The following is a 144,179-nucleotide window of genomic DNA, read 5'->3' on the forward strand; positions in this document are numbered from 1 at the left end:
CTAAGGTGGAGGTATTAGGTAAACTTCACAAGAATTAAAATTAAATTCAAATATAGCCTTCTGCAAAAATGGGCTGTGCAGGAACAGCAGCACCACTTAGCATTAGGAATATTGAAAAGTAAGCATATATAGTAATACATAGGCTAACACCCAGGGGTTACCAGTCATGAAAGGCTTGAGAAATCGGTGACACAGGAAGCAGTACGACAACACAAAGTACATGCTGCATGCAAGAATTTTAATATATTGAATAGATATATGGTATCAGAGACAAGCATAATAGACCACTAAAGGAAAAGAAACAAATAGGAAAAATATACCAGTGATGTGTAAATGCAATCAAACATGTTATTGTTTCATCTAAGCCCTGAAACTGATACAGAGGGCTATGAAGTGGATTCCTAGTGTCAGATGACTACGTTGTAAGGAGAGTTTACAAAAATTGACTTCAGCCTTGAAAGCAGGCACATGGAAGAGGACTTTATAGTTATATACCACCAAGTGGAATAGAAAAGGTTAATTATTTCCAAGTTGAACCATGATTGTAGGACAAAGCAAGAGGTACAAATTAGTAAAAGTCAAGTGCAGAAGTCCTGTGGGAGACACTTCATGCAGTGATTGATATGTGGAATGGTCTTCTGAGTTGGGTAGCTGAGGCAAAAACTCCCGGAATCATCCAACATGTGTTAGGAGTGAGGGTTTCTATTGAAAAAGAGTTAAACGAGGGAGGTTATTCAGGCCATCTAACTCATCTTTTTAATTTTCCACCAGCTAGTGCGTTTGAATACCTCTGGTGGTTTTAGATTCCACCTCCTGTTTAAAATGTGAAGCTTATAATTTCCCTGCTCTGAGTGTGAGATTTTTAAGTAAATACCATCCATCAAATTTCAAAACAAAATCAAACTCCCATACCCCACTTTTGCCAAAATTTTTATCCCACTGCAGAAAATCAACAGTCTCCACCACTTAAAATATCCACGTTTAAAATGGGTCGTCACTTATATCGGCCAAAAAGGCGATAATCATTATCCATTTTCATTATCAATTTCAAAGTTGTTGGTTATAGCATCTTAAACGCTCCATTTATTTCGGGCAGACTGGCCAAAACAAATCAAGAACTCTTTTACCTTTCCAGTGAATTTATGCCTACAGTCCATCAGCTTAAATGAAACAGATTAAATCACTGGTTAAATTATTGCTGTTTGTAATAAAATTTGTAATGTATAGTCATCTTAAACATGAGCCCATCTGTTTTTTCAACATTTTTGTTTTTATTGATATTACAGCTTATCGTTATCACAGGTTGCAGCATGAGTTTTAACTGTCCGCTGAGGAGTTGATGTATTCACTCCCGTGTGAATGCATTTTTAAAAGTAACAATATGCTTTCAGTCCATTATTTCAATGAGATTTGAAATCACAGACTGAATCCTATTCATGTCTTTCATTCTCTCAACTTCTCCGTCCAGCCAATGCCTCTTAATAATGAGCAAGGATGTCATTTTTAACTGAATTGTTCATGCCAGCATCACCACTCTACTATCCTCTCTCTGGCAACTGTAATTGAAATGATTTTTAATGCTACCATTATACCAGTCACCGCAGGCAAATCACATTTGCACAAACGTGCCCGCTATAAACATTAGGGGCTATACCATCAAAGCTGAAACGGTCACAATCTATTCAGATCCCAAACTTTAGTGTTGCATTAGATGAAAATTAGTGGTTAGTACTTAGCACAGTATGAATCCCAGGTACTGCAAAATGAGTAATGTTGGCATTCTTCTGTGGTTGCTAGACTGGAGTGACAAGCCAAAAGGATAATGAGTATTATAACAGGGGAAAAAACAAAACCCATCTCAAAATAATGCCACTAGGTGGAGTGATAATCTTTATAATATTTATTCTGTTTGTTGTGTTCATGGAATCTGTTTTTTAGATTGTGGCTGTCAAGTCAATTTTCTTGTTCCTCATTGGTTAAGTTTCTTTTTCTACATTTGGTTATTTTCCACTGTTGTTCAATCAAAAATCTTTCTCCCCACTTACAAAATAATTGCCATATTCTACTAAAACAAAAAATCACTGTTACAGTTCCTCACCCAGCCCACTATTATCACTTCAGCTAAGGTGGAGTCTCAGTATGTAGCATGGGCCTGAGTCATATAAACCAGGAAGGTCCTAAGCTGAATTCCCAGTCTGTTAAGTTAGCTGATCATGTGAGATGACAGGACCTCCGTACTCTAGGCTAAGTAAGGACAATCCTGCTGGAAAGCACACACAAAATTCATGCGAGGACAATATCAGGATCAAAAAGCCTACCAACGCTCACTCTCTAAACACACGTGAGGAATGTCCACTAGGACAAGGGGCCGACCAAGGGTGACCAGCACCAATGCAACCATGCGTGGAACAGGCTTAAGTTGCTGAATGGCCTACTCTTGGTTCGATATCCCAGCACAGGTGGGGAGAAAACTAGAGCGAGGAAAAAAAAAGTGCAAAGCATGAATACAAAATCTAATATATAAGCTACACAAAACACATTCTAATTGTTTGTTTATTGAAGTCTGTTTCAAACAGTATAGTATGCAAAGTGAAAACATTAATAAGAGTGTCAGATTTCAGATTAAAACTACAGCCTACAGATTCAGACTTCAGAATGTGCCTTTGCTAAGTACCATCCATAAAACAAAGTGAATATTGTATCAGATGTGGCAGCTATATGCTTCTCTCCGAGAGGCTGAACCATGTTTTCCTTTCCCCTCCTTCAGCCACTCTGGTCACAACGCTTCACACAATTCCTGCATAGTTTATTCTTTCACCTTTTTCACAGTTTACTTCCAGAATTAAATCCAAAACAGCATCAATTCAGCGTACTCCTCTATTAAAGTCAGGAGTTAACTGGCCCAATCCTGGAAGCGGAAGCAATCACTTGCGATTTTCCACACTGTATTTTGGGGGGTTACTTGTGCTGTGAGTAAGAAATTTTGATTGAAGTACCGTTGTTTATTTCCATCAAATTTTACCGTTCCGCAGGTGATCACAAGCACAGTGGTCTGCCCTTGAGTAGCTTGCTCTAAATAAAAAAAAGGGGGAAAAAAAAAAGCAGCTTCATTAAATCATAGGTAAATCCCAAAATGAATCCAGTAACACATCCAATAACCTTCAAGTAGCACAATCACAAAGCTAACATTTATTCAGGGACCAGACACACAATTTTACAAAAAGGGATGGAATGTATCTTTCTTTAAAGCAACAGGTAGAATGGTAGAAGAACATTACATAATGGAAATATTGACTTAAAAGTCATTCTGCTTTCATTATAAATCCTGGCATTAAATTTGAATTCCCTCTTCGTTAATGCAGACTGAACCTCCCTCGGACAGCCAACGTTTGATACCAGGGCTTTAATACACTGACAAATCTGAAAAGCATGTTGCAAAATAAAGCAAACAAAAAAAACATCAAGCTGCCATCCCACAATGCCTTACAGAACACAATGAAAAATTCATGTGCGACAATTTAAAATGTTCAGGTTAGTGTAAGGGGAGAGAGAAGGGAAAAATGCAGTGGCTCCTTTCATCTTTGCAGCCAGTTTCAAATCCAGCACAGACAAGATAAAAAGCTTCTCTGTCGGTTGTAAAAGAAAAAAAATTAAGATGGCAGACAGGACAACTATTACTCCCTTGTGTATAAACATGATAAAATGTCCATGGCAGTTTATCTTGATAAAACACCTTAGAAGTATGCTGTGGGAGAGCTGCAGTCTGTAATCACCCTGTTATAGCAAACAGAAAACAAGTCAAATATAGACCCATCACTCAAACAAATTAGCCTATTGGTGTTAGAGACAGGTAACTGAAACACGAGCACCTAAGTATCTGACATTAGAAGAGTTGAATCAATGACAGACTAGTTCATGACTTTGTAGCCAGTCAAAGGACAATGTTTTCAACATTGACACCATCTCCGAAACAGATGAGTGAATCCAGGAGGCAGAGAAAAACAAGTATTTTTTTTTTTTAAAAAGAGGCAAATATGATAAACTGGACAGAAATTAAGCTAAATAAAAATAGAAAGAATATAGGGTAGTTATGTTTGTGCCTTCCAAATACTGTTTCTTCCCCCCCCCCCCAAAGAAATGCAATTTTTATTTTTTTTCTGCAGGTGAAGGGGAAGAATGCTAAAGAAATGATCACACAATCCACTGACAATCTACACAACCATTTTTCTAATGCCTTTGGTATTACAGATAACAAAAATATAGTCCAAATTTGAAAAGTACTCAGACCTACTGCTAGATAAATGATACAGATATTAGGGATTTAACATTTCAAAACATATTATTTGATACAATTATTGTCAGGTGTAACTGAAGCATACCATGAACCGGCTGACAGTCCAGCATATTTACTTGGAAATCACTAGAAGGCAACATTTCGAAAAATTCAGTGAGTGCTTGATGGCCTGATATTGCATTGCCATTCCACACTAAGGTCGCTGTATCCAGGTACAATTTGGTCAATACCTATGTAAAAGAATAAAATGCAGGAGAAAAAAATGATCAAAATGCAAAAGCTGATGACAAAGTTATAAAGCAACGTTATTTTGTTAATCTTATCAATCTGTGATAAATGGTAACTTAAATATATGCCAAACATTTGGGTACTACTGACCAGATACTAATTTTAGCAACTCCCACTCCCTTAAGACCATTCGTGAGATAACTCATTGAGGAGCTGTAGCATCCAATATGAGATTTGGCCTAGCATTTCAGTGGCATAGCCAGGTGAAAATACAATGTCCTGAACCATAAAAAGTCACAGGGCAAGTTTTCAGCCATTTAAGTATCTATTTTTAGGACATGGGTCCCAGCTCCAGAATGGATAGTGGAACGTTGGAGATACAGAAAAACAAATTAATTTAAATAATTAACTAAAAAAAAAACACCAAAAAAAGTTAAAATATAGACAATGAGCTATAAATAATGTAAAATTATGAGAAGACAGAATGAGGAAGGAAGAGAGACAGCAATTTTTTTTTAAAATGCATTTTTAATAAAATGTATTATAAAATAATAAGTTACTCCCAAGACTGCAGTAGCAGTACTGTTATAACATGCTGATTGGATATTTCACATGTTAAGTGAGGTCAAATCTTAAAAACTGGTAGCTCAGGGATCACAAAATTCTTCAGAACTGCCAACAGTCTTAGAAAGAAAGATAAGCCTGGAGAGGCTGTTTACACATTAAACAATATCAAAAAGCCTCCTATACATAATCACATTTATTGCACCAATTCTGCAATCCACTCTTTCAGCCTCTGCAATTGACTTTTCATCCTCTGCGATTTCAATTTCCACCTTAACTCACCTTGCCTTCTTTCCTCAGAATTTATTACCCTCCAGTCCTCCCTGAACCTCTCCCTCCATATAAACCACCCCTTCAACCTTGCCATCTCACATCACCTCCCTATTTCCATAGTCTCCATCAGATAAGGCTACCTCCACCTACATCCTTATACCCTTACCAGCCACATCCCCCTGCAAAACCACTTCCTTTTATATCCACACCTGGAAGAAATTCTCTCCCAAGTCACTTACAATTTCAAGCTGCCAGCTGCCTGACCTTCAGCCCTCCATTCACCACAATACTCTGCAGCTATTAATCTGTTCAACCACTCCTTCACCTCACTAAAGATGAACATTCCTGCGATTCTTTCAGTTAAAAAAGTCCTTAATTAGGACATACAGTATTTAGCACCTTTACAAAATAGCTTGAATTGCAGGATTATAGATAGGAGGGGAAAGGAAAACCATATACAGGTATGAAAACACATTACTGGCAAAGTGAGATCCCAAACAGTACTTACTCTCCTCCTTTTGTCCATGGTTTCATAATAAATGTTGACAAACTCATCTGCTGCCCTGCATGCCTGGTCCACATGAGTTTTGAAGTCCTGAAAATGAGAAGTTTTTTTAAATGAATGTATATATATATATATACACATAAATAAAATGAATTATCTATAAAAAGCAAACACTACTCTAAAACCATTATACCACAGTTCAGCTATACTACCAGGCTGTGGTTAATGAACCAGCATGAAATAATTTGTTCACTCAACTCTAAAGCTCTACTCCATTACTACAGTAGTAAGACACACTGTGCTGGAACTGCAACACACCACGTTGCAAGTAGTAGGAAACTTGTACATACACCAAGTTCTCAATTTCAGCCTCACCATCAGCCACCACCATACCGACTTCAGTAGAAGCCACCCACTACCCTGCAAGTCATAATTTAGGTGGGGGGGGGGGGGTGGGGGGGGGTGGTGGAAGCTTACTTTCTCGCATTAAGTTACAGAGGAGAATTTAGATAACTGAGTAGACAACCTGCTCCCAGTCATCCACCTGGCAAGGGAAGATATATATATATAATCATAGAGCACAGAAGGCGGCCCTTCGGCCCATCGTGCCTTTGCCGGCCCTCTGAGCTATCCAATTATTCCCTTTCCCTGAAGATATATCAAAAGGGGGGAAAAAATGAACATTTAAAAAAAAAGTACCCACACAGATGCTAACGGCACAAACCCACAGTGGGAGGGGAGGCCGGGCTGATTCATCAGGGACGGGCTCATAAACCGGGATGGGTGCGGAGTTCACCGATAATGAGTTCAATATATCTTCTACTCACCAGAGACCCGGCCATGAAACGCTAGCAGCCCAGGCCTCCAGCCTGCGCCAGTCCCCCGCCAGTTAAAGTATCTGCTCCTCCGCCACCAGTTTAAACCCCAAACAGAAGCTGCGCGTGTTTCCACTTCCGGTGTGCAGCGCTGATGAATCTCCCTCCTCGGGCGCTGGGAAACTCCGACCGTCAACTCCAGTTCCGCACTGATAACTGCGCGTTGTCAAGGCGATGATATGTGGGGTGGGGGATGAGAGGAAGGCAGAAGACGTAAAACAAAAAATCATTGTTGAATAAAGGAGTGAAAACCAGATGATGTATTTAACAAATCACAGGAAAATTTTTTTTAGGTGGCTGTATTACCTTTTTGAAAGCTACAGGTGACTGTTTAGAAGTGAGGGTGAGTTGAATGTTGTGACTGATGGACAGTGATTTCTACAAACATGGAGTATGTTTACTTCCAGCAACCGTGATTGAAGGATTTGTTAGGGTAGATAGAGATAAACTATTTCCTCTGGTGAGGGAGTCTAGAACAAGGGGCCTAACCTTAAAATTAGAGCTAGGGGTGATGTCTGGAAGCATTTCTTCACACAAAGGGTTGTAGAAATCTGTAACTCTCTCCCCCAAAAAGCAGTTGAGACCGGGTCAGTTGAAAATTTCAAAACTGAGATTGATAGATTTTTGTTAGGTAAGGGTAATGGAACCAAGGCTGGTAGATGGAGTTAAGATATAGATTAGCCATGATCTCATTGAATGGTGGAACAGGTTTGAGGGGCTGAATGGCTCTTTGAGTTTTCTATGTCTCTGGTCTAAACCAGCCATTTTTCTTTACAGATGCTGACCGTGTTGTATATTTCCAGCATTTACTGTTTTTTTATTTCGAACTTCCAGCGTTTGCAGTTTTTCTATTTTACTCTACTGCTTCTGGGAGCCATACAGAATGGGGGCTTGGCCCAAGCCCACCAGAGGCTGACACCAGTGGCTCAGCAGCCTGCAAGTCCACTGCTGTCAACTTTGCTGACGGCTGCCTGTGTGGAATCTCCCTGACCACTGCACTAGATACGGGAAACATGCCATATCTGTGCCTCATTTCAAGATTGTCGCCTTTAACTCTGAAAAATCAGTTGCACTTTTTAAATATACACACACTTATCTCATTACTTTAGTTTGCTGGTGTGTTTTGTATTAAACAGTATAGAATCATAGAAAGGTTACAGCTCGGAAGGAGGCTATTCAGCCCATCGAGTCTGTGCCGGCTCTCTGCAAGAGTAATCCAGCTAGTCCCACTCCCCCGCCCTATCCCCATAGCCTTGCAAATTTTTTCTCTTCGCGCACTTATCCAATTCCCTTTTGAAAGCCACGATTGAATCTGCCTTCACCAACCCCTCAGGCAGTGCATTCCAGATCCTAACCACTTGCTGTGTAAAAATGTTTTTCCTCATGTGGTCTTTGGTTCTTTTGCCAAGCACCTTAAATCTATGGCGCACCGTGGCTTCAGTGTGTACCATCTATGGGATGCACTGCAGCAACTCGCCAAGGCTTCTTCGACAGCACCTCCCAAACCTGCGACCTCTACTATCTAGAAGGACAAGGGCAGCAGGCACATGGGAACAACACCACGTGCACGTTCCCCTCCAAGTCACACACCATCCCGACTTGGAAATATATCACCGTTCCTTCATCATCGCTGGGTCAAAACCCTGGAACTCCCTATCTAACAGCACTGTGGGAGAATCTTCACCAAACGGACTGCAGTGGTTCAAGAAGGCAGCTCACCACCACCTTCTCAAGGGCAATTAAAGGAAGTAGGTGAGCACATTGCGGATGCCCTAACTATAATCTTTCAAAGTTCTCTAGATTCCGGAACTGTCCCTCTGGATTGGAAAATTGCACATGTCACTCTGCTTTTTATGAAAGGAGAGAGAGGGAAACCGGGGAATTATAGACCAGTTAGCCTAACATCCGTTGTGAGGAAAATGCTGGAGTCTATAATTAAGGATAGGGTGACTGAACACCTCGAGAATTTTCAGTTAATCAGAGAGAGCCAGCATGGATTTGTGAAAGGTATGTCATGCCTGACAAACCTGATTGAATTTTTTGAAGAGGTGACTAAAGTAGTGGACAGGGGAATGTCAATGGATGTTATTTATATGGACTTCCAGAAGGCATTTGATAAGGTCCCACATAAGAGACTGTTAGCTAAGATAGAAGTCCATGGAATCGAGGGAAAAGTATGGACTTGGTTAGGAAGTTGGCTGAGCGAAAGGCGACAGAGAGTAGGGATAATGGGTAGGTACTCACATTGGCAGGATGTGACTGGTGGAGTCCCGCAGGGATCTGTCTTGGGGCCTCAATTGTTCACAATATTTATTAACGACTTAGATGAAGGCATAGAAAGTCTCATATCTAAGTTTGCCGATGACACAAAGATTGGTGGCATTGTAAGCAGTGTAGATGAAAACATAAAATTACAAAGGGATATTGATAGATTAGGTGAATGGGCAAAACTGTGGCAAATGGAATTCAATGTGGACAAATGTGAGGTCATCCACTTTGGATCAAATAAGGATAGAACAGGGTACTTTCTAAATGGTAAAAAGTTAAAAACAGTGGATGTCCAAAGGGACTTAGAGGTTCAGGTACATAGATCATTGAAGTGTCATAAACAGGTGCAGAAAATAATCAAAGAAGGCTAATGGAATGCTGGCCTTTATATCTAGAGGACTAGAGTACAAAGGGGCAGAAGTTATGCTGCAGCTATACAAAACCTTGGTTAGACCGCACCTGGAGTACTGTGAGCAGTTCTGGGCACCGCACCTTCGGAAGGACATATTGACCTTGGAGGGAGTGCAGCGTAGGTTTACTAGAATGATACCCGGACTTCAAGGGTTAAGTTACGAGAAGAGATTATACAAATTGGGGTTGTATTCTCTAGAGTTTCGAAGGTTAAGGGGTGATCTGATCGAAGTTTATAAGATATTAAGGGGAACGGATAGGGTGGATAGAGAGAAACTATTTCTGCTGGTTGGGGATTTTAGGAGTAGGGGGCACAGTCTAAAAATTAGAGCCAGACCTTTCAGGAGCGAGATTAGAAAACATTTCTACACACAAAGGGTGGTAGAAGTTTGGAACTCTCTTCCGCAAACGGCAATTGATACTAGCTCAATTGCTAAATTTAAATCTGAGATAGCTAGCTTTTTGGCAACCAAAGGTATTCAGGGATATGGGCCAAAGGCAGGTATTTGGAGTTAGATCACAGATCAGCCATGATCTTATCAAATGGCGGAGCAGGCACGAGGGGCTGAATGGCTTTCTCCTGTTCCTATGTTCCTAATTAGGAGTGGGCAATAAATGCTGGCCTCGCCAGCGATGCCCACATCCCATGAATGAATAAAAAAAATTCCTCTGGTTCTTGACCCTTTTGCCAATGGGAACAGTTTCTCTTTATCTACTCTATCTGGACCCTTCATGATTTTGATTATCTCTATCAAATCTCCTCGCAACCGTCTCTGTTCCAAGGCGATCAACCCTAGCTTCTCCAGTCTATTCATGTAACTAAAGTCCCTCATCCCTGGAATCTTTCTAGTAAATCTCTTCCGCACTCTCTCTGAGGCCTTCACATCTTTCCTAAAGTGTGGTGCCCTGAATTGGACACAATACTCCAATTGTGGCCGAACCAGTGTTTTATAAAGGTTCATCATGACTTCCTTGCTTTTGTACTCTATGCCTCTATTTATAAAGCCCAGGATCCCGCATGCTTTTTTAACCACTTTCTCAACCTGTCCTGCCACCTTCAACGATTTGTGTACATATACTCCCGGATATCTCTGTCCCTGTACCCCTTTTTGGAATTGTGCCCTTTAGTTGTCCTCATTCTTCCTACCAAAATGTCTCACCTCGCATTTTTCCGTAGGGCTGACATAAATTTTTTAACAACCTTGAACTATGGGCTACATCTCATGCTTCTGGCATCTAGTTTAGTTTTTGCTGTCATAAAATTTTCCTCAGGTTGACTATCTTGGTGCAGTAGTCAATTATGAGTAGCGACTTAAAAACAATTGCACATGTCCACTTGTTTTTATGTTTCGGATGTTATGGAATCAATCCTGCAATAATGGTGGGAAACATGGAGATGGCAAAAATGCTGAACAAATATTTTGTTTCAGTCTTTACGGTAGAGGACACTAAGAATATCCCAACACTGGACAAACAGGGGGCTCTAGGGGGAGAGGAACTTAATACGATTAAAATCACTAAGGAATTGGAACTCAGTAAATTAATGGGACTCAAGGCGGATAAGTCCCCTGGACCTGATGGCTTACATCCTAGGGTCTTGAGGGAAGTGGCAGTAGGGATTGTGGATGCTTTGCTAATAATTTTCCAAAATTCTCTGGACTCGGCAAAGGTCTCGGTAGATTGGAAAACTCCTAATGTAACACCCTTATTTAAAAAGGGTAGTAGGCAGAAGGCTGGAAATTATAGACCAGTTAGCCTAACATCTGTGGTGGGTAAAATTTTGGAGTCTATTATTAAGGAAACAGTAGCGGAACATTTGGATAAACATAATTTAATAGGACAAAGTCAGCATGGCTTTATGAAGGGGAAGTCATGTCTGACAAATTTGCTTGAGTTCTTTGAGGACATAACGTACAGGGTGGATAAAGGGGAACCAGTGGACGTAGTGTATTTAGACTTCCAGAAGGCATTCGACAAGATGCCACATAAAAGATTGTTGCTCAAGATAAAGAATCACTGGATTGGGGGTAATATTCTGGCATGGGTGGAGGATTGGTTATCTAACAGGAAGCAGAGAGTTGGGATAAATGGTTCATTCTCGGACTGGCAACCAGTAGCCAGTGGTGTTCCGCAGGGGTTGGTGCTGGGTCCCCAACTCTTTACGATCTATATTAACGATTTGGAGGAGGGGACCGAGTGTAACATATCAAAGTTTGCAGTTGATACAAAGATGGGAGGGAAAGTAGAGAGTGATGAGGACATAAAAAACCTAAAGGGGATATAGACAGGCTGGGTGAGTGGGCGGAGATTCGGCAGATGCAATACAATATTGGAAAATGTGAGGTTATGCACTTTGGCAGGAAAAATCAGAGAGCAAGTTATTATCTTAATGGCGAGAAACTGGAAAGTACTGCAGTACAAAGGGATCTGGGGGTTCTAGTGCAAGAAAATCAAAAAGTTAGTATGCAGGTGCAGCAGGTGATCAAGAAGGCCAACGGAATGTTGGCGTTTATTGCTAGGGGGATAGAATATAAAAACAGGGAGGTATTGCTGCAGTTATATAAGGTATTGGTGAGACCGCACCTGGAATACTGCACAGTTTTGGTGTCCATACTTAAGAAAAGACATACTTGCTCTCGAGGCAGTACAAAGAAGGTTCACTCGGTTAATCCCGGGGATGAGGGGGTGGACATATGAGGAGAGGTTGAGTTGATTGGGACTCTACTCATTGGAGTTCAGAAGAATGAGAGGGATCTTATTGAAACATATAAGATTGTGAAGGGGCTTGATCGGGTGGATGCGTAAGGATGTTCCCAAGGATGGGTGAAACTAGAACTAAGGGGCATAATCTTAGGATAAGGGGCTGCTCTTTCAAAACTGAGATGAGGAGAAACTTCTTCACTCAGAGGGTAGTAGGACTGTGGAATTTGCTGGCCCAGGTAGCTGTGGAAGCTACATCATTAAATAAATTTAAAACAGAAATAGACAGTTTCCTGGAAGTAAAGGGAATTAGGGGTTACGGGGAGCGGGCAGGAAATTGGACATGAATTTAGATTTGAGGTTAGGATCAGATCAGCCATGATCGTACAGAATGGCAGAGCAGGCTCGAGGGACCGATTGGCCTACTCCTACTCCTATTTCTTATGTTCTTATGTAATACATATGGAAAAGCTTCTGCAGTATGCAGCAATTGCACCTGTGTTGCAAAACCACTTACTAGAATGTTTCACCAGTATAAATGTTCCATTTAAAGGGTAATTTGCTCCTGGCTTCCCTTTTCTGAAGCTTGTCCACAAAAGTGTGCACGTTAGGGCACTTTAAATACAAATACAGCACTTCAAAAAAAAATCAAATATGTCATGATATTTACAGAGTTTTAAAAGAAATGTGCTAGGAGATTTTGAGGAATCTGGAAAATGCCATGTTATGAAGAAATTTGATCAGAGGCCACTTCCACTGCAGAATTACCTCAAGGTGAACCTCCAATGACTGTAGCAATATTCTGTTCAAGAAGCACCATCGCTTGGAGCCAAAAACCCATAGGGGAGACATCTCATGCTTCAGGGAGCTTGAACATCTCTATTCTTTTGTATAAAATCACGAGATGTCCCCCTGATCCCACGATCCTTGGTGGGGTCAGCATGGAGGTTCATGGTGCGCATCCTGGCACTGAAGCACAATTATTATGATCCATCTTCATCCTGATCATCCTTTTTAGATCATTGAGAGCTCTACAACCCTCTGCATCCCACATTATTTTGGAAATTGGCTGTTTTATTCAAGATATTTGGATGACCAATCTTGCTTGTGGGGTCCACCATTTTCCTTTGTTTTTTATACACTTTTTAATACATAAATAGAGATGTTCAAGCTCCCTGAGACATGGTTTCCATTTGATGTGATTTTATACATCGTTTTCCAGCTTTTACAATCGGCAGATATTAAGACACATTTGTCATTTCCAGTTGTTAAGATGGATGAGCTGCAATTTCCTCCAGCTAAACAATGGGAAGACCGAAGTCCAAACTCTGTTGCCTGCACCCAATCCCGCACCAAGTTTCACTCACCCATCATCACCCTGTTCTCGCTGAGTTATGTTGACTCCTGGTCCCCCAATACCTACAAATTAAAATTCTCCTCCTCATGTTTAAATCCCATTCACGGCATCGTCCCTTCTTATCTCTGTAACCTCCTCCAACCCTACAACACCTCCCCCTTCCTCTGACTCTTCCCTCTTGCTCCACCATTAGCACCCATGCCTTCAGCTGCCTAGATGCCACATTCTGGAATTCCATCCCCATACCCCTTTGCCTCTCCACATCCCTCACCTCTTTTAAGAGCCTTCTTAAAACCAACCCTTTAACCAAGCTTCTGGTCACCTCTCCTAATATCCCCTTCTTTGGCTTGGCATCCATGTTTTGATTACGCCTCCGTGTACCACTTTGGGGCGTCTTTCTACATTAAATGCACTATATAAATTCAAGTTGCTATTTAATCTGATCTGTATGTTACATTCCATTGGAGTGCGTAATTTACCATCGACAGTAACTTGCCATACAGGAATATGGAAAAACCACACATATAGCTTGGCATTGAGTAGGAATGCTCACTATCATATAGTTACCATCATAAAAATACGACACATATCTGTAAGAAAATTCAGCCCATGGCTTTTATCTCCACAGTTTCAGGACTGAACAAAACAAACAGAGGAACAATAGATAGAACTATAGAGGTATCGGCTTCATGAAAAGCAATTTTTCATTTGCTAATAAGCCTATGAGCATAAATCTTGTCAAAACAATCTTGACATTTGTGCATTGAGTCAACGTGACAAAAATTAGGCATAGCTCATCTGGCTCTTCTCTGTTATTAAAAAAGATTTGCCAATCACATTTATATGAAGATAGTATCCTTTTAAATATTCCAACCTTACATAAATAAGTTGCGCAATATTTTAGGTTGTATTAATAAATCAATTTAGAGGAGATGAAATTCATATGAAATCTTTCATTTTCTGAGTGCACTTTGTCCTGATCTGTGGTTTCCCAGCAAATGCATTAACATCTGCTTGGATTTATCATTGAATTGTACTTTCAAATGTAGCATGCATTGAGGGAGGGATAGTTGCCCAAAGACACAGAAATGCAGGTTGCAACTGACGGGATTTCCTGCTGCTTATGAAACATTAACAAGTGTATCTCTATTTAATGATGCTAGTAGGAGCTTCCATATTCCATAGTTTAATGCACTTCTATGAAAGCTTGATGAACCTTTTAGTAGCTTTGTGTAATGGGACTAAAAGCCGACAAATCCCCTGGACCTGATGGCCTATATCCTAGGGTTTTAAAAGAGATGGCTGCAGTCATTGGTTTTGATCTTCCAGAATTCCCTAGATTCTAGAATGGTCCCTGTGGATTGGAAGGTAGCAAATGCTATTTAAGAGAGGGAGAGAGAAAACTGGGAACCATAGGCCTGTTAGCCTGACATCAGTAGAGGGGAAATGCTAGAATCTATTATTAAGGACGTAGTAACGGGGCACTTAGAAAATCATAATATGATTAGGCGGAGTCACCACGGTTTTATGAAAGAGAAATTGTGTTTGACAAATCTATTAGAGTTTTTTGAGGGTGTAACTAGCAGGGTAGATAAGGGGGAACCTGTGGATGTAGTATATTTGGATTTTCAAAAGGCATTCGATAAGGTGTCACACAAGAGGTTGTTACGCAAGATTAGTGCTCATGGGATTAGGGGTGATATGGATGACGTGATATGGTATGGATTGAGGATTGGTTAACGGACAGAAAACAGAGAGTAGGACTAAGCAGGTCATTTTCAGGTTGGCAGGTTGTAACCAGTGAGGTGCCTCAAGGATCAGTGCTTAGGCCTCAGCTGTTTACAATATATATTAATGCAGATGAGGGGACCGAGCATAATGTATCCAAGTTTGCTGACGATACAAAGCAAGCTGTGAGGAGGACGCAAAGAGGCTGCAAAGGGATATAGACAGGTTAAGTGAAGGCGAGAAGGCAGATGGAATATAATGTGGGGAAATGTGAAATTATCCACTTTGGTAGGAAGAATAGAAAAGCAGAATATTTTTTAAAAGGTGAGAGACTAAGATATGTTGGTAGTGAGAGGGATTTGGGTGTCCTTGTACATGAATTACAGAAATTTAACATGCAGGTACGGCAAGCAATTAGGAAGGCAAATGGTATGTTAGCCTTTATTGCAAGGGGGTTGGAGTATAAGAGTAAGAAGGTCTTGCTGCAATTATAAAGGGCTCTGGTGAGACCACACCTGGAGAGTAGGGCTAAGTACAGGTTTGGTCTCCTTACCTAGGAAAGAATATACTTGCCTTAGATGGGGTGCAACAAAGGTTCGCTAGATGGATTCCTGGGATGGGAGGGTTGTCCTATGAGGAGAGAGTGAGTAAAATGGGCCTATATTCTCTGGAGTTTAGAAGAATGAGGGGTGATCTCATTGAAACGTATAAAATTCTTAGCGGGCTTGAAATGGTAAATGCTGAGAGGCTGTTTCCTCTGGCTGGAGAGTCTAAAACTAGGGGTCATAGTCTCAAGATAAGAGGTTGGCCATTTAGGACTGAGATGAGGAAAAATTTCTTTACTCAGAGGGTTGTGAATCTTTGGAATTCTCTACCCCAGAGGGCTGTGGATGCTCAGTCGTTGAATATATTCAAGATTGAGATTGATAGATTTTTGGACACTAAGGGAATCAAGGGATATGGGGATAGGGCATGAAAGTGGAGTTGAGGTAGAAGACCAGCCCTAATCTTGTTGAATGGCGGAGCAGGCTCGAGGGGCCTTATGACCTAATTCTGCTCCTATTTCTTATGTTCTTACATTGTTTAAATATAAAATGTACATTTTTTCATAAATTGTTTTATATTTATAGTGATTTTTTTCCCCTGTTGAAATAATATTAACTCCTTTATAATACAACTAGTAAATTACCTATGGTGTTTCCCATGGTCAGTTGATGATTGTAATTTTTTTATACACAAGGTGGAAATGAGTTGGCGAAGAGACTTCAGAAACTCATTTGACAGCCATCTAGTGGCCAGAGCCTGCAACTACATTCTGGCAGTTGACATAGCAAAATTGAGTGAGAAATGTTGGCACAGGAGCATGACCAAAACTCATGACAACAGGAAATAAGGTTTATGGACAGGAATTGGATGCCCTATGAAAGATTTCTTAATAATATATAAATTTGTTTGTCCACTTCATAATACCTGTAAGAAAACAGTCTGTAGTTCTCATTTATTTGCTTTTCACAAATCAATAACAATGCTTCCTTGGAACTGTACCAGTCATTTCATCAATGAAGTCATGCCACCTATAGATATGCATTTTCTACAAGAATTCAACATTGGGGACTCTTATTTTTGCCTGATGGTCTGTGATTTCTTTAATTGAGAAACCTAGGTGATGGGACCAGATCTATAGCACAGGACACTTTGTAAAATGAGTAATCTTTGTAACGTTGTGAAAAAGATGATGATTATATTTGGCACCTCACAAAGCGGAGAAAAATGAGTTGTCAACTTTGATGTTAGATTACAGTTTAGTAAAGACCACGATTTGTACAGCAAGTTTTGTGAATGTAACAATTATATTTGCTATGTCTCATCTGTTGACTGTAGAAGCTTCCTAGCTAAATAAATCTGGACTTGTAAAATGGAAAAAAAACTAGATCTTTGTGATTTTTATACTTATCTGCAAATGAAATAGAAAATAATGGCAACTCTCCTCAACCAAAACCTTCTTGGCATTCTGATTGGTCCAGCTAGCCATGTGGCATTTTCCATCAAGTGCCTAACAGGGACCAATCAGATCCTAAAACCATAAGAAAGAAAGCTCCCATTTATGGGCTGATTCCTGGACTCACCTCCACTCCTGATTTTGTTTTGGTGAGTATATTGACTTTCCCATCTGCAGATATAGTTTGCACTTGCCTCCTCTGCTGATTTTGTTTTGCTACTGCTGAGTGTACTGACTGTCAGATCTAGACTCAACTCTGCAAATCATTTTCTCACTCCCTGACTCTTCAGCATCCCCAGTCTTACCAAGCATGACTCTGCAGCTGCCCATTCCTGGTCCCATCTGACTCTTTGGGGGCAATTTTAACCTAATCCACCTGTTGGGAAACTGATGCGATTGGGTACAACGCTGGTTTTACCCCACCCGATTTTACTCTCCATTGAAGTCAGTGGTGAGTAATATTGGGTGGGGCTTAAAACTGGCATTCCACCCGATCCCGTGGGATTCCCGCCTGGCGAGGTAGGTCAAAATTACCCCCTTTATCTCTTCACTTCCTCGCAACCTGACTCTACAGCCATGCATTCCACTCTCTGAGCCAACCCCTTCACCACCCATGAGTTTCACCACATAATATCCAATTGTTACATTTTAATCATGTAAATTACTTCCAATTCAGTGCAAGTTGTGTCTAGATAATATCTTGAATGGAATCTACTAAAGCATTTCCACCTGAGAATAAATTATGTCACACTATTACCCACCGTCTGGGCATCAGGTTCTCCTTGTGGCCATTGTACACGGCACAGTTCACATCTCCAATTCATCTGAAATTGACAAAGAAATATCTGGAAGAATTGTACAACCATATAATGTTTTTTAAAATTCCATTTATGACAGTAAATTGTCTTAAGTTCACAGAAAGTGTGTGCATACAGTGTAAAATGCACAAGTTACTCAATTATTGATTTTTTATTTTTTCATTTACAGTTTTTCTACTCATATCAATTGGCAGCCCTTGTTCATTTTCTTCTCATTCTCCATTGACTTTTCCCTAAGTAAAACTATGCTGTCCTGCACTGGGATTTAGCATTTCTGGACAATTGAAACATAACCTTAAGGTCATTCTATGTAGGTCAGTGAAATACACAGCTCTGGTACATATCAGTTTAAAGGATTTACTATTCCTTGTCCACGTCACTGTCTGTACATATCAGTTTAAAGGATTTACTATTCTTTGTCCATAACACTGCCTGTAAGCTGCAATCTGTACTGTCCAAAGTGCTAACCATTTACTTTGCAACTGTTTGTTCCCACTGTTTGTAGGAAAATAAATAAATCTTCTAGATAAATGTTTTTGACACGTACGGCTAAGATTGGCATAATGGGAAGGAAAAGAATGAGGAACGTGTGTTATTAATGTTATATGGTACAAAGTGATAAGAAGGCTGATGTGATAGGATTTAATCAGATCAGTATCCAAAGCCTTAGACCTCGTTAAACTGAGAATGAGGGAAAGTAACGTTCTCATTTCTTCAGCCTAAAAATTGGTAAGTTTAGATTTCTATTCACTATTTTAAAGGTCACTTATAGCAAAATGAATAAAATTCAAATTTGAGATTGGTGGAATAATCCAGTTTTGGCATAGATACAGCAAGTTGTACTTAATAAGGTGTATACGTGGGTTGCAGTTTAGTTTCAGCAGTTAGAATAACAATAACTGTGAGATTAGTATATAAATGAACAGAATTCCAATAAGTCTGGGTTCACTTCAACTTGTCATATTAAGGTTCAATAATTGCTTTTTTCTGTTTCTTTCTCTAACCTCTTGGGATTTTTTTTTATTTATTCAATTGTACAATGTACATTGTGTGTTCAGTTGTACCAAGTGTGAGATGTATTCAATCGTACAATGTATGAGGTGTATTCAGTTGTATAATGTGTGAGAGATTTTGCAGAATGATTTTGTACAGTACTTCTTACAGAATTAGTATATAAGCATTAATTGCAAGAGTTCATGTCTGTACTGGCAGATCATTTTTAGAATTTTATCCAAATTGGATCTAGTTTGCCTGATTTCAAAGTGGATCAAAGTTATTCAAATTTATATTTATCGAACCAATTTAATTTATAGAAATTATCAAAGATTATGACAGTAAATGAGGTGTGGTATCGTACGGAGATAATAGAAGTCTATGTAATGCACTGCACTAGCATTTAAAATGTTAGATTTTGTTGTAGTGAGAAACCTAGGTGAAAGCTAATGGTCAACAGTGCAGGATACCACAAAAGTCAAAAAATGTAGGAAAGAAGCTGAGATAAATCAAATCTTAGTTGTTAGGTGATGCCTAAACTTGAATTTTAAGAGTCTGAGGATTAAAGGAGGAAGAAAAGACTGAGGGAAATATGAACTTTCATAGATTTGAGATCTTCGAAAGGAACAAATTGAAGTAGGAGATCTTGAGGGCCAATTCCCTACTCCCGTCAAGGAGCTTTACTCCTAGAAGAAGCATTGAAGAAATCACAGATGCACAGACCAAGATTTTAGATCCATTAAAATTGATGGATGGTTCTCACAATGTGCTTCCTCTGAGTGCTAATCTCCACTGGGAGCATGGCAGTACAGAATCAGCCATTGATTTCAGCATAGTGAAGATATAAGAAAGAGGAAGAACATGTAGGATTGTCTATTTGGAGCTTAGAAAGATCAAGAGGAACAATGCCATAATAGTATCAACAAAATACAAACAAGAAGGACTGTGATGGTGAGGGAGAATGTGTAGGGATGCACAGGAAGAATAAACCTATGTCTTTTTTTGCAGGACGTCTGCAACCACTTCTGAAAGAATTTGGATTAAGTTTTAAATGCATCCTTCCTACTGATTTGCCTGGACTGCTGTAGGATAGCCATGCTACACCATTGCTCTCATTTCTATAGCTTTATGTTGAAATTATCAAATCATCCAATATGGATTGACACCAAAAATCAACGGTTTGCATCTTATTCAGTGTCACCATTCCTATTGTATTGGATCATTCTGGTAGTGTTAACTCTTCCTTGTTCAGTACATTGTATGACATACAAGGTGGGGGTCATAGGACCCTGGGCATGTGACCCTATTTTTGCTAAAGCTCTTCCAAATGTTGCTGCTCAATTAGCTATTGATCGAATCAACAAGGATTCGTCTTTAAATCTTGGCAACCACTTTGATTATGTGATATTAAATGAAGACTGTCAGACCTCCAAAGCTTTGGCTGCTTTTCTTAAGTATCCAGAACTGGCATCTGGATTCATTGGTCCATCAAATCCAGGCTACTGTGATGCTGCTTCCCTTCTGGGAAAAAATTGGAATAGAATCATATTTTCATGGGCTTGTATAAACTATGAACTGGATGATGCTACAAATTACCCAACATTTGCAAGAACTCTACCATCTCCAGCAAAAGTTCTCTTCACTGTGATGAAATACTTCCGATGGGCCCATGTAGCCATCATCTCATCAACTGAAGATATTTGGGTGGATACAGCTGCGAAAGTGGCTAGTGCCCTTAGGGAACAAGGCCTGCCAGTGGGAATTGTGTTGCCAATGGGCAATGAACCTGGGAGTGTCAGAAAAGTTCTAGAGAAAATAAAAACTGTCGACAAACTTCGCAGTATGTATAAATTGTTATCTGGGATTGAAATAATCAGTAGAAGTTTACAATCTGTAATCTATTAGAACATTGCTGATCTTTGAATGCTCTAGAGAGCCTTAACAGTAGAAGATTGTGCAGATCCTTCATCACTACTCAATTTATCATTGTATCAATCATAGAATAATCATACAGCACAGAAGGAGGCCATTGAGCCCATTATACCTGTGCAAGCTCTTTTGAAAGAGCTATCAAATTAGTCCTGCTCCCGTAGCCCTGCTGAGACTGTCACTTGGGCAAGTTACTAGAGGCTGCCACTATGTGAAGTACTCTCCGAGGGCCAGTAGATGAGACTGCTGGGTGAATAATAAAGGCATTCTTGTTTCCTCTACTTTATTGACAATCCCCATGATTATTGTTTTTCTGAACCTTCCTCTATTGTTCCTCCAAAACTCAAAATATAACATTCTACATGCATTTCCACCTCACTGGGTTCTTATCACACCATCTCTTATTCTTTCCTAGAACCTTAAAACTGCGGTATTCCTCATTTCCATCAGTGTTCCCTTCCTTTTATAAAACTGAGGTTTTTAAAACCCATACTTGGTATCACCTGATTGGTACTTTTTGATTTATGTTGCCTATTTATTTTATTGGTGGTGTCCTGAACCATTGTTCTTCACTTGAGGGGCCAAATGGCCTGTTGCTGTCCTTATTGGGTAAATTCAACAACTGGCAGTTGAAGAGAGCACAGGTTGGAAAATAGGCACTATGGTGTTGTAACTCTATTTCTGTTCTTTGCTTCCCATGAGCATGGGATTGAGGAAATTACCCTTTTGTTCCTATGTCTGCTAAAGCCCTGGGACTGGTTGCAATAGTGAAGGAAATGTCAGATTAGCTCATGTCACATCAATATGTTTGCATGGGGTTGAGTTTTGCTTTATGTCCACAGTAAAAGACAATGATCTAACATAAATGGTCTAGGTAACTAAAAATTAGGGGATTTCATTCCCTCGCTGTATTATTTTTAGTGCAACAACACATTCACAATAAAGGGTAGATTTTACGAATTCACGTTCCCAGTGCAGAGCTTCATCACTGGGTGCGCATATTGGGAATTTGGCCACACAGGTCAGAAAGCCCCCCAAGATCTTTCATTCATTAAAATTAATGGGCATTAAATCCCAAGGGGCATTACAATCTGTTCCTGAATTCCTGACCTATGCCCCCAATGTATGAAATTCTGCATCAGGGGGCAAATTCATGGGGGTCAATTTTTGGATGGCCGAGCGGGTGCGTTCGTGGTTGGGGGGGGCTCCTAAAATTGGGGATTCCCGGAGTGGGTCCGGAGCCCGGCTCCAACCCACCCACTTCCGGGTTCCCCAATGACGCGAATCGGTGTGCGCGCAGCCCCCGCATGCAGGACTCCCTCCGGCAATCAAAGCCGGTGGGATCCCACTTAAGATCATTATCTGGGTACTTGAAGTCGTTTACAGACCTCATTAGTTGGAGATTTTAGGAGGATTCGAATTTTGGACTACCCAGAGCGTGTTTCCCATGCTGGGGGAAACGCTCCCTGTTTAAGCAGACGTGTTGCAGCCAGCAGCCAGTGGCAGCTGCAAAGGTCCATTTAACAGATGCGGGGGTAAACCCTCATTCATTGCATCATGGCACTCTGTCACCTCAGACAAAGTTTTGCCTGCCACACTGTTGTCTCCACACTCCAAATTATTAAATCATACCCTAAACCCTACAGTCCAAACACATTTACCTACTTTGAGGACCCCCTCACACTCACACCGTCAGGATGAGGGGGGGGGGGGGTCCATTGCTGCATTCATCACTCCATTGGAGGACTAGCAACATCACCAGCCTCGCCAGGCACGCCGTCCACCTCCGCCACGTGGAGCTACACAACACAGTGCTGCGTAACAGGCACCTGCACAAAGTAGTCGTGCAACTACACATACACCCACTGTAGGGTGACCCAGTGGGTGGCATCAAGGGAGTTCATGGAGAACCTCAGGAAAGGGCATTATTGCACAAGCCAGTCATGAATGGCCAAGACGTGGCAGTAGTGGTGACAATATAATATGTAATGTGAGTTGATCAGAAATCAAATATAAGTAAAAACCATGACAAACCCTCAAACACCCTTGTGCATCCCCTTCATGCTCACGACACGTTTGCCTTACGCTTCCTACTACACATACGTGATGCATGCCCTGTGGCCGCAGCACAGGTAGTGGCAGGTGGGGTGAGGCTGACGGTGAAAGATATTCACGAGAGGGTGAGTATGAGACAGAGCCATGAGATTGTATGAGGATTGGGTTGAGTGGTAGTGGCGGGATGAGTACTGGGGAGGTGAGTGCAGGTAAGATGAGGATGAGCTTTGAGTGGGTGTGAGGAGTGATGTGACAGAGTAGTGTTGGCAGTGCAGAAGGAGATGTGGGGTGGGGGCGGTGATGTGGCAGACGGAGTGTAGGGGAATGAGTAAGTGTACTCACTTCAGCTGACCTACTTAGGTCATTGAAGCACCTCCTGCACTGTATGCAGGTGCGTGATATGTTGGTGGTGCTGGTGACCTCCTCTGCCGCCTCGAGCCAGTCCTTTGTGGTGGCAGAGGTAGGCCACTTCCTCCTGTCCGTCGGGGAGAAGATCTCTGTCCTCCCCCTCCTCACCCCATCCAGTAAGACCTGGAGTGAGGCATCATTAAACCTGGGTGCAGCCTTCCCCCTGGTCTGCTCCATGCTGTAATTTTGGCTCCTTTCTGCAGCATCTGTCAGTGGAGGACTGCCCCTTTAAATAGGGCTCCTCCAGCTGACAGCCTATGATGTGGGTGCACAGTCCGCCCACTGTGCAGCTTTCCAGCGCGAAACCCGGAAGCCAAGGTAAGTGGCTTCAATTTACTTACGATCGCGTGGGGAACCCACCGATTTTACTGGCCGGGTTACCCACGCGCTCAGTCGACCCCCTGCTGGCAACCTGCCTCCCTCCTAACATCAGGCCTATAGTGTCTGCCATTAAATTCCTGTCTGTGCCAATTTATTGCAGTCATTAACCTGTTTAAAATGCATATTTTAAACCGGTTAATGACTGCAATAAAATGCTGCAACAAGAATTTAATGGACTGCGCTAACCAGTTTTGCACAAAGGGTATTAAACGCCAAAATGTGTTGAATTCCTACCAGGAAATCTGCATTTCAGTTCTGGTTAACATAGAGCCTCTTATCATTAATACACAATGGGCTACAAAACTTGAAGTCATTTTGCAATAGTCCAAAACACTCTGCTTACTTTGTGCATTCTCACTGTATCGAAGTTAAGACTCAGCCCACCTTCTTCTATTCCAATGCATTCTTTCCCAGGCCCTCAATACATTTGACTAGATAACAACAGTGACTACACGTCAATAATTCCTTCATTGAGACATGCTGAGGATGTGATAAGGTGTTAAATGAATGCAAGGTTCTTCCTTAACTCATCTTCTCCCTTATTCTTGTCACTTTTGGTAGTGTCTGCATTATGGACCTTGGCCTTTCACCGAGGTTTTTCGATAAAATAAACCTACTGAAGGGAAATTAGATAAGATTAGCTAAATAAATCACTGTTATATAAAGAATGATCCAAGCATTGCAAAGAATTGTATTAGATTATCAAAACTTAACAAAAGACGCATAGATACCAGTCTGTTTGGGTGATATACATTTTTTTCCAAAAACAAGATAGAACTATGAATCTTTACCCCACAATAACAGCTTGATAACAAAACCCTTCTGTATGTTTTTCAGTGATAATCATGTGTATGCACTCAGTTCTTATTGGAGGTGGGGAACAGAAACACCTTTTGGAAGTTGCCCATGACATGCAGATGACCGATGGCAGCTACGTGTTTATACCATACGATGCTCTTCTTTACAGTCTCCCATACCAAAACACCCCCTACCCAGTGCTGGTGAACAACTCCAAGCTGCAGAAGGCATATGATTCAGTGCTGACAATCACTGTGGATTCTGGGAAAATGTCATTTCATCAGGCATTTCAGGAACACGTGCAGAGCCGGGAAATTGTAACTCACTTGAAACCTGAGCAGGTATCCTTCATTTATTTATTGCTTTCTTTTTTTTCAGCTATCTCCCCACTTCTGCTGAGGGCAGTGATGTGTGCTGCGGTACAATTCCTTCAGTTTCCTTACCTAAGTGGCCATTTTTCATGGATGAGCTGGGCAGTGCATGTGGGCAAACTGTTTGACCATCACAACCGAGCCCAAAGCCTAACATCCTTATGTGCTTTCTTGCTAGCAGTGATCATTGGATAATAATCATTAGGAAGAATACTGGCTTTTTTTTTTCTTCCTTAGTCCGAAGGCACTAAGGCTAATTGTAGTATCTCTTGCTGCTCCTGCTGAGATCAGCACAGTACAGGGACTAATCCAGAGCTCTTTTTTGGTCCACATGGCTCAATAATCACACCACATGGTGCATTTATCCACTGAGCCACACTTTCTTCATGCATTTGTACCATATTGGTCGATCTTCTGTGGCATTGCACACAGGATGTCAAGACCAAGTGCAGTCTTCATGTGAAACAGGATTAGCCACACCAAGGCATGCAGACATAATTCTGCCCCCATTTTAAAGTGGATGAACAAATTTCATCCAACTAAATATTGGGAAGACTGAAGCCATTGTCTTCAATCCCCGCCACTCTGTTCCCTAGCCATTGACTCCGTCCCTCTCCCTGACCACTGTCTGAGGCTGAACCAGACCGTTCGCAACCTTGGCGTCCTATTTGACCCTGAGATCAGCTTCTGACCACATATCCGCTCCATCACCAAGATCGCCTACTTCCACCTCCGTAACATCGCCCATCTCCGCCCCAGCCTTAGCTCATCGGCTGCTGAAACCCTCATCCATGCCTTTGTTACCTCTAGACTTGACTATTCCAATGCTCTCCTGGTCGGACTCCCATCTTCCACCCTCCATAAACTTGAGCTTATCCAAAACTCTGCTGCCCATATCCTAACTCGCACCAAGTCCCATTCATCCATCACCCCTGTGCTCGCTGACCTACATTGGCCCTGGTCCAGCAGCACCTCAATTTTAAAATTCTCATCCTTGTTTTCGAATCCCTCCAGGGCCTTGCCCTTCCCCATCTCTGAAACCTCCCACAACCCTACAACCCTCTGAGATCTCTGCGCTGCTCCAATTCTTGCCTCTTGCGCATCCCCGATTTTAATCACTCCACCATTGGCGTCCATGCCTTCAGTTGCCCAGGCCCTAAACTCTGGAATTCCCTCCCTAAACCTCTCTGCCTCTCTATCTCTCTCTCCTCTTTTAAGAAGCTCCTTAAAACCTACCTCTATGACCAAGCTTTTGGCCACCTGTCCTAATATCTCCTTATGTGACTCGGTGTCAAATTTTGTTTGAAAATTGCTCCTGCGAAGCTCCTTGGGACTTTACTACGTTAAAGGTGCTATATAAATGCAAGTAGTTGTTGTTGTTGATATATTTTGTCCTTATTTTTATATTTCCTTTATAAACTCCTGTGTCCACATTTATAATGGAAACTGCTTATGTAAACTTGTCATGGTTTAATTAAACCCTCTGGCCAGTGGTAGCACTTCAGATATAGGAATTTATAATGGCAATAGTTTAAAGGAAGTGAAATAAAAAGAGACAGAAGGGAAAAATAATTTTTTTAATTTTCAAAATTTTGGGCCAGAAATACGGCCATGTAGCGCTCTTGTTTCAGCACTACACAGCCTCCTGAAGTTCCACGTGATGTGCGCAAGACGCCATCTTGGTAATGGGGTTTGCTCAGGCGCAGGTAATAAATGCCGGCAGCATGTAAAGTAAGGAGAATATGCGTTAGAACAGTGTGCAACGCTAATTTAAAGGCATAGACACCATTTTGGTACTTAACGCTGCAGCCAACGCACTGTCTTAACCACAACCAGCTAAACATGTCCTAGATAGCCTAGACGACCTCTCACCAGTGCTAATTAAAGGGACCATACAGGATTTACAGATTATTTGCTGGATTATTGCTTCTGGCTGCTGATGCCTTTGTACCTGTTTTTGGAGGTCTCCTATACTTGAATACTAGGACTAGAGAACATAGCCTAACATTTAAAGCCGGGACTGTCAGGAGTGAAATTAGGAAACGCCTCTACGCACAAAGGGTGGGAGAAGTTTGGAACTCTCTTCCGCAAATGGTAGGTGATGCCAGCTCAATTGTTAATTTTAAGCCTGAGATTGATGGATGTTTGTTAACCAAGGGTATTAAGGGATATAGGGCTAAGGCGGGTATATGGAGTTAGGTCACAGAACAGCCATGATCTTATTGAATAGGAGAACAGGCTCAAGGGGCTAAATGCCACTGCCCCTCGCTGCCTCCTGTTATACGCCACCTTCTCCTGCAATAAAGCGGGACATGTATCAGTGAGTGTCCTGCAGGATGTTTGGGTGATGTGCCTGTCATGGTTGAATAGCTGCCAGTGTGCGTGACCTATGACTTGTGGGTGCACAGCGTGCAATAGTGCTAATGTGTGAGGGTGAGAGGAAGCATCTGATTGGTATGTGGGTGATGGGGGGGGGGTGTAGTGCGTGGAGCATTGAATGTGGCTAGTGGTGCAGTTGGCAGGAGATGCCACTTGACAGTTGACCTCACTCACCTTGACCACTCGTATCAAAGCATTGAATTTCTTCCTGCACTGCATCCATGTTTGAGGTGCTATGCGCCTGGCTTTGACCTCGTCCCCTATTGCCTCCCACTGCCTTGGAAGCATATGTCTGGAGGGCCTCTCGCCCTCCTGCGGATATAGGATGCCCCTCCTGCTGTCCACCTCTTGCACCAAGGCCTCTAGTGCATCATCAGAGAACCTTGGTGCATGCACTCTCGCAGGCCTGGTACAAACTTAGATCGGCAGATTGTTGAGATTGGATGATGTGGGATTTAGTAGTGCGCAACTTTTATTCAATGTTTTAACATAACTCATCAGTTTGTAAACATAGGGACAGGACCTGCATCTGTGTTTTATGTGTGTGATGTCTGATCTCCGTTCAGACTCCATGCGGACCCGTATCTTATTTTTTGCAAATAAGAGGTGCAGGCTGCCTTTAAGAGGTGCGAGCAACTCACTCAAGATTTGGGGCCCCCCTGCTGGTGAGAAGTGGAGAGAACAGAGAAAATGGAGAGACGTGCAGAGCTAGGGCTCCACGCTGCACATCTATCAGGTAAATTAAGTTGCAGCACCAATCTAACATGCTGGCTGCACAGATACCACTGGGCCTACGCCCGGATTCGGGGGTTCACCAATTTAACCCCCTTTTTCTTTTAATGACCAAAAACGATTAAAATAAGGAGTAATATGAGACTCCATATTTTTAAAAGTTCATTTTTAGTTTTTTTGGCAGTCATTAAGACTAAACGGCCTTTTAAAACTTAGTTTACCCTGCTAATTTCAGGTGTACCTGTTTGGTGGCATAATTAGTTACTTTCCAGCTGGGCAGATAAGCAAGTTTGCACTTTTTCAATGTTTTCTCTGATTGCAGTGTGCGATGTCCCTTTAATTCGTAGCCGTCATATCGTTAGCGAACCACTAAGAGCAAGTTCACAATTTCCGCGAACACCGGAACTTGCTCCTTCACTTCGCCACTAACAACGGATAGCACTGTTGAGCTCTTCCGTTATTTAGGGAACGATTTCTGGCCCAATGTCTAAACTGACAATTAATGAAATGACTACTTTGAAACAGTTTCTCTTTGGTCACCAGGTGTCACCGCTGTTTGGAACAATCTATAATGCAATCTATTTCCTTGCCAAAGCTATGAATAACAATAGAAAAAACAGAGCCTGGGTCTCTGGTACCAACATAGCAAAATTTTCCAAAAACATAAGATTTGATGGCTTTAATCAGAGGATCTGGACAGATGAAAATGGGCACAGTTACACTGATTATGTAATCCTGGACACTGACAGCAAAGGAACAGAACTGTATTGTACTCATACCGTAGATATGGAAGCAGATCTAATACGATTGACAGGGAGAACAATTCATTTTCCCAATGGAGCCTTACCTAAAACAGACTCTGCATGCTGGTTTACTCGTGGGAAAATCTGCACAGGAGGTAAAGTGACATCTTTAACATCTTAGAATTCTTTAGTCGCAGTTGGGAGTTTGTTTTCTGTCTGGACAAAAATGTCAAGTTTAATATTTCATAGATGTCAAAGGTCATGTATATTCTTCTAATTCAGTATGTCGTTCATTAGTTGTGTGTCCTATTAATTGTCATTATCATGAATGTGAGCCCAGGTAGTGATTCCAACATGTAATTTCATTGCATAGAGTAACACTCAAGCCAGATCTGGCCCTACTCGAGTCTGTACTGGTGCATTGTACAGAAGTTGTCACAGGAGTGAAGACCTAGTTGATTTCCCCCCTCCTAGCCCAGGGCACTGGGACCACTTGGAGTGCTCCTACTGCTGCCTCAGCTGAGATCAGTGAACTTATCATTGACTGGGAATCAAACCTGGGGCCTTTTTGGTTGCATGGTCAGCATCATAGCTCTTGGCACAATTACCCACTAAGCCATTAGTGGAATCTCTTTGTTTCTCTTGAAGTGTAAATGTAAAGGTAGTCTAATTTCATGTGACAGTAGTTATTAAAGAAAATGTTTTTATCTCTCTCTCTCTGCCTATGGTGCATCCAGCACACATTTCATCTGCCATACTGACAGCAAGACTGGCCATTCACAAGGCCATGCTGGAACTTGTTTTCTATAAACTTTACCCCTCTACCACTCTGGTCACCACTGAAAAAGTACAGAGAACAAAAATCCCTGGGAAACTATTTTTAGGACAGCGAGAACAGCTGGAATTTGCTCTTTTCTGTTAAAAGGGAAACAAAATCAAGATAAAGCATGAACTCTAACGTTTATGAATGATTGGTACCATTATTTAAGTTTTGAGGGACACTCTAAATAAAAGTCCTGAACTTAAAATATTTTACCAAAAAGTTCTACTTAAATTCATTAAATACAGTTGCAGAGATAATATTGTGACTTTTCCTGGGTTTAGCATTCAAATAGCATCTGAAAAATGGATGTTATACATAGGAAAATTGATCAGTAATTATTTGTCCTTATTCTGCTCCTGATAGCGCTGGTCCAAATTTCCTGTATGGCTTTTCTGGTGGTTGTACAGAACAGAATATACACTGCACCTGAAGAGAATGCAATGCAAATCTGTACACAAATTTCCTGTAATAGTGCTGTGTGCAGATCAAGGGCAGACAGTTCCCATAAAAAGCAAGTGCTATTGCTTTCAGGGCTGCTATCTAGGTGCCATCTCTTTTAAGGGACAGACAAGTATTGTTAAGATAGATCTTTATTTTTGGCTTTCTGAATAAAAATGGTTTTGGTGCTTCAGGGCTTGTTTCAAAATGCTGTTAGTCCTTTACGTTTAGTGACAGAGGCAGTGTTTAGTACTGTACACCCCCCCCCCCCCACCACCACACACACACATACTTATGGGATGTGGCTTATTTGGAGGCAGACGAGGGGAAACAATCACAGCCCCCTTGACAGCTGCTGAAGAAATGTTTCTGGTCCTCTCCTGAGTGATGAACAAGTATTTCCCCAGCACAAACAGGAATTATGCCCTCCCCTTGACCATACAATTACTCCATCCCACTTTCAACAAAAAGAGAAGCCTCACAGCCAAATCAGAAACTTCTTTATACCTCCGTCCCCATTATTCTTCATACCCAGACTTGTTTTCCCTTTTCCTCCATCTACTGTTTGGCCGTACGTTGTTGCCTTTTTACTAAATGCCTTCAAGGTACCTGGACTGTTGCTTGGGGTGCTGCTGTCACCCCAGCCATGGCACAGCACGCAAACTCATTTGCCGTGGATGGCACCTTTTAGATTAATGTGAAGACCGTTGACATGTAAATCAAAGCTTCTGGCAAGCATAAATGGATTTAAAACTTGACAACATTCATCAGAAACTATCCAGATGAAAATCCTTCTTCCAAAAACTGTTAAAGTCTAAGTCCTTCAGGTTCTCTCATTGGGCTTCCATTGTCCCTGTTCCTTTAAGGTTGTTGCTGCCTTTAAGGCCTAGGCAGCACCTGCACTTGCTGCAATAGATATTTAAACCAGGCTCAACAGGAAGATTGGTCACTGAAGTCATCTTCCAGCAGAGTGCACTTCTGGTGCGCCCTGCTCAAATTACCCCCTGGACATTGCCTATTTGGTGAAGAAAGAAAGATGCAAATAAAAAAAGGTTATACTAAACTTTTATATATTTCTTTACTTTCACGATAAAAATCCACAACCTATACAGAAGGACATTGGCTGCCAGTGTAAGTGTGCACATTGGCTTCTAGGTTAAGTGTGCTTGAGAGAAGATCAGTATGAAGTTATTTCATTTTGAACACCAGCCATCTTTATGGCTTTTGAATGAGACTAACTATTTGCACATTTGTGCTGAATTACAGCCAGTTTTGTACTGTGGGCCTCCACTTAACCGGAACTGGATCAAGTTATTTCACACCCTTGCAGCCAGCAGAGAGGAATCTTTCCCTTCCTCAGTTTGGGCTGGATTCAAACACAGGTCGCACAGGTGAAAGGATAGTGTTCCCACCCTTACTTTGAAACTTAATCTCACAGAACATTTAATTAGATGACAAAGCTCCTTTATCCAATTCCAGTTCAGAAATATATTCCTGTTGTGAATCCATATTGGGCATCTATGTGTAGGACTATGGAAAGAAGTAGGGTGATAATAAAGAAACTTTCATAAGTTCCTAGCATTCATCAGCATCAAACCTTTTATTTTTCTTGAATTTTATGCTATTGTCATGTTGCTCTATTTACTTTTCCTCATTTTCTTTTAGGTATTGATCCTTTCTTTGCTATAACAGTGTCACTGATGATCATCTTCGCTATGCTTTTCAGCATGGTTCTTGCTTATTTTATAAGGTATGGCCTTTGGCAAATAAAGCTTTAATATTAAAAGTTTCAGGTCTAAAGGTTAAACATAAATCTATTCTTCTATTACAAATGTTTTCACTTTTTTTGGCCATCACATGATCTTGGATTAACAGCATGGGTTGATTTTAACTCTACCGGCCTGGCAGAAACCGAGTAGGTGGGCAGTTAAAATTGAGCAGGTTACTTCCCGCTCAGATCCCGATATTTTCCTGCAGGGTTTTTCAGGCTGATGAGGTGCCCGCCTAGAGCAGGTGGGAACCTAATAGATTTATACATATAATAAGTCAGTAGGACCCCGATGCAGTTTCAGCTGGGGCTTGAGTGAGGAAGCTGCTGCGGTTTTGCTGTCGGGATTAGTTCCCCCAACTCATGGCCCGATCGGCCAGTTGGCTCAGCATGGGAGCCGGATGATTTTTTGCCCTCTCATAACCGATGAGCTGCAGCAGGGTGCCCGTTTGGTGCCTGCAGCTCGCTGGCGGCATTCGAACGAGGCCCAATCCCAACAGTGATTGGGACTTCTTGATGTCAGCTTTGGGCAGGTGGCACGGCCGCTCTGCCAACTTCAAACCCTTTTTCGGTCAAAAATCGTCCCCCATCATATCTTTTTAACCCAACCATATCCAAATACGCTACTGATAGTGGAACAGAGTGATGCTAACTGTGAAACAGAATGAAGCTAACAATAAAACAGAGCAATACTAACTCTGAAACAGAGCGCTACTAATAATGGCACAGCAAGGAGCCAGCAGTGAAACAGAGTAAAAAGAAAAGGAAAGGACTTGCATTTATATTGTATCTTTCACAACCTTGGGACATCCCAAAGCACTTTACGGTCAATGCAATACTTTTGAAGTGTAGTCACTGTTGTAATATAGGGAAATGCAGCAGTTAATTTGCGCACAACTAGGTCCCACAAGCAGCAATGAAATAAATAACCAGGTAATCTGTTTTAGTGAATGTGGTAGAGGGATAAATATTTGCCAGGACACCAAGAGAACTCCCCATTTCTTCTTTGAAAAGTACCATGGTAATTTTTACATGTACCTGAGAGGGCAGACCAGGCCTCGGTTTAACATCTCAACCAAAGGACAGCACCTCCGACAGTGCAGCACTCCCTCAGTACTGCACTGAAGTGTATGATAGAATTTCATATTGCGTTCGAGTGTGACGTACTTTAGTCCGAAATTAGAGTCTTAAACTTAAACAAAGCCAATTACATAGGTATGAGGGGCAAGTTGGCTAAGATTGATTGAGAAATTAGATTAAAAGATATGATGGTAGATAAGCAATGGTGACCATTTAAAGAAATATTTCATAATTCTCAACCAATATACATTCCATTGAGAAATAAAAACTCCACGGGAAAAGTGAACCATCCGTGGCTAACTAACGAAGTTAAGGATAGTATTAGGTTAAAAGAAGAGGCTTAAAATGTTGCCAAGAAGAGTAGTAAACCTGAGGATTGGGAGAGTTTTAGAAACCAGCAAAGGATGTCCAAAAAATTTATAAAGGGGAAGAAAATAGAATATGGGAGTAAACTAGCAAGAAATATAAAAACAGATTGTAAGAGTTTCTACAAGTGTATAAAAAGGAAGAGAGTAGCGAAAGTAAATGTGGGTCCCTTAGAGACTGAGACAGGAGAAATTATAATGGGGAATAAGGAAATGGCAGAGATGTTGAACATATATTTTGTGCCTGTCTTCACAGTAGAAGACACAAAAAACATACCAGAAGGGTCTAATGAGAGTGAGGAACTTAAAGTAATTAATATTAGTAAAGAAAAAGTACTGGAGAAATTAAAGGGACTAAAAACCAACAAATCCCCTGGACCTGATGGCCTACATCCGAGGGTTCTAAAAGAGGTGGATGCGTTGGTTGTGATTTTCCAAAATTCCCTAGATTCTAGAACAGTCCCAGTGGATTAGAAGGTAGCAAATGTAACACCACTATTCAAGAAAGGAGAGAGAGAGAAAACAGGGAACTATAGGCCAGTTAGCCTGTCATCAGTTGTTGGGAAAATGCTGGACGTGGTAACAGGGTACTTAGAAAATCATAATATGATTGGGAAAATTCAACATGGTTTTATGAAAAGGAAATAGCGTGTGACAAACCTATTAGTTTTTTGAGGATGTAACTAGCAGGCTAGACAAAGGGGAACCAGCGGATGTAGTATATTTGGATTTTCAAAAGGCATTCGAGGTCCTGCAAGGTGAATTTAAGGAATTCGGAGATAAATTAAAAAGCAGGACTTCAAAGGTAGTGATCTCAGGATTACTACCAGTGCCACGTGCTAGTGAGTATAGGAACAGGAGAATAGACCGGATGAATGCGTGGCTGCAGGGATGGTGTAGGAGGGAGGGATTTAGATTCATGGGACATTGGGACCGGTTCTGGGGAAGGTGGGACCTGTACAAGCGGGACGAGTTACACCCGAGCAGAACTGGGACCAATGTCCTCGCGGGGGTGTTTGCTAGTGCTGTTGGGGAAGGTTTAAACTAGAGTGGCAGAGGGATGGGAACCTGAGCAGGGAGTCAGAAGGGAGTAAAGTTGAGTGCAGCAAGAAAGGGGAAGACCCAGAGGAAATTTACAATACAAATAGTACAAACAGTTGTTCAAGAACAAGTGAAAGGAAAAAGCGTGGAGCAGCAGAAAGAAAGTGTACTTTAGACACCACAGATAAAGTGAAAACTAGAAGGTGTAAGACGATTAACCCAGCATCAAAGCTGAAGGTCAGGCTAGGGTGTGTGGCCCAACTAAGAGTTCTATATACAAATGCACGGAGTATAAGGAATAAATTAAATGAACTACAGGTTCAAATTCAAATTGGAGGGCATGACATGATAGCTATTACTGAGACATGGCTGCAGGATGGTCAGGATTGGGAACTAAATATACCGGGTTATAAGGTCTACAGGAGAGATAGGGAAAATGGAAGAGGGGGAGGAGTAGCCTTAATGATTAGAGATGAAATCACTTCAATGATAAAGGAGGATATAACGAGAGGTAAGCAGCCAACAGAGACCTTATGGGTTGAATTGAGAAATAGGAAAGGATCTAAGACTATAGTGGGAGTTGTGTATAGGACCCCTGGCAGCAGCTCTGAAGTGCTAGATTGTATAAATGCAGAGATTAGACAAGCGTGTAAGAAAGGCATAGTGGTCTTAATGGGGGACTTTAACCTTCACAAAGATTGGGAAAAGCAGATTAGCAATTGTCAGAAAGGTAGTGAATTTCTTGAGTGTGTCCGGGATAGTTTTCTACAGCAGTATGTCCTAGAGGCAACAAGGGGGCAAGCCATACTAGATTTAGTAATGAGTAATGAACCAGATTTAGTTAACGGCTTAACTATGCATCCATCCAATAGCGATCATAACATGATCGAGTTCAATGAAGTGTTTGAAAGGGAAAAAAGTGAATCAGCTGCAAAGATTCTAGACTTGGGTAAGGCCGACTTCAATGGGATGAGACAGAGACTGTCCACAGTAAACTGGGCAAATCTGTTAATGGGTAAAACGACTGATGATCAGTGGGAAATGTTTAAAGAAACATTTAACGTGATACAGAATCGGTTTATACCCCTGAAGGGCAAGAATTCTACTTGCCAAAAAAAAAGCCATGGACAACTAAAGAGGTAAGGGACAGTATAAGACAAAAGGAAAGGGCATACAAAAAGGCAAAAAATGGCACAGATCCTGGCGAATGGGAAAGATACAAAGATCAACAAAGGGTCACAAAACAGATAGTAAGAGCTACAAAAAGAGAGTATGAAAAGAAACTTGCAAGAGATATCAAAACTAATACGAAGAACTTTTATAGTTACATTTGGAAAAAGAGGGTGGTCAGGAGCAGTGTTGGCCCCTTAAAAACTGAAAGTGGGGATATTGTCATTGACAATGGGGAAATGGCGGACATGTTGAACAATTACTTTGTGTCAGCATTTACAGTAGAAAAAGAGGATAGCATGCCGGAAATCCCAAGAAAACTAATACTGAATCGGGGACAGGGACTCGATAAAATTAACATAAGTAAAGCAACAGTAATGAAGAAAGTAATAGCACTAAAGAGTGACAAATCCCCAGGACCAGATGGTTTCCATCCCAGGGTTTTAAAGGAAGTAGGTGAGCACATTGCAGATGCCCTAACTATAATCTTTCAAAGTTCTCTAGATTCAGGAACTATCCCTCTGAATTGGAAAATTGTTCATGTCACTCCGCTTTTTAAGAGAGAGGGAAACCAGGGAATTATAGACCAGTTAGCCTAACATCTGTTGTGGGGAAAATGCTGGAGTCTATAATTAAGGATAGGGTGACTGAACACCTCGAGAATTTTCAGTTAATCAGAGAGAGCCAGCATGGATTTGTGAAAGGTACGTCATGCCTGACAAACCTGATTGAATTTTTTGAAGAGGTGACTAAAGTAGTGGACAGGGGAATGTCAATGGATGTTATTTATATGGACTTCCAGAAGGCATTTGATAAGGTCCCACATAAGAGACTGTTAGCTAAGATAGAAGTCCATGGAATCGAGGGAAAAGTATGGACTTGGTTAGGAAGTTGGCTGAGCGAAAGGCGACAGAGAGTAGGGATAATGGGTAGGTACTCACATTGGCAGGATGTGACTAGTGGAGTCCCGCAGGGATCTGTCTTGGGGTTTCAATTATTCACAATATTTATTAACGATTTAGATGAAGGCATAGAAAGTCTCATATCTAAGTTTGCCGATGACACAAAGATTGGTGGCATTGTAAGCAGTGTAGATGAAAACATAAAATTACAAAGGGATATTGATAGATTAGGTGAATGGGCAAAACTGTGGCAAATGGAATTCAATGTAGACAAATGTGAGGTCATCTACTTTGGATCAAAAAAGGATAGAATAGGGTACTTTCTAAATGGTAAAAATTTTTAAAAAGTGGATGTCCAAAGGGACCTAGGGGTACAGGTACATAGATCATTGAAGTGTCATAAACAGGTGCAGAAAATAATCAATAAGGCTAATGGAATGCTGGCCTTTATATCTAGAGGACTAGAGTACAAGGGGGCAGAAGTTATGCTGCAGCTATACAAAACCCTGGTTAGACCGCACCTGGAGTACTGTGAGCAGTTCTGGGCACCACACCTTTGGAAGGACATATTGGCCTTGGAGGGAGTGCAGCGTAGTTTTACTAGAATGATACCCGGACTTCAAGGATTAAGTTACGAGGAGAGATTACACAAATTGGGGTTGTATTCTCTAGAGTTTTGAAGGTTAAGGGGTGATCTGATCGAAGTTTATAAGATATTAAGGGGAACAGATAGGGTGGATAGAGAGAAACTATTTCCACTCGATGGGAATTCTAGGAGTAGGGAGCACAGACTAAAAATTAGAGCCAGACCTTTCAGGAGCGAGATTAGAAAACATTTCTACACACAAAGGGTGGTGGAAGTTTGGAACTCTCTTCCGCAAATAGCAATTGATGCTAGCTCAATTGCTAAATTTAAATCTGAGATCGATAGATATGGGCCAAAGGCAGGTATATGGAGTTAGATCACAGATCAGCCATGATCTTATCAAATGGCGGAGCAGGCATGAGGGGCTGAATGGCCTACTCCTGTTCCTACGTTCCTATTTTCCTATAAAGTGCAGCACAAAAGGTTGTTACAAAGATAAGGGTTCTTGGGGTTGGGAGTAATATATTAGCATGGATAGAGGATTGGTTACCGGACAGAAAACAGGGAATAAGAATAAACGGGTCGTTTTCAGGTTGGCAGGTTGTAACTAGCAAGGATCAGTTCTGGGGCCTCAGCAATTTACAATCTATATTAATGATTTAGATGAAGGGACCAAGTGTACTGTATCCAAGTTTGCTGACGATTCAAAGCTAGGTGGGAAAGTAAGCTGTGAGGAGAACAAATAGGGCATGATTTTAAAAGGGAAAAATGGGTGGATTGGGGGCAGGGGGGCATTCAAAATCTCATCCATTTCAGACTCGCTCCCAACCCGCCTCCAACACACCCACTTCCAGTTTTCACCAGGGCGGGATGAGGAGCGGGTGACCAACTCGCTCCCAGGAGGCAGGTTGGTGATTAAAACCTTTCAAGATGACTGCAGGCCTCCATTTTTCCAGGGTTTCCAATTTCAACACCTGGGGGCCGGTATTCCAGGGCCTTCTCTTTTATGCCATGTGAAAGGAGGCGAGAAGGCCTGAAACTAACAGATACGTGCCTTTCTGGCACAGATTGTGGGCCCAGAGGAGCAGGAGTGCTTCCCCCAAGCCCAGCAAGCCTACCTGCAGCGACCCCACAACGATCGCGGACCCCATCCCCCGATCTCCGACCCTCCCCCAACGATCGCGGACTCCCGCGATGATTGCAGACCCCCGCAATGACCCCCAATTCCCCCCCCAACGATCGCGGACCCCCGCGATGCCCCCTGATATCCCGACATTCCCCCCATGACTGACCCCCGATCTCTCCCCCCATGACCGACTCCAACCCCCCCGACCCCCATGCCCACCATATTCAAGGATATTCGACAATTAGGAAGGACAGACAAAAAGGAAAAGGAGGTGGGATAACGCTGTTAATAAAGGATGAGATCAGTACAACAGTGAGAAAGGATCTTGGCTCAGAAGATCAAGATGTAGAATCAGTTTGGGTGGAGCTCAGAAACAGCAAGGGGCAGAAAACATTGTCGGGAGTTGTTTATAGGCCACCAAACAGTAGTGGTTATGCAGGGCACGGTATAAAGCAGGAAATTAGAAGTGCATGTAACAAGGGTAATACAGTAATCATGGGGGACTTTAATCTACATATAGATTGGGCAAACCAAATTAGCACCAATACTGTGGAGGACGAATTCCTGGAATGTAATGAGATGGTTTTCTAGATCAGTATGTTGAGGAATCAACTGGGGAACAGGCTATTTTAGATCTAATATTGTGCAATGAGAAAGGGTTAATGAATAATTTTGTTGTAAAGGAGCCCTTAGGGAAGATTGACCATAATATGATAGAATTTTTCATTAAGTTTGAAAGTGAAGTGGTTCAATCCAAAACTAGAGTCTTAAATCTAAACAAAGGAAACTACAAAGGTATGAGGTGCAAGTTGGCTGTAATTGATTGGGGAACTACATTATAGGTATGTAAAAAGGAAAAGACTGGTGAAGGCAAATGTGGGTCCCTTTCAGACAGAGACTGGAGAATTTATAATGGGGAATGAGGAAATGGCAGAGAAATTAAACAAATACTTTGTGTCTGTCTTCACGGAAGACGACACAAAAAACCTCCCAGAAATACTAGAGAACCAAGGGTTTGTCGAGAATGAGGAACTGAAATAAATTAGTATTAGTAAAAAAATACTACAGCAATTAATGGGACTGAAAGTCGATAAATCCCAGGGACCTGATGATCTACATCCCAGGGTTTTGAAAGAGGTGGCTATTGAGATAATGGATGCATTGGTTGTCATCTTCCAAAATTCTATAGATTCTGGAATGGTTCCTGCAGATTGGAGGGTAGCAAATGTAACCCCGCTATTTAAGAAAGGAGGATGAGAGAAAACAGGGAACTACAGGCTTGTTAGCCTGACATCAGTAGTAGGGAAAATGCTAGAATCTATTATAAAGGATGTGATATAAATAATAATAGGATTTGGCGGAGTCAACATGGATTTATGAAAGGGAAATCATATTTTGACAAACCTATTGGAGTTCTTTGAGGATGTTACTAGTAGAATATATAAGGGGGAACCAGTGGATGTGGTGTATTTGGATTTTCAGAAGACTTTCGATAAGGTCCCACACAAGAGGTTGATGAACAAAGTTAGAGCACATGGAATTGGGGGTAATATACTGGCATGGATTGAGAATTGGCTAACAGACAGAAAACAGAGAGTAGGAATAAATGGGTCTTTTTCAGGTTGGCAGACCGTGACTAGTGGGGTACCACAGGGATAGGTGCTTGGGCCCAACCTATTCACAATCTATACCAATGATTTGGATGAGGGGACCAAATGTAATATTTCCAAGTTTGCTGACGACACAAAACTAGGTGGCAATGTGAGTTGTGAGGAGGATGCAAAGAGGCTTCAAGGGTACATAGACAGGTGAAGTGAGTGGGCAAGAACATGGCAGATGGAATATAATGTGGAAAACTGTGAAGTTATCCACTTTGGTAGGAAAAACAGAAATGCAGAGTATTTTCTAAATGGTGAAAGATTGGCAAATGTTGATGTTCAAAGGGACCTGGGTGTCCTTGTGTATGAATCACTGAAAGCTAACATGCAGGTTCAGCAAGCAATTAGGAAGGCAAATGGTATGTTGGCCTTTATTACAAAAGGATTTGAGTACAGGAGTAACGATATCTTACTGCAATTATATAGGGCCTTGGTGAGACCGCACCTGGAGTATTGTGTACAATTTTGGTCTCCTTACCTAAGATAGGATATACTTGCCATAGAGGGCGTGCAACGAAGATTCACCAGACTGTTTCCTGGGATGGCGGGATTGTCGTATGATGAGAGATTGAGTAGACTGGACTTGTATTCTCTAGAGTTTAGAAGAGTGAGAGGTGATCTCATTGAAACATACAAAATTCTTACAGGGCTCGACAGAGTAGATGCAAAGAGGATGTTTCCCCTGGTTGGGGAGTCTAGAACCAAGGGTCACAGTCTCAGAATAAGGGGTTGGCCATTTAGGACTGAGATGAGGAGAAATTTCTTCACTTAGAGGGTGGTGAATCTTTGGAATTCTCTACCCCAGAGGGCTGTGGATGCTCAGTCGCTGAGTATATTCAAGGCTGAGATTGATAGATTTTTGGATTCTAAGGGAATCAAGGATCGGGTAGGAAAGTGGAGTTGAGTTCAAAGATCAGCCATGATCTTATTGAATGGTGGAGCAGGCTCAAGGGGCCATATGGCCTACTCTTGCTTCTTACGTTCTTATGTGTCAGCTTAGATTATGTTCTCAAGTCTCTGGAGTGGAGCTTGAACCCACGACCTGCTGACTCAGAGGCGAGAGTGCTACTCACTGAGCCAAGGCTGACACCTTGAGGACAACTAACAGTGAAGCAGAATTGAACTAACAGTGAAACAGAGTGCAGCTAACATGACATTAAGCATCGTGATTCCTTTGCTGCTGATTTTTCTTTCTTTTACACATCGCTTTTTCATGGTCTGATTTCTGCATTTTTAATTTTCAGGCGCCGAATAATTCGAATAAAATTAATGAGAGGGCCTGATAGGATTTTACTGACACTCGCTGATGTAACATTTATAAACCCACAGCTTAGTAAAAAGGTTTGTAATTTGGCTTGATATTATTTATATTACATTATATTTAAAATGAATTTTCAGTCTGAATCTTAAAAAATAGTGAGTAAAATCTGTATCCTTCATAATTGTGCATTTTATCGTTCTGTTTGGCTCTAACTTTCTCATGTCTGATTTTTAAGAAAATCAGTGGTGAGGATAGTCAATTTAGTGAAGGGGGACAAAGCATTTCCGAGACCAGAAGTAGGAAATCTCCCATGCGATCATACTCAATGAGAAGTCTTACTCCTGCCACCCATGAAAACTCAAATGTAGCAGTTTATGAGGTAATTTTTATATCATATATACATACACGACCTTTTAGTCGTAATATTTATATTTCTAATTCTTTTCAGTTAAAAAAACATTGGCATCAATGTTGGACGGTGCAGAAAACCCCAGGTATCAACAAAATGAGTGAAGTCACATGTTTCAAATAGATTGTCGATGTGCCCACTGTGGTCTCTCCACTATCACTGCATGGAAAAGTGTTCAAAATGGAGGAATTACCCCCTGAGACTTTGAACACTGAGATCTTGAATAATGAGCTACATTTATTCTGTACAGGGCTTTGGTGAAACCATACTTGGAATACCGTGTACAGTTTTGGTATTCTTATCTAATGAAGGATATACTTGCCTTAGAGGCGGTGCAACAAAGGTTCACTAGATTGATTCCTGGGATGAGAGTGTTGACCTATGAAGAGAGCTTGAGTAAAATGGGCCTATACTCTCTGGAGTTTAGAAGAATGAGAGGTGATCTCATTGAAACACACTAGATTCTGAGGGGGCTTGAAAGGGTAGATGCTGAGAGGCTGTTTCCCCTGGCTGGAGAGTCTAGAATTAGAGGGCATAGTCTCAGGATTAGGGATCGGCCATTTAAGACTAAGATTTAGAGGAATTTCTTCACTCAGAGGGTTGTGAATCTTTGGAATTCTCTAACCCAGGGGACTGTGGATGCTCAGTTGTTGAGTATATTCAAGGCTGAGATTGATAGATTTTTGGGCACTAGAGGAATCAAGGGATATGGGGATCGGGCGGGAAAGTGGAGTTGAGGTTGAAGATCAGCCATGATCTTATTGAATGGCGGAGCAGGCTTGAGGGGCCGTATGGCCTACTCCTGCTCCTATTTCTTATGTTCTTATGTTATAATTTTTAACTAGAAACATCGGTTGCTTGTGATACGCTCCGTCCGATACTTGTTTCCATTGACTTCAATGGAACTAAATATCGGGCAGAGTGTATAACGGACGGCCTATATAGTACTGTCCAAGACGAATTTCTACCCCATGCAGCAGAGGCAGCTATACCTTTCATCGTTGGGTTAATTTAGCAAGTTTACACATATAGCATTAATAAATACTGCAGGGGGTTCTCTATGAAGAGGATCTGTTTTTTGTTTGGTAAAAGGGCTCTCATCATTGTTGCATTAATATCACATGCAAGCAACATCTTTTTTGTGGTTGATATCATTATGGGTGTTTGGCAAACAAGCACAAAAGGTTTGGCAATACTATTGTTTAAAAGCAGTGCCCCTTTTAACAGGTTTCTGCTATGAGATTTTTTTCTTTTACCATATGTAACTGTTCCTCTAAATGTAATCATTCATCAATGGGAAATCACACATCCTAAACTAGATCATTTCTTCTTTATAGGGTGACTGGGTTTGGTTGAAAAAGTTCCCTTATGAAGAATTTCGAGCTATAAAGCCAGGCACAACTGCTGTGTTTGAATTGGTATGTTTAAAAGAAAAAAAAAGATATTTTAAATTTGGCCACATTAAGTTGGTGATGATGGAGATCAAGTTCTGCCAATGGCACTTTTTGACCAGCAGATAGACAGACCAAAGGAACAAAGGAAAAGGAATGCGCCATTCAGCCCCTCCAGTCTGTTCCGAAAGGCTGAAGGGGAGATTCCTTTTTGATTTTTCTTTGGATAGATTCCTTTAATTAATGATGCATCTGGTGATCCAACCAGGATCAGCAATGGGGAGAAAGTTTGCATGGGAATGTCAGCCAATGCTGAGGTTTAAGCCATGGGGTTGAAATTACTGTCAGTGATGTTACATGAATGCTTAACATGGTTGTACCAAATTTCTCTCTCTGCTATTTTAACAAAGGTTTTACATTTTTGCATGATAACACCATCAACAGTCATTTCTACCTTATGGTCTTTTAGACCCCCAGCGCATTTCTTTGCACTGCTGGTAAACCTATTTCCACCATCCCATATAAATTAAGGTAAATATAATTATGCCACAATACAAAGTAGATAAATTTGTAGATGACATCGATGCAGCAAGGATTGAGGAGGTGGCTAAGATCTTACAAAGAGAGCAAACTTTATTTTTATTTGGATAGAGGATGGCATCCCATACAAATGACATGATGATAACTTCAATGTAATTTATGTCACTGAATCATGCGTTTTTGAATAAAAGGCTTTCCCATCACTTTACATGAAGACAGTTATCTTTTAAGAACTCACCATGATATCTGAACGAAACTAATTCAACTAAAGAGGTTAAATGACCAATTTAAAATTAAATGAGAAATTGAAACTCTATTGCACGATGGAACAGATGAGCGGCACAACATGTAATGCACTCTGCAAAAGAGCAGTATAACATGGGGCCATGCCTGCAATTTCTATAAATGAGATTTTCCAATCTTGGTCTAAGTCATGAAGTGGAGGTGCTAAGTGGAACTGAGATGCTTCCTTACAAGGAAAAAGGCGGGGGTGCGGGTGGATGGGTGGGGGCGGGGGGGTTAGTCAGCTTGTGCAGCCATTGCACATTTCCTGGAAGTTCTTACAGAGTGTTATTGGCAGAGAGGCTTTGTAGCTGGTTAACAGCTTACTCCACTGGGACATGATGGGCAGCCCTGGATATAACTACTAAATAATCAAAGACAACACAAATGTTAGAATAGGAAATATACATATTTTTCTGTTGTGGTAAATAGTTTTTGTTGAGAAGCCATGGCAAAGGGCAAAGATCCAGGAGCCTATTTTTTTCGTTTTGTATTGTGATATTTGTGAGCACACACTAGAAAGATTATTTCATAATACATTTTATTTATTTTAATCTGTCTTTTCTGTGGTTGCACCTATTAATAGATTTTCATTGCTTTAGATGAAGGACTTACGGCATGAAAATATAAACCCTTTCCTTGGTTTCTTCTATGACTGTGGGTTGCTTGCTACCGTGACAGAGTTCTGCACCCGCGGAAGCTTGGAAGATCTGCTGAGAAATGAAGATGTGAAATTGGACTGGATGTTCAAGTCATCACTTCTGCTGGATCTGATCAAAGTACACGATATTCCTAATATTAGTGGCACTTTCCTTTTTGCTACTGTCAACATTGCAGAAATTGTTACTGTTAAACCATGCAGTATAGTCTCACTGTAGGGAAAAGATCAATTTTACATTGCAACAAGGGAACCTGGGATAATCTTGCTCCCTGGTGAATCATTCTCTGGGAGCAAAAGTGGAAGGGAACGTGCAACAATGTAGTACACAGAAGTAGATGGATGTCTGGCATATTGATGCAAATTGCTTTATCACATCTGAGTGTTTTAGCAAACAAATACAATGGGGTTACAAAATACTTTCTAATACTTTTTCGGCACTGAGCCACCTGATTTGAGTCGGAACAACAATACGGGTGTTCCAATTGACTGCTGCCTCTCTGGTAGGGAGGGGGAAAGCAGCCAGATTTCTTACTCCTGATCCTGTCCAATAATCCCTGCTGGAAAATACCTATTTGTATGGTTATTTTGTAAAGAGAGGATCAGGTTTGGCTGTAGTGCCTGAATTGACTAATAGGTTGCCCGCACTTAAAGGGAGATTTTGCACATGCCATGAGCACATATTGGGAAGTTGCACACCCCAACCCATGATTTGTTGTCCAGTAAAATCAATGGACGGAAAATCTCGGGCTAGAGATGTGCAATATCCCAACATGTGCATCAAAGCAGAAAATCTCCCCTTTATTATATAAGCTCACACGTGAAGAAAAGGCACTTAGGTGAAGTACTAGAAGGTGACTATTACTTATGGAATTACAACTTGAATCAGCATTTTCAGTGCTGGGGAGATAATTGTTTAAAAAAAAGTCTATGCATTTAATATTTGTGTTGCTTTCTAAAATATAGTTTATATGGAAGCAACTACAGAATATAAATTAGTACTGAACCAAAATATTTTAATAGTTAGTTGGCTGTGGGGAAAGAGCAGGGGGATGGGACTAATTGGATAGCTCTTTCAAAGAGCCAGCACAGCCATGATGGCCAAATGGCCTCCTCCTGCTGTACCTACTATGATATGAAGGGGAATGCCATCATGGTCACATGCAGCTCTATGTGATATCCAATTGGCAACCAACCGTGATAAAGCACCCACCATTGACAATTTGTGTAGTATTATGTGGAATATAGTTTGCGGACCATTTGTCAGAGAAGTAAGAATGCTTTTAGTATTATTCAGCCTGGAAATGGTAAGCAAATTCCAAGCAAACTGTTGGATAATTTTCCATTCATTTACTACCACAGGGCATGAGATATTTGCACCATCGAGAATATGTGCATGGAAACCTTAAGTCACGAAATTGTGTGGTAGATGGACGCTTTGTGCTTAAAGTGACAGACTACGGATATACTGAAGTGGCCGAAGCCCAGAACATTCCTTTGGTAGAACTTCCAGCAAAAGGTAAAACAGTCAGAGCAGTTGCTTTCAGTGTGTTTCCTTGTTTCTCGCCTTGATGTACATCGATTATAATAAATTTCCATAAGCAATCCACATCAACTTTTCCTACTGAGTTGTGACTGTCTGGCCAATTTGCAATAATTTTTTTGCAGTTATGTCTATAATGTATGCAAGTACTTAGAGCCTTGAAATTATGCTGTGTGAATATCAGAGTATGAATGCTTAACACATTGTATTAAATTCCTTCCTCCACTATTTTAACAGAGGCATAAACTTATCTATTTTAAATGCCTTTGTAAAAATAAATAACATCATACAAATGAATCAAGTGTTCATATGCTAATCCTCATATATTGTCATTTCAACGCCTTACAAATATCTGGGTCACACGAATACATTTTAGGAGTTTCAAATGATTTGCTTCTACTATGTAACTTCAGAAATGACTGCAATGAGCTTATACCATAATTAAAGACAGAAAATCACTGTGAAGTAAGGTTGTGTGGGTCCTGGCAGCAATCTGGTGGCTCGGCCAAATAGCTATTGTTCGTATATGAGCCTACCTAACCTGTGCTGGTTGACTATTTAACTTTGGGAGGGCATCACAGCCAAGCCAGTCCTGTCTTCACCCAATATCCACACTCGCATTATAGCTCCCACCATTGCCCCAAATAACTCTGTGTGTTTACCCACTTAACCATCTGGGGGCTAACATTTTTTTAAAATCCAGGCTGTTCCTGACAAATCTGTTGTTTTTCTTCACCCTTTTTTCCTTCCTAACACTGCATTAGCAATCATTTGGGATCAGAACTTTAACCATATGTAGTCATCTACATTTTTATTGTTTATAAAATCATAACTTTTTAAAAACTGCTGAAAAAGTGCTTCATAACAAGAGTGACTACCAGTCAAAAATAATTAATTGGATGTGAAATGCTTTGGGCCACCCTGAGGACGAGATAATGTATTCTTTCTTCTTAAAGGTAAGCATTATGAACGATGCTGTCATTTTAAAGTGTCACAGCCTTGGTGCTTATTAAATATTTTCTGGCTGGAATGGTAGCAAGCCAGAAGGACCATATGTCATTTTCATAACATGACACTATAAACAAGTGATGCAATACATTTCAGGGTCATTTATGCCATTGTTTAATGTGTTTGTACACAAATGGAAAAGATTTACCAAATGCTTTATCATGAAGACAGTTCCGCTTTAAGAAGCCTCAATACATTATGCAGCTCTTTTACAACAGACCATATAAACCACATTATGATGCACACTCAAAGTAATGTACATTATAAAGTGAAGGTGGCAACGACTATGTTCATACATATCTATGGTTAGTAGGAATGAACATTCACATGCATAGAGACATTGGGGCCGATTTTTGGATGGCCGAGCGGGTGCTTTGTGGGGCGGGGGGGGGTCAGAAAATGATGGAATCCCGGAGCGGGTTCAGAGCCCAGCTCCAACCCGCTCACTTCCGGGTTCCCCAATGACTCGTGCGGGTGCGCGCGCAGCTCCCGCATGCGGGACTCCCACTGGCAAATAAAGCCAGCGGGATGATAATTTACATTGTTATTTAAGTAGTTGAGGTATTTGACAGACCACATTGACTGGAGATTTTGGCAGGGGTGCAATTTTGAAGGATCCTCAGTGTGTTACCCATGCTGTGGGAAACACTCCCTGTTGGAGCAGACGTTTTTCAGCCAGCAGCCAGTGGGAGATTATTTGACAGTTGTGGGGAATACCTCATTTATTGCAGCAGGGCACTCTGTCGCTTCAGACAAAGTTTTGGCTGCATCACCTTTGTCTTTACACTCAAAATTATTAATTTATACCCTAAACTGTGCTGTGCAAACACATTTACCTACTTTGCCGACCCCCTCAAACTCACAACGTCAGGATGGGGGGGCGCCATAGCTGCATTCATCATGCGAGGACGAGCAACATCACCAGCCTCGCCAGGCACACCATCCACCTCCACCACGTGGAGCTCCACAACACAGTGCTGCGCCACAGGCACCTGCATAACAGCAGGGAGGGCAACAACCGAGATTGCGGCGCGCAGGAGGTACTACCCTCGCTACAGGGTCTACAGGCCGAAGCTCAGCTTCCTGGACCTCTCTGAGGAGCAGTGCATATTGAGGCTCAGAGTCAGTCACCAGGTAGTTGCGGACATCTGCAGCCTCCTTCATGCCGAGCTGCTCCCGGCTGGTCCGAGCAGCATCATCTTACCTGTCGCTGTCAAAGTCACCACTGCCCTCAACTTCTTCGCCTCCAGATCGTTTCATGGTGCCACCGGGGACATTGCCGGCGTCTCTCAGTCGTCTGCACACAAGTGCATAAGGCAGGTCACCGGCTTGTTTCGCAGGGCCTCGTACTATATCAACTTCCCCATGGATGACCTCAGCCAGACGCTGTGGCTGGCTTCCCATGGGTGCAGGGTGCAGGGTGTAATTGATTGCACCCATATAGCAATACGAGCACCACCACACGAGTCAGGACTGTTCATCAACAGGAAGGGCTATCACTCCATCAACACTCAGCTCATCTGTGACCACTGCAAAAGATTCCTTCACGTGTGCGCCAGATACCCTGGAAGCTGCCACAATTCCTTCATCCTCCGGGAGTCCAACATCCCACCCCTCTTCCATGCACCGAACATTCGCAAGGGCTGGCTCCTTGGAGACAAGGGATAGCCCTGCACACGTGGCTCATGACACCTCTAAGGAACCCCACCACAAAGCAACAGTGTCGATATAATGACAGCCACATCGCTACCAGGTCTACAATTGAGCATGCTATAGCGCTGCTCAAGATGCGCTTCAGGTGTCTTGGTCATTCTGGGGGAGCGCTTCAATACGCACCAGACAGTGGGACGCTTTACAGTCGTCTGTTGTGCCCTGCACAACATGGCACAACAGAGAGGGGTGCCGCTGGAGGAGGCCCCATCCACATCTGCCACCCATATTGAGGAGGACGAGGCGGAGGAGGCAGAGAAGGAGGAACAACCCATGGGCAGAACAGCGGCTCACCTGGCTGCTCATGAGGCCAGGGAGTCACTGATATGTGAACGGTTCTCCTAACATCAGACACTGTGAAGAGTCCAGTCCTCACCACCTGGACAGAGGAGCGGCCACACCAGCCCCCTCCCCTAGTATCTCAGAGATTCCTCCTGTACCTGTGCCACCATTCCACTCAGGCAGGAGTTGGACTCCTCAATCCTCTGCGTGATTGTAGAGAGTGCGCGTGGCATCTGTTCCAGCACCTCGTAAATGTGCTGCTGCCCCTCGATCATTCTCCTTTTAAAGGATGGCCCTCAGGGTTCAGCATCTATGTCCAGCTGAGCAGAGCCTGGAGAAGAGTGCTCCCACTGACACGGACTCTCCACAGCTGCCCCTGCCACCAGTGTCTGCTTGTGTTCACATGTGTGGTGACTCACCATGTGCGACCCCAACTAACTGAGGACTGGGACCCACCGAGGTGTGTGTAACTGCGCTGGTGGATGGCTCGCTCAGATGTGATGGTGCCCCCTCAGAGGCCGGCAGGTCCTCTGAGGAATCGCCTTCCATCATCACAGCAGTTGCTGAAGGCCCTGTAAGAGAACAGAAGGCAATATTAAGCATGATGACAGATGTTGAGGTGCTGAAGATGGCAAGGCATGTTAACATCATTTGCCATTGTGAGTGCTGAATGTTAAAGTTCTGTCACCAGCTGTTTGTCGGGTAGCAGTCTCGGCGTCCCCGACGGACAGGCACTCGAGGGTGTGGCTCACTTCAAGAGCCTCCTGCTCCACGTCCGTGAGGACGACCTGATGTTGCAGCCCCCCTCCAGTCTTCGCCCTCTCCCGTGTATTCTGGGCTCTCTTCTCCTATAAGGGGAGAAAATAGAGAGGCACGAGAGAGGGATGGTGACGTGGCCAACTGCTGAATGCATTGGTTTGGGTGAGGCTGACCATGAAAGAGATGCATCAGAGGGTGAGTATGAGACAGAGCCATGTCACTGTATGAGGATTGGGTTGAGTGGTATTGATGGGATGAGTACTGGGGAGGTGAGTAAGTGCAGGTAAGTTGAGGATGAGCTTTGTGTGGGTGTGAGGAGTGATGTGATAGTAGTGTTGGCAGTGCAGAATGAGTTGAGGGTGGGGGCGGTGATGTCGAAGATGGAGTGTAGGAGAATGAGTAAGTGTACTCACTTTGGCTGACCTAGTTAGGTCATTGAAGCGCTTCCTGCACTGGATCCAGGTGAGGGAGACATTGCTGCTGCTGGTGACCTCCTCTGCCACCTCGAGCCAGGCCTTCTTAGTCAGGGGCAGGCCACTTCTTCCTGTCCACCGGGTAGAAAATCTTCCTCCTCCTCCTCACCCCATCCACTAGGACCTGGAGTGGGGCATCGTTAAATCTGGGAGCAGCCTTTCCCCTGGTCAGCTCCATGCTGCACTTTTGGTTGGTTGCTGCAGGAGCAGCATTGGAGGACTGCCCCTTTAAATAGGGCTCCTCCAGCTGACTTCCTGTGAGGTGGGTGCGTAGTCGGCCAGCTGCGCAGGTTGACGACGGGAAACGCGGAAGCCACGGTAAGTGCCTTCAATTTACCTGCTATCGGATGGGGGACGGACCGATTTCACTGGGCGGGTTACCCACACGCCCAGTCGCCACCCCCCCCCCTTCCTGGCTGCCATCCCACCTCCCTGGTAATATCGAGGCCATTACCTCTCTCCCACCTTAAGACAGATAGACACTATGAAAAATGGCTACCAGCAAGTAAATAACCAACTTCAAAATTTTTTTAAATGGCTTTCATTGCAGAGGTCATTTCCAGTGAGGCTCTGTTTTGTTATACAAAGACATTGGTCACAACGATAAAATGCTGTAAAGGAAAATAATGACACGGTGCACATGTTGTCAAAATAAATGATTACATCCAATATATGAATGCAGCATTTATTTGTTAATCATGCATCTAAAACAGATAAGACCCAATGTACTAGGCGGATGAATGTAATCATTTGTTTTAACAACATGTATACTGAGTCATTATTTTCCTTTACAGCATTTTGCTGGGGTGGGGGTGGGTGGTAATGTCTCTATATGTGAATATTCATTCCTATTAATGACACATATGTGTCAAGTATTCAGGTATAGTTCACATACACTGGAAGATACCTGGTATTTTGCATTTGGTCAATACGGTCAATGTGGAAGATTCCTGCTCTCTCTGGGTTTAATTTTACAACAATTAAAGAGTTATTCTGGCCCCTCTGTTTCTCCTGCAGTCTCTTACCAAGCTCAACCTCTCAAAGTGAAAAAAGACAAGAACACAGAAAAAGAATGAATGAAACAAAACAATGATGGCAAAGGGAAATAAGAATATATGAGCACAGAAATATTGAACAAAAGAATTTCTAAGAACAGAAAAAGGCCTTTAAGCCCAACAAGCCTGTCCCTTTGACAGCTCAACAACCTGTCTATCCACCTTCTCGCCATTTCCCTTCAATCACTTCTCTCTCCAAAACACACCTAATTGCATCTTGAACCCCATTTATACTGTCTGCTTTAATGGCCATCCCTAGTAATTTATTGCACATGTTTAATATCCTTTGCATCAAAAAGTTCTGCCTGACTACTTCCACCTATAACTTCCAGAGTTTTAGCTTGTGTTACATGGTACAGTCAAAGTTGGTTTTTGCACTGGAATATTTTGAGTTATCCAGTAATTTGAAGTAAACAATGTAAATAACGGAGCAAAGTAGGAATTTAGTGCTAAAAATGAATGATCACATAATTTGAATTAAGAGTAGACGGTATTTGAACTCTTCTTCATAATAAACAATTTGTCTGAATCAACTTTATCAATTCCCCTGATAAGCTTTAAAACTTCAATGAAGTCGCCTCAAAGTCTCCTCTTTTCCAAAGAGAACAAGTCTGATAACTTAAATTCTGGATAGCTGGAATCATCTTAGTTACTTGCTATTGTGTCCTTTCAAGGCAACAATGTCCTTGCTGTGATTAGGTGATCAGAGGTGCACATTGTGCTCCAGAGGCCTTATACAGTAACAATATAGTCTCTTTTGATTTGAAAATATATATTTGGTACCTTGATATTGCATTTCCAAAATAATAGATTTTAATTTTATTTCAGAATACTTTTGGACTGCTCCTGAGATACTACGAAAACCCAATCCTTTAATGAAGGGTACCTTCAGTGGTGATATTTATAGTTTCTCAATCATAATGCAGGAGGTGGTTATTCGAGGACCGCCATATTGCATGTTCGAGATGTCTGCAGAAGGTAAGCATCTCCTGTGTGAGATGAAAGAAAGTACAGGCTCCTCCAACGTCTTAATTGGTAAATGCACTGTTTGGAGTAGAAATGAGACATGAAGGGACCTGACTCAATCCCTGGGCTCTGCTGAGTTATGTCTTCTCAGACAGTTAGCAGTATCATGATACAATAGGCCTTGATTCCTCTAGGAAAGGGAAGGTTAAAATCAGCCACGGTTCTCACTCCTGACTCCTATCCAATGATCCCGGCTAAATATTGCGTGGGCGTGGATCTGAGGTGAAGATAGGATCAGGGTCAACTATGATGTCCGCCCATGGTCAACTAGCCTGCCAACACTCACTCTTTAGACTTATACATGAAGAATTGTGACTTGACTGAGGTAGCGGAGGGCAGGCAGCACTGTGAAACTGAAACAAAAACAGAAAATACTGGAAATATAATGCAGATTAGTCAGCATCGGTAAAAAGAAAGGTTAACATTTTATTTGGTTGATCAACCGATTCATTTTCTCTCCATGCCTGTAGTACCTGTTGTTTCTCCTCCCCTTTATTTCCAATCCTACTAAATTGCTTAATCATCTTGTGGTTTTCAATTATGACCAAGGTTACACTTGAACCATTAACCTGTCTTTTATCTTTATAGACGCTGACTGATCTGTTGTGTACTTCCAGCATTTTCTGAGTTACTTTTGTTTCATTGTTCCAGCATTTGTAATTTTTTCCTTTTATTTGTATCCTGTGAAACTGTACTCAGAATGAGTCAATGCCTTCAGGAGAGAAGAGGGGAAAAAAAAACAAAGAGCAAAACATTTCAAAATTATATTGATTGTGTCGACTGATCTTTTCCAGAAATTATCCAGAATATAAAAAAGCCTCCTCCTTTGCTCAGGCCCGCTATTACGCCAGATCACGCTCCTATGGAATGTATTCATTTAATGAAGCAGTGCTGGAATGAAATACCTGAAAGAAGACCAACTTTCGATGAAGTCTTTGATAATGTGAGATTTTATCAATCTACCCAGTTGTATGTTCTGTGTGTTCAGCTAGCCTTATTGTAGTCATAGCAATCCAGCTACATCCTATCCTCAACTTTCCCCTTTCTTTGGACGCTAATTGCATTAGATGCACTCTGTTTATATTATATACATACACACATCTCTTGTTGTTTCTGCAGTTCAAAAATATTAATAAGGGTAGAAAGACCAACATCATTGACTCTATGCTGAGAATGCTTGAACAATATTCCAGTAATTTAGAAGATCTGATAAGAGAGCGAACTGAGGAGTTAGAAATAGAAAAACAGAAAACAGAGAAACTTCTGACACAGATGTTACCTCCGTGAGTATATCCTTTGATCGTGTTTGTTTTCAAATTACTTTGTATTTGCCCCAAATTTTGATGGAGCTTTCTACAGATATTTCATTCTTGTCATTTTTCCTTTAAAAGTTCAATAAATGGCTTCAGAGGTAAATTCACAATATGATGTGGTACAGGTGGTCCCAGTTTTGATCCCTGATGTGTCCTGAGTTAACCAATCCCAGATAGGGTAGAGCAGTGCAATTGGCCTTAGTGTACCTGGGATATGGTGGAGAGAAAATTAGTCAAGGTTCTCACTTCTGTTGGCTATTTTTGAGTTCTGCTAGAAAGAAAGACTTGCATTTATGTAGCGCCGTTCATGACCTCATGACGTCCAAAAGCACTTTAGAGCCAATGAAGTACCTATTCAAGTGTAGTCACTGTTGTAATGTAGGAAAATTGTGATGTAGCTAGAAGGTATATACATATGGATGTTGGGTAAGCACAAGATTGGGAGTGGCTGTGATGTCCCCTCATACTTGATTCACCTGTCAACTTTCACTGTCTAGGCTCAGTCATAAAAATGGCCATTTGGGTAAGGTAGTGGAGAGCTGCTGGCGCCCATGAATTGTACTTCAGCAAGGTATGGGAAATGGAAAGATTCACACTGGTGTTGTACAGGATGCTTTTCTGAGTGTGGAGCTAAGGCACATTGTTGGGGCAAAATAGAGGAAACATCACTGGCTGCACTGCACCAGACTTGGGAATGGTTGATGCTAATACTGGGCACCTGAAATGGTATTGAGTTGGTGAGCATAAAAATTCACCCAAACAAGAAAAACACAAAAGCAGTATATGCATTCCAGACTCCCTGATGACAGAAAGGTACTGGTGAAATTGCAGGGACCTGACAACCTTTTATTTTATTCCCCCTTGCGACCTTGTTTGCTGATTCAGAACAATTGCTTACAACATGCTGTCATAGAAGCTACCAACTGTTTTTAAATGAACAAACCTAAATTATTAAAGTTCTTTTTCTTTTGGGACCCTTCAGAATTCCATAGGTCTGGCTGGCATGAAAAAGCCCAGTAAATCCAGACTCCCCATGTTGCAAATCTACAACATAAAAAGCATACTGACTACATACAGTGTACAAAAATTGTTGACGTTCTGCATACTTGAAAGTTTTATAACAAGATAATGCTTCAATTTTAGAACGGTTTCTGAGTCCCTGAAGACTGGCTGTACCGTTGAGCCTGAATACTTTGACCAGGTGACCCTGTACTTCAGTGACATTGTTGGTTTTACAACAATATCAGCGATGAGTGAACCCATTGAAGTGGTCGACCTCCTGAATGATCTCTATACGCTTTTTGATGCTGTGTTAGAAAATCATGATGTCTACAAGGTAAATAAATAGCAGTCGCAATTGTTGATTAATATCAAGAGCAGGTCAGGGGTACGGTAGCACAGTGGTTATGTTACTGGATTAGTAATCCAGAGGCCTGGACTAATAATCTGGAGTCATGAGTTCAAATTTAAATTCAATTAGTTAAAAAAAATCTGAAATAAAAAGAACTTGTATCAGTAATGGTGGCCATGAAACTAATGGATTCTCGTAAAAACTCATCTGGTTCTCTAATGTCCTTTAGGGAAGGAAACCTACCATCCTTACCCAGTCTGGCCTATACGTAACTCCAGACCCACAGCAATGTGGTTAATTCTTAATCGCCCTCTGAAATAGCCTAGCAAGCCACTCAATTGTACAATCTCGCTACAGAAAGTCACAATAAGAATAAAACCGAATGGACCGCCTGGCAGCGGACCACTGGGCACGGGACACGACAAAGGCAACCCTACGAAGTCCTCCTCACTCACATCTGGGGACTTGTGCCAAAATTGGGAGAGCTGTCCCACAGACGAGTCAAGCAATAGCCTGACATAGCCATACTCACAGAATCGTACTTTTCAGCCAATGTCCCAGACTCTTCCATCACCATCCCTGGGTATATCCTGTCCCACTGGCAGGACAGACCCACCAGAAGTGGTGGTACAGTGGTATACAGTCAGGAGGGAGTGGCCCGGGGAGTCCTCAACATTGACTCTCACGGCATCAGGTCAAAGATGGGCAAGGAAACTTCCTGCTGATTACCACCTACCGCCCTCCCTCAGCTGATGAATCAGTACTCCTCCATGTTGAGCACCACTTGGAGGAAGCACTGAGGGTAGCAAGGGCACAGAATGTACTCTGGGTAGGAGATTTCAATGTCCATCACCAAGAGTGGCTCGGTAGCACCACTACAGACCGAACTGGTCGAGTCCTGAAGGACATAGCTGCCGGACTTGGTTTGCGGCAGGTGGTGAGAGAACCAACACGAGGGAGAAACCTACTTCACCTCGTCCTCGCCAATCTACCTGTCACAGATGCATCTGTCCATGACAGTATTGGTAGGAGTGACCACCGCACAGTCCTTGTGGAGGTGAAGTCCCGTCTTCACACTGAGGACACCATCCAATGTGTTGTGTGGCATTACCATTGTGCTAAATGGGATAGATTCAGAACAGATCTAGCAGCTCAAAACTGAGCATCCATGAGGCACTGTGGGCAATCAGCAGCAGAATTGTATTCCAGCACAATCTGTAACCTCATGGCCCGGCATATTCCTTACTCTACCATTACCGACAAACCAGGGGATCAACCCTGGTTCAATGAGGAGTGTGGAAGAGCATGTCAGGAGCAGCACCAGTTGTACCTAAAAATGAGGTGCCAAGCTGGTGAAGCTACAACACAGGACTACATGCATGCTAAACAGCAGAAGCAACCTGCTGTAGACAGAGCTAAGTGATTCCACAACCAACAGATCAGATCAAAGCTCTGCAGTCCTGCCACATCCAGTCGTGAAGGGTTGTTGATAATTAAACAACTAATGGGAGGAGGAGGCTCTGTAAACACCCCCATCCTCAATGATGGCAGAGGCCAGCACATGAGCGCAAAAGACAATGCTGAAGCGTTTGCAATCATCTTCAGCCAGAAGTGCCGAGTGGATGATCCATCTCGGCCGCCTCCCGATATCCCCACCATCACAGAAACCAGTCTTATGCCAATTCGATTCACTCCACATGATATCAAGAACGGCTGAGGGCACTGGATACAGCAAAGGCTATGGGCCGCAATAACATCCCGGCTGTAGTGCTGAAGCCTTGTGCTCCAGAGCTAGCCGCGCCTCTAGCCAAGCTGTTCCAGTACAGCTACAACACTGGCATCTACCCGACAATGTGGAAAATTGCCCAGGTATGTCCTGTCCACAAAAAGCAGGACAAATCCAATCCGGCCAAGTAGCGCCCATCAGTCCAATCTCAATCGTCAGCAAAGTGATGGAAGGAGTCGTCGACAGTGCTATCAAGTGGCACTTACCTGCTCACCGATGCTCAGTTTGGGTTCTGCCAGGGCCACTCGGCTCCAGATCTCATTACAGCCTTGGTCCAAACATGGACAAAAGAGTTGAATTCCAGAGGTGAGGTGAGAGTGACTGCCCTTGACATCAAGGCAGCATTTGACTGAGTGTGGCACCAAGGAGCCCTAGTAAAATTGAAGTCAATAGGAATCGGGGGGAAAACTCTCCAGTGGTTGGAGTCATACCTTGCTCAAAGGAAGATGCTAGTGTTTGTTGGAGGCCAATCATCACAGCCTCAGGACATTGCTGCAGGAGTTCCTCAGGACAGTGACCTTGGCCCAACCATCTTCAGCTGCTTCATCAATGACCTTTCCTCCATCATAAGGTCAGAAATGGGGATGTTCGCTGATGATTGCACAGTGTTTAGTTCCGTTCGCAACCCCTCAGATAATGAAGCAGTCCGTGCCCGCATGCAGCAAAACCTGGACAACATCCAAGCTTGGGCTGATAAGTGGCAAGTAACATTCGTGCCAGGAAATGACCATCTCCAACAAGAGAGAGTCTAACTACCTCCCCTTGACATTCAACGGCATTACCAACGCCAAATCCCCCACCATCAACATCCTGGGGGGTCACCATTGACCAGAAACTTAACTGGACCAGCCACATAAATACTGTGGCTACAAGAGCAGGTCAGAGGCTGGGTATTCTGCGGCAAGTGACTCACCTCCTGACTCCCCAAAGCCTTTCCACCATCTACAAGGCACAAGTCAGGAGTGTGATGGAATACTCTCCACTTGCCTTGATGAGTGCAGCTCCAGCAACACTCCAGAAGCTCGTCACCATCCAGGACAAAGCAGCCCGCTTGATTGGCACCCCATCCACCACCCTAAACATTCACTGCCTTCACCACTGGCGTACCGTGGCTGCAGTGTCTACCATCTACAGGATGCACTGCGGCAGCTCGCCAAGGCTTCTTCAACAGCACCTCCCAAACCCGCGACCTCTACCAACTAGAAGGACAAGGACAGCAGGCACATGGGAACAACACCACCTGCACGTTCCCCTCTAAGTCACATACCATCCCGACTTGGAACTATATCACTGTTCCTTCATCGTCGCTGGGTCAGAATCCTGGAACTCCCTACCTAACAGCACTGTGGGAGAACCTTCACCACACGGACTGCAGCGGTTCAAGGAGGCGGCTCACCACCACCTTCTCAAGGGCAATTAGAGATGGGCAATAAATGCCGGCCTTGCCAGCGACGCCCACATCCCATGAACGAATAAAAACAAATCACTAGTTTTAGATACAAATTAACAAGCCCACAATGGTCCCATTACTACTGCCAATTTTTCTCTTACTACCACCATTATTCAATTTGTTGTGTAGTTTTGCACCATGTGACTGGAAGAGAGGGGTTCGAAATTATGACAGTGTAAGTTGACTGAAAGAGAAGGTTTTACATTGTCTGTCCCATCAATGCAAGAGCTATGATCCCACGCCTCGCTAGAAGCGCAGCCAGGTTCCCTGCTTTCAGAACCAATCAATGTTGGTTTTGCATTGAGCCACTAGGAGTTGCAGGAAAGTTATTGAGGTTTACTTGGACTCCAATTTTCTCTCCCTTCCTGTGAGAAAACATCTTGCCTTGAATCATGGCTACCTCCTTCCTTAAGAGTGGTAGTTGTTTAGGGAATTTCCAAAATAAGCCTGTATCCTAACATTCCAAACCTTAAAACTGAATTTACCCAAATGCTCAATCCAGTTTCACAAATCTAGAATTTAACAAGGATATCAGACAAGTGTATTTGTATTGTGCACCCATCGGTCACACAATAACAAGTTACTGGGAGTGCGATGCACAAGGATATGACACGTTCCTGAAGTTTATATGACATCATAAGCCACAACAATGAAGTAGACCCATTGCCAGGATGCATCAGTGTTCGTCTGGAAGTGTGACTGCCCTCTCTGATTTTCCCTTATCCACTGGAAGATGCCTCAATCTCTACTCAGCACTTTCATGTTCAGTGCAAATCAGACCAAGAACTGAGTAGAGCAGGACTGAAACCTTTGTCTGTCCCAGCTCCATAGCATTAACCATTAGTATGATAAGGTTGAGCACTACAGGAACTTTGGTTTACTTGCATCACTGATTGATTGTATGGCTGGTAATCGTCATCATACAGCTCTGTCAAATCTGAAACTCTCTCTCCCAAAAAGCTGTGGATTTGAAATCTTTGAGACTGAGATTAATAGATTTTTGTTTGGTAAGGGTATCAAACGATGTGGAGTAAAGACGGGCAAATGGAATTGAGGTACAGATCAGCCATGATCTAATAGAATGGTGGAACAGACTCGAGGGACTGAAAAGCTTATTCCTGTTCCTATATTCCTAGTTTTCTTATGCATCAAGGAACAGATAGTGGGAAGTTTACTACCTACAGAGATATTAAAATTATAGAATCATAGAATGGTTACAGCACAGAAGGAGGACATTCGTCCCATCGAGCCTGTGCTGGCTCTTTGTAAGAACAATCCAGTTGGTCCCATTCCCCCCTCTTTCCCCATGGCCCTGCAATTTTTTTCCCTTCAGGTATTTATCCAATTCCTTTTTGAAAGCCACGATTGAATTTGCTTCCACCACCCCTTCAGGCGGTGCATTCCAGATCATAACTACTCGCTGAGTAAAAGGTTTTTCATCATGTCGCCTTTGGTTCTTTTGCCAACCACCTTAAATCTGTGACCTTTGGTTCTCAACCTTTCCACCAATGAGAACAGTTTATCTTTATTTACTTTATCTAAACTTCATGATTTTGGACACTTCCATCAAATCTCCTCTTAACCTTCTCTGCTCTAAGGAGAGCAACCCCAGCTTTTCCAGTCTATCTACATAACTGAAGTCCCCCATCCCTGGAACCATTCTAATAAATCTTTTCTGCACCCTCTCTAAGGCCTTTACATCCTTCAGAAAGTGCGGTGCCCAGAACTGGATAGAGTACTCCAGTTGTGGCCGAACCAATGTTTTATAAAGGTTCAACATAACTTCCTTGCTTTTGTACTCTATGCCTCTATTTATAAAGCCCAGGATCCTGTATGCTTTTTTAACCGCTTTCTCAACCTGTCCTGCTACCTTCAAAGATTTGTGCACATATACCCCCAGGTCTCTCTGATCCTGCACCCCCTTTAGAATTGTATCATTTAGTTTATATTGTATCTCCTCATTCTTCTTGCCAAAATGTATCACTTCGCAATTCTTTGCGTTAAATTTCATCTGACATATGTCCGCCCATTCCACCAGCCTGTCTAGGTCCTCTTGAAGTCTATTACTATCCTTCTCACTGTTTACTACACTTCCAAGTTTTGTGTCATCTGCAAGTTTTGAAATTGTGCCCTGTACACCCAAGTCCAAGTCATTAATATATATCAGAAAAAGCAGCAGTCCTGGTACCGACCCCTGGGGAACACCACTGTATACCTTCCTCCAGTCCGAAAAACAACCATTCACCACTACTCTCTGTTTCCTGTCACTTAGCCATTATCCATGCTGCCACTGTCCCTTTTATTCCATGGGCTTCAATTTTGCAGCACTTTATCAAACACCTTTTGAAAGTCCATATGCACAACATCAACCGCATTGCCCTCATCAACCCTTTCTGTTACCTTATCAAAAGACTCAATCAAGTTAGTTATACATGATTTGCCTTTAATAAATCCATGCTTGCTTTCCCTTATTAATCCACACTTGTTCAAGCGACTATTAATTTTGTCCCGGATTTTTGTTTCTAAAAGCTTCCTCACCACCAAGGTTAAACTGACTGGCTTGTAGTTGCTGGGTTTATCTTTACACCCTTTTTTGAACAAGGGTGTAACATTTGCAATTCTCAAGTCCTCTGGCACCACCATCATATCTAAGGAGAATTGGAAAATTATGGCCAGCACCTCTGCAATTTCCACCCTTACTTTCCTCAGCAACCTAGAATGCATTCCATCCGGATCGGGTAACTTATCTACTTTAAGTACAGCCAGCCTTTGTAGTACCTCTTCTTTATCAATTTTTAACCCATCCAGTATCTCAACTACCTCCTCTTTTATTGTGACTTTGGCAGCATCTTCTTCCTTGGTAAAGACAGATGCAAAGTACTCATTTAGTACCCGAGCCATGCCATCTGCCTCCATGCGCAGATCTCCTTTTTGGTCCCTAATTGGCCCCACTCCTCCTCTTACTACCCGTCTACTATTTATATGCCCATAGAAGACTTTTGGATTCCCTTTTATGTTAGCCACCAGTCTATTCTCATAATCTCTCTTCGCCCCTCTTATTTCCTTTTTCACTTCTCCTCTGTACTTTCTATATTCAACCTGGTTCTCACTTGTATTATCAACTTGAAATCTGTCAAACACCCCCTTTTTCTGCTTCATCTTACTCTCTATCTCTTTCGTCATCCAGGGAGCTCTGGCTTTGGTTGCCCTACCTTTGTCCCTCGTGGGAATGTACCTAGACTGTACCTGAACCATCTCCTCTTTAAAGGCCGCCCATTGTTCAATTACTGTTTTGCCTGCCAATCTTTGATTCCAATTTACCCGGGCCAGATCCATTCTCAACCCACTGACATTGGCCCTCCTCCAATTAAGTATTTTTACTCTAGATTGCTCCTTGTCCTTTTCCATAACTAATCTAAAGCTTATGATACTATGATCACTGTTCCCTAAATGTTCCCCCACTGACACTTGCTCCACTTGACCCACTTCATTCCCCAGAACTAGATCCAGCAATGCCTCCTTCCATGTTGGGCCGGAAACATACCGATCAAGAAAGTTCTCTTGAACAAATTTCAGAAATTCCTCCACCTCTTTGCCCTTTACACTATTGCTATCCCAGTCTATATTAGGATAGTTGAAGTCCCCCAGTATCACTACTCTATAGTTCTTACACCTTTCTTTAATTTCCTTGCAAATTTGCTCCTCCATATCCTTCCCAGTAGTGTAGTATTGTAATGGCGCCTCTCTTGTTTCTTAACGCTAACCAAATAGATTCTGTCCTTGACCCCTCAAGGACATCCTCTCTCTCTCCAGCACAGCAATATTCTCCTTAGTCAATACTGCCACCCCCCACCCTCCTTATTTTCTTTCCCTATCCTTCCTGTACACCTTGTATCCAGGAATATTTAATATCCAATCCTGCCCTTTTTTGAGCCAGGTCTCCGTTATCACCTCTACATCATATTCCCATGTGGCTATTTGCACCTGCAGCTCACCAACCTTATTTACCATGCTTCGTGCATTTACACACATGCACTCTAAACCTATCTTGGACCTTCTCATATTCTCTCTTAGTCTGATCCCACCTAATACTGTACTATTTCTTACTCTAGTGCTATTTGTCTCTCCCAATCTTTTGTGCACCTTGTTTCTCCTTTCTAATGCTACATCCCGGTGCCCATCCCCCTGCAAAGGCTACAATCTAAAGATTTCAGAGATAAATCTGAAAAATATTAATATATTTGCGTTTGTTTGGCACACAGGTAGAGACAATAGGGGATGCTTACATGGTTGCCTCTGGCCTCCCGACGAGGAATGGTAACAGGCATGCAGCTGAGATTGCAAATATGTCTCTGGATATCCTGAGTTCAGTAGGCACCTTTAAAATGAGACATATGCCAGATGTGCCAGTTAGAATAAGGATAGGTCTGCACTCAGGTAAGGAACCCACTATTGAATCATGTTGTGTCTGGGAAAGACCTAATGTAAGCACTGCAAAATAAGTGATACCATAGAATGTTCTCCTGAGATAATCTCTAACCAAATGTCTCCATACCTGTTGTTACCGTCTTTTTTTATTTTAACAAGAATAGAAGCAGTTTTCCAATTACCTATATTTCACACATCCATTGTTGCAAGCAGCAGTAGTCAGTTTATATAGCTATGAAGATGAAAATACAGCAAGGCTCTCTTGTAACAAGGATTTGTTGACATTTTGGAAAGGAAGAATGGGAATAATTTTGTGAGGCTCCACTCCCAGTCTGGGGCCTCACTATCGGTAAATGCAGAGATGGAGATGGAACCAGAACATCATCGCTCCAATTTTCCAACCTATGCTTACTGCTAGTAAGGCTCTGTTCTATAAGAGGAAGCCTTGCTGAATTATCCCCGGTTTATAGAACAGTCATGTGTGACGATGAAGTCATACACAAGCATCATGATGATATTTTGCAATATAAATTATCTACACGCAAATATGTGTGTGTGTGTGTGTGTCTAATGAAGACAACGTACCCTTAATGGGCAGTTCTCTCTTCAAAGGTACACTGAGTGTGGGATAGAAAATGCCATCTGCAAACAAATAAACCAAACATTTGGATCTATTAACAGTAGCTACAAGCCTGCCATGAGCTTTACAATAAAAGGAAATTTGTAGAGTTCAAAATGAACTCCCTCAATGTTTTTTCCCTTAGTGTGTAAATGCACTGCCTGGTGTAGCACTGAATCATTCAGACCAAGAAGCTCCAGCAGGGATCATTGTACCAGGAGTGGGAAGCTTGGTCCATTTTAGATCCTTGATCTGAGATAACTCATCTCAACTAAGGCAGTAGTTGGGAGTGCAACAATTGGCTATGATATTTCTAGGCTGTAAGGGGGAAGGGGGGCAGAGGGGAATCAGCCACAGCTCCCACTCTTGATTGCTGGAAAACACATGTGTGTGGATATTATGTTAAGATAAGATTCAGATCCCCAGTCATACTCTCCATAGCTTGCCAATACTCACCATTATATGTATGATGATGATCTTGGGTGGGGTAGCAGAGAGCTGGTGGCATCTTGGGATCACACCGTAACATAAATCAAAGCCTACAGTAAAGAAGGGGGAAAATTGGGAAAAGAGGCAGTGTGTTCTTAAGACCTTGCCCACCCCCACGACCATTTATATCATGGCTTCAAAGAATGTATTTCACCTTCACTGCTCCTACAGAAGATGTGAAGATATATTAACTTTTGTAGGACCATCTGTTGCGGGAGTTGTGGGTCTGACCATGCCAAGGTATTGTCTTTTTGGAGATACTGTCACTACAGCCTCACGCATGGAATCTACAGGGCAACGTGAGTGACCAGCTTCAGATCACTGACTAGCATGACAAAATGTGGCTTGTTTTCTGTGTAATTCATGGCATATCGTTTGTACAAAAATACTACTATAGTGCTTAGTTTGACCTCCTCCTGTGCAGTGACATTTCACAGTTAGGAGAGGAAAGATACAGATAAAAGGGGAAGCCTGAGATTGTAAGGTAGGTGCTTACAATGCAGCGCTGTATGTTGCACCCTTCCTCTAGGAACATCCTGTAAATAAGATTACATCTCAATTTTTTGCCTCCGAGTGATATACTTTATATTCTGGAAAATCCAGCGTATTGTTTGCAATTGTGTAAAAATCATATCTGTGGTATTTTTTATGCTGGGGGGGGGGCGGGGTCCACATGAAAAGACAATCATCACAATAGTATGTAAGTCACAGACGCAGGTCTGAAGGTTGTTTAAATCTCCTGTTAAGCACAGCATACATATCAGATTGTATGGTAACCCATAAAATAGTAATATATTATCATTCTACCTCAACGACCTTAATCCCCAAATGTTACTATGGAACATGTTCCCCCAGTGTATTTGTTGGTTAATAACAACCCACCAATTCTCCCTCATTTGGGTGGAGTCTCACGTCTTGAAGTTGATCTTTGACCCTTACATGTATGGACTGAGATTTGACTGTGCTCGTAATTCCAATCCTTTCTCTTGCTTTCTCTAGCCTCTATTATTTTAATCGTTTCATGCTGCTCTGAGTGCTGGTATGACCTGCCTCCACCATATTCTTCTGCTTTTTCTTGCTGTCCACTAAAACAGTGGGAATGAGAGGAAACAATGCTGACTTCCTCAGGAAGAAGCAGGCAGCACGCAGACACAGATTGAATTCAGATTCGACACAGGCACAAAAGAGTGGGGAGAGTTCATTAAAAGAAAAAAATCTTAGCTTGGCAGCATTGTGGTATTGTAATTGGTTTCGGTCACCTGGCCAGGATTGGGAAAAATCAACGAGTGTTCTCGTACCTGATTGCTATCCGGTGACTTCTGCTGGAAAGTGGATGTTGGATGAGGATAGGATTGGGCTCGGTTGTGGTGCCTTACCTAGATGAATAGCCTCACAACACTAACTGACTCAGACAGGAACAATGACCCTTTGGGTGAGATATTACAGGGCCACCAGGAACAAAGGAGGTGTACCTCATCGTGAGTCACTGTCTTCATGAGAGAGAAGAGAAAAATCAGGGAGAAAATAATGAGTTATTTAAAAGAAAAAGTTTCCTTGTTTACTGTTATGTGATGGGCACGCTGAATACAGTTCTGAGGGGTCGGGTGGCATGAATTAGGTGAAAGGGCACTACAGCTGATTGTAATGAATCAAAAAAATGTCACATGATTTTAATTTGACATCTTTCTTTTACAGCTTATCGCATTCATGTCAATCACACAACTGTTAAAATTCTTGTAAGTTTGAATGAAGGTTATAAGCTGGAGCTGAGAGAAAGGAAAGACCTGAAGGTATGCACCAACCAAATCCCCTGTTGTAGCCTTGTTAGTAATAATTTCCCCAGTTTTGCATTCAGTGCTACTGAAAAAAAAATAGCTACGGTGTCATTTTCCTTTCTTAAAAGGGCAAAGGCTTTGAAGAGACCTATTGGCTGGTGGGGAAAGATGGCTTTACCAAACCTTTACCAAAACCTCCAGAATTGAAGCCAGGGTAAGCAAAGTAATGCTGTCAAACCAATTGAAGCATGGGTAAGCCAAGTATTGCAGGCAAACGTGGCTGTCGCTGCCTCATCTCATCCAAAAATGCTTTTATTCACTGTTTTGATGCTTTTCACAGGCAAAGTACTCATGGTTTGCAGATGGAAGAAATGGCAAGACACAAAAAAATGAAAGCACTAAAACTGCAAAAAGGAAATGTCTAGGTAATGTAATGCATGCAAATGTATAACATTCTATGTCTCGTGTACTTTCCTGCATACTTTAAAATTTTGGTATATGGTTATCATAAAAAACTAACAGACTTTCCTATCATCATTTTCATTTGTTCACCAAAAAGTGCTTACAGTTGGTTGAAATTATGGGGCAATTTTAATTGGGAGTGGGTTTTGGGTGGATGGGATGGGTGGTGGGGGGGGGTGGCAGGAAGAGCTGAAACCCTGCCGTCATCAATTTTTATCAATGTAAGGCCTGGGCTATTTTATCAATTGCCCGCCTGAAATGGGCAGAAAGGGGCAGTTGGCCGGCTGCCGATAGGCAAAGATCAGGCTGCCCAGAGCCTACCCCAGATAAGTCACGGCGGGGGGGTGGGGGGTGGTGGAGAGAGGGTGGGATCAGCAAGGTCTTGTAGGAGCCCAGGGCAGCAGAGGCCCAGACTTTCCTCGTTAAGGTGGCGGCAGGTGAGAATCAAGTGGAAGTGGGGCAGTAAGTTTCTGGAGGAGAATTTACCTGTGCAGCCGTCTGTTGGGTGGGGGGGAGGGGGTTTAAAATCGGCCCATATCTTAACTCTGCCATTTTAGTTAATACTCAGGAGTAAGTAACAGTGGAAAACAATGTATTGGGGCAATGTTTTCTTCTTGTAATTAGAGCTGACTACATCTCTAATTTCCTGGCAGGAGAGCAGAGATGCAGTCAGCTCTCATTACCAGTGGTGAACATTGCCCCAATATATTGTCTTCCACTGTTAATTCTCAATAGGTTAATGTTGCTGTTAAAAAATAGACCAAGGAATCTCTTATGAACATGTTACATGTTTATCTGCTTATATCACCAACATCAATTTCTAGGTTTTAACATCTGGATTAAATAGTGACTGTTAGTGGTTATCCCACCAGAAATCCCAACTGTCCCATTCAAAACCAAATAGGTGTCGCCCTACATCCAAAATTTGTCCGTTATCACTCTAACTTTCTATTTGTTCTCACATCCTTGTAAGCATACATGTTATCGTTGCATTTCAATAATAATATTTTATCATTTAAGCCCACAATGATTCCAAAATGTGTACCTTAGTGATGTATATAGTGTCCACACTGTTGTTTAGTACTTTAGAACAATCCTATTTAAGCAACTGAATTCAAAGCAGTCATATCTTAATAAGGCACTAAAGGCATTGAGCTGAGTTAGCAGGAGCAATGGGAGTGAGAGGGCTCGACATTTGTTCTCAGTGTCATTGGAAAAAATTCAGTCACAGTTCCCGCTTTTGATTACGAACCAGTGACTCCTGCATGAAGTGTGCATGTATGGACATCAGGCACAGCTATGCTTACCCCTATAGTGTGATAGCCGCCAGTAACTTTTTTTTATTCATTCATGGGATGTGGGCGTTGCTGGCGAGGCCGGCATTTATTGCCCATCCCTAATTGCCCTTGAGAAGGTGGTGGTGAGCCGCATTCTTGAAGCGCTGCAGTCCGTGTGGTGAAGGTTCTCCCACAGTGCTGTTAGGTAAGGAGTTCCAGGATTTTGACCCAGCGATGATGAAGGAACGATGATATATTTCCAAGTCATGATGGTGTGTGTCTTGGAGGGGAACGTGCAGGTGGTGTTGTTCCCATGTGCCTGCTGTCCTTGTCTTCTAGGTGGTGGAGGTTGCGGGTTTGGGAGGTGCTGTCGAAGAAGCCTTGGCGAGTTGCTGCAGTGCATCCTGTGGATGGTACGCACTGCAGCCACAGTGCGCCAGTAGTGAAGGCAGTGAATGTTCAGGGTGGTGGATGGGGTACCAATCAAACAGGCTGTTTTGTCCTGGATGATGTCGAGCTTCTTGAGTGTTGTTGGAGCTGCACTCATCCAGGCAAGTGGAGAGTATTTCATCAAACTCCTGACTTGTGCCTTGTAGATGGTGGAAAGGCTTTGTGGAGTCAGGAGGTGAGTCACTTGCCGCAGAATACCCAGCCTCTGACCTGCTCTTGTAGCCACAGTATTTATGTGGCTGATCCAGTTAAGTTTCTGGTCAATGGTGACCCCCAGGATATTGATGGTGGGAGATTCGGCGATGGTAAAGCTGTTGAATGTCAAGGGGAGGCGGTTAGACTCTCCCTTTTTGGAGATGGTCAGTGCCTGGCACTTGTCTGACGCGAATGTTGCTTGCCACTTATCAGCCCAAGCTTGGATGTTGTCCAGGTCTTGCTGCATGTGGGCACGGGCTGCTTCATTATCTGAGGGGTTGCGAGTGGAACTGAACACTGTGCAATCATCAGTGAACATCCCCATTTCTGACCTTATGATGGAGGGAAGGTCATTGATGAAGCAGCTGAAGATGGTTGGGCCAAGGTCACTGTCCTGAGGAACTCCTGCAGCAATGTCCTGAGGCTGTGATGATTGGCCTCCAACAAACACTACCATCTTCCTTTGAGCAAGGTATGACTCCAGCCACTGGAGAGTTTTCCCCCTGATTCCCATTGACTTCAATTTTACTAGGGCTCCTTGGTGTCACACTCGGTCAAATGCTGCCTTGATGTCAAGGGCAGTCACTCTCACTTCACCTCTGGAATTCAGCTCTTTTGTCCATGTTTGGACCAAGGCTGTAATGAGGTCTGGAGCCGAGTGGTCCTAGTGGAACCCAAACTGAGCTTCGGCGAGCAAGTTATTGGTGAGTAAGTGCTGCTTGATTGCACTGTCGACGACAACTTCCATTACTTTGTTGATGATTGAGAGTAGTCTGATGGGGTGGTAATTGGCTGGATTGGATTTGTCCTCCTTTTTGTGGACAGGACATACCTGGGCAATTTTCCACATTGTCAGGTAGATGCCAGTGTTGTAGCTGTGGTGGAACAGTTTGGCTAGAGGCACGGCTAGTACTGAATCACAAGTCTTCATCACTACAGCCGGGATGTTGTCGGGGCCCATGGCCTTTGTTGTATCCAGTGCACTCAGCCGTTTCTTGATATCACATGGAGTGAATCGAATTGGCTGAAGATTAGCTGCTGTGATGGTGGGGATATCGGGAGGAGGCCGAGATGGATCATCCACTCAGCACTTCTGGCTGAAGATGGTTGCAAACGCTTCAGCCTTGTCTTATGCACTCACGTGCTGGACTCTGCCATCATTGAGGATGGGGATGTTCACAGAGCCTCCTCCTCCCATTAGTTGTTTAATCGTCCACCACCATTCACAACTGGATGTGGCAGGACTGCAGAGCTTAGATCTGATCCGTTGGTTGTGGAATCGCTTAGCTCTGTCTACTGCATGTTGCTTCCGCTGTTTAGCACGCATGTGGTCCTGTGTTGTAGCTTCACCAGGTTGGCACCTCATTTTTAGGTATGTCTGGTGCTGCTCCTGGGATGCTCTTCCACACTCCTCATTGAACCAGGGTTGATCCCCTGAATTGTTGGTAATGTGTAGACTGATACATGAAGAATGACCACTTGGTTGAGGTACTGGAGAATGACCCATGGAATTGTCCTTCCTGACTGCTTTCAGCAAAGGAAGAGAGAAAATTTGCGTGAAAAAAATTATCCCTGTGGTTTACTGGGTAAATGCAACACCCAGTGAGGTACTGAGCCTTGTGATACAGACTAAGAAGTTCCTAGGTTCGATCCCTGGTCTGTGCTCTGTTAGCTGACCTCAGTCAGGCTGGTGGTGGGGTTGCCATAACAGGCCTCGGTGTTCCTGGTTTAGGGAGAGGAAAAAATGTCAGCCAGGGCTTCTGTTCCTAATCACGATCCACGGGCTGCACCCGTACATGAGGTGAGGGTACGATAGGTCTCAACCACCCCTTAGTCAAATAGCCTGCTGACACTCTCTGATTGAACTGTATCCCAGCATAAATCAGCACCATAAGGGAGGAGAGAAAATTTTTTAAAAAACATACAGTGCCTTCTAGGATTATGAAAATAAGTGACACCATGATTTGATTGATTTTATCCCCCTTAAACGTAAGGTGATAGTGATAATGCCACAATGCTTGCCCGAACTGGGAGGCCCGAGGCCATCCCAGGATTAGGCCTTGGGCTTCATTAATATTAATCGGGTGAGCTGCTGTGGCTGCAGCTCGAAGGAAAGTCTCGAGAGGTAGGGTGTGTAACGGGAGTGGGGGGGAGTGATCGGGATACTGTGGAGTTGGGGGAGCACTCCTGCCCCTTCTGACTCCACAACAACGATTTTTAAAAAAAAACTTACCTTTTGGTGGTGGTAGCCCAGCGACCGCTTAAGAATTGCAAGAAGTGTAGGCCCAGCTCCTGCTCCACAATATCGAATTTTAGTGAGGAGAGCTAAAACAGGTGTTAGGCCCCTCATTTACATATGTAGGGGACCCATAGCCTGTTTTAGGCAGCCGTGAAAATTGCCAGACCCAATTTCGGGTCAGACATCTTACATTACGTGCGGGATGTTGGTCTCCAAAATTGGCCCTTGTTGCACCCGTTTTACACCCATACAACAGGTGCAGTGAAGTCCAATTTCTACCCCATAGCCTCTTTATCCATTGGTTCCATATACCTTGGCTCAGTGGTAACACTTTTGCCTCTAAATCAGAAGGTCAGGGGTTAAGCCCCACTCCAGAAACTTGAACAGATAATCCACACTGACACTTCAGTGCAGTACTGAGGGAGTGCTGCATTGTCTGAGGTGTCATCTTTCATATGAGATGCTGAATAGGTGCCCTATCTGCCCTCTCAGGTGGACGTAAAAGATCCCATGGTACTATTCGATGAAGAGCAGGCCAACATTTTTCCCTCCACCAAAACCTAAAACAGATGATCTGGTCATTTATGTCATTACTGTTTGTGGGACCTTGCTATGCACAAATTGACTGCTGCATTTCCTACATTAGGGATGGGCAATAAATGCCGGCCTCGCCAGCAACGCCCACATCCCGCGAACGAAAATTAAAAAAAATTACAACAGTGACTACACATCAAAAGTATTTAATTGGCTGTAAAGAGCTTTAGGACATCCTTAGGTCGTGAAAAGCACTATATAAATGCAAGTTCTTTCTATTGCTTCTGCATACATTAAATATGCAAATTATAGCACACTGCAAGGCTTTAAACATTTGTTGGGATAGTCATATGCCGAACATTAGACGCTTGGCTGACTAATGATAGTGGACTATGAATTTACTTTTCACCCAACATGTTTTCATCTTTTCTTGCAGCCGTGACAATATGAAGGGCAAGGATCTGTTTATGAAGACACTGAAGATGATAACATGTGTGCACCATGTAGCAGCACAGCTCCCACAAACGGAGGACAACAATAGCTTCACAGATGGCATCCTTAATCCTCATCCTCTGATTAAGACGCTATTAACTGATTAAGAAGGACACTCCAAAAGGTTATTCTTAATGGCATTAGGACCATTGCAGCAGATAAACCAGAGATAGATGATTAAAAGTAATCTTGGAGGAAAATGTATAACTCAAATAGATACCCATCCCCCATGGCAATTACAGATATAGAAATTTAGCTGCTGAATAAGGGACTTTTGATTTAAACAAAATCTCACTACATTTATTTAAAAATGAAGAAAAAATATCCAATGTAACAGAGACATTTTGAGCCTAGCACTCGAGACTTCAGGTGACCCAAGACTTCTTTCAATGCACAGGGTCAGGTTTTGTCTGTTAACAAGTTATGCAAACTCCAACCAGCATGGCATTAAGTGTGCAGTGTATTTCATTACTGAAGTGGCAATAACATCCATAAAATACACAAATACAATGGAAAATTGTCAGATATGCATATATTCTCATTTTATTACTGTGTAAGGAAGATTTCCTCTGATTGCTATTGATAGCATGTTATTTATACTCGTCTTTACTATTTCGCTACAAATAAACAGAGGGAACCTTCCCCATGTATATATTGAAGAGGATTTTTATGTACTAATTCAGGTAGTTATTACACCTGATATTACTTAATATTAAAAGTTGTGAAGTATATTACCCAAGCAACCACAGCCAGAAAAATGTTCTGTTACAGTGTAGGTGCTGAATGTATATATTATTGTGTGGTATCATACATCTTTAGGTATTATACCACTGCTACCTGTGTTACCTTTTCACTCATGTCAAGCAGCTTCTACCTTGCTTTGTCTGCAAACTGCGTAATAGAAAAATTCAAAATTAAGCAGTAGCTTTCACGTTTCAACTCCCTTCCCTTCTGTTTTAAAGCTACTGACTCACTGGGATATAGTTCCATGGGTGCCCGCCACCCTCCAGTATTTTGCCCAAGAGGTCATTCTTATCTTCATGTGCCAGCCTCACAGTGTCAGCAAGCTATTGGACTGAGGGGCCATCACAGCCTGCCTGATCCTGTCCTGAGCCAACCAACACTATCCAATAGGGTAATTGAATATCAGTTAGGAGCTGGAACCCTGGCTAATGTTTCATTTCTAGTCCCAGTTCCCTGACACTGGGACACTGAAGCCAACTATAATACCCCTACTGCTGTTTCAGTTAAATGATCACATACCAGGCATTGATCTGATCTGTGTGGCTCAGTTTTGCTTTGTCCAGTACATTTCTCAACAGAGCCATCAGAGAAGGCCTGATCATTTTAAAAAAACACACACACACATGGATTATACCCATGACAATGAGCTTGATTGCCGTAATTCATTCAGGAAATTCTGCTGCTTATCACTCACAGTCCATAATGACATCAGAATCACTCTGTTAGATTAATCCTTCTACCTCTCTGCTAGCCATCTGTTATCCTTTTATGTACATTTTTTTAATGCACTCAGGCATTCTCATCTGTTTAAACATTACTCATTTAATAGTTTTCCATTATGTTAAGGACTAGGAAATCACCATGGCAAAATATAATCATACATTGCCAGAGGGAAAATTATATTATAGCAATATCATTAAAGGGAGATTGCTGGATGGCAAAGTTGTTTGCCTGGCATTTTGTCAGGTACGTAAACAGGATGCACAATGAGTTTGGTGACTTTGTGTCATCAATCACATTTGCTGGAACAACAGCCTTGTGCTGGGGTGCCATTCCTTGAATAGTCCTCTGGTATCTTACCCAAGTGGCCATTCATCATATGTGAACCAATTCCTGTTGGTTTGTTTTTTGGTCATTCAGGTGGTCAATCGTCACATGGAAGTCTAGACAGTGAGTGTGAGCAGGCTATTCAATGATACAGAGTCAATGCAAGCAAACACAAACATAACAATTATAAAACCAAGACTGCAACAGTGTGTAATACAGCATATAAACATGCATCTTATCACATTCAATACCTCAGAGTCCTATGGGATGGGTTTCAAGTAGGGTTTTCTGGAATGATCCAGGATCTGAATCTGCCCGAACACTCTGTAATACAGCATCAACACAGCTGTTAATAACTAGAAGAAAACAGGCAGCCTGGTCAAACATAAATATATGGCCCTGAAATTCTGCAGGGTTCTACCGGTCGTTTACACTATTTCAGGGGTTCCATTGGTCTCCCACTAGAGTTACGCAGGAGACCGATATTACAGGACCATGTTCTTTCTCCTTAAACTTTTATTTCTCCACCGGAACATAGGAACAGGAGTAGGCCATTCAGCCCCTCAAGCCTATTCCGCCTACTGACTACTGGTTTCCTGCCTCGTTGTGCATTGCATTCCCATAACTTACAGCTCATATCTTGTCTCATGCTACTCAGCCTAGATGACAGCTTTTCAGTTAAATGACTGTGCTACTGACATCAAAAGCCAACAGTCAATTTAAAAAATGTTAAAAGTCATCAGATATTTCACAGACTATTGGTCAATTTTAACAAGTGTCTATATAAATATGTGACTACAATGAATAAATGTTCTTTATAATATACAGATATAAAATATCCATTCTATAAAATATATTAAAAATCTTATGTCTGCACACACTTCCTGTGTCAACCTTTCCATTATAAATTCCGATGTCCGTATTTAGAATGGAAACTACCTATGTAAACTTTTCATTCTGTAATTACACCTCCTGCCAGTGGTAGCGCTGTTGCAGCTCCCAGCTCTTCTGCACCTACTGCAGAAAAGCTTCTATGACCACTTTTCTTCCCAAATTGCCCTAAGATTTTCTATGTAACTATAAATAATACAAAATCAAAATATCATATAAAAATAAGGACAGAATGTATGAGTTTAAAATGGGGAATGAATTACATCAGTAAGCATGTGTCCTCCAACCCCACTTCATCTGAAAATTACACTTGGTCTTGACTCCCTGTGAGCAATGCCATGGGGGAATCAACCAACATATAATTATACTTAACTTTAAAAATGTTATCAATTAATAGTTTAGTACCAAACCAATTTTATTTTCCCTTCTGAATACTCATCTTTGCTATTTCCATGTGTGCTACATACTCAGTTGTCAAAGTGTATTAACAGTCTGTATATTTGCACCAGAAAATAATGTAAAATAATGTTCAAATAATATTGCCTTGATGGCTATTATTTAGCTTCTTTCACAATATTTCACAGATTGTTTAAAAAAAGACCAGTGAAGTTTGAAGCCAATCCGAGCTTGTCACTGACTGTTTCCTACCTGCTTTGTATAGCACTTGTGTGAGAAATACATTTCAAAGAATTGCCTCGCATTAACTTTAACTTGGGTACAATTGTTTCATTTGGGTAATTTATGTTAATTTATGTCATTTGATTTTCTCTACCATGATAAAATAAAATTGTTTATTCTCTGAATTTTTAAAAAAGATTTACAGGTAGTTTTAGTTATTGATTTCCTGTAGATGCTGACGGCATTGCTCTAGTCATTTGTTTCACCTGCCTCAGCAGAGCTGCTCCATCTGCTGTCATCACACTGCTTTTCATGTGTACACACACTGTTCATGTGACTCCTCCCTCGATGGGCAGGAGAAATCCGAAAGGTCACAAAACAGCACAGCTCACATGAGCCTCCTCTCTTAATCTGCAGGGTGTCATTATACATGAACATTAATGTCTCAGGCAAAGCCCAGATATTTAAATTAGTAATCATCTCATGACAGCTACACAGTTACTTGTGATGCTCCAGGTGTTCCAAAAGCCTCTTTATCAACCCTTTTCATGTATCAAATAAAAAGAGAATGTATTCAAATGGGAATTGGATAAATACTTGAAGGGAAAAAATTTGCAAGGCTATGGGGAAAAGAGCAGGGGAACGAGACTAATTGGATAGCTCTTTTAAAGAGCAGGCACAGGCATGATGGGCCGAATGGCCTCCTTCTGTGCTGTATCATTCTATGATTCGAAGTACCAATACATATTCAGATAAAAGAATATGAAGTAGACTCATAATACACCATGGTGGGTAAATGTTACACCATTGTGCAGAGGTGCACACATGACATGCGTCCATGTTTGGACCTGGTATCTGTGTTGCCCATGTTTATGCTTCAATATCAGTGAAGCCGGTTCAAGCTGTCTCCATTGCAACTTCTGCGTTCTCGCTCTCTGTAGAGTAGCTCCTGTCGCCCACTGTGGCTCAGCTTAAATGTGCACATTGTTCCTTCAAGTGATTCAGGCGGACAGATCAAAGTGAGAATCAGGATCGGACTTCCTCTGTGGTGTGACTTTGCGTAAGACAGCAGCTACATTTTAAAAGTGAAATTGTTTGGTCGGCATGAATGTACAAGCTTTTGGGGCTGAAAGGAAAGTTAGAAATTATACAAAAATGCATACATATATATATTTTGTAATTTTGTCAGCAGATGAGGTGCAGATCATGGAGGTTTCTTAATCCTATCGGTAGGCTGTCAACCCCAAATTAGTCTACTTGTAAATTTGTTCCAATTGCACAGCATATGAGCTAACCCTCCTTAGCTGTCTGTGCTTTAACTCATTATCCTATTTTACCAAATATCCACCCTGTTAATACAGAGTTTCAAGTCTGTTACACAGAAACATAGAAATATAGAAAATAGGAGCAGGAGTAGGCCCTTCTAGCCTGCTCCACCATTCAGTATTATCATGGCTGATCCTCTATCTCAATACCATATTCCTGGTGTCTCCCTATATCCCTTGATGCCTTTTGTGTCTAGAAATCTGTCTCCTTCTTAAATATATTCAGTGAATAGGCCTCCACAGCCTTCTGTGGTAGAGAATTTACTTTATCCGTCTCACAGTTCCAAGACAGTTGCAACAGTTTAGTCTCAATCTAAGATGTGGAAACTGAGCTGATATTGGCAACCGCTGGATTTTGGACCTCAAATTCCCAATTTAAGGAAATTTGTGGCGACCAACCTCCATCGTGATATGGGCTTGTACTATTTACTTCTGTCACCTTGAAATCCTCCTCTTTATTAACTTTACTAAAAGTTCCATCTGACTTTGCAATAAAAAACTCACCCTTAGATTTGACTGTACAGCGACGGAATTCCTTATAAGGTCTTCTTTAATAACCTTAACAAAGCTCAAACAAGGGGAAAAAAGAACTTTATTCTAATGTTCATTAATCCATTTTTGTACGGTAGGAATCCTCAGAGCAGTGCTAGTCACAGACAAATAGTCTGATAGTACTTTCTACCTGAAGTTCATTACTTTTTACTCAAACTTTCTCACTAAAATTAGTGGAGAGGAAAATACAGTTTGTTGTTCCTTCACTTGCTTGAATAGCAGTCTCCACCTAGTGGAGGGAATAAAGATAACATGCATGTCAGCTCAGGTTGTGTATTAGGCTGTAGGGTAAATTCACTGATTTTTTACATCGGAGAGCACTGCTCGAAGAGAGCACGGCTGGAAGACGGATTTTTAACGATTCTCTGACCTGCGCTTCCTTCAAGCATTGGCTCACTGCTGGGATCGCAGGATCGGCGAACGTACTCTTACAGCGGAGTCATTGTACAAGTATGGTGAAGGAGAAGCAGAATTAGACATATGATCAAAACTAACCATAGTCCATTGCTTGTAAAATAGAAAATTGTTCAAAGTGAAAGGATTGTTGTAAGGAGAAGGAAAGTTTAGGGGGAGTACTTTATGTTCCAAGTACTCCTCGCTCTACTCTATATAGAAAATACAAGAGTCGATTTTCCTAGTTCATCCAGCTCGGACAGGCTTCTCACAATTTTAATTTTAATGAATGGACAGAACATTAAAATTAATGTACGGAAAATCGAGGGCAGCGTTCCCCAAATCTCGACAGCGCTAGTTTAGAAAATCAGCCCAGCACACTCCCACCAACATTTTAGTTCATGGGATGTGTAGATTGCCCAACAATTGCTGCAGTTTGTTGGGGTTTCATAGCTGCGCACAGGCTCACAGACTGGTCTAATGTCCTGGTCCCCCATTGTTTCCAATGAAGCCACTCATTTTGGGATCGAGGCCTGATCTCCACATCCTCTCCCAGTTGTGCCCTATCCAGGGACCCCTTTCGCAATGTTCCCAGACCCCAGGACTCCATCTAGCTACACCCAAACCCCACCATCCACCTCCCATTGTTCGGACTCCAAGATTTCCCCTTCCAGTGCTCCCGACTCATTTTAGAAAAAAGCTATTAAGTTTCTGAGGAGTACATTATATTTCTGTATAATGAAGCCATACAGCGCGATCATGGACGGTCAATGCTACGGACCACTGCTGTTTAAGCGTAATTGCTTGCTTGATTATCGTTACGTTTTTGTTTAGCTATGTACTCAGTTTTATTTCTCACGTTTTTTTAAAGCCAAGGAAGATGATAGGGAAAATGTTACAGGTCCCAGGAAGGTGGGAGGCAGGTAGCAGCACCAGGGAGGCTGGGTGTCATGTGGTTCGGTAGTTTTGAAAGGATGGTCCTGAGGTCTTGGAGCTGTAGGAGTGGGGTGTCGGATATAGGAGGAGTGGAGGGATGTTGGGGTCAGGGAGTAGTTAAAGGGAGGTTTGGTTTCTGGGAATAGTTGAAGGGAGGTTTGGTGTCTGGGAATAGTTGAAGGGAGGTTTGGGGTCTGGGAGTACTTGGCATGGTGTGTTAGAAGAATGGAAATGTCTAGGGGATTTCTGAGGCGTGACAGAAGTGGGAGGATGACCTTGGAGTGTTGCAGCACTAGGAGGGCAGTGACAGTGTGTGTTCGAGCACTGGGGAGGGGACGACTGGGAGAGGGATCAGTTGGGGGGAGGGTTGCAATTTCTGGAATGATTGGAAAGGGGTCTCAAGATCTTGGAGTCCGAGCAATGGGAAGTGGATGGTGGGGTTTGGGTGTAGCTAGATGGAGTCCTGGGGTCTGGGAACATTGCGAAAGGGGTCCCTGGATAGGGCACCACTGGGAGAGGATGTGGAGATCAGGGACTATTGGTAGACGTGTTCTGGGATCTAGGAGCAGCAGAATGGCCATGGGTGCAGGGATACTGGAAACAGGGTCCAAGGCAGGATTGGGGAGAGAAGTTTTCAGGTGTGAAAACATTGGGGGAGTTGAATCTGGAACTATTGAGGGAGTCTGAAATTTAGTAGCATGGCGGGGGGGGGGAGGGGGGAGAAGGCTGAGGTCTGGCAGTATTTCTGGGGGGCAGGGGTGGGGGGAATGAAAGCTCATCAATTCCCCAAAAGAACTTTTCCATCAATGGTTTCCCAGCACTGAGCTCATTGGTAATCGTGACTTATCTTTAAAGCGCATAGTGTGCTTATACTACATCGGCTAACTCTAGCCTGGTGAATACAGTACACGAACACCACAAGCTTCAAACAATGGATACACAGCTCCTAGCCTGGTGCTGGGAAAGCAGTTGGTGACAATCTGCCCCTGCTTCCATGAAGTCTTTGTTGCTCCGTTCCTGCCCCTGAACCGGAAACTGACTTTAGCAAGAGCACATTGAGTGCTTTAAAGAACGTAAAGCTGGTTTCGGACGGTGGCTGGACCACAGCAGTCTGGCCTTTGTGAGTGCTGGGACAAATCATAGCAGGGATTGGCAAATGGAGAAGGAGAAACTCAATCACTAAATGTGGGAAATGGGACCAGAGAATTGGGAAAAACTATTAGCATCTAAGCTAACAGGAGAGAGCCGCAAAGGGTGAAAGGCACTGGTATTCAGGGAAGGGGGGGGGGGCTTGATTGAGGCTGCAGGAGGGAGTGGAAAGAGGCAACAAGAGGGAGTGGGGGGAAGCAGCAGGAGGAGTATCGGGTGAGAAGCCCCATTTTCATAGGTGCTGGGAGGACTCAGTCAGAAGTAAGCATAATAAATAGGTTTTTAGGCATAATGGACAGGCATGACAGAAAAAAATGGATGGAAAAAGCATAAAAGCAGTGTTACAGGAAGTAAGTGTTACATGTAGAGTAAGTGCATGATATACACAAGACTTTTAATGTATTAGTAGCTGATCTCCCGTGGCATTGCTCACAATGGAACAGATGATATACCGTTTTGTAACAATGGGGGTATTATCAATAAAGTGATGGGGAAAGTGATACAGGATGTTATTGTGACATGTACAGGAAATGCTTGATTTACACAAGACTTTTAATATGTTATCGATAGATAAATAGAGGATGGGGTTTTCATACAAAGCAATCCCCCAGACTTCCCTACCCCTTTAAAAACCAAACATCACCAACAGCACAATCAAATACAAAGGGGTGGTTTTCAGTTGCCACCCTTAAAATCTAGGATTGGAATTTAAATTTAGAGGCAAAAGGGCAGTGCAATGCTTCAGAGCATTGGACTCCAATGTATTATGGAATGTAATGACAGGATGCAAGCCCCACTCTGCCTGATTCCCATCTTGGGGAGTTCCCAGTCAAGTGACTATGCTAAGTACAGACCAGGCAGTTCCCCACAAAGGAAAGGGAAAATTGGAGGAAGGTCCCAGAAACTGGTTAGGATAGAAAATTTATAAAAAGCTTAAGAAAGAAATGTGGCTTCATTAAAGTCTTCCCCTCCCAAGTAAAAACATTACATTTATGATAAATTTCCAGCACCATGACTCACACAAAGTGTAAAAATTGCACACGATTAAAGTATTTTCATATTGTGGGCTTACCACTAAGTGCAGGGAAAAGGAGAAACCTTCCCTGACCTTCCCAACAGGGAACTGAAGCAAGAAGTAGGTGTTCCTGGTACCAGTAAGGCTCTATTTATTTACATTTTTGTTCTAGAATCACAATGAATCTTGGAGTCAGACATTTGAACCGACCCAGTGATAAATTATTAAAATATACATTTTATTAAAGCCGTAGACTGGGATCTTCCACTTCAGGTCTCCTGGTTCATGCAGTGACCGCATATCGGAAAATTGTGCACCTACAGCCCGTTATTTTCTGCTATTAAAGTTAATGGATGTCTGGGGGTGTACAATGTCTTAATGTGCATACCCTGTGTACGTTAAGAGCACTGAAGTAGCAGATCCTGGCCATAAAGTATACATTGTGGAAACTCGGACTGTCATGTAGCAAAGTAGTACTTAGTCCCCATACATGATTAAATTATTCAAAAGAGGGAATAGGGAATAACATAAAGTTATCCTTTTGTATGGTTGCTGGTATAGACAGCATTAAACCAACACCGGTATAGTGCTGTCTATACCAGTTCTGACAAAGGGCGCTGACATTAACACAAAGGCAGGTTCCAAGCGGTGGTGGGTGGGGGAGGAATTGCTTGCACGAATTCTGGAAGAAAATTCAACAGTTTGGAATGTCCGATTTTAACGTGATTACGTAATTAAATTTCTCCTTCCGGCTTTCCCATCTTGTCACTCACAGGTCTGTTCTTTTGCCCCTTGTAGGAGGAGAGAGTGCAAAATGCAAGAGGGAGAGGACTGGAGGTGGTCCTCCACAAATTGTGCAGCTCACTGATGCAGGGGAGGACACTATGGAGATAAGTGGCACATCTGCATCCCTCTCAATCAGAGATGGAGAGACTGGGAACTCGCAGATGCCTGGTGACAGAATTAAAAATATCTCTGATACACGTGCTGACTTTATTTCATCAATGATTGGACTATGAGAAGCCTTAGTATGGTGATTGGCAAGATTGTTGCTTTGCCAGGACTAATTCATATCCGTTTCCTTTGTCTTTTAGGGCCTTCACACGCAGAGAAACAGCCTGTGGACATGCCTGATGACAATTCCTCAGAGGAACTCATTCCTTCTGAGGGTGCACCGTCACAGGACGTAAAGCTATGTACCAGCACAAATACTTGCACTTCAGTGGACCCAGTTAGACAGTTATTTGGGTTGTCTCCTGATGATTCACAATTCACAAGTGAGCATGAGCAGACACTGGTGGCAGAGACAGCTGTGGAGAGTCTGGGTGGGGGGGGGGGGGGGTTGGTGGGAGTTGCACTCCTCTCTAAGCTCTGCTCAGTTGGCACAGATGCTGAACCTCAGGGGCCATCATTGAGAAGAAGAATGATTGACATACAGCAGCTACTTTGCAAGGTACTGGCAGATGTGCCACACACTCCACAATAGTGGAAAGGATGGAGGAATCCAGCTCCAACAGTAATGGATTGGTGTTGCAGGTAATTGCGAAAATGTCTGCCTCCATTGAGCTTCAAGAACAGCTCTCAAATAAGTCTGTGCAGGCCATAACCACAGCTGTGTGGGAGATGTCTGCTGCCTTAAACAGGATGACAGATACCTTATCGATGGCCTCACTACGTGTCACTGATCTGCAACAAGCTGCTCTCCAGCAGAGTGGTGGGAGTGATGTGGCTCTGGCCCAGGAGAGGGATGATGGTGAAAGGTGACATGGAAATGGGGACTCCATTCAAAGCTCTCACATGTCGAACCTGTTGCCCCACCCCCTCCCAGCCAGTGCCCGACATGCTGTCTCATCTCCCAATGACCGAGTCTGCCCCTGCACAGGTGCAGATGGAGCAGTCTTTGGCCATGCCCTCAGGGCTCCAAAATCCAGAGGTCATAGGCCAAAGGTATCTCAGCAGTTGGAGCAGGGATTTGAGCAGGGGATGCACCATGTAGAAGCAGTAGAAAGTGTAAGAGAAAGTTTTTGGAATTCACCAAGAGTATGCATATGGGTGTTTGACAAAATGTTATGTTGTTAAGTTTCCTTTTTTTATAATGGTACATAAAATTTAATGATTTGCACCACTTCCCCGTCTTGCCCATTATTGCGTCCCAATTGCCAACTCGCCCTTTCAGTTGCTTCATGCTAAATGTGAATAGATGACTGGATCCATTGGAGGATGTGCAGTGGGTGTATGGTTGAAGGACTGTTTGTGCAAGGGGGGAGGGGCGGAGAGGGTGGTGGTGGGAGTGAGCCGGAGGATTTCGTTTTTTTTTCCAGTGTGAGTCACTAGCTGAACCTTTGAGCTATTAGGGCATCCCTGGCATCCCAGGCAGCAATATACACAGCTGGTCTGGCAATGGGTGCCCCATTTTCATATTGATCGCACTCATCCTCCTACTCCTTCTCTTCTTCAATGAACTCATCATCAGAGGATGATTGATGAGCCTCTTGGTCATCCACCACCTCTAATCCTCTCTCCTACGCGATGTTGTGCAGGACGTAACACACCACTATGATTCTGGACACCCTTGCTAGTTAATACTGAAGGGCACATCCAGACCTATCCGGGCACTTGAACCGCAGCTTCAACATGCCGATGGCTTGCTCGATGACACCTGGTGGTCATGTGGCTCTGGTTGTATCGTTCTTGCGCCTCATTGATGGGGTTCCTCACAGGTGTCATGAGCCATGTTTGAAGGGGCTATCCCTTGTCTCCTTTGAGCCAGCCCGTAAGTTTGTCTCCTGGTAGGAAGAGGTTTGGAATGTTGGACTACCGCAGTACAAAAGCATCATGACAGCTCCCAGGGAATCTGGCACATACCTGCATGAATCTCTTGTGGTTGCACGCCAACTGCACATTGATGGAGTGAAATCCCATTGATAAAACCTCTTGGTTCATCTGATGGTCTTCGGATTGTTACGTGTGTGCAATCAATGACACCCTGTACCTGTGGGAAGCCAGCCAAAGAGGCAAAACCGACTGCCCACTCATTCTGACTATTATCGTCACGGGGAAATTCACATAAGTGGATGCCCTGGAAAACAAGCCATCCATCACCTGCCATATACATTTATGTGCAGCCAACTGAGAGACCCTCGCGATGTCTCCGATGGCACACTGGAAGGAGCCGGATGCAAAGAAATTGAGGGCAATGGTGACTTTGACAACAACGGGCAATGCATGACCACAAGGTCCAGGAGGGAGCAGCTCTTCTTGAAGGAGGCTGCAGATGTCTGTGACCACCTGCCATGTCAATCTGAACCTGTGGAAGCACTGCTCTTCAGATAGGTCAAGGAAGCTGAGCCTTTGTCTGTAGACCCTCTGAAGTTGGTAGTGCCTCCTATGACCTTGGCCCCTCCGTTGCTCTCTTCTCTGCTGTTCTCCACTCAATTCTCCTCTCTGCTGTTCTCCACTCTGTTCTCCTCTCTGCTGTTCTCCGCTCTGTTCTCCTCTCTGCTGTTCTCCGCTCTGTTCTCCTCCCTGCTGTTCTGCACTCTGTTCTCCAGATCTGTGTTGTCCATATCTGTATTGTGTGCCTCTCTCTTGTGTACCTGCTGATCCCACCAAAGCATGACGTTGCTGCCGTGGATGGTGATTATCTTCCTCGTCCGATGTCCTATCGAAAATATCCAAGGTGCCCCTCCCCCCTGATGTAATCTGTTTGAAAGCCTCCCGAACTTCTGAAACACATCTATATCACAAGAACTCTCTGCAAAACAGTTGCCAGAGGGAACTGAGAAAGCAGCTGCAGGCACTGAGCCTTTATTCATATCGGGCAATCAGAACATTGAACACCCCTGTAAAGTGCCGCTCAATGTCGCCTTCGTTTCATTGGCGAGATTCCCAAACCCTGGGAAACCCGTGCTGAAGGCGTTAAATTCAAATCCCTGTTGAAATCTCTTCGAATGCGTTTCATTAGTTTGTGATAATGATCGACCTGCATGTGATAATGATCGACTCCGCCTCTGACGAGCAGGTTACTTGCACGCAGCCAAACGCACCTCCGTTAAAAACGGAAGTGGGCACGTTGGAGGCCGGTTGGCATCGGGTTTGAGAATTTTACAATTTGAACTTTCCCACCTGCCCCCAACCCACCCGTCCTTGGGGGTTAAAATTCCCCCCATTTTGTCTATCATTTTTTAATCCCCCACCCCTTTAACCTTGGTAAAACCTATTAATGGGCTGAGATACCTATTGATCTTTTCTAAAGGCTGTCAGAATTTTTGTTACCCTACACTTTTTAGTTCTTCTCCCATTGTTCTCCCAAAACCTACAGCTGGATCTGCGAATAATTCTGCAAATAACCTGACCCAGGAAATTTGAGTGCTATTAGCAATTAACTATTCGGGTAAGATTAGCACCAGTTTTTAACCTTTTATACCAGTTGACATAAATAAAGCCAATGTCTGGAACTTTAAACTGGTTTGACACTTAAGTGTCTGCAGGTACACTAGGTTGATTTGGAATATATCACCTGGTTGCTTTCACACATACAGGTCACCTATTATTGACCTGCTTCAGCTATTAATCAGCTTCAATAAAACAGTTATTATCAATTGATGACATTCATATAAGCAGCTCTTGATTTGGAATGAAGAGGAAGAACGAATTTAAAAAGCAACATGCCTTTAACACATATGTGCCTGGTCTCTAGGGAGTCTGCGAAGTCATCATGTGATCTGATTTATGTCTTTATCTGTATTTGTTGACTTACTCGCATATTATTTCCATTTGCTGTATACTAATAAAAATACTTCCTGCAGTGAGAGCATTGTTTTCCCTTGGGTAGCTGACACTCCCATTCAAGAGTATGTCAATATTTGCAAGGGGTCTCTGGACAGTTTTTGCAATGGGTTCTGGGAGTATATTGATATTTCACCCCACCCCACTGAAAAGTTTAAAAATCACTGCATAACACTGTACCTAAAGTGTACACTCTGTACTTTTTAACCGAACTAAAGAATCTAATTCACAAGGACAAAGGCACCTACTCTCCCTTTGAATAGAAAAACAATCACCTTTTTAACTCTTACCTAGGAAGAATGCTGCCAATACTGATGATTAGTTTATATATATAAATTAAAAATAAAACAGCAGAGATTTCACAGTCTGTGACACAATTAGGGTTGCCTACTGTGGATGAACGTTTTCCTGGAGGCTTCATCACATGACCTCCCACTTCCAACTGCCCGGACCAGTCAAACAGACTTTTTTTCCCATCTCCAATATTTGTATAACTAATAAATAAAAGTATTCAAAGGAAATGAAAAAAAAAACACCATTTTTTTAATGCCCCTATCCTGAGCTGCTCGCAGCAGTGTCCAGGAGATTAATCTTTAATTCCTGGGGACTCCAGGACAATCCTGGAGGATTGGCAAACCTAGACACAACCCTGGGCTACACACAGGGCACTTTGTTATGTTTGAACACTGAATTTAGTGTTCTTTAACTGCAAGTTAATGAAAATTATATATTTATTAAATACTAGGAAACTAAAGATCAATTGGTAGAAATGGAAACACAGCATTAAATTACTGTGTGCATTTAAATGCTACAATATTCATGTCGTCTTAATCAATCCTAAAGGAGGAAGGCTGGGTTAGCCCCTCTCCCCAGCTAAAGAAGAAGAAATGCATTTTTATAATGCATTTCCCTGATATGTTTTAGCATGAGATAGGAAATTCCCAAGCTGTTTCAGATTCTCACCACACTAGTCCTCTGATTTCTGATGTTGTCCAAGAGTCTTCTTAGATTGCACATCCCTTCTAATAACCCCCCCACCCCCACCACCATTGTCTAGTCCTTTCCTCCTTGTGGTGGTTGGACATTTTACGTCCTACTTATTTGCCAATTTACAAATGTGCCCCAGTTACCAGAGTTTATTCCAATTTATATACAATTTGAAAACCAATAGATGTGTTATGGCAATAAAATGTAACAAATGCTGAAGAGAATGTTGAATTCATCGGAAAACGTTCTTCTTGGGTATTAGCATGATTCTGCTTTGCAAGATGACAAGTGAGCGAGGCCATTTGGCTCATCTAAACTTCATCAGGTCATCTAACTGTATTTGTTTTGGTCTCTACTATATTACCCATAAAGCCATTCCAAGTCTTCAACTACAGTTAGGGGTCAGGAAAATGGGGCCACCTCAACTAGGACTAGGATCAGAGTCTATCTGGCAGAAGGTTGTACAGCTCTTGAATACTTGTACTCTAAACGGCAATCATATCTACACTGTCCCGCTCCAACATGCCCCCAACAAGCCCAACAGATGGCTCTTATTTCCTGAAATATGATTCCTGAAGGATTGTAAAATATATTGGAAAAAGTCAAGGAGAGGGAGTACCCGAACGTTCAGCTGGAAATGAAATAAAGTTTACAACTTGCCACAAGCTATTTTTCTGTGGAGGGAGGCACACTAATCCGAAATGCTGTCACCAAGATTATGATCAAATTGAATAATATTAGTTTCCTCTTATTTTGAAGATTTTTTTTCTTTTAAATTAAGTTTAAAGAAACAGTAGTTTTATTCAAAGGGAAGCTGCATCCTTGGATCGTACAGACTAATGGAAGTTAACATGTGAAGGTACAGGAGGGCTTAACGCAAATGCTCTTTTTTATTCATTCATGGGATGTGGGCTTCGCTGGCAAGGCCAGCATTTATAGCTTGGCAACACACACACAAATAAAAACACAGAAACACACACAGAGACTAACACACATAAACATACACACAAACACAGAAACACACACATAGACTAACACACATAAACATACACACAAACACAGAAACACACACAGAGACTAACACACATAAACATACACACAAACACAGAAACACACACAGAGACTAACACACATAAACATACACACAAACACAGAAACACACACAGAGACTAACACACATAAACATACACACAAACACAGAAACACACACAGAGACTAACACACATAAACATACACACAAACACAGAAACACACACATAGACTAACACACATAAACATACACACAAACACGCAAACACAGGAACACAGACACATAATCACAGAAACAGACAAAGAAACACACGCACATACACACAAACATACACACACACAGAAACACACACAAACATACATACAAATACACATAAAAACATACACATACAAACAGATACACACAAATACAGAAACACAAACATAGACACACATGAACACACACAAACATACATACAAACACATACACAAACATTTACACACACACAAATATACATGCAAACACAAACACACACACAAACACACAAACACAAATATATACACACATACAAACATATGCACAAACATACATACACACAAACAAGCATAAACACACAAACACAAACATAAATACACACACAAACATAAACATGCATGCACACATACACAAACACACACATAAACCAAACACACTCAAACACATATACACACAAACACACACAAATACAGAAACATACAAACATGCACACACAAATGCACAAACACACATACATATAAACATACATAGACACATACACACAAATACATACACACAAACACACTCACTCATACACACGGACACACAACCAAACATACATACACAAACACACACACAAACGTACATACATACACAAACACACACACAAACGTACACATATATACACAAACACACGCATATACACATACACACCCCAGACTTTCCAACTATCACATAAAATTTCCTGTTTAAATTTAGTTGATTCGTTTCTATTGGGTCGAAAGTCCTGTCTTTGGTTAGTTTTATGCCTTATGATTACTTTAAATGTATGCGGATAAATACTAACCATCAGTGGCCAAAAAAGGGAAACCTAACCGTTTAATATAACGCCAATCCCGTGGTGTGTGTGTGGGGGCCGATTCTATTCTCGACCATCACACACACACTTGGTCGGAAGTCATGTTGTGCGTAAGTGATTGCTAATCTCGGACAATTTTCCCCGATTACGATACATTAGGATCCAGGGATATGTCAAAGCCGCTGTGCAGTCATGTCATTCCGTTGTTGCTTGGGGCGGAGAGATGAATCTTTGGCTGATCCTGTGGTTTACGGCAGTGTCCTGCCTTCGAACAACCAGCATCAGTGATACCAGCACACTGCTCCCAGTCTGTCAGACGGTAGGGCTTTAACGCCTCTTCTTTCTGTTTGAATGAAAGACATTTTTTGCTTCACGATTTTAGTGGGCTGCGTTCTACAGTGAATATAAAGGAACGTATTTTTAAAATAGTGATACTCAAATAAGACAATATCTGTTTTTTTCTGCTATCTAACAAGCATTTTTCTATGCTTTTGTGAAGAATACATTCCTTTACCACCTTTTTCTGGGAAATTATTCACTTTTGTACCAATTATGAAACGAGTGTAAAGGTGTACAGAAGGATTGAACGCTGCTAATTAGTGGTGTAGATTATCAGAAAACTGAATATTTTGGCGTGTCCTATTCAGACCATGGGGATGTCTTACTCAGCCAGGGTAGAATAGAATGGATTAGAATATTTAATTCCTATTATGGAGTTTTTTTGCTCAATTTGGCTTTGTGGGTCAGGTAGAAATTTCACAGTTTTCACAACTCAGAGGTTTGATCTGGTTAGTTTACTAGAATGATACCCGGACTCCAAGGGTTAAGTTACGAGGAGAGATTACACAAATTGGGGTTGTATTCTCTAGAGTTTAGAAGGTTAAGGGGTGATCTGATCGAAGTTTATAAGATATTAAGGGGAACAGATAGGGTGGATAGAGAGAAACTATTTCTGCTGGTTGGGGATTCTAGGAGTAGGGGGCACAGTCTAAAAATTAGAGCCAGACCTTTCAGGAGTGACATTAGAAAACATTTCTACACGCAAAGGGTGGTAGAAGTTTGGAACTCTTTTCCACAAACGGCAATTGATACTAGTTCAGTTGCTAAATTTAAATCTGAGATATATAGCTTTTTGGCAACCAAAGGTATTATGGGATATGGGCCAAAGGCAGGTATATGAAGTTAGATCACAGATCAGCCATGATCTTATCAAATGGCGGAGCAGGCACGAGGGGCTGAATGGCCTTCTCCTGTTCCTATGTTCCTAATCATCCCCTTAAGTAGATACATGAAGTTATGGAGAATCAATGATGGGGCAAGTGACATGGTTAGTGTAAATTGTATAGTCAGTCAGATCAGGTGAGCTTGATGGGCCACCTCTTATTACACAGATTCTTGAGTGTCTCAGATAAGATAAATGAAATTTGAAATCCTTACGGGTTGAAATGATCACTATTTTAACAAAGTGAACTGTTTGAAATAATTTTTATCTGGTTTTCCTTATTTGCTTTCGTGAACCCTTAAGTAGTAATAGAATACAAAATATACATGTGTTCTTATCATTTAATATTTTTGTAATTGTTTTCTGCAAAATTGTAACTCTGAATTTTATAAAGTAATTGCAGGAATCAATAACTTTAACAGTTACTCAACTCAATTTTTCAAATAAGCTGTGAGAAATCCCAGCTTGGGGAAGATATACTTTTAACCTATTCACTTCTCCTCCTTTAAAATGCATGGAACCACAGAACATTTATTCACTTCTACCAGTTTGTGAATATGCTGAAATTAGCTTATTTTCTTTGTTCTAGTGCAAAATAAAAACTTGTGAGAAAAATAAATATTTATTGTTTTAAATCTTTTTTGGCAGAAAGACCATGATGTGTCCTGTCAATATCAAAACCTGTCCAAAGTACCTGATCTTCCAGTGGCGGGGACTAAAAAAATAGATTTATCCCATAATTCAATCAGAGCCTTGACAGAGGAATCGCTGCTGAATCTCAGTTCACTGCAACACCTGGATGTCTGCTGTAACCAACTGAAAACCATAGCTTCAGGGGCTCTGGCACATTTGAATAGCTTGAGGGTGCTCATTTTGGCAAGCAATCTCCTGGACAGGAACTTTTCATCAAGTGATGGAGCCTTCAGCCTATTAAAGAAACTACAAGTGCTAGATCTGTCAGAGAATTCTTGGGACAGTGACACAGTGGCTATGCATCTGAAGAATCTGTCTTCACTGGAAGAATTACATCTGTCTGGCAACCTACTGATGAAGCTAACACCTGATATGTTCTGTGGGATGCTGTTTTTAAAATATATCTATCTCGAGAAAAACTATATTACAGAAATAACTGCAGGGGCTTTTGAGTGTTTAGCAAACTTGGTTGAATTGAACTTAGCCATGAATTCACTTTCCTGTATTTCTGATTTTCAACTTTCTAAGCTCCAAGTGTTGAACCTGAGCAGAAATGGCATCGAATTCTTCATGACAATTGAGAGTGAGGAAGAATACCAGCTTCAAGTGCTTGATCTGAGTCACAACAGGTTGTTTCATTTTCCATTTCTTCCAAAATTACATCAGATAAAACATTTGAATTTGTCTAGCAATTTAATGATCAGTGTAACACCCAACCTATTGAACGACTCAACTGAATGGGACATAAGAAACCGATATAAAGAATTTATGGTGTTAAATAAGACATCCAACCACAATGCCCACTCTAATTTATCTGAAATAATATTTTTAGATTTAAGCAACAATGTATTGGTGGACATATCACATGGCTTTTTGAATACATTTAGTTCTCTTCAACACTTGAATCTCAGTGGAAACTGTTTTCAGAATTTCAGTATAGAAGATGGCAATGAACTGAAATTCCTGTCTTCTCTCGATCTGAGCAACAATGAACTTTGCAATATATCTGTGGGGGCAGATAATCGAAAGCTTTTCCATTCGTTAAGATACTTGTACCTTCAAAATAATTCCATTCAGTTATTACCCTCTAGGCTTTTTAAAGTCCTACCCAAAATAGAAAAAGTCAATCTTGCCAACAATAATGTAAGGATTTGTAATGTGGAAAATAAGACCATGGGATATGATGGGCAGACTCACAAGAGCCATAATAAAAATAATTGTGTGTCTTTTTCTGGAATCCCTACTCTTAAATATCTTAACCTAGATGGAAATAACATTACACAGCTCGCACCTTATGCATTCTATCAGACTCCCTTAGCACATTTGGATCTTTCAAGAAATAAATACCTCGAAGTGCCAGATCAGGCTCTGGTAGGTTTGGAACACTCTTTGCAATATCTTTCTTTAAGGTGGAATTTGATCCAAACCTCCAAAGTCACTTTGACATGTTTGAATCATCTCAGAAATTTGGATTTGTCATATAATCAGTTAGACTCTTTACCCTATGGCATTGGATGTACTCCATTGGAAATCCTAGATATTCGGGGCAACAATTTTCATGTTCTTCAAGACTTAGTAATTAGAAACTTGTCCCAAACTCTTGAAACACTGTACTTGAGTGGAAATTATTTCAACTGTTGTACATTGACTTGGCTGGAGGTACTGAATGGTACTAGTGTTGAAATACCAGATTTGGGTAAAGCCCAGTGTTTTTACCCAAAGCACAATGATTCTTCAACAGCGAGATTTTTCAGTGATCACATGGGAGAATGTCATGATGGAAGCATCAAGAAAGCCAGTCCACTTCTATTTATAATATTTGCACTTGCCTTTCTACTGCTTATTGGATCTGTGATGACATTAATAGCTGGAGAGTGCTGTAGATTGTGTCTGCCTATTGGGAAGGGGAGCCCTGAGGCAGACACTGCTCCAGTTAAAATGAACAGTGAACACCAGATAGAAGGACTGTCTCTAAATGTCATTAAAATAGAAACATGAAGTGTGGCAATGTATTATTGAACTGCGCCATGGAATAGCTTGAAATCTAACCTCAGATATCATGCATAGTTGGACTTCCATCAGATAGCAAACTGACTGTCTGATACAACACCAAGTGAAGGTAACGTGCTGAGCCATTGAAAGGGAAGAGACTTTAGTTCTGGGCCATGCAATAGAACTTTGCTTAGTCTCAAGACCTAGGATGATTTGATAATAAGTAAAGGTTTTATGTCTTTTCATGGGAAGATATTTCCAACTATTTATCTCTACAAGTGTTTGTAAAATAGATATAAAATTGAAAGTGGTTGCTCCCTAATAGCCAGGTGGATAAATGCACCTTGTGATGTGACACTGAGTCATACATTTCGGGAATGTCCCTAGGTTTAATCCATTGTCAGTACTGAGTTAACCAATCTCAGCTAGGATGGTAGTGGGATGCTACAATCTGCCTCAGCTTCCATGGGCTTGAGAAGGGAAACTAAATTGGCAGTGGCTCCCTCGCCTTTCCAGTGATTCGTGCTGTAATGCCAAGATTGGGCTTGACTGTGATTTTCCCCCCACCCCTCAATCAAATAGCCCATCAATTCTCAGTGTCTAGGCTCACATAGGAACATCGGAAGATAGGAGCAGGAGTAGACCATTCAGCTCCTCAAGCCTGTTCCAATATTCAGTTAGGTCATGGCTGATCTGTATCTCAACTCCATTTACCCGCCTTTTCTCCATATCCCTTACCTAACAAAATTCTATTGACCTTAGTCTTGAAAATTTCAATTATTCTGCATCCACAGCCTTTTGGGGAGAGAGTTCCAGATTTCCACTACCCTTTGTGTGTCAAAGTTTTCCTGATTTTACTCTTAAATGGCCTAATTTTAAGACAGATGAAGAATGGCTGTTTGAGAAAAGTACTGGTGTGTTGTCACACCCCAAAATCAGGCACTGCCTGCTGGAGAGGAGGCATAAAGAAAAAAAATTGGGCGTGGGTGGGGTGGGGGGTGGTTGGTGGTTGGAATTAAAACTGTTGCTGATACAGTATTTAAATTCCTATTGTTTCTGTTTGGATGATTGTTAACTTGGACTCATAAAGTTCATTGTTTTATTCTCAGTAATGATTTCTCAGGACTTACCATTGAAATTTGTTTGGCACAGTGGAAACCTCAAAACAATTCAACTGTATATTAGTAAAGCCATTTTGTATAACTTATCTATGAAAGTGAAACACTATTCACAGCACTACTAAATTAGTACAATAGCATGCATTTAGTCCATATTGAATTTACATTTATAAGATTAAACACACAAAAATATTATACTTTGACATACTTAAATACATATAAATAATGGCAAAATATTTTTCTAATAAAAAATGTCTTATCCTAGTGTAATATGCACACACATATTGTTTAAGTAGGAGTTGGATACATTCATTTCTTAGCATGTGCTTTTGGAATATATATAACAGAATTCACAAAAACATGTACCAGATTCCAAAATCCATTATCGTGGTGCATTAATTGGGAAACAGATTTCCATTACAGTTTCCTATGGTTATAAACTCTTTGAAGATATTGTTTAGGGGATGATGTTGAATATAACATATATCAGCCAATATACTATTTAATTTTAAAACTGGAAATTCTGTTTTAATTTCAGATTTTCAGTATTTGTGTTTTTTTGTTCTTATTTCTACTATTTGATTTTATCTATTGAAATACTAGGTAATGTATTCTGTTGCAGTCTTTCACAAATGGCACCAAAGATAGTTATGGATATGGATGTTTTTATCTTTTGCTTTATCTTTTGCGTAAGTTTCCAAATAGTTAGGCATTAGTTACATAGACTCAGTAAAATTAGATATTTAATGTGACAGATGCATAAGATGCAATCCAGGTACCAGTAGAATAGTTTGATGACGTTAAGTGCTGGAAAACAGTTGGGTAGTTGACTTCTCCTGTGGTTTTAATACTGGAAACTCCTTTAGGGCTTTGCCAGAAATTTAAGCACAAAACACAGCAAATTAAGAAGTAGCAAAGTATTGTTTTGTTTAGAAAATCACTGGTTGTGGTATATTAGAATATGACCTCTTGATGGAACAAATACATGTATTTACTGCTTATGGAGAATGATAGTTCCTTCAAAGGAAAACTTTGACAGTTAAGATCTGGACCATAGAAGATTCTGTGGCACAATGTCGCAAAGCTAATTTTCGCCTTTTGGTGTTGGAATTAGCCTCTGAACTGTAAAGTGGACATAATTAGCCAATGTTCCTCTTCCTGATTGCTATCCAGTGACTATTTCTTGAAAGTATGCATATATGGACCTCAGGTGAAATCAGGATTGGGTTCAGCTATGATTCCATGCTCTGATGAATAGCTTCCCTGTCAAGAATCTGAGATGAATGGACGGGGTACAAAGGGGACCCAGCACCTGTGGAACTCTATCCCAGCCCAGTAACATCTTCAGGAAAGGAGGGGAAAAATAAATGAAAAATGTTGACCTGAATTTAAGGAGGTGACATCAGTTTCATGCTCATTTCTTAAGAATCCTTCCAATAGATTACTCTGACAGCCTGTTGAGAAAAATAATTCCTTGTTGCCCTCCCAGGTTGTTTTGAAGGACCATCCATATCCATTATTGTTATTTAATGTTTTGTATACGGTATTTAAATTATTTGTACACTTAACTTATTTAATGGGAAAATATTGTAATACTGTGTTAAACCAAATAAAATATCTGAATGTTGATGTTAAAACTTGTATTTCAGTTTCTGTTTTACTCACCACATGGCTTGAAACAAGCATTACATTCGGAATGATATCTAGCATTGAAAGTGCTATTTTATATATATATGTGTGTATAGTATATGTGTATGTAGATGTTTGTATATATAATATGTAAGTATGTATGTATGTGTATAATATACACATATAACGACAAAGCACCATTATATATTACTTCAAAACTGAAATGTTGTGCTAAACAGGAGTTTATAATCACATAAGACTTTCAATTTGTTTGAATAAGTAGAAATCTTTATAAAAAACACAAATTAATCATGAAACACTATTTTACAATTTATCACAGTTTTCACATCAGTCTGTAATGTCCCAGGTTAACCCTTAATGACTTTGCATAGCTGTTGGAAGTTGTGCCATCAAGAAAGTAACACCAGAGGCCATGTTCTTATGTATCGTGTTCATCCATGTTGAACATAATTTATGGCCACTATAAAAAATGGTAGCAGCCAGTGGTAACATGTTCTTCAGATACTGATACTCAATTGGAATGTGGCACTGAGCCATATAGACCAGGTTTAATAACTAGTCTATACTGAGTTAGCTATTGTTACCCTTGTGACGCCCACATGGTCAAATAGCCTACCGACATTCACTGTCTACATATGAAAAATGACCATTTGGGTGCAGTGCCGTTGAAACTATACTATAGCCCGATTTGTGTTTTCTTCACCCCGGTGAACATTCTTCACATATGAGCTCATGACGGTCAGTCTCGGCAGGCTCACAGAATCACAGCTGAGCCCAACCTTGTCCTCTCCCAACATCTGTGCATATGTGCCTCTCAGCAGGAATTCTGATTAATTTTTACCCAAGGCACTGAGGTTAAAGGTCAAGTCCCATCTGTGGCCCAGACTGAGAATCAAACCTCCAGCTTTCTGGTCTGAATGGCTTAGGCTACAGTTGATGCTGCCTCTACCTACTAGGTCATCAGGGAGCTACAACACTTGTAATTACTAATGGGTTCATTTTGCCTCATTTAAAATGGTTTTTAAAATCCGACATTAACAAAACATATCCAAGATTATGCAGTTTCCTTAATTGGTAAACTTATTAGCTAACTTTAAAATCCTCACCTCTGCTCTCTTTTGGCTCCCCATATTGTCTTCCTTCCACAAGGAAAAGAAGTGATTTGATCATGGATTTCTACATGGCAGCTGTGATTGTTTTATCAGATGAGCCAACATAAGAATTACCCCCTCCCAATCACTGCCATTTTGCTTTCTCCTCACATAATAGGACCACGCGCCCGATTTTAGCACCCGCTACCGGGTGCGTTCTCGGCGGGGGGGGCCCGAAAATCCCAAAATCCAGGTGCGGGACCGGATCGCGCCTCGATCTCGCCCACTTCTGGGTTCCCCGATGACGCGCCGGCGTGCGCGCGCAGCCCCTGCTGGTGGGAATCACGCAGGCAATTAAAGCCAGCGGGATGCCACTTGAGAGTATTTACTTTGCTTGTTCAGGTCATTAACTGACCTGATTAAGGGACTGTGTGTGATTTTGGATAAACATGGGACTGTTTCACACACTGGGGTAACACTCCCAGTTGAAATGGACGTGTTGCAGCTGTCAGCCTGTGGCAGCTGCAAAGGTCCATTTGACAGGTGGAGGGGGGAGACTCTCAGCCATTGCAGGAGGCCGCTCTGTCACTTGGGACAAAGTTTGGCCTCCACCACCCTCCTCCTGATGGTCGAAGTCACCAACCTGCACACTTACCCCGGGGTCCGGAGACATGTACCTACCTTGCGGACCCCCTCAGATGTACATCTTGCGGATGGGGGCCGCCGTAGCTGCAGTCATGACCTCCTCGGAGGGCGAACAGCATCACCAGCCTCACCAGCCTCGCCATCCACGCCGTCCACCTCTGACACGTGGAGCTCCACAACAGAGTGCTGTGACACATCCACCTGTACAGCAGGAGGGAGGGCGACCGCAGAGAGAGATGCGTCGCAGAGGGCACTACCCTCGCCACACGTTCCACAGACCGAGGCTCAGCCTCCTGGACCTCTCTGAGCAGCAGTGCACACGGAGGCTCAGAGTCAGTCGACATGTAGCCGTGGACATCTGCAGCCTCTTTCATGCCGAGCTGCTCCTACCTGTCGCTGTCAAAGTCACCACTGCCCTCCCGAACTTCTGCTCCACAGCCTTCCAGGCTGCAACCGGGGACATCCCCGATGTCTCTCAGTCGTCTGCGCAGAAGAGCCCTGCAAATACACCTACACCCACTCTGCAGTGACACACTGGGTGGCATCAGTGGTGGGTCCTCATAGGGATACCCAGGAGCGGGCATTATTGCACAAACTGGACAGGATTCGCGAAGACATGGCAGTAGTGGTGCCAATATAATGTGTGATGTGAGTTGTTCTTTAATTCAATAGAAGTAAGAACCATGACAAACCCTCAAACACCCTTGTGCATCCCCTTCATGCTCACGACACGTTTGCCTTACGCTGCCTACTGCACATATGTGATGCATGTCCTGTGGCTGCAGCACAGGTGGTGGCAGGTTGAATGAGGCTGGCCGTGAGAGAGATGCACGAGAGGGTGAGTATGGGATAGAGCCATGAGATTGTATGAGGATTGGGTTGCGTAGTAGTGGCGGGGTGAGTACTCGCTAGGTGAGTAGGTGCAGATAAGATGAGGATGAGGTTTGAGTGGGTATGAGGGGCGATGTGACAGAGTAGTTTTGGCAGTGCCGAAGGAGATGTGGGGTGGGGGCAGTGTTGTGGCAGACGGAGTGTAGGGGAAAGACTACGTGTTCTCACTGTGGCTGACCTACTGCGGTCATTGGAGCGCCTCCTGCACTGTATGCAGGTGGGCGATATGTTGGTGGCGCTGGTGACCTCCTCTGCCACCTCGAGCCAGGCCTTCTTGGTGGCAGAGGCAGGCCGCTTCCGCCCGCCCGCTGGGTGGAAGATCTCTGTCCTCCCCCTCCTCCTCACCCCATCTAATAATTCCTGGGGTGAGGCATCATTAAACTGGGAGCAGCCTTCCCCCTGGGCTGCTCCATGCTGTAATTTTTGCTGTTTGTGGCAGCATCTGTCAGTGGAGGACTGCCCCTTTAAATAGAGCGCCTCCAGCTGACAGATCTTACTGCGCATGCGCAGCCCGCCCGACGCGCAGGTCAGCAGCGGGGAACCCGGAGGAGCAGGTAAGTGGATCCAATTAGTGTGTTGCCTGCTACGATCGCGCGGGCAACCCACTAATTTCACCGGGTGCGTTTTCAACACGCCCGCTGTCCCACCCGCCGAGAACCCGCACCCCTGGTAAAATTGGGCCCCACATCACTAGCATGAAGCAGGTCTCCAACTAGCTCAGTTAAATCCATCCAAACTAGTCCACTGAAGACAGCGAAAAGTCAATTTACTGGAAAAGACTGGGATTTGAACCCAGACTCCCAACATAGGAGTCCATTTGGGTGATTCTGGAAATGGGGGAGGTGATGTAGGTTGGTGCTAGGGGTGGGGACTCCCAACCTCCCTCATCCCACCATCCCCTCACCGTCGGAACACTGTGCTGGTGGGGTCGTCTGCATCCTTGGTGTCCACCTACTTTTTTCTTCCAGCAAACTCCTGAGCCACTTTGCCAGTTTTTTATACTTCCCATTGAACTTACTTATCTCCCTTTAGTTCTAATCACATGCTCAGTGTCTCATATATGTCTTCTATCTCTTTGATTTATCTCACTATGCCTCCTTTTGTCTCCTGTACATTTCACTTCTGCCTTTCAACCATTTCCTGATACCCACCTTGGCGCTTTACAGGTCGTTCTATGTCTTTTCCTGTATGTGTAGTCATTGTGTGGATTTCCCCCCTTTCCTCTTTGCCTTGTTCTGTTCCTTCTTTCATGCTGTTAATCTATCATATCATTCAGTTCCGAAGAAGGGTTTATACCTGAAACATCAACTGACTCGTGTTTTCTCGATGGATGCTGCCTGACCTGCTGAGTGTCTCCAGCATTTTCTGTTTTTGTTACAGGAGTCTACTACTCTACCGCCAGAGTCCATAAGACTCATGTTTTTAAACAAGATTGTTCCACCAAACCTTGGCTGATCTTACACTTCAGTTTATCAGCAAAGTGAAAAAAATATACGGAACCATCAAAACACTTAAGATTTCTTGTTGTTTTTCAACTGGCACTGGATGTGAAAAGTGATGTGTTGGTGGGGTCATTTCTTTACAACTCATTATCACTAGTCCACATGTTGCAATGAGTCAAAAAAATTCCTGTTGGTAATTTTAAACAACATTAAGAAAGTGTGGTTATTTGTTTCCTCCAACTTGTGTATCTCAAAAGATTATATGACCATATATTACACATAATGATGCAGCAAATCCATTATCATGAAGCGATGTCAGTGTTCCAATTCTAGAAAGTAAGGAGAAGTCAGACTTCAGGATGTTTCAGCATTACATAACTTCCAAGTGTGGTCTCTGTGGTTGACAGTAATGAGTTCCCTCTCCCAGCTCGCCTCTGCACATTTGTTCTTTATCCAAGAGGGGATAGAATGTGTCATAGCTGATAGAGTATCTCTCTGTAACTCAGCAGCTGGGATGCAAGCTGATAGGAGAGGGAAGAGGATGTCTGTTATTTCTGATATTGGACAACTTAGCTCATCTGTCACTGGTAGCCCAAGACTGTGTGAGTATGAACTATGTGTCTAAATCCTTGTTTGTACTAGGAGAAATTTGTTGCAGAATCAATTGATCCAAATTGAAGGTGATGATCTTGTGTTTACATATTCCTGCCCAGAAATTAGATCGCGCTGCCTCCGTTTTGCAGGCATATAAAGGGCGCCTAAGGTTCCAATATGACGGTTGGCATGCGCACCCTCATTTCATGCCGTAAGTGCACCGCCCGCCCTAATGCATCAAGCTCCTCCATAGGCATCCAGGGCCTGCACCAGAAGCATTTAAAAGGTTCACCGTAATATTTAAATAAGTGTCCTATGCTCGTTATAGGACCCTTTTGTGAAATTGGTCAGCCCAGGACCTGACTAGCTATGTGATAAATGTGATAAACTTGCCCAGCAAATCTTGGCGCTAACAGGCAGCAAGAACCCTGCAGGAACACTATATAAAGGGCTCATCCACTCCATAATGGTCCTCTTAGGCTGCTGGTTAACTTCTGAGTCTTTTTTGTCTATTTTCTGTATTCAATAATTGAATTCTGACTTCTACTAACAACTTCGTGCTGGTGCTGGAGTGCTTTTGTCTGCCTTGAAAACCGTTTGATTGCACATATGGGTAGTCTGGTAGGTCTGATTATGGGGCTAGAGGATGAGGGGGAGCAGCGAAGAAGACAGCTGGGAGAAGAGGAGGTGGTGGGCATTGCGCAGGAGGGCATACCCACAGTGGGTCTTCAGGGAACATTTCTCCTACCTTAAATTCACTGAGGAACAATGTGATCAGCCTGGTGCACCTTCTCTCATGCGGTGCCACTGAAAGCACGGCATACTGTGGTTGCAATGCTTCTAAGGAAGCAGCCAAAAGTCAGGCATTTACATGTTAGCGCCATCTTCCTTTGGTAATTGAAGCTTCTGCCTGCAATAATTGTCTGCCGAAGCATGGCATATTCACCTCTCTCTGCAGATGCTGGGGTGCGTGTACCAGTGGGTTGGGCACACAGCACCTCCCATGCAGTCTGAGCTGTCAGGAATCCCTTTGTTGATCTTCAAAAGCGGCTGTAGCCTGTTGACATTCTTGTCAAGGTTTAAGCATGAATAGTGACCACTTGGGCAACCAGTATTATGGAACTCCTGATCACTATTTATCCCTCAGTCAACATTACTAAAAAAGCAGATTATCTGGTCTTTATCACATTGCTGATTGTGGGACCTTGCTGTATACAAATTGGCTGCTGCGTTTCCTACTTTACAACAATGACTATACTTCAAAAGTATTTCATTGGCAGTAAAGAGCTTTGGGACGTCCCGAGGTTGTGAAAGGCGCTGTATAAATGCAAGTTCTTTCTTTATTTCTTCTTTCTTCCAAACCCCTCAGTTAGGGGAATTCCAAATTAGCAAAATGTCATTGGTGCCAGTAATGATGCTGGGGACAATTTACAATAATTAGCACAAAAGCCTAAGAAAACCTCAGTGCCCATGAGAAAAATTAAATGAAGAAAAACGGTTTTAAAATGTTGAATTACACTTATCTTAACATTACTCTATCCTTTCCATGACCTTCCATATACTTACTTCTATCTAGCAATCCTAGATGCCCTAGTTTGATTTCTGGGGTGAGAGGGCTGTCCTATGAGGAGAGATTGAGTATGATGGACCTATATTCTTTGGAGTTTAGAAGAATGAGAGGTGATCTCATTGAAACATATAAGATTCTGAGGGGGCTTGACAGGGTAGATGCTGAGAGGCTGGAGAGTCTAGAACTAGGGGGCATAGTCTCATGATAAGGGGTTGGCCATTTAAGACAGATGAGGAGGAATTTCTTCACTCAGAGGGTTGTGAATCTTTGGAATTCTCTACCCCAAAGGGCTGTGGATGCTGAGTCATTGAGTATATTCAAGGCTGAAATAGATAGATTTTTGGACACTGGGGGAGTCAAGGGATGTGGGGATCGGGCGAGAAAATGGAGTTGAGTTCAAAGATCAGCCATGATCTTATTGAATGGCGGAGCAGGCTCGAGGGGCCATATGGCCTACTCCTGCTCCTATTTCTTATGTTCTTATGTCCATCCCACATGGACATAATTTAGATCTGGCCATCCTGCACACCAGAATGGCAAGAAATGGTGTGCAGCACAGACATTTCTACAAATTAATATGTAAATGAAGTGTACCCCTGTTTGAGGTGGGCAATTCCACTGCTACTGGTCCCATCCCTCAGAAACTATCCTGCAACAAGGGAGGAGTGTCTTCAGGGTATTCTGTAGTGGAGGGGCATCATAGGCTAGCCAGCTACTATCTTCATCCAAAGCTCAAACGAATAGGAATAGGCTATTTGGGCAATTGAGCCTGCTCCACCATTTTGTTAGCCATGTCAGCTCTGTTTTTCTAATTCCAATCCCTCATCCTTTCTCTCATACTTCCCAAGTAAGTACCTATTTCCCTTTTAAACACCTCCTGTGCCCATGGCCTTCTGGGGCACATGCCCACACTTTCATGTGAAGAGATTTTTGGGGGGAATTTGCTTGTAGGTGGCTTAGTTCAAATTTTAAGATTACATCCCCTCGTTCTGCATTTTGCAACTATGGAGAAGAGTTGTTCCCTATCTAGACATGTTAGTTTCCTTCATCATTTTAAATACCTCAATAAGATTACCACTTAACTGGGGTAAAACATATTCGTGGCACATACACTGATCACTTATAGCTGAATATTTCAGCTGGGATATCTTTAGGTTTGGTCTCCTCCACCAATGATTGCAGTTGGGCCTCTTTGTCTACCCACTCCACAGTAGTACCTCTTTATGTGGTGAAGGTGTACAGCACTCATGATCTTTGAAACCTCAGCGGAGTTGTACTGCAAAGCACTTTCTGATCTGTCCAAATGTCTGTTTCAAAATGCTGATGCACTATGATTATGGTGGCTGCACGTGCCCCATTATATCACTGTTCACTTCTTCTTTGTAGCTATCTCAACAGGGACATGAGGGAAGGCTAAAGAGAGTATTTGGTGATCTAGGAGCAATCCAACCAAGCTTCCCCCTCCTTAAAATAACACTGGCACAGTACATTTCTCAGAAGTCTGTGTAATTGCAACGGCACTTCCTTGCTTTTATATTCTATTCTTCTCACGATGAAGCCCAGCATCGCTTTAGTCTTTTTGTTTTATTTTTGCTCCTCTGTTCTTGCTTTCAATGACTTATGGTACCTCAACCCTTAAATTCCTTTGCCCCCAACCCAACCAGTGCTTCTCAGCATATACATGTATAATTTCCATTTGGATCACTGGATAGTGATTAGAAAAGGCATTATGATGATTTTCCCTTCCTTGCTTTAGGGACGTTGAGGATAATTGTAACACTTCCACCAGCGTCCTGACTGAGAGCACAGAACTGTCATTGAAGCTGGAACCTTTCTAGTTTTTATGGCTCACAACAACTATACACAGTGACTAACATTATTTCGCTCAAAAGAGATTGAGCGAGTGGGAAAGTTCTGAAGCTTGGAAAGGTCACCCTGAGGGAAAAACAGTTGAGGGAGGGGAAAATTTACTGAGTTCCTGTTTAAATAACTGTGGTAATTATCTGTGGTAAATAACTTTGTTTCAACCTTTTACTGTGGTGTTGACCATGTCATTACTCACTTGCTCATTGACTTGGTGGACATGACAGCATTGCTCCAGTTATGTTGCACGCTTTTCACAGTGGTAGATTAGTATGGGTTTTTATCCAATAATTATGACGCTCCATCATCCTGATTCCCTGAAGTCCAGAGATGTATCTCTAATTCTTGGCAGTCTGGAAGAGTAACATCTTAGCTCTCTGCGGGTCTTGGGGGAGAAAGAATACAAGTTGCTAGGTGGTGTAGTGGTATAGTGCCTTAACATGGTAAAACATTCCAGGCTGTTTACAAAGTGACCAGTCACCGAGCAGGAGTTCATAGAATCATAGAATGGTTACAGCACAGAAGGAGCCAATCGGCCCATCAAGTACGTGCTGGCTCTTCGCACGTAGCCCTGCAAATTCTTTCCTTTCAAGTACTTATCCAGTTCCCTTTTGAAAGCCACGATTGAATCTGCCTCCACCCACCCACTCAGGCAGTGCATTCCAGATCATAACCACTCGCTGTGTAAAAAAGCTTTTCCTATTGTCGCCTTTGTTTCTTTTGCCAATCACCTTAAATCTATGTCCTCTGGTTCTTGACCCTTCTGCCAATGGAAACAGTTTCTCTCTATCTATTCTGTCAAGACCCTTCATGATTTTAAATACCTCTATCAAATCTCCTCTCAACCTCCCCTGCTCTAAGGAGAACAATCCCAGCTTCTCCAGTCTATTCATGTAACTGAAGTCCTTCATCTCTGGAACCGTTCTAGTAAATCTCCTCTGCATCCTCTCTAAGGCCTTCACATCCTTCCTAAACAACGGTGCCCAGAATTGGACACAATATTCCATATGTGGCCGAACCAATGTTTCATAAAGGTTCATCATAACTTCCTTGCTTTTGTACTCTATGACTATTTATAAAGCCTAGGATTCTATATGCTTTCATAACCACTTTCTCAACCTGCCCTGCTACCTTCAATGATTTGTGCACAAATACCCCCAGATCTCTCTACTCCTGCACCCCTTTTAGAATTGTACCCTTTAGTTTATATTGCCTCTCCTCATTCTTCCTACCAAAATGTCTCATTTTGCAATTCTCTGTGTTAAATTTCATCTGCCACGTGTCCGCCCATTCCACCAGTCTGTCTATAGCCTCTTGAAGTCTATCACTATCCTCCTCACTGTTAACTACACTTCCAAATTTTGTGTCCTCTGCAAATTTTGAAATTGTGCCCTGTACACCCAAGTACAAGTCATTAATATATATCAAGAAAAGCTGTGGTCCTAATTCTGTATCCATGCTGCTACTGCCTCTTTTATTCCATGGGCTTCAATTTTGATGACAAGCCTATTATGTGGCACTTTATCAAACGCCTTTTGGAAGTCCATATACACATTAACCGCATTGCCCTCATCAACCCTCTCTGTTACCTCATCAAAAAACTCAATCAAGTTAGTTAAACATGATTTGCCTTTAACAAATCCACACTGGCTTTCCTTAATTAATCCATACTTGTCCAATTTTGTCCCAGATTATCGTTTCTAAAAGTTTCCCCGCCACTGAGGTTAAACTGACTAGCCTGTAGTTGCCGGGTTTATCCTTATACCCTTTTTTGAACAAGGCTGTAACATATGCAATTCTCCAGTCCTCTGGCACCACCCCCATATCTAAGGAGGATTGGAAGATTAAGGCCAGTATCTCCACAATTTCCACCCTTACTTCCCTCAGCAACCTGGGATGCATCCCATCTGGACCGGATGACTTACTTACTTTAAGTACAGCCAGCCTTTCTAGTACCTCTTCTTTATCAATTTTTTAGCCTATCCAGTATCTCAACTACCTCTTCCTTCACTGTGACTTTGGCAGCAACTTCTTCCTTGGTAAAGACAGATGCAAAGTACTCATTTAGTACCCTAGCCATGCCGTCTGCCTCCATGCGTAGATCTCCTTTTTGATCCCTAATCGGTCCCACCCCTCCTCTTACTACCCGTGTACTGTTTATCTGCCTATAGAAGACTTTTGGATTCCCTTCTATGTTAGCCACCAATCTATTCTCATACTCTCTCTTTGCCCTTCTTATTTCCTTTTTCACTTCCCCTCTGAGCTTTCTATATTCAGCCTGGTTCTCACTTGTATTATCGACCTGACATCTGTCAAATGCCTCTTTTTCTGCTTCATCTTACTCTCTATCTCTTTCGTCATCCATGGAGCTCTGGCTTTAATTGCCCCACCTTTCCCCCTCATAGGAATGTACCTAGACTGTATTTGAATCATCTCTTCTTTAAAGGCTGCCCATTGTTCAATTACTGTTTTGCCTGCCAATCTTTGATTCCAATTTACCCAGGCCAGATCCGTTCTCATCCCACTGAAATTGGCCCTCCTCCAATTGAGTATTTTTACTCTAGATTGCTCCTTGTCCTTTTCCATAACTAATCTAAACCTTATGATGCTATGATCGCTGTTCCCTAAATCTTTCCCCACCGACACTTGTTCCACTTGGCCCATCTCATTTCCCAGAACCAGATCCAGCAATGCCTCCTTCCTCGTTGGGCTGGAAACGTATTGGTAAAGAAAGTTCTCCTGAACACACTTCAAAAATTCCTCCCCTTTGCAGCATTACTATCCCAGTCTATATTAGGATAGTTGAAGTTTGGGAGCAAGGTTAGGGATAGACACCAAAGGAACAGACAAAGAAGTTTATTTTACGATTATGCTCAATCTGGCTGGCTGCCGGGTGGGAAACGGAGTAAAAAAATTCTAATGAGGTCCTGCCATTAAATTCGGCCATGCTCCCTCCCCGCCTCCCTGTAAATATCGAGGCCCTGCAGTCAGAAATTAAGGTGTGAAGTTCCTGGTGGGGCCAAAAAGAATTGCTTCAGTTTTCTAGCCCATATTGAGGTAGAGGAAATTGAAACTCATCCATGATTTGATGACAGACAGGTAGTTGGATAGCACAGAAAAAGTCATGGGGTTGACGGTGGTGGTAAATATGTAAAGCTAGGTATCATCAGCATAAACATGGAAGCAGACCGTACTGGCATATAATGCTGCTGAATGACCGCATGAATAATTTTGTCAAACTGATGGATGCATCTTAATGCCGTAGTATTCTGTGGGGAATACATTCAAACTCCCTGAAAGATCAGTGTTCCCTGGTAATCTAGGTGGGGGGGGGGGAGGGGGGAGGGTATATGGAAATTCTTTGCTAATCTACAGAATTTCTTTCCCTGTCTACTTGCTGATCTTAGTTTTCAGATTTCTGAATCCCAAAACTTCCAAATGGATCCAAATGGCTCTCCCTATTTATCATATACGTACAACCTATTAATTTCTATTTTACACTTCACACCAATTACGTACTCAGTTCCATATTTGTGATTTCTAATACTTTGGTAACCATTTAGGAAATTACCACAGGAAAAAAAAGCCCTCTTTGTTGAAGAAAGTAATTGCAATTGAATTCTTATTGCAAAGAAAAAAAGAAGTATTTTATAATAAATTCCATGGGAAGTTCCCTGCCTACAAAATACAGACATAGAATTCCCCATGTTTATAATTAAAAAGGATTCATGTGTTCAGTTGCAACAAAACTACAGCATCCTCTTTCATCTGTTGAAAAAACTCTTCCTATGACAATGTAGTTGTTTAAAACCAATAAAAATCTAATTGTTACCAACACACAAGACTTGTTTCTCACTTCGTTCAAAAGATCAACCCTGTTAAGACCAATTGTAAAAAAAATGATTTAATGCAGAAAATCTTATTAATTAGATATCTATCTGCAAACGTAGCTCTATAAAGAAAACATTTGATCCCTTTTCTGTTTTTTTTGTATGTGTATTGAGGTAGATTCCTGGATTGTACAAATCTGATGATGCAATGATTTGGGGATCATTCAAACGTGGTCCTGATTCTGTATTTATCAATTTACTTAGTGTCTTTTGTTTTTAGGGTATGTTTAAAACCATACTCTGGAGGAAGAGGTATTTGTAATGGGACAGCAAAGGTTAAATGGGTACTGTGTTCAGTTGCTGTTATGGTTGGGGCACTACAACTGGCTTCAATGTCCAGGGCTTTGGAAGGAGGATAAAAGTCATCTACAGTTTCCACTCCTGATCATTATCCAATGCCCAAGTGTGCAGGCAAGGGTGATGCCCCATCCCTGGTTAAATAACTTATCAATACTCAATGTGTAAGTTCACATATGAAGAATGATCATTTGGGTGAGGTACCAGAGGATTGCCAATGCTCCTGGAACCTTCCCCGAGTAAGAGTGCTTTGAAGGGAAGAGGAGAATAAAGGGGAGACAATGAGATAAAAAAGATGTGGCGAGGCAGTCTTACTCACTACTAGGTCTTACACCTAACTCATCTTTTACATCTAAATCTCTGTATCTATATTGTGACGTGTTCTCCTGAATTGATTGTACATGTATTGAGTAAAATTTCAGTAAAAAGTTTTATTAAAAGCAAAAAGTAATTCTTAAAAAGCAACATTGCTTTTTTGAAAGATGTTCGTCAAGTTTCAGTCTTCCATGAAGATTTTGGTCATCAGGCAATTTGTGAAGCATGCTGTGGTCACAAGATATCATAGTATCATATCATAGTAGGTACAGCACAGGAGGAGGACATTCAGCCCGTCGTGTCTGTGCGGCTCTTCGAAAGAGCTATCCAATTAGTCCCATTCCCCTGCTCTTTCCCCAATAGTATCATAATAAGATCTCGTAATAAGTGTCAGCTTGGCTCAGTAGTAGCACTTCTTCCTCTTCTCCTGACTCCTGCATATTGCCTCGGTGTTGTCAGACTGCTCTTCCGACATCCAGTCTTGGATAAACTGCAATTTCACCTAGCTAAATATTGGGAAGACCGAAGCCGTTATCTTCAGCCTTCGCCACAAATTCTATCCCAACCAATGTAGTAGACTGAATAAGACTGTTTGCAACCTTGGCATCTTATCTGATCCCAAAGCTGAGTTTCTGAACACATATCTTCTCCTTAACTTAAACCTCCAAAACATCGCCCACCTCAGTCCCTACCTCAGCCCATCTGCGTTTAAACCCTCATCCATATCTATGTGATCTCCAATTTCAGCTATTTCAATGCTCTCCTAGTTTCCTCTCATTCTCCATGCTCTGTGAACTTTAGCTCATCCAAAACTTTGCTGCCCCTATCCTATCCTGCACAAAGTCCTGGTCACACATCCCTATCCTCACTGATCTAAATTACCACCTAGTCTCCCAGTGCTTTAAATTTAAAATTCTCATCCTCGTGTTTAAATCCCTTCATAAATTTGCTCCTTCCTATCTCTGTAACCTTCTCCAGTGCTACAACTCCGCCTTCCTAGCCTCTCTGTTCCTCTGACTCTGGCCTTTTGTGCATCCTCTCCTTCCTTTTCTTTGTGCCTTCAGCTGCCTCGGCTCCACATTCTGAAATTCCCTCCATAAGCCTGTCCGCTTCCATTTCCTACATTAAGACCCTCCTTAAAACACATCTCTTTGACCAACCTTTTGGTCACCCCTCCTAATATTTGGCTTGGTGTCCATTTTTTGATTACACGTCCAAATGCTTTGGGATATTTTTCTACATTAATGGTGTTATATAAATGCAAGTTGTTGTTTTCGCCTTTGAGTAAGCTCATGGGTTCAAGCCCTAATACACATTTGAGCATATAATCTAGGCTGATCAGTGATGTTTCTGGGATCACCCTCATTGAGTTTTTTTGGCAGGCTCCATGCCATATTGCCATCTGTGCTTGGGAGCTTACCACTGGGGAAGGTGGAAAATGGCTGCTGCAAAATTCAAATGCCTGCTGTAGCTTTAAGGGTCAGACAGCTTCCAAGAGAAAGTAGTTGTAGGACCGGAAAAGACCCTTGCAGTCCATCTAGTTGATCCTAAAAGCTAATACCTCTCAATTGCCTACTCGCTCAAATATAGATGTCCACTTCTCCTTTAAATTTTTCCATATACTGTTAAATACTTAGGGGGTTAAATTGGATAACCCCAAAAAACAGGCATGGCGATCGCGGTCTGCGATTAACCCGCCCCCGTTCATTGCGCTGCAGGCAGTACGTTAAATTGGTGCTGCCTGCTGATTTCCACGATTGCTGCGTGCAGCCAATGCTACCCGCATTGTTCATTGGCTGCACGCATCAGCAGGGGGCCCAATATCGCAAGCGGCTAGCGCAAATAAAGGCAACCTGCACCTCTTAAAGGGGAGGTGCATTTCATTTGTATTGCAGGTGAAGACAACTGAAAAAAAGCCTATGCCATGCTAAGGTATCATGAGTGATAAAATTGAACAATTTCAGTTTCTGTTGACTGGCTTATTCACATTTTGTACTGAGTCTACAAAACAAAGGGTAAATCCTTGGGCTAGCTGAAAGCCTCAAGCTTGGAAAATGGAATAAAAGTACAATAGTGCTGAATATGCAGGGGAAAATCTTAATCTCATTGTAAGCTTGTGGTAGGCATTTAGTAAGTGAGGGTAAAAGGCCTCAGGCTACCAAAATTACAGCAAAACATTGACAACGTTCAAAGTACTATATGTAGATATTTGTCTGCTTGATTTTTATTTTAATAAACTCTTTAATCATTATTCATAGGCTGTATGGCTTAATTTAAAAAGGAATATATGTTTGCTTATATCACAACAGTGAGTGTAATGCCAGTGTGATGATGCACTTTTCTTTCTTAGTCTCACGAAGGCTCTTGTCCCCTTCACACAATAGCTCAAGAAGGTGCAGGTTTATCCCAGTCTATGTTGAGTTAGCTAACCTCAGCTGAGAAGGTAATGCTCCAATTGGCCTTCGCTTTACTTAGTCCCAATCATAATCATAGTGACCCCTTGCTTGTGTGGATGGTGAGTATAGAGCTAAGTTCAGAGTTGATGGCCTTCACAGTTAAACAGTACATGGAATCATTGCCCAATTGACTCATGAAGAGCTGCTAGTTGGACTCAGTTTCAGAGGGCCCATGGAATTGCTCCATTAATGATAAATACTCAAAAAATGAACACTTTTGCCTTAAGATTAAGGGTATTGGAATTTAGCAGCTGTTGCAAGACATAGTTGGAAAGCATTTTCAACAAGATTACAAGATAGAGTGCCTGACTGATCATGTGACGTCAATACCATAAAAGGTCATATTCAGTAGTTGGTGCTGGTTATGAAATATTTAACTTTTTCAGGCACAACTTCAAACAAATTATGTCAACTCATACATTATTTTGTTCAATATGATCTCTTCTACAATTTTACTTTGCATTTGCAAAATAATTTCAATTTAATTTCACATGTACAATTTTAAGTGGGCTGAACTGAGTAGAATGATGCCATGCTTGGTATAAAAATGGGCTTGCAGTTTCTAGATAAAAAAATTCTTGGACCTGCAGAGAATGTAAAGGACAAGAAATGTGTGGAAACCTTGGTCCTGTCTCCTCATAGGTGCAAGAGGTGGAGAGAAGGAGTGACATCCTGTATCCACAGGGGGACAGGAGGCCCTCCAGACATATTCTCAGGAGGCAGTGGGGGGAAGTAGCGGCAGAGGTCAATGCCAGGAGTATAGCTCCAAGAACATGGATGCAGTGCAGAAGAAGTTCAATGATCTGACATGAGTTGTCAAGGTGAGTGAGTTCAATCTTCAAATAGCATATCCTACCAACTGCACCACTAGCCTCATCCACCGCTCAATTCAGTGCATCCCCATCACTCACCTACCATCAATCTCTATCAATCAGTACTCAACCCTTCAATTCATATGGTTTACCTCACTCTCACACACTTAGCACTATTGCAAACCTCACACCCACAACTCACAGTTCACAAACACTGGCAGCTATTCAACCATTGCAGCCACATCACCCAAACATCTTGCAAGACACTCACTGACAAACTTCCCTCTTTCTTGCAAGAGAAGGTGGTACATAACAGGAGGCAGCAACAAAAAACTGGAGGAGGACAAACGTGCCTACATGTTTCAATGGAGGAGACAGTGCTGGCCATCATGGGAAGGGGCATCGCTGAGGCTGTGGCTATTGGCGGTGCTGGAGGTATCGATGGTGCTGGCCTCTGAATACCTAATCCTCCTTCTCTCTTCTCACTTCTCCCTCATCCCACAATTTTTTCTGACTCACGTGCTGCAGATGATGTAAGCACGTACTTCTTACTTTCTCACCTCCCCTCAGCACAGTCCAACACTTGTCCCTTTTTCATTTCAAACACCCAAGAACTGGAACCTTCCCAGTCAGAAGAGGAAGAATACAGTGATAATGAAGAGACAATCGCAGCCACCAGCTCAGAGACTGACACTGCACGTACTTTAGAGGCTAGGATAGAGGAGGGATCTGCATGTAGTGAGACATTGGGCACAAGTACGCAGGAGCCAGGGCAGGAGGAAAGGATACCGCAGGTGCCAGCTCACCGGAGGGTGAGGTCGCACACTAGTTCTGCTGCAGAAGAGTCAGATTTTTTAAAATTCATTCATGGGATGTGGGCGTCGCTGGCAAGGCCGGCATTTATTGCCCATCCCTAATTGCCCTTGAGAAGGTGGTGGTGAGCCGCCTTCTTGAACCGCTGCAGTCCATGTGGTGAAGGTACTCCTACAGTGCTGTTAGATAGGGAGTTCCAGGATTTTGACCCAGCAACAATATATTTCCAAGTCAGGATGGTGTGTGACTTGGAGGGGAACGTGCAGGTGGTGGTATTCCCATGAGCCTGCTGCCCTTGTCCTTCTAGGTGGTCGAAGTCGCAGGTTTGGGAGGTGCTGTGGAACGAGCCTTGGTGAGTTGCTGCAGTGCATCCTGTGGATGGTACACACTGCAGCCACGGTGTGCCAGTGGTGGAGGGAGTGAATGTTTAGGGTGGTGGATGGGGTGCCAATCAAGCGGGCTGCTTTGTCCTGGATGGTGTCGAGGTTCTTGAGTGTTGTTGGAGCTGCACTCATCCAGGCAAGTGGAGAGTATTCCATCACACTCCTGACTTGTGCCTCGTAGATGGTGGAAAGGCTTTGGGGAGTCAGGAGGTGAGTCACTCGCCGCAGAATACCCAGCCTCTGACCTGCTCTTGTAGCCACAGTATTTATGTGGCTGGTCCAGTTAGGATTCTGGTTAATGGTGACCCCCAGAATGTTGATGGTGGGGGATTTGGCGATGGTAATGCCGTTGAATGTCAAGGGGAGGTGGTTAGACTCTCTCTTGTTTGAGATGGTCATTGCCTAGCACTTGTCTGGAGGGAATGTTGCTTGCCATTTATCAGCCCAAGCCTGGATGCTGTCCAGGTCTTGCTGCATGCGGGCACGGACTGCTTCATTATCTGAGGGGTTGCGAATGGAACTGAACACTCTGCAATCATCAGCGAACATCCCCATTTCTGACCTTATGATGGAGGGAAGGTCATTGATGAAGCAGCTGAAGATGGTTGGGCCTAGGACACTGCCCTGAGGAACTCCTGCAGCGACGTCCTGGGGCTGAGATGATTGGCCTCCAACAACCACTACCATCTTCCTTTGTGCTAGGTATGACTCCGGCCACTGCAACCTTGCCCTCTACGAGCTGGCACCTGTGGTATGCTTTCCCCCCGTCCTGGCTCCTGCGTACTTGTCCTCAGTGTCTCAGCATGTGCAGATGAGAATGTCGATGGCCCAGGCCACAGAAGAAGGCTGATGGACATACACAACCAAATGGTTGGTGCAGTGGAACATCTGCTAGAAAGCCAGCACACAATGTCAAGTAGCATGGAGGAGTCCAGCTCCAACTTGGCACAGGACTTTGCACAGACCTTGGAGCCCATCCTTTCCCATATAGAAGGGGTGATCACCTTCAAAAGCACATCTGTGGAACCCACCATGATGCAACGTCTGCTGACCTGTGTCACAGCTTTCATCAAAGGTCTTACTGCTGCCTTGGAACCTTAGAGGATTGCTGAGGCACCACCCCAGGAGAGTGGCAGTGGTACCATGGAATAGGAACCTGCTGTCCTCTCTCAGGATGAGAGGATTCCTGCTCCCACCTCTGCCACTCCGCCAGTGCCCTTGCTGTTCCCTGTCAGCCAACCAGCCCAGACTGCTGTAGCTCATGCCGAGATGGTGCAGTCTAAAGCCGGGCCCTCTCAGCCGAGAGCTGCTCGACGTTGTCCTCCAAGGCCATCTGCAGTCTCCTCAATTGCAGGTGAGCTATCTCCCTTGCTGCAGCCACTGGGGAAGCACCTCGTAGGAGCTCTAAGGTAAAGGCACATGGAAGACAGACACTAAGGGAATGCACAATGGTGATTAGTTTCACTTTGTATGCATTATTTAATGAGTGAATTGATAAATTTGGATTTGAGTTTGCACTTGGTTTCAGTGGTGGTTTTTATTTCTGCGGGGAACTGAGGGAGGAACCAATATGTGTTGTCAGAAAGGGGATAATGTGATGGTCAGTGATAGAAGAAAGGTAAGGAGTGTGGGACTGTTGGCGAATGGGGAGGTGAAGTTACGGTTACTGCTATCGCTCATGAATAATCTGGTCACATAAAGCTGTGACAGAAAGGGCATCTCTAAGTTGTAGCTTGCCTTCCTCTTCCTCCACTTCCTCTTGCACTTCCTCCTCCTCCCTCTTCTAGCAGCTTGTCCTGCTCTGCATGGCCTCTCTTCATTCTTCCAGTCATGTTCAATTCCCAGAGAAAGCCCAACCAGACCATCCAAGTCTGGGAGCAACATTTTTCAGCACAATGTTTTAAATGACACAAAAAGTACTGCAAGACCAGCCAGACTATTTCCTATAGAGTACTTACTTAAACTTTAGCCAGGTATAGGAAACCTCCAAAAATGCATACAATTGCACCAGCAGCCAGAAAAATAATCCAGCAACTAACCTGTAAGTACTTTGTGATCCCTTTAAATAGCGCTGTTGGGGGTGGGGGGGTCCTTTATGCTGTTTAACGTGGAGTTCAGCTGTGTGAGGTTAAGACAGGGCGTTGGATGGAATGAAGAGTTGTGAAATGACAGTGGTGGCTTCAGCATTGTACACTGATTTGCATCATAATCTCTCTATTCTGTATGCTGCCGGCGGTCGTTAGGTGTGTGTGCACAAACCCCTTTACCAAGCTGGTGTCCTGCACACTTTCCGTCGGAAGTGTGTGCGCGCATCTCAGACCCCATTTTTGAGTCTTAGTTGGCCGTGTAGTGCCTAAAAAACAGTGCTACGTGGCTCAATTTAACCCCCAAAGCCTTCACTGCTGGTTGTGTCTGAGGTTCTGACACATGACCTTTCCACCCAGGCGAAAATAAAATGATTGATTCCCATCGCCTGCCAATTTACACTTATTAATCAAAAACCCAGCTGGATGCAATCTCTTTGAGCTGAATTACAAAGGAACTTAAGAACTAATTGTATGATCAAACTATTGATAGGGTACTTTCCATAATAGAGGCAGTTGTACATGCTCTGTGGAAGGGGTGGGCTTTATGGCCTGAATGGTAGCCCTCCAACATTCTTCATGTGTGACCGAGACAGCAAATGCCACCAGCCGAATTGACTATGGAGAGTATTACAGCCAACCTGATCCTGTTCTCTCCTAATGTCCACACACATTCGCTTCTTTACAGCAGGAGTTGATTTTTAATAATCAGGAGTAGGCTCATTCTTCCCTTCCTTTGTTTAGAGTCACTGAGGCCAATTGACTTGACTGCTGCCACGTCTAAGATCAGTGAATTCAGTAGAGACCAGATATTAAACCTATGGTTTAGCACTACATCAAGCAAGACCCTTACCCATGAGACCATCAAGGGAGCAAATGTGCTGCTGCCCCTCGATCATTCTCCTTTTAAAGGATGGCCCCCAGGGTTCAGCATCTGTGTCCAGCTGAGCAGAGCCTGGAGAAGAGTGCTCCCACTGACACGGACTCTCCACAGCTGCCCCTGCCACCAGTGTCTGCTTGTGCTCACGTGTGTGATGACTCACCATGTGCGACCCCAACTAACTGAGGACAGGGACCCACCGAGTGTGTGTATCTGTGCTGGTGGATGGCTCGCTCAGATGTGACTGTGCCCCCTCGGAGGCCGGCAGGTCCTCTGAGGAATCGCCCTCCGCCGTCACTGCGGTCGCTGAAGGCCCTGTAAGAGAACAGAAGGCAATATTAAGCATGATGACAGTTGTTGAGGTGCTGAAGATGGCAAGGCATGTTAACATCATTTGCTATTGTGAGTGCTGAATGTTAAAGTTCTGTCACCAGCCGTTTGTCGGGTGGTAGTCTCGGCGTCCCCAACGGACAGGCACTCGAAGGTGTGGCTCAATTCAAGAGCCTCCTGCTCCGCGTCCGTTAGGACAACCAGATGTTGCGGCCCCTCCTCTGGTCTTCGCCCTCTCCCGTGCATTCTGGGCTCTCTTCTCCTATAAGGGGAGAAAGTAGAGAGGCGTGAGTGAGGGATGGTGGTGTGGCCAACCGCTGAATGCATTGGTTTGGGTGAGGCTGACTGTGAAAGAGATGCATCAGAGGGTGAGTGTGAGACAGAGCCAGGACATTGTATGAGGATTGGGTTGAGTGGTAGTGGTGGGATGAGTACTGGGGAGGTAAGTAAGTGCAGGTAAGTTGAGGATGAGGTTTGAGTGGGTGTGAGGAGTGATGCGATAGCATAGTGTTGGCAGTGCAGAAGGAGTTGTGGTGTGGGGGCGGTGATGTGGAAGATGGAGTGTAGGAGAATGAGTAAGTGTACTCACTTTGGCTGACCTAATTAGGCCAATGAAGTACTTCCTGCACTGTATCCAGGTGCGGGAGATGTTGCTGCTGCTGCTGACCTCCTCTGCCATCTCGAGCCACTTCCTCCCGTCCACCGGGTAAAAGACATCCCTTCTCCTCCTCACCCCATCCAGTAAGACCTGGAGTGAGGCATCATTAAACCTGGGGGCATCTTTTCCCCGGGCTGCTCCATCATTCTTTGCTGCAGGATCAGTCATTGGAGGAGATCCCCTTTAAATAGAGCTCCTCCAGCTGACAGCCTGTGATGCGGGTGTGCAGTCCGCCCACTGCGCAGGTTTCTGACGCCCGGAAGCCACGTTAAGTGGCTTCAATTTACCCGCGATCGCATGGGGAACGGACGGATTTCACTGGGCGCGTTACCCACGCGCCCAGTCACGGCCCCCCTCCCCCCCCGCTGCCAACCCACCTCCCTGGAAATATCGGGGCCCATTTGTTTTCCTATTTTCTTTTCTCCTGAAGGCATGGTCTTGTGTTGCATATTTGTACACTGTGAAGTACCAGAAAATCATGAAAAATTTATGTAAGATTTTAAGTTCTCCAAACATGAAACTGCAGTCATGAAGAGGTTAAGGGAAATTCCAAGCTCCAAAACAACTTCTACTTAATACTCAAAACACTCATAGACCATCTGACTACCAATACCAACATATCATGACCATTCCATCTACACAATAAATAGATGTTTTAAAATGGATTTTCGTTTATTGAAAACAGGCATTTATGGCTTGGAAGGGTTGAGGTTTTTTTGCCGTGAAGATGAAATGATAAAAAATGATTTGGTGGGAGGAACTAAATGTTACAAGAATGTTGTGTGCATTAAATGGAAGTTCTTAGGTGCTTGGAGTTTCCCTCTAACTTAGATCTATTTCAAAGGATTCCTTGTATGGGCACAAAAGAAGTTCTGAAACAGCTGATAAGTGAACTGACTAGAATTTTATTCAGGGTGTTTCACTGTCTGTATGAATGATTTAAAAGTGAGTCTCTCTGGTGAAAAAAATCAGGAACAAGGTGAAACCATTTTTGTACCTAATACATTCCTGATGGCCTTGTGAGTAAATGTACTATGTACTGTGGTACAAAGCTGTTCAGAACAAAGAGTCTCAGGTTCAATCCTTGATCTGTGCTGAGTTATGTGAGCTCAATTCAGGCAGCAATTGGAGTGCTACTGTTGGTCTCAGTATCCTTAGGCTGGGGAAGGGAATAATCTGGTCCTGATCACTATCCAGTGTCTTCTGCTAGAAAGTTCCTGTGCAGATGTTGGTAAGGATAGAATTGGGTTTGGTTAACATGCCTGCTATGTTCAATTAGCTTGCTGACACTCACTATCTGGATTTGCACATGAAGAGTGGCCATTTAGGGTGATGTATTAGAACCATTATTCAATATCATGGAACCAAGACATAATGGCATCATAGCCAAACTTACCAAATTACATTAGCTGGATATATACAGGAGGTACATGTGCTGTGTGTTTGTTTGAGGGAGGAGGCCAGGTTGTACCAATGGTGTACCCACACACATATGACCTACAAGTCAAACTCAGATGGGTAGAAACAGCGGCTCGAGTACTTCACTGGAGTGAACATTCTTCATGTGTGAGCTTAGACAGAGATTATCAACAGGGATATTTTATCCCAGGGGACATCACAGCTCAACCCAATCTTCTCCTAAAAAAAGGCTCATGCAGACATACACACGCACTTTCCAGCAGAGTAGGGATCGGGAACAAGAACCTGGTTGATATTATCTTTCCTTCTTAGCCTAGGGACTCAAAAACCAGTTGTTATGGCTGCACTGCAATTTTGATTGATATCAGCTAATTCAGTATTGAATGCATTTACACCACGTCGAGCATAAATGTGGCTAGAAAATCCTAGAATAACAGAGACACAGCACAGTGCTGAGCAATTCCAGCTTGGGAAGGTCTCCAGTGGGTGGCAGTGAATCTATTTTCTGAAAAGGTTCAAAGTACATCTGAAAAAACAATTTCCTGTATCTCTCCAGAGTCTTTCTTAAGACAAAGGGGTCTCCTTAGATGTATCCCATTTGGTTATTAAACACTACTGCAGCAGAAAGGAAATTTCTTTTCAGCCAAGTGATATTTCTAGCCTCCCTTTGCATCCCTGAGTTTAAAAAGCAGAAGTGAGATTACGTCAGTCACAGGAGATGACACAGATGTTCAAATCTCACGTGAGCCCGAAAATGTGCAAATCATCAATTACGTAGTATATCTCACCAAGGATGACTGATGACAAACTTGGCTCCGAGACACAAGGAAGACATTCAAGCACTGGAGGCAGTGTAGAGAAGAGCCACAAGGAGGATCCCCAGCCTTAGAGGTCTCCGTTGTGAGGAAAGATTGGAGAAACTTGATCTTTTCAGGTTTGAAAGCAGAAATCTGAGAGGTGATCTGATAGGAACCTAGTAACAGGAGTAGGCCATTCAATCCCTTGAGCCTGTTCCACCATTCAATTAGATCATGGCTGATCCATTTACCCATCGTTGCTTATTATAGCTCTCCCAGTCTGCTGGAATTCCACTTTTCTTTACATTTGTGTAAGCCATTTCTTTTAGCTTTGCTTTTTAGATGTATGTACTGGTTTTGTATTGTACCAAATACTTCTTTGCATATTTGTCAGTGGGTTTAAAAGTTCAGCCCAGTTTACTGCATGCAATTAATTTCTCGTCCTTTTGTAGTTTTCCTTACATAACTTTAAAACTTTGGTTTATGACTCTCCCTTCTCCCTCTCAAACATAATATCAAATTCAATCATGTTATGATCACTATTTGCAAGATGTTCCCTTACTGTTGTATTGTTAACTAATTCTGTTTTGTTACTCATCACTAAATCTAGTATGGCCTTTTCCCTTGTCAGTTTTAAAACATAATGTACTAGAAAGCTGTCCCTATTAAATTCTAAAAATTCACTGCCTTTACTGTTCTGCTTCTCCCAGTCAATGTGAGAAGTATATAAAAGTGTACAAGATTGTAAATGGTATGGAAAAAGTAAATCTGGAAAATTACTTTAAATTAAACTGAGAGTAGAAGAAGGGGTCACTGGTTTAAACTATTAAAAGGCAAATATAGACTAATATCAGGAAGTTCTTCTTCACACAAGTCATAGAATCATTGAATATTACAGCTCAGAAGGAGGCCATTCGGCCTGTCGTGCCTGTGCCAGCTCTTTGAAAGAACTGTCCAATTTAGTCCCATACCTAGCTTTTTCCCCATAACCCTGCAAATTAGTCCCTTCAAGTACATGTCCAATTGACTTTTGAAAGTTCCTATGGAATCCACTTCCATTATCCTTTCAGGTAGTGCATTCCAGATCTTAACAACCCTCTGTTTGAAAAAAATTCTCCTCATTTTCCCTCTAGTTCTTTTGCCAATTATTTTAAATCCATGACCTCTGGTTACTGACTCATTTACCAGAGGAAAGGGTTTCTCCCTACTTGCTGTATCAAAACCCCTCATAATTTTGAATATCTCTATTAGGTTTCCCCTTAACCTTCTCTGCTCTAAGGAGAACAATCCCAACTTCTCCAATCTCTCCACATAACTGAAGTCCCTCATCCCTGGTATCATCCTGGTAAATCTCTTCCGTCCCCTCTCCAAGGTCTTGACATCCTTCCTAAAGTGTGGTGCCCAGAATTGAACACAATACTCCAGATGAGGCCTAACCAGTGATTTGTAAAGGTTCAGCATGACTTCAATGTTTTTGTAGTCAATGCCCCTGTAGTCAAAGCCAAGTATCCCATACGCTTTCTTAGCCACCTTAACAACATGCCTTGCTACCTTCAAAGATTTGTGACTATGCATCCCCAGGTCCCTCTGCTCTTGCACCCCCCTCAAAATAGTACCATTTAGATTATAATGCCTCTCCATGTTGTTCCTCCCAAAGTGCATCACATCACACTTATCCACATTAAATTGCATCTGCCATGTGTCTGCTCATTTCAGCAGTCTGCTATGTCCTCCTGAAGTCTGCGACTATGTTCCTCACTATTTACTACTTAGCCAAGTTTTGTATCATCTGCAAACTTCGAAATTGTACTCCCTATACCCAAGTCCAGGTCATTTATATATAACAAGAAAAGCAATGGTCTTAATATTGACCCCTGAGGGACCCCACCGGATACTTCTCTCCAGTCAGAAAAGCATCCATTCACCACTACTCTCTGCCTCCTATCCCTTCGTCAATTATGTACCCAAGTTACCACTGTCCCTTTAATACCATGTGCTTCTATTTTCCGAATAAGTCTGTTATATGGTACTTTATCAAATGCCTTGTGAAAGTTCATATATACAACATCTACTGGACTACCTTCACCAACCCTTTCTGTTACTTAATCAAAGAACTCAATCAGGTTAGTCAAACATGATTTGCCTTCAACAAATGCATGCTGGCTGTCCCTTGTTAACCCTGCTTCTCCAAGTGACAATTAATTTTGTCCTTGACAATGGTCTCTAGTAGTTTTCCCATCATTGATGTTAGACTGATTGGCCTGTAGTTACTTGGTTTATCCCTCTCCCCTTTTTTGAACAGGGATGTAACATTTGCCACCCTCCAGTACTCTGGCACCACTCCCATATCCAAGGAGGGTTGAAAGATTGTGATCAGAGCGTCTGCTATCTCCACGCTAGCTTCCCTCAGCAGTCTAGGATGCATCCCATCTGGACCGGGTGACTTGTTAACTTTGAGTGATGCCAACCTATTTAGCATCTCCTTTCTATTTATTTTTATCCTATCCAATTTCTTTACTCCCTCCTCCTCTACTGCGACATTAACATCATCCTCTTCTTTTGTGAAGACAGGTGCAAAGTATTCATTCAGTACCTCAGTCATGCCCTCTGCCTCCGCAAGAAGATTTCTTTCTTTGTCCTTAATCAGTCTCACCATCCCTTTAACTATCCTTTTACTTTTTATATGTTTATAAAAGATTTTTGGGTTCCCTTTTATGTTACCCATTAATCTTTTCTCATACTCTCTCTCTCTTTGCCCTTATATCCTTTTTCAATTTCCCCCTGCACTCTCTGTATTCTGCCTGGTTTTCTATTGTATTCTACACCTGACATTTGTCATAAACCTAATTTTTCAGTATTATTTTAACCTCTATTTCCTTTGTCATCCAGGGAGCTCTAGCTTTGGGTGCCCCATCTTTCCTCCTTATGGGAATGTGCTCGATCCCTTCTCAAATCACTGAAATTGGCTCTCTTCCAGTTGGGTATTTTGACCTTTGATTTTTCTTTGTCCCTTTCCATAACTACTTTAAACCTAATTATATTATGATATCTATTACCAGATGTTCTCCCACTGAAATACACTGCACTTGCCCTAATTCATTCCCCAGAACTAGATCCAGCACTGCTTCCTTCCTCATTGGGCTAGAAACATACTGATTTAAAAAGTTCTCCTGTACACATTTTAGGAATTCTTCATCTTCCTTGTCCTTTACACTGTTTTTTCCCCAGTCTACATTAGGTAATTGAAGTCCCATACTATTACTGCTTGATTATTTTTACATTTCTCTGAATTTTGCCCACAAATTTGCTTCTCTATCTCACTATTTGGGGGTCTATAGTGAACAATAGTAAGCAATGTAACAGCTCCTTTTCTGTACCTTAACGCTAACCAAATAGATTCAGTCTTTGAACCCTCTACTATATCGTCCCTCTGTAGAACTGTAATATTATCCTTCATCAATACTGCCACCCCCACTCTTGTCTTTTTTCCTTCCCTATCCCTCCTGAATACATTGTAGCCAGGAATATTTAGTTCCCATTCATGCTCATGTTTAAGTTAGATCTCCGTTATAGCCCTATACCATAACCCCCTGTGACAACTTGCGCCTGTAGCTCGTTAACCTTATTTGTGATACTCCTCGCATTAACACACATGCATTCCAACACCATGCTAGTCGGCTTTGCTTTCTTCCTGCATCTATTTCCTGTTCTTTCTACACTACTCTTTGTTCTGTTGCTGTTTGTCCCTCCTAGTTTTCTATGCACCTTATCTTTACTCTCTGCTGCTGCATCCTGGCGCCCATCCCCCTGCCAAATTAGTTTAAGCCCTCCATCACAGCACTAGTTTACCTCCCTGCGAGGACATTGGTCCCAGCCCTGTTCAGGTGCAACCCATCTGGCTTGTGTAGGTCCGTCCTGCCCCAAAACTGGTCCCAATGCCCCAGGAATCTGAAGCCCTCCCTCCTGCACCACTTCTCTGGCCACGCATTCACCTGCACTATCTTCCTGTTTCTGTACTCACTAGCACGTGGTACTGGGAGTAATCCAGAGATTACCACCTTTGAGATCCTATTCTTTAGTCTTTTTCTTAGCTCCTGAAATTCTGCCTGTAAGACCTCAATCCTTTTCCTCCCTGTATCTCTGGTTCCAACATGGACCACGACTACTGGCTGTTCACTTTACCCTCGCAGAATGTTCGGCACCCGTTCAGTGATATCCTTTACCCTGGCACCAGGGAGGCAACACACCATTCAGAACTCAAGACTACAGTTGCAGAAATGCCTGTCTATCCCTCTAACTATTGAATCTCCTATCACAACTGCATTTCTACACTTTCATGTGCCCCCCTGAGCAGCTGAGTCTCCCACAGCGCTGTGGATTTGCTTCTAACTGCACCTTCCCGAGGTCTCATCACTCTCACTGGTATCCAACACTGAATCCCGGTTTGTGAGTGCCACACTCTCAGGGGATTCCTGCACTGCCTGCCTGTTCCTCTTAGTCTGTCTTGTGGTCACCCACTCCCTCTCCTTCTGAACTCTCTGTAGCTGCGGGGTGATCAACTCCTGAAATGTTCTATCCATGAAACTCTCAGCTTCGCGTATGCACAGAAACTCTGAGCTTAAGCTTGAGCAGTTGGCAGCACTTCCTGCATATGTGGTTTTCCAGGACACACAAAGTGTTCTGGAGTTCCCACATGGCACTGGATGTGGATGCGACAGGTCCAAGGTTTCCTGCCATGTTAGTTAACAGTTATTTAAAATTGTTTTTTTCAGCTTTAAGACTATTTAACTGTTTAGCTAACACTAAAACACTAAAACTCTAACCACAAAAAATAACACTAACCACTTAAAAAAAACACTAACCACTACTAAAAACACGAACCAATAAACTAAATTCTGCCATTCAATGCGATCATGGCTGATCTGTGACCTAACTCCATATACTCACCTTAACCCCATATCCCTTAGATTTTTGTTAACCAAAGATATTATCAATCTCCAATTTAAAAGTAACAATTGAGCTAGCATCAACTGTCATTTGCGGAAGAGAGTTCCAAACTTTTACCACCCTTTGTGTGTAGAAGTGTTTCCTAACTTCACTCCTGAAAGTCCTGGCTCTAATTTTTAAGCAATGTCCCCTAGTCCTAGACTCCCCAACCAGCGGAAATAGTTTCTCTCTATCTACCCTATCAGTTCCCCTTAATATCTTGAAAACTTCAATCAAATCACTCCTTAATCTTTTAAATTCCAGGGAATACAACCCTAGTTTGTGTAATCTCTCCTTGTAATTCAACCCTTGGAGTCCAGGTATCATTCTAGTAAATCTACGCTGCACTCCCTCCAAGGCCAATATATCTTTCCTAAGGTATGGTGCCCAGAACTGAACACAGTTCTCCAGGTATGGTCTAACCAGGGCTTTGTATAGTAGTAGCATAACGTCTACTGGCTTGTATTCTAATCCTCTAGATATAAAGGCCAGCATTCCATTAGCCTTTTTGATTATTTTCTGTTCTTGTCCATGACATTTTAATGATCTATGTACATGGACGCCCCCCTAAGTCTCTTTGGACTTCCGCTGTTTTGAGCTTTTCACCATTTAGAAAGTACTCTGATCTATCCTTTATGGATGACCTCACACTTGCCTGCATTGAAATCCATTTACCACAGTTTTGCCCATTCACTACCTCAAAGGTAATAATCTCTGGATTACTCCCGGTGCCACGCGCTAGTGAGTATAGAAATAGGATGATAGAGCTGATGAATGCGTGCCTGGAGAGATGGTGCAGGAGGGAGAGCTTTTAGATTCCTGGGATCAGTTTTGGGGGAGGTGGGACCTGTACAGGCCGGACAGGTTACACCTCAACAGAGCTGGGACCAATGTCCTCGCGGGAGGTTCGCTAGTGATGTGGGGGAGGGTTTAATCTAATTTGGCAGGGGAATGGGCACCAGGCTGTAGCATTGGAAAGGAGAAACAAGGTGCACAAAGGATTGGGAGAGGCAGATAACACCAGAGTAAGAAATAGTACAGTATTAGGTGGGATCAGACTAAGAGAGAATACAAGAAGGTCTAAGATAGGTTTACAGTGCATGTGTATAAATGCACAAAGCATAGTAAACAAGGTTGGTGAGTTGCAGGCACAATTAGCTACATGGGAATATGATGTTGTGGCGATAGCAGAGACCTGGCTCAAAAAAGGGCAGGATTGAGTACTAAATATTCATGGATGCAAGGAGGTCAGGAAAGATAGGGAAGGAAGAAAAGGAGGGGGGTGGCATTATTGATTAAGGGGCATATTGCAGTGCTGGAGAGAGAGGATGTCCTTGAGGGGTCAAGGACAGAATCTATTTGGTTAGAGTTACACTATTGGGTGTATTCTATAGACCACCAACTTGCAGGGAAATTACAGAGAGGTGCAAGAGCCATAGAGTAGTGATAATGGGGGACTTCAACTACCTAATATAGACTGGGATAGGAATAATGTAAAGGATAAAGAGGGGGAGGAATTTCTGAAGTGTTCAGGAGAACTTTCAACATAGAAGGAGGTATTGCTGGATCTGGTTCTAGGGAATGAGGTGGATCAAGTGTCAATGAGAGAACATTTAGGGACCAGCAATCATAGTATCATAAGGTTTACATTAGCTATGGAAAAGGACAAGGAGCAATCTAGAGTAAAAATACTAAATTGGTGGAGGGCCAATTTCATTGGAATGAGAACGGATCTGGCTCGGGTAAATTGGAATCAAAGATTGGCAGGCAAAACTGTAATTGAACAATGGGTGGCCTTTAAAGAAGTGATGGTTCAGGTACAGTTTAGGTACATTCCTATGAGCGGGAAAGGGAGGGCAATTAAAGCCTGAACTCCCTGGATGACGAAAGAGATAGAGAGTAAGATGAAGCAGAAAAAGGGGGTGTATGACATACATAGAAGGGAATCCGAAAGCCTTCTATAGGCATATAAACAGTAAACGGGTAGTAAGAGGAGGGGTGGGACCGATTAGGGACCAAAAAGGAGACCTACGCATAGAGGCAGAGGGCATGGCTGAGGTACTAAGTGAGTACTTTGCATCTATCTTTACCGAGGAAGAAGATGCTGCCAAAGTCACAGTAAAAGAAGAGGCAGTTGAGAACCTGGATGGGCTAAAAATTGATAAAGAGGAGGTACTAGAAAGGCTAGCTGTACTTAAAGTATATAAGTCACCCAGTGCGGATGGGATGCATCCTAGGTTGCTGAGGGAAGTGAGGGTGCAAATTGCGGAGGTACTGGCCGTAATCTTCCGAACATCCTTAGCTATGGAGGTGGTGCCAGAGGACTGGAGAATTGCAAATGTTACACCCTTGTTCAAAAAAGAGTGTAAGAATAAACCCAGCAACACAGACCAGTCAGTTTAACCTCGGTGCTGGGGAAAGTTATAGAAACGATAATCCGGGACAAAGTTAATAGTCACTTGGACAAGTGTGGATTAATTAAGGAAAGCCAGCATGGATTTGTTAAGGGCAAATCGTGTTTAGCTAACATGATTGAGCTTTTTGATGAGGTAACAGAGGGTCGATGAGGGCAATGCGGTTGTCGTGTATATGGATTTTCAAAAAGCGTTTGATAAAGTGCTGCATAATAGACTTGTCATCAAAATTGAAGCCCATGAAATAAAAGGGGCAGTGGCAGCATAGATACAAAATTGGCTAAGTGACAGGAAACAGAGAGTAGTGTTTGTCGGACTGGAGGGAGGAATACAGTGGTGTTCCGCAGGGGTCCGTATTAGGACTGCTGCTTTTTTTATATATATTAATGACTTGGACTTGGGTGTAAGGGCACAATTTCAAAATTTGCAGATGATATAAAACTTGTTGTGAACAGTGAGGAGGATGGTGATAGACTTCAAGAGGACATAGACAGGCTGGTGGAATGGGTGGACACGTGGCCAATGAAATTTAACATAGAAAAGTGCGAAGTGATACATTTTGGTAGGAAGAACGAAGAGAGGCCATATAAACTAAAGGGTACAATTCTAAAAGGGGTGCAGGAATAGAGAGATCTGGGGGTATATGTGCACAAATCTTTGAAGGTAGCAGGGCAGGTTGAGAAAGTGGTTGAAAAGGCATACGGGCTTTATAAGTAGAGGCATATAGTACAAAAGTGAGGAAGTTATGATGAACCTTTACAAAACACTGGTTCAGCCACAGCTGAAGTATTGTGTCCACTTTCAGAAGGCCTTAGAGAGGGTGCAGAAGAGATTTACTAGAATGGTTCCAGATATCTGTTATCTGACTTCAGTTATGTGGATAGACTGGAGAAGCTGGGGTTGATCTCCTTAGAGCAGAGAAGCTTGAGAGGTGATTTGATAGAGGTATTCAAAATCATGAAGGGCCACAAGACACTCTGTTCCTTCATCCAAGTCATTGATATATATTGTAAATAGTTGAGGCCCCAGCACTGATCCCTGCAGCACCCCACTAGTTACAGATTGGCATTTTGAAAATGACCCTTTTATCCCGACTCTATGTTTTCTGTTAGTTAGCCAATCCTCTATTTATGCCAGTATATTACCCCCAACACCATGGGCTCTTATCTTGTGCAGTAATCTTTTATGTAGCACCTTATCGAATGCCTTTTGGAAATCCCTCCCCTTTACCCCTTGATTTTCTACTATTACTGGTATGTTATTAGTGTCTTCTACTGTGAAGACAGATACAAAATATCACTTCAATTCCTCTGCCATTTCCTTCTCATCCTCTAAGGGACCAATGTTTACTTTAGTTACCCACTGCCACATGGAATCCCACTGCCCTCTCCGTCTGGCTGAGGTCATCCATGGGGAAGTTGACATAGTGCGAGGCCCTGTGAAACAAGCCGTCGGTGACCAGCCTTATACATTTGGGTGCAGACGACTGAGAGACCCCGGCGATGTCCCCGGTAGCACCCTGGAACGACCCGGAGGCAAAGAAGTTGAGGGCAGTGGTGACTTTCACAGCGACAGGTAAAAAGGTGCTGCTCGGACCAGCCGGGAGCAGCTCGGCATGAAGGAGGCTGCAGATGTCCGCGACTACCTGACGACTGACTCTAAGCCTATGTATGCACTGCTCCTCAGAGAGGTCCAGGAGGCGAGGGTAGTGCCTCCTGCGACGTCACTCTCTCTGTGGTTGCCCTCCGTGCTGTTGTGCAGGTTCCTGTGGCGCAGCACTGTTGTGGAGCTCCACATGGCGGAGGTGGACGGCGTGCCTGGCAAGGCTGGTGATGTTGCTCGTCCTCGGATGAAGTGATGAATGCAGCTATGGTGCCACCCATCCTGACGGTGTGAGCTTGAGGGGGTCCGCAAAGTAGAAAAATGTGTTCGCACAGCAGAGTTTATGGTATAAAGTAATATTTTGAGTGGAAAGACAAAGGTATTGCAGCCAAAACTTTGTCTGAAGTGACAGAGTGCCCTGCTGCAATAACCTGGCAGCTGCCACAATTCCTTTATCCTCCGGGAGTCCAACATCCCGCCCCTCTTCCACGCACCAAACACCCGCAAGGGCTGGCTCCTCGGGGACAAGGGATACCCACTGCACACGTGGCTCATGACACCTCTGAGGAACCCCACCACCGAGTAACAGCACGATATAACAACAGCCACATCGCTACCAGGTGTACAATTGAGCATGCTATAGGGCTGCTCAAGATGTGCTCAGGTGCCTTGGTCGTTCTGGGGGAGCGCTTCAATACGCATCAGACAGAGTGGGACGCATTATCGTCATCTGTTGCGCCCTGCACAACATGGCACAACAGAGAGGGGTGCCGCTGGAGGAGGCCCCATCCACATCTGCCACCCATATTGAGGAGGACGAGGAGGAGGAGGCAAAGGAGGAGGAGGAGCAACCCATGGGCAGAACAGCGGCTCACCTGGCTGCTCGTGAGGTCAGGGAGTCACTGATATGTGAATGGTTCTCCTAACATCAGACACTGTGAAGAGTCCAGTCATCACCACCTGGACAGAGCAGCGGCCACACCAGACCCCACCACCCCCACCCCGCGCACCCCCAGCCCCTGCTCAAAACAGTCGTGCAACTACACATATACCCACTGTAGAGTGACCCAATGGGTGGCATCAAGTGTGGGTGTTCATGATGAACCTCATGAAAGGGCCTAATTACACAAGCCAGTCAAGAATGGCCAAGACGTGGCAGTAGTGGTGACAATAATAATATTTAATGTGCCATCAACAAATATCAAATATAAATAAAAAACATGACAAACCGTCAAACACCCTTGTGCATCCTCTGTGCTCACAAAACCTTTGCCTTACGCTTACGAGTAGTCCTACGTGGTGCCTCCCCTGTGGCTGCAGCAGAGGTAGTGACAGGTTGCTCTTATTCATGCCCTGACCGATTAGATGCTTTGGGCTGACGCCCTCTGGGTTTCGGTGCCCGTGAGGGACCCTCCAAAGACTGCTCCACCTGCACCTGTGCAGGGGCAGACTCGGCCACCTGAAGGGGAGGCAGCATTGCGGGTACTGGTTGAGAGGGGGGCAACAGGTGAGACGTGGGAGCGCTTTGAATGACGTCTCCACTTCCATGTCCCCTTTCACCATCTTCTCTCCCCTGGGCCAGGCCCACACCACTCCTACCACTCTGCTGGACGACAGTTTGGAGGACATGTGAGAAGCCTTGTAAGGCCAGTGCCAGAGTATCTGCCTGCCTGTTTAAGGTGGCAGGAAGTTGCTCACCCTGAGTCCGAAGGGCCGTTGTCAGGGCCTCAATGGAATCATTGGTGAGCCGTGCTTGAAGCTCCATGGAGACTAGCCTTCCCTCCATCGCAGACATTCCCGTACTTACCCGCGACACTATCTCAGAGATCCCCTCCTGTACCTGTGCTACCATTCCACTCATGCAGGAGTTGGACTCTTCCATCCTCTGCACGATTGTGGAGAGTGCACGTGGCACTTGTTCCAGCACCTCGCAAATGTGCTGCTGCCCCTCGATCATTTTCCTTTTCATGGATGGCCCCCAGGGTTCAGCATCTGTGTCCAGCTGAGCAGAGCCTGGAGAAGAGTGCTCCCATCGACGTGGACTCTCCACAGCCACCAGTGTCTGCTCGTGCTCACGTGTGTGTGGTGACTCACCATGTGCGACCCCAACTAACTGAGGAAGGGGACCCACTGAGGTGTGTGTATCTGCGCTGGTTGATGGCTCGTTCAGATGTGACTGTGCCCCCTCGAAGGCCGGCAGGTCCTCTGAGGAATCGCCCTCCGCCATCATGGCAGTCGCTGAAGGCCCTGTAAGAGAACAGAAGGCAATATTAAGCATGATGACAGATGTTGAGGTGCTGAAGATGGCAAGGCATGTTAACATCATTTGCTATTGTTAGTGCTGAATGTTAAAGTTCTGTCACCAGCCGTTTGTCGGGTGGTAGTCTCGGCGTCCGCGACGGACAGGCACTCGAGGGTGCGGCTCACTTCAAGAGCCTCCTGCTCCGCATCTGTGAGGACGACCAGATGATGCTGACCCCCTCCGATCTTCGCCCTCTCCCGTGCATTCTGGGCTCTCTTCTCCTATAAGGGGAGAAAGTAGAGAGGCGTGAGTGAGGGATGGTGGTGTGGCCAACCACTGAATGCATTGGTTTGGGTGAGGCTGAATGTGAAAGTGATGCATCAGAAGGTGAGTATGAGACAGAGCCATGACATTGTATGAGGATTGGGTTGAGTGGTAGTGGTGGGATGAGTACTGGGGAGGTGAGTAAGTGCAGGTAAGTTGAGGATGAGGTTTGAGTGGGTGTGAGGAGTGATGCGATAGCATAGTGTTGGCAGTGCAGAAGGAGTTGTGGTGTGGGGGCGGTGATGTGGAAGACGGAGTGTAGGAGAATGAGTAAGTGTACTCACTTTGGCTGACCTAATTAGGTCATTAAACGCTTCCTGAACTGTATCCATGTGCGGAACATGTTGCTGCTGCTGGTGGCCTCCTCTGCCACCTCGAGCCACGCCTTCTTGGTGGCAGAGGCAAGCCACTTCCTTCCGTCCGCCGGTAGAAAATATCCCTCCTCCTCCTTCTCACCCCATCCAATAAGACCTGGAGTGAGGCATCAGTAAATCTGGGAGCAGCCTTTCCCCTGGTCTGCTCTATTCTATAATTTTGGTTCTTTGCTGCAGGAGCAGCATTGGAGGAATTCCCCTTTAAATAGGGCTCCTGCAGCTGACTTCCTGTGATGCGGGTGTGCAGTCCGCCTGCTGCGCAGGTTGACAATGGGAAGCCACGGTAAGTGGCTTCAATTTACCCGCGATCGAGTGGGGAACGGACCAATTTCACTGGGCGGGTTACCTACGTACCCAGTCGCCCCCTCCACGCCCCCCCCCCCCCCCACTGCTGCCATCCCACCTCCCTGGTAATATCGGGGCCTATGCCTCTAATAATAAAGACCAGGATCCCATATACTTTTTTAACAGCCTTCTCAACTTCTCCTGCTGCCTTCAAAGATTTGTGTATGTGCACCCCCAGGTCTCTCTGTTCCTGCACCCCCTTTAAAATTGTACCCTTTAGTTTATATTGCCTCTCCTCATTCTTCCTCACAAAGTGCATCACTTCACACTTCTCTGTATTAAATTTCCTCTGCCATGTGTCTGCCCATTTCACTAGTCTGTCTACATCCTTCTGAAGTCTGTTACTATCCTCCATGTTGTTTACTACATTTCCAAGTTTCGTGACATCGGCAAACTTTGAAATTATACCCTCTATACCCGAGTCCAGGTCATTAATATATATCAAAAAGAGCAGTGGACCCAATACTGATCCTTGGGGAACACCACTATATACTTCCCTCCAGTCTGAAAGACAACCGTTCACCACTACTCTCTGCTTTCTGTCCCTTAGCCAATTTTGTATCCACACTGCCACTGTCCGTTTAATCCCATGGGCATTAATTTTGCTAACAAGTCTATTTGTGGTATTTTATCAAACGCCTTTTGAAAGTCCACATACCCAACATCAATTGCACTATCCTCAGCAACCCTCTCCGTTACTTCATCAAAGGACTCAATTAAGATGGTCAAACATGATTTTCCTTTAACAAATCCATGCTGAATTTCATTTATTAGCCCATACTTTTCCAAGTTCCAATTAATTTTGTCCCAGGTTATTTTCTCTAAAAGTTTCCCTTTCACCGACGTTAGGCTGACTGGCCTGTAGTTGTCGGGATTATCCCTCTTCCCTTTTTTGAACAGTGGTGTAACATTTACAATCCTCCAGTCCTCCGGCACCGCCCCCATATCTAAGGAGGATTGGAACATTATGGCCAGAGCCTCTGCAATTTCCACCCTTACTTCCTTCAGTAACCTAGGATGTACCCCATCTGGACCGGGTGACCTTTCTACTTTGAGTACTGCCAATCTTTTAAGTACCTCCTCTTTATCTATTTTTATCCTATCCAATACTACCTCCTTCTTTACTGCTACAATGGCAGCATCCTCTTCTCTAGTGAAGACGGATGCGAAGGATTAATTTAGTGCCTCAGCCATGCCCTCTGTCACCATAAGATCTTTTTTGTCCCTAATCGGTCCCACACTTTCTTTGACTACCCTTTTACTATTTATATGTTAATAAAAGATTTTTGTATTTCCTTTTATGTTAGCTGCTAATCTATTCTCATACTCTCTCTTTGCCCCTCTTATTCCCTTTTTTAGATCTCCTTGTACTTTCTGTATTCAGCCTGGCTCTCTACTGTATTATGAAGCATACAGTCATCATAATCCTCCTTTTTGTGTTTCATTTTAATCTCCATATCGTTAGTCATCCAGGGAGCTCTAGCTTTAGATGCCCTTCCTTTCCCCCTCATAGTCTACTCTGTACCCAAACCAACTCCCCCTTGAAGGCCTCCCATTGTTCGATTACTGTTTTGCCAACCAATTTTTGATTCCAATCCACCTGGGCAAGATCCCTCTTTAACTCACTGAAATTTGCCCTCCTTCCGTTAAGCATTTTCACATTTGATTGTTTCTTCTCCTTTTCCATAACTATTCTAAACCTGATGATATTATGATCACTGTTCCCCAAATGCTGAAAAACACTGAAATATGCTCCCCCTGTCCCACTTCATTCCCCAGAACTAGATCCAGCATTGCTTCCTTCCTGGTTGGGCTGGAAACACACTGTTCCAGAAAATTCTCTTGAATACATTTCAGGAATTCCTCCTCCTCTCTGCCCTTTACACTGGTACTGTCCCAGTCTATATTGGGATAATTGAAGTCCCCCATTATCACTATTCTATAGTTCTTACATCCTTCTGAAATTTGCCTGCAAATTTGCTCCTCTATCTCCTTTCCACTACTTGGTGGCCTCTAGTATACACCCAGTAATGTAATAGCTCCTCTATTGTTCCTTAATTCTAACCAAATAGGTTCTGTCTTTGACCCCTCAACTACATCATCCCTTTCCAGTGCTATTATAGATTCTTTGATCAATTCTGCCACCGCCACCCCACAACCCCCTTTCTGTTCTATCTCAGGTCTCCGCTCCCACCATTTTATACACTCAGGTCTCCGCTCCCACCATTTTATACACTCAGGTCTCCGCTCTCACCATTTTACACACTCGGGTCTCCGCTCCCACCATTTTATACACTCGGGTCTCCGCTCCCACCATTTTATACACTCAGGTCTCCGCTCCCACCATTTTATACACTCAGGTCTCCGCTCCCACCATTTTATACACTCAGGTCTCCGCTCCCACCATTTTATACACTCGGGTCTCCGCTCTCACCATTTTATACACTCGGGTCCCCGCTCTCACCATTTTATACACTCGGGTCTCCGCTCCCACCATTTTATACACTCAGGTCTCCGCTCCCACCATTTTATACACTCGGGTCTCCGCTCTCACCATTTTATACACTCAGGTCTCCGCTCCCACCATTTTATACACTCAGGTCTCTGCTCTCACCATTTTATACACTCAGGTCCCCGCTCTCACCATTTTATACACTCAGGTCCCCGCTCTCACCTCTTTATACACTCGGGTCTCCGCTCCCACCATTTTACACACTCGGGTCTCCGCTCCCACCATTTTACACACTCGGGTCTCCGCTCCCACCATTTTACACACTCGGGTCTCCGCTCCCACCATTTTATACACTCGGGTCTCCGCTCCCACCATTTTATACACTCGGGTCTCCGCTCCCACCATTTTATACACTCGGGTCTCCGCTCTCACCATATTATACACTCGGGTCTCCGCTCCCACCATTTTATACACTCGGGTCTCCGCTCCCACCATTTTATACACTCAGGTCTCCGCTCTCACCATTTTATACACTCGGGTCCCCGCTCTCACCATTTTATACACTCGGGTCTCCGCTCTCACCATTTTATACACTCGGGTCCCCGCTCTCACCATTTTATACACTCGGGTCTCCGCTCTCACCATTTTATACACTCGGGTCTCCGCTCCCACCATTTTATACACTCGGGTCTCCGCTCCCACCATTTTATACACTCGGGTCTCCGCTCCCACCACTTTATACACTCAGGTCCCCGCTCCCACCATTTTACACACTCGGGTCTCCGCTCCCACCATTTTACACACTCGGGTCTCCGCTCCCACCATTTTACACACTCGGGTCTCCGCTCCCTCCATTTTACACACTCGGGTCTCCGCTCTCTCCGCTTTATACACTCGGTTCTCTGCTCTCACCACTTTATACACTCAGGTCCCCGCTCCCACCATTTTACACACTCAGGTCCCCGCTCCCACCATTTTACACACTCGGGTCTCCGCTCCCACCATTTTACACACTCGGGTCTCCGCTCCCACCATTTTACACACTCGGGTCTCCGCTCTTACTCCTTTACACGCTCGGGTCTCTGCTCTCACCATATTATACACTTGGGTCTCTGCTCTCACTCCTTTACACACTCGGGTTTCCACTCTCACTCCTTTACACGCTCGGGTCTCCGCTCTCACACTTTATGAGAATGCTTTGTATGCACTCTGACATAAATTAGTGGAAGTCAAAATTCTGCAATCATTTAAGGACCAATTAATTGGATGATGTGATGAAAGGATTTTAAGATCTTTCTGGATGGATGTGATGAGATGGGCCGAATGGCTTCCCTCATCTCTGATTGTGTTGTGATGTTGTGAAGTGCAGATCTCCAGGGATTTTTTTCTCAAAAAGCTTTAACAGCATCCAAACCAAGCTGATGCACACAAGCTTCATTAACACTTTGTCTATTTTCATGTCCTGCTTATTTTCCAGAGAAACATCAGGAATTACAATGTGTTTAAAACATCTCAATGATAACACTTGCAGCACATTGTTTCAATGTGGAATAGTCATAGTTCTTCAATACAACCAACTATCGACATTTTCTTAACCTAATGGGGCCCACCAAAATGGCATCTCCTGTTATAACAAATAACTCACTTGTCCCGCGGCTCGGTTGGTAAATGCACAGCCCGGTGTCAAAATGAGTCAAACTGACTTGGATGGTCAAAAATTTGATCCCTAGTGTATGTTGGGAACATAGGAGAAAGCTCTTCCCCTTACTGTCCAGATTCAATCATGAAGAACAGACCATCAAACTATACCCAAACCTGAATCAACAGCTTCAGAGAAGATAAATGGTGGGGTGATGGGAACTTTAATCACTTCCAATAAAAATGACTGCAATAAACACTGGTTCAATCTGTGGTGTCTGCAGAATTGATTTCAGCTGGGAAGCAATAAGCTGAGATAGTTGGCCTCGGAGTCCCCAGGCTCGGCAGGGAGACATGTAGGTGGATGTGTGTACATGTCTTCAAGAATGTACGCATGTCTGTTTGCACATGTGTGTGTGTGTACGTGGGCTTCCCATCGCAGAGTGACTGTCAGATCATAAGATAATTTTGCTGATTATGTTGGTAAGCTTAACTACTTGTTGAATGATTTTCTCAACCTCTTTCACAGCCTTTCTCTGTCAACACTCTAACTTATAGGACAGGGGATTTTAAAAAAATAACGTCTTTGTTCTCTTACAAGTAAAGCATGTTAACAAGAGTCTGGTTCATTCTCGGATACAGATACATCAACCATACCAAGGGGGATTTTATTCTCAATTAGTGATCATTTGCGTGTTTGTTTGGGGGGAGGGAGGATGCAGGAAAATTTTAAAATTTCTTTTAAAATCGCATCTTTGCGGTACAATATATTGACTCCTCTAACTGGCTGTTTATACCTGATTTTATTTTTTTGGCTTACCATTTTTATTCCCCTCCTCGTTTTGTGTTAATGTGCCCAAACAGGAAAGATGCTGCCAGGGCATACATACCTTTACAATATTTATCTCTCAAAGAACATCATTAAAATAGATTATCTGGTAATTATTTCATTGCTGTTTGTGGGAGCTTGCTGTGTGCAAATTGGCTGCCGCGTCTCCCTTCATTACAACAGTGACTGCACTTAAAAAAAAAGCACTTCATTGGCTGTAAAGGGTTTTGGTACGTCCTGAGGTCGTGAAAGGCGCTATATAAATGCAAATTCTTGCTTTCTTTTAATTGTCATGTGGAGTTGCAGACTGTGGCTCTCTGTGCCTGCATTTCTGCACTGGGTGAGTTTCTGTTCGCCGGGAGGTGATTGAGGGCAAAGTGAAAACTTTCCCACAAACGGAGGGGAAACATTTATAGGCAGTAATGAAAGTAAATTATGCTTCTCCAATAGCTAAGTTGATAAAAGCCCAGTGAAAACAAAAAAGTCGTACAAACCAGAAAGGTCCCGATCTGTGCTAAGATTGCTCATCTCAGCTAGGGAGATGGTAAGGATGCTACTGGGTGAGAAATTAGCCAGGGTTCCTGCTCCTGACTACAACCAGTAATCCCTGCTTTACATTCATGCATATGAATGTCAGCTGTGATGCTCCCAAATCAAATAGCCTGTCATCTTTACGTCAAGTTACATTGAAACTACAGCACTGAAACATGCCATTCGGCCCAACTGGTCTATGCTGGCTTTTATGCTCCACACGAGCCTCCACCCTTCCTACTTCATCTAACCCTATCAGGATACCCTTCTATTCCTTTCTCCCTCATGTGCTTATTTAGCTTCCCCTTAATTATCTATGCTAGTTGCCTCAATTACTCCTTGTAGAATCATAGAATCATAGAAAGGTTATAGCTCGGAAGCAGGCCATTCGGCCCATCGAGTTCGCACAGGCTCTATGCAAGAGCAATCCAGCTAGTCCCACTATTCCTTTCAAGTACTTATCCAGTTCCCTTTTGAAGGCCATGATTGAATCTGTCTCCACCACCCCCTCGGGCAGCACATTCCAGATCCTAACCACTTGCTGTGTAAAGAAGTTTTTCTCATGTCATCTTTGGTTCTTTTGCCAGTCACCTTAAATCTATGTCCTCTGGCTTTTGACCCTTCCGCCAGTGGGAACAGTTTCTCTCTATCTACTCTGTCTAGACCCTTCATGATTTTGAATACCTCTATCAAATCTCTTCGCAACCGTCTCTGTTCCAAGGAGAAAAACCCCAGCTTCTCCAGTCTATCCACGTAACTAAATTCCCTCTCATCCTTGGAATCATTCTAGTAAATCTTTTCTGCACCCTTTCTAAGGCCTTCACATCTTTCCTAAAGTGTGATGACCAGAACTGGACACAATACTCCAGTTGTGGCCGAACAAGTGTTTTATAAAGGTTTATCATGACTTCCACACTTTTGTACTCTATGCCTCTATTTATAAAGCCCAGGATCCCATATGCTTTTATAACTGCTTTCTCAACCTGCCCTGCCACCTTCAATGATTTGTGCACATATGCCCCTAGATCTCTCTGTCCCTGTACCCCTTTTAGAATTGTGCCCTCTAGTTTATATTGCCTCTCCTCGTTCTTCCTACCGAAATGTATCACTTCGCATTTTTCTGCGTTAAATTTCATCTGCCATGTGTCCACCCATGCCACCAGCCTGTCCAGATCCTCTTGAAGTCTATCACTATCCTCCTCACTGTTTACTACACTTCCAAGTTTTGTGTCATCTGCAAATTTTGAAATTGTGCTCTGTGCACCCAAGTCCAGGTCATTAATATATATCAAGAGAAATAGTGGTCCCAGTACCGACCCCTGGGGAACAACACTGTGCACCTCCCTCCAGTCCGGAAACAACCGTTCACCGCTACTCTGTCCCTTAGCCAATTCTGTATCAATGTTGCTACTGCCCCCTTTATTCCATGGGCCGTAATCTTGATGCTAAGCCTACCGTGCGGCACGTTATCAAACACCTTTTGAAAGTCCATATACACCACATCAATTGCGTTGCCCTCATCTATCCTCTCTGTTACCTCATCAAAAAACTCTATCAGGTTAGTTAAACACGATTTGCCTTTAACGAATTGTGCTGGCTTTCCCTAATCAATCCACACTCGTCCAAGTGACTGTTAATTCTGTCCCGGATTATTGTTAAACTGACTGGCCTAAAGTTGCTGGGTTTATCCTTACTCCCTTTTTTGAACAAGGGTGTAACATTTGCAATTCTCCAGACCTCTGGTATCACCCCCTTCCATAATTGGAAGATTATGGTCAGTACCTCTGCAATTTCCACCCTTACTTCCCCCTGCAACCTAGGATGCACCCCATCCCAGGTAACTTATCTACTTTAAGTACAGCTAGCCTTTCAAGTACCTCTTCTTTATCTTCTTTATGTGGTAGCACGTTCCACATTCTTACCACTCTTTGGGTAAAGAAGTTACTCCTGAATTCCCTATTGGATATATTAGCAACTATTATATATTTATAACCTCTAGTTTTGGACTCCCCCACAAGTGGAAACATTTTCTCCAAGTCTACTCTATCAAACCCTATCATTATCTTAAAGACCTCTATCAGGTTACCTCTCTGTCTTCTCTTTTCTAGAAGCCTTCAGCCTTTCCTGATCAGGATATCCTCTCAGTTCTGGTGTCATCCTTGTGAATGTATTTTGCACCCTCTCTAATGCCTCTATCCTTTCTATAATAAATGTAAGGAGTCTTACAACACCAGGCTATAGTCCAACAGCTTTATTTGAAATCACAAGCTTTCGGAGCTTTCCTCCTTCGTCACCTGACGAAGGAGGAAAGCTCTGAAAGCTTGTGATTTCAAATAAAGCTGTTGGACTATAACCTGGTGTTGTAAGACTCCTTACATTTGTCCACCCCAGTCCATCACCAGCATCTCCACATCTTTCTATAATATGAAGACCAGAACTGTGCACAATACTCCAAGTGTGGTCTAACCAAGGTTCTATACAAGTTTAACATAATTTCTTTGCTTCATTGTTCTCCCTTCCTCTGCTGAAGATGGCAACTCATGCTTGGGTACAGCAACGTCAATGCCAAAGCACACAGGACCTTGTCCAAACAAACATTTTACATTTGTGAGCCCAGACAGTGAATGTTCCTGGGTTATTATACTGTCGGGCGGTATGATAGCCCACCTCAATTCTGTCCTCACTGATGTACTTGCAAGCTTTTCCCCCAGAAACACTGGTCCGTATGGCACAGTTCCACACCACTTTTACCATATGCGACATCCTTTTCATTGTATCAATTACTTCCCAACAGAAAAAGTTCCCAATCTCAGTTCCGTAAATACTTTGAAGGGGAAAAAATTGCAGAACTATCAGGAAAGGGCAGGGGAATGGGACTGATTGGATAGCTCTTTCAAAGAGCTGGCAGAGGCACGATGGGCTGAATGGCCTCCTTCTGTGCTGTATCTTCTATGATTCTACGATTCACATCAAACATACCAACCATAGGCCTTTTCAAAAGCCAGCCACACTACACAGTTCTTCTAACCCATTCTCTAGTTTCAAAAGCACAAGGGGCCATGATACTTAATTGCCATGACAAATAACTTCTTAAGTTATAGGGTTTGATTTTACTGATTGCCCAGTTTCATCCTTTGTGTCCCTCCTCTCCTGGAGGTGCTAACATAAGAATACAAGAACATAAGAAATAGGAGCAAGAGTCGGCCATATGGCTCCTCGAGCCTGCTCCGCCATTCAATAAGATCATGGCTGATCTTCGAACTCAACTCCACTTTCCCGACCGATCCCCATATCCCTTGATTCCCTTAGAGTCCAAAAATCTATCGATCTCAATGACTGAGCATCCACAGCCCTCTAGGGTAGAGAATTCCAAAGATTCATAACCCTCTGAGCGAAAAAAAATGTCCTCATCTCAGTCCTAAATGGCCGACCCCTTATCCTGAGACTATGCCCCCTAGTTCTCGACTCTCCAGCCAGGGGAAACAGCCTCTCAGCATCTACCCTGTCAAGCCCCCTCAGAATTTTATATGTTTCAATGAGATCACCTCTCATTCTTCTAAACACTAGAGTGTATAGGCCCATTCTACTCAATCTTTCCTCATAGGAAAACCCTCTCATCCCAGGAATCATTCTAGTGAGCCTTTGTTGCACCTCCTCTAAGGCAAGTATATCCTTCCTTAGATAAGGACACCAAAACTGTACACAGTACTCCAGGTGTGGTCTCACCAAAGCCCTGTACAATTGCAGCAAGACTTCCTTACTCTTGTATTCTAACCCCCTTGCAATAAAGGCTAACATACCATTTTCCTTCCTAATTGCTTGCTGTACCTGCATGTTAACTTTCTGCGTTTCATGTGCAAGGGCCCAAATCCCTCTGAACACCAACATTTAATAGTTTCTTACCATTTAAAAAATATTCTGTTTTTCCATTCTTCTTACCATTTCCCCACATTATACTCCATCTGCCATCTTCTTGCTTACTCCCTTAACCTGTCTATATCCCTTTGCAGACTCTTTGGGGTAAATTTCAACCGAGTGCCGGGAAGAGGGTAGGGGGTGGGGAATTCCTTATGGGAAACCCGGAAGTACGGTTTCCCATACGTCCTGACAATTTTGACGTAAGGACGTCTTTTAATTGTTTTTTGTAGGTTTCCCCCCCGACAGGCCTGCCAGATTGACAGGCTGGCTGTCAGTCGGACAGGAGAAGAGCCAGGGAGCGGATGCCAGCAGGTAAGTCTTAGATGGGGATGGAGTGGGGGTTGGGGGTCATGGGGGTCAGAGGTCATGGGGGGTCGGAGGTTATCGGGGTCGGTCATCAGGGGGTCAGAAATCATGGGGGGGATTGGAGATCGTGGGGAGGGGGCAGAGATCATGGGAGGGAGTGGAGATCATGGGGGAAGATGGTTGGACATGGGGGGGTGTCAGTCGATCATGTTTGTGGGATCGCGGCAAGTAGGCTTGTTGAGCCTGGGGCAAGCACTCCTGCTCCTCCTGGCCCACAAACAGTGCAACAAAGGCACTTACCTGCTGAGCCAGGCCTTCTCACCTCCTCTTACGTGGCGTGAAACAGAAGGCCCAGGAATCCTGGCCCTCAGGAGTTAAAAATAAAAAGCTATCAAAATGGAAGCCCACAGCCTCCTTGAAAGCTTTCACTGACTGACCCGCCTCCTGAGAGTGGGTTGGTCACCCGCCCCTCGACCCACCTCACAGCCGCTACCTGCCTTATTTAATCACCTGAGGGAAAATATCTGCAAAATTTCTTGCTCAACCTGCAAGATGATCAAATAAAACTCCCCAATATAGTGTAAGGACCTCTGGTTGGCATCATCCATGTTTATGTCATTTGCACTTCTCATTCTGTAATTATAGAATTAACTTTTACTTCCTTCAGGAAATGACCACAGTGGCCAGTAGGTGGCGGTTTCCCCTTATAGTTGCTCAACTACATTACATCGTGATGTCATCCTTATATGTTCCTTTTGTGGGGTTTAAATTTGGTATTAGTTCGACTCAGGTGAAATGGCAGTGAACTTGTCCCATGTCTGTATCTGTTCTAATGTTTTAATTTTACGAAGAGTTTATTAACACAGAGAGTTTTTGGAGCACAGAATGTTTTATCACAGGGAGTGGTTGAGGCATCTTTTAAGGGAAAGCCAATTAAATATTTGAAGCAGAGGAAGATCCAGCGCTATGGGGAGGGCACGGGGTAGTGGGATTAGTTTTGGGTTGCTCTAGCAAAGAATGAGCACAGACATAATGGCCGAATGGCCTCCTTCTGTGCTGTCAACTTCTATGAGCTCTATGGTTCACGGTTAAAACTCCCCAGCACGTAATAAATTTGAAAAGGAAACTGTTGGGGACAAACCCTGCAAGTTTCAACTTTTACTACCACACACACACACACACACGCACACATGGCATGGCTCCAGTAAATATTACCCATACACATGGCATGAGCCCACTAAATATTACCCATACACATGGCATGGGCCCACTAAATATTACCCATACACACAAGGCATGGGCCCACTAAATATTACTCATACACATGGCATGGGCCCACTAAATATTACCCATACACACAAGGCATGGGCCCACTAAATATTACCCATACACATGGCATGAGCCCACTAAATATTACCCATACACACAAGGCATGGGTCCACTAAATATTACCCATACACACAAGGCATGGGCCCACTAAATATCACCCATACACATGGCATGGGCCCACTAAATATTACCCATACACACATGGCATGGGCCCACTAAATATTACCCATACACAAGGCATGGGCCCACTAAATATTACCCATACACAAGGCATGAGCCCAGTAAATATTACCCATACACATGGCATGAGCCCACTAAATATTACCCATACACATGGCATGAGCCCACTAAATATTACTCATACACATGGCATGGGCCCACTAAATATTACCCATACACATGGCATGAGCCCACTAAATATTACTCATACACATGGCATGGGCCCACTAAATATTACCCATACACATGGCATGGGCCCACTAAATATTACCCATACACATGGCATGGGCCCACTAAATATTACCCATACACATGGCATGGGCCCACTAAATATTACCCATACACAAGGCATGGGCCCACTAAATATTACCCATACACACAAGGCATGGGTCCACTAAATATTACCCATACACAAGGCATGGGTCCACTAAATATTACCCATACACAAGGCATGGGTCCACTAAATATTACCCATACACAAGGCATGGGCCCACTAAATATTACCCATACACACATGGCATGGGCCCACTAAATATTACCCATACACACATGGCATGGGCCCACTAAATATTACCCATACACATGGCAAGGGCCCACTAAATATTACCCATACACAAGGCATGGGCCCACTAAATATTACCCATACACATGGCAAGGGCCCACTAAATATTACCCATACACACATGGCATGGGCCCACTAAATATTACCCATACACACATGGCATGGGCCCACTAAATATTACCCATACACACATGGCATGTGCCCTCTAAATATTACCCATGCACTTTCTATTTTTGGGGTCACAGTATGCCCACTTTGTGACAGCACGTAATGGAGGGTCTACGTGGGTACACTAACTATACCCACTTTTCATTTTTGGAGGCTAATGTACGAATAAGGATTAAAAATTGTGCATAATGGTTTTATCTTCATCAACATATCTTCCACAGACATGGACCAATTACATTTAATCCTCATTCATACTTGGTCCCCCATTATTATATACTAGTAGTAAATTGTCCATGTTGTTGCCCGTGATCAAATAAAGAATATAAGGATTTTTCTAAAAAGACAGCAATGGAGTTGGGAGACAGAAATCAGAAACTCAGTCCACAGCACCACCTATCTGTACATGGTATATAGTATATTTGCTTCTAAAGTTTCCACACACACATACAGCATGAGTCCACAGTTAATACAACACACATGCCATGGGTACACTGAATGTTACACAAATACACAACATGGGTACACTGAATATCACATAAACACACAACATGTATACACTGAATATCTTACAAATACACAACATGGATACACAGAATATTATACAAATACACAACATGGGTCCACTGTATATTACCCACCCGCCTTATTAAACACTACCTGCCCCACCTGTGACAGAGTCTGCGGCTCCAGGATTGGACTATTCATCCACCGCAGAACCCACCCTCCCAGAGTGGAAGCAAGTCATCCTCGACCGTGAGGGACTGCCATAGAAGAAGACACAATATGGGTACACTGAATATCACACAAATACACAACATGGATACACAGAATATTACACAAATACACAACATGGGTACACTGAATATCACACAAATACACAATATGGATACACAGAATATTACACAAATACACAACATGGGTACACTGAATATCACACAAATACACAATATGGATACACAGAATATTACACAAATACACAACATGGGTACACTGAATATCAGACAAATACACAACATGGATACACAGAATATTACACAAATACACAACATGGATACACAGAATATTACACAAATACACAACATGGATACACAGAATATTACACAAATACACAACATGGGTACACTGAATATCACACAAATACACAATATGGATACACAGAATATTACACAAATACACAACATGGATACACAGAATATCACACAAATACACAACATGGATACACAGAATATTACACAAATACACAACATGGATACACTGTATATCACACACATGGGGCATCAATCCATTAACTATTACATACAGGAACACATGGAATGGATCAACTGTTAATTTTGCACCCACAAAAGTAATGTACGAGCCTACACACTAAGTGCCAGCAAGCTTTTTCCTATCAGCGGAGGAGGATCATGGCCAAATACAATCCTGGCCTCACCTGACATGTATAGTCATAAAGTTTCCAGCAGGGGTCCCTGTATAGCAATCTGGGGTATAGGCCTCGCTGATTATTCCCTTCTGTCGCACAGGGACACTGAAGTCAATTGTAGCAATCCTACCACGACCCCAACTGTGATCAGCTAACTCAGCACAGACCAAGGAATATAGGAATATAGGAACATAGGAATGGGAGTAGGCCATTCACCCCACGAGCCTGTTCCGCCATTCAATTAGATCATGGCTGACCTGTATCTTAACTCCATCTACCCGACTTGATTCTGTAGATAGAACTTGTGGTCGTGTCATACCACGCTGAGCATTTGCCCACTGAGCCATTGAGGAAGCTTTTAAAATCTATCAAAAAATATCTGGTTTGAACCAATGCCAGTGAAATAAAACAGTTGGACTATAACCTGGTGTTGTAAGATTCCTTACTTTAGTGAAATATTTGAAAGTTTACTTCAGGGCAAATAGAGCATTTTTCAAAAACTCACCTTAATTAACCTTTTACTATCATTGAAACTCGCTTAAAGAAAGAAAATAAATCTTCAATAGTAATAAATGATATCACTCCCTGATGGATCAGTGAGTAAATGTTGTGCAATTTGTGTGTTACTGAGACAAGATCAGGAAGGTCCCAGGTTCAATCCATGCCGTATGTTGACATTCAGTGCATCCATGCCCCAAGTGTGGTATTAACTGTGGACTCATGCTGTTGAGTTAGGTAATCCCAACCAGGGCAGGGGTAGGGTCACTGCAACTGGCCTCAATGTATTTGGATTAGTGGGGGGGGAAGGAAAATTTAGCCAGGGATATTTCTCCTTATTGCTGTCCAATAAATTGTACTGGAAGGTCGGCATGTATGAACAATGGGCGAAGACAGAATTGGATTCCACTGTGGTGTTCCCCACAAGTTGACTAGATTTTCTGACTGGGCCTAAGCTTCCATGGAAATTGGACTGATTGGCAAGTGGAATTCTCCAGCCCTGGTTTAAATACCGAGGAAGTAAGAGCTCATATTTAGCACAGAA

At 43.0% G+C, this 144,179-nt stretch overlaps 3 protein-coding genes and 1 long non-coding RNA gene across 4 annotated transcripts; 3 read left to right on the plus strand and 1 right to left on the minus strand.

Annotated features, from left to right (window-relative positions):
* Window positions 1–1,249: 1,249 nt before the first annotated feature.
* On the minus strand, window positions 1,250–6,844 carry nxt2 (nuclear transport factor 2-like export factor 2). Its single transcript, XM_067997171.1, has 4 exons — window positions 6,692–6,844; window positions 5,868–5,954; window positions 4,380–4,524; window positions 1,250–3,072 (listed from the first exon to the last, which is right to left on the minus strand). The coding sequence occupies exons 1-4, from the start codon at window positions 6,704–6,706 to the stop codon at window positions 2,894–2,896; spliced, it is 426 nt and encodes a 141-aa protein (XP_067853272.1). The 5' UTR covers window positions 6,707–6,844; the 3' UTR covers window positions 1,250–2,893.
* A 91-nt stretch (window positions 6,845–6,935) lies between these two features.
* On the plus strand, window positions 6,936–17,117 carry LOC137333071 (uncharacterized). The gene is made up of 3 exons (XR_010965792.1): window positions 6,936–7,082; window positions 7,517–8,491; window positions 16,444–17,117. It is a non-coding gene; the product is annotated as an uncharacterized lncRNA (long non-coding RNA).
* Window positions 17,118–20,026: 2,909 nt separating this feature from the next.
* Window positions 20,027–71,076, plus strand: LOC137332750 (retinal guanylyl cyclase 2-like). Its single transcript, XM_067996687.1, has 19 exons — window positions 20,027–20,853; window positions 24,624–24,925; window positions 28,610–28,964; window positions 31,736–31,820; window positions 41,011–41,107; window positions 41,278–41,406; window positions 42,774–42,854; window positions 44,252–44,428; window positions 45,670–45,826; window positions 51,966–52,115; window positions 52,958–53,106; window positions 53,283–53,446; window positions 54,620–54,812; window positions 62,326–62,500; window positions 63,800–63,898; window positions 65,295–65,389; window positions 65,503–65,588; window positions 65,715–65,799; window positions 70,968–71,076. Exons 1-18 carry the CDS (start codon window positions 20,109–20,111, stop codon window positions 65,797–65,799), a joined length of 3,324 nt encoding a protein of 1,107 aa, XP_067852788.1. The 5' UTR covers window positions 20,027–20,108; the 3' UTR covers window positions 70,968–71,076.
* Window positions 71,077–87,764: 16,688 nt separating this feature from the next.
* LOC137333072 (transforming growth factor beta activator LRRC32-like) lies at window positions 87,765–94,232 on the plus strand. The gene is made up of 2 exons (XM_067997172.1): window positions 87,765–87,889; window positions 89,441–94,232. The coding sequence occupies exons 1-2, from the start codon at window positions 87,794–87,796 to the stop codon at window positions 91,481–91,483; spliced, it is 2,139 nt and encodes a 712-aa protein (XP_067853273.1). The 5' UTR covers window positions 87,765–87,793; the 3' UTR covers window positions 91,484–94,232.
* Window positions 94,233–144,179: the final 49,947 nt, after the last annotated feature.

Source organism: Heptranchias perlo, chromosome 15 (genome assembly GCF_035084215.1).
Source record: "Heptranchias perlo isolate sHepPer1 chromosome 15, sHepPer1.hap1, whole genome shotgun sequence".
Lineage (NCBI taxonomy): Eukaryota > Metazoa > Chordata > Chondrichthyes > Hexanchiformes > Hexanchidae > Heptranchias > Heptranchias perlo.

Bases quoted from the DNA above. Each gene is read 5' to 3' on its own strand.
- LOC137332750 (XM_067996687.1), top strand. From the start codon at position 20,109: ATGCTACACCATTGCTCTCATTTCTATAGCTTTATGTTGAAATTATCA. The intron at 45,827-51,965 runs GTAAAACAGTCA...ATTTTATTTCAG, and splicing joins GGTAGAACTTCCAGCAAAAG to AATACTTTTGGACTGCTCCT. The intron at 65,390-65,502 runs GTATGCACCAAC...CTTTCTTAAAAG, and splicing joins GAGAAAGGAAAGACCTGAAG to GGCAAAGGCTTTGAAGAGAC.
- LOC137333072 (XM_067997172.1), top strand. From the start codon at position 87,794: ATGAATCTTTGGCTGATCCTGTGGTTTACGGCAGTGTCCTGCCTTCGA. The intron at 87,890-89,440 runs GTAGGGCTTTAA...CTTTTTTGGCAG, and splicing joins TGCTCCCAGTCTGTCAGACG to AAAGACCATGATGTGTCCTG.
- nxt2 (XM_067997171.1), bottom strand. The intron at 4,525-5,867 runs GTAAGTACTGTT...TCTTTTACATAG, and splicing joins CCATGGACAAAAGGAGGAGA to GTATTGACCAAATTGTACCT. The intron at 3,073-4,379 runs GTATGCTTCAGT...TTTTTTATTTAG, and splicing joins GGACTGTCAGCCGGTTCATG to AGCAAGCTACTCAAGGGCAG.